General features: G+C 37.3%; 16 protein-coding genes, 1 long non-coding RNA gene and 2 pseudogenes across 24 annotated transcripts; 9 read left to right on the top strand and 10 right to left on the bottom strand.

The window, feature by feature from the left end:
* Nucleotides 1–4815: 4815 nt before the first annotated feature.
* On the bottom strand, nt 4816–6773 carry LOC26530179 (annotated as a pseudogene).
* On the top strand, nt 6428–9675 carry LOC6652985 (membrane-associated progesterone receptor component 1). Of its 2 annotated transcripts, none has more exons than XM_002075381.4 (4): nt 6428–6504; nt 7233–7667; nt 8035–8187; nt 8250–9675. In XM_002075381.4, the coding sequence occupies exons 2-4, from the start codon at nt 7241–7243 to the stop codon at nt 8564–8566; spliced, it is 897 nt and encodes a 298-aa protein (XP_002075417.2). In that variant the 5' UTR covers nt 6428–6504; nt 7233–7240; the 3' UTR covers nt 8567–9675. The 2 variants fall into 2 exon arrangements, with proteins under 2 accessions (XP_002075417.2, XP_046867626.1); XM_047011670.1 differs by lacking the exon at nt 6428–6504 and adding an exon at nt 6868–7000.
* A 379-nt stretch (nt 9676–10054) lies between these two features.
* LOC6653106 lies at nt 10055–13779 on the bottom strand. Of its 2 annotated transcripts, XM_002075380.3 has the most exons (8): nt 13704–13779; nt 12719–13642; nt 12414–12658; nt 12135–12358; nt 11355–12072; nt 11087–11280; nt 10564–11026; nt 10055–10505 (listed from the first exon to the last, which is right to left on the bottom strand). In XM_002075380.3, the coding sequence occupies exons 2-8, from the start codon at nt 13599–13601 to the stop codon at nt 10143–10145; spliced, it is 3090 nt and encodes a 1029-aa protein (XP_002075416.1). In that variant the 5' UTR covers nt 13602–13642; nt 13704–13779; the 3' UTR covers nt 10055–10142. The 2 variants fall into 2 exon arrangements, with proteins under 2 accessions (XP_002075416.1, XP_046867625.1); XM_047011669.1 differs by lacking the exon at nt 13704–13779 and having other exon boundaries at nt 12719–13692.
* A 3042-nt stretch (nt 13780–16821) lies between these two features.
* Nucleotides 16822–24068, top strand: LOC6653105 (nose resistant to fluoxetine protein 6). Its single transcript, XM_023181349.2, has 8 exons — nt 16822–17076; nt 20760–20941; nt 21968–22155; nt 22215–22375; nt 22446–22600; nt 22661–22993; nt 23049–23242; nt 23305–24068. Exons 1-8 carry the CDS (start codon nt 16953–16955, stop codon nt 23963–23965), a joined length of 1998 nt encoding a protein of 665 aa, XP_023037117.1. The 5' UTR covers nt 16822–16952; the 3' UTR covers nt 23966–24068.
* A 4016-nt stretch (nt 24069–28084) lies between these two features.
* On the top strand, nt 28085–29898 carry LOC6653104 (troponin C). The gene is made up of 4 exons (XM_002075378.4): nt 28085–28200; nt 28282–28456; nt 28868–29119; nt 29534–29898. The coding sequence occupies exons 1-4, from the start codon at nt 28189–28191 to the stop codon at nt 29560–29562; spliced, it is 468 nt and encodes a 155-aa protein (XP_002075414.1). The 5' UTR covers nt 28085–28188; the 3' UTR covers nt 29563–29898.
* A 269-nt stretch (nt 29899–30167) lies between these two features.
* On the bottom strand, nt 30168–37769 carry LOC6653103 (MICAL-like protein 1). The gene is made up of 9 exons (XM_002075377.4): nt 37658–37769; nt 36667–36821; nt 35966–36153; nt 34782–34882; nt 32687–34011; nt 31556–32623; nt 31280–31487; nt 30606–30764; nt 30168–30530 (listed from the first exon to the last, which is right to left on the bottom strand). Exons 2-9 carry the CDS (start codon nt 36816–36818, stop codon nt 30462–30464), a joined length of 3270 nt encoding a protein of 1089 aa, XP_002075413.2. The 5' UTR covers nt 36819–36821; nt 37658–37769; the 3' UTR covers nt 30168–30461.
* A 1354-nt stretch (nt 37770–39123) lies between these two features.
* LOC6653102 (mucin-19) lies at nt 39124–51976 on the top strand. 2 transcript variants are annotated; one of them, XM_023181408.2, is made up of 15 exons: nt 39124–39285; nt 39811–41897; nt 41967–43034; nt 43295–43468; nt 43549–43590; nt 43692–43718; nt 44600–45076; nt 45145–46907; nt 47133–47360; nt 47430–47947; nt 48020–48426; nt 48578–48670; nt 48775–49309; nt 49379–49484; nt 49544–51976. In XM_023181408.2, the coding sequence occupies exons 2-15, from the start codon at nt 40323–40325 to the stop codon at nt 50820–50822; spliced, it is 8292 nt and encodes a 2763-aa protein (XP_023037176.1). In that variant the 5' UTR covers nt 39124–39285; nt 39811–40322; the 3' UTR covers nt 50823–51976. The 2 variants fall into 2 exon arrangements, with proteins under 2 accessions (XP_023037176.1, XP_023037177.1); XM_023181409.2 differs by lacking the exon at nt 48578–48670.
* Nucleotides 51977–52584: 608 nt separating this feature from the next.
* On the bottom strand, nt 52585–56209 carry LOC6653101 (nucleic acid dioxygenase ALKBH1). 2 transcript variants are annotated; one of them, XM_002075375.4, is made up of 3 exons: nt 55960–56209; nt 53160–53695; nt 52585–52997 (listed from the first exon to the last, which is right to left on the bottom strand). In XM_002075375.4, the coding sequence occupies exons 1-3, from the start codon at nt 56071–56073 to the stop codon at nt 52676–52678; spliced, it is 972 nt and encodes a 323-aa protein (XP_002075411.1). In that variant the 5' UTR covers nt 56074–56209; the 3' UTR covers nt 52585–52675. The 2 variants fall into 2 exon arrangements, with proteins under 2 accessions (XP_002075411.1, XP_046867450.1); XM_047011494.1 differs by having other exon boundaries at nt 53160–53691; nt 55960–56002.
* A 144-nt stretch (nt 56210–56353) lies between these two features.
* LOC124460572 lies at nt 56354–58897 on the top strand. The gene is made up of 2 exons (XR_006954474.1): nt 56354–56478; nt 56574–58897. It is a non-coding gene; the product is annotated as an uncharacterized LOC124460572 (long non-coding RNA).
* Nucleotides 58898–60034: 1137 nt separating this feature from the next.
* On the top strand, nt 60035–60672 carry LOC111519652 (annotated as a pseudogene).
* Nucleotides 60673–68145: 7473 nt separating this feature from the next.
* Nucleotides 68146–69480, top strand: LOC6653100. The gene is made up of 3 exons (XM_002075374.4): nt 68146–68481; nt 68615–68946; nt 69016–69480. The coding sequence occupies exons 2-3, from the start codon at nt 68680–68682 to the stop codon at nt 69232–69234; spliced, it is 486 nt and encodes a 161-aa protein (XP_002075410.1). The 5' UTR covers nt 68146–68481; nt 68615–68679; the 3' UTR covers nt 69235–69480.
* A 1072-nt stretch (nt 69481–70552) lies between these two features.
* Nucleotides 70553–71840, bottom strand: LOC6652930 (glyceraldehyde-3-phosphate dehydrogenase 2). Its single transcript, XM_002075373.4, has 2 exons — nt 71774–71840; nt 70553–71699 (listed from the first exon to the last, which is right to left on the bottom strand). The coding sequence occupies exon 2, from the start codon at nt 71673–71675 to the stop codon at nt 70677–70679; it is 999 nt and encodes a 332-aa protein (XP_002075409.1). The 5' UTR covers nt 71676–71699; nt 71774–71840; the 3' UTR covers nt 70553–70676.
* A 2757-nt stretch (nt 71841–74597) lies between these two features.
* Nucleotides 74598–82980, bottom strand: LOC6652929 (leucine-rich repeat flightless-interacting protein 2). 3 transcript variants are annotated; one of them, XM_015176462.3, is made up of 7 exons: nt 82870–82980; nt 81783–82094; nt 78815–79102; nt 78344–78707; nt 78116–78274; nt 77870–78054; nt 74598–75999 (listed from the first exon to the last, which is right to left on the bottom strand). In XM_015176462.3, exons 2-7 carry the CDS (start codon nt 81867–81869, stop codon nt 75889–75891), a joined length of 1194 nt encoding a protein of 397 aa, XP_015031948.1. In that variant the 5' UTR covers nt 81870–82094; nt 82870–82980; the 3' UTR covers nt 74598–75888. The 3 variants fall into 3 exon arrangements, with proteins under 3 accessions (XP_015031948.1, XP_002075408.2, XP_023037097.1); XM_002075372.4 differs by lacking the exons at nt 81783–82094; nt 82870–82980 and adding an exon at nt 79244–79602; XM_023181329.2 differs by lacking the exons at nt 74598–75999; nt 81783–82094; nt 82870–82980 and adding exons at nt 77416–77726; nt 79244–79604.
* A 442-nt stretch (nt 82981–83422) lies between these two features.
* Nucleotides 83423–86210, top strand: LOC6652928 (probable arginine--tRNA ligase, cytoplasmic). Its single transcript, XM_002075371.4, has 5 exons — nt 83423–83520; nt 83575–83724; nt 84146–84489; nt 84560–84889; nt 84956–86210. Exons 1-5 carry the CDS (start codon nt 83476–83478, stop codon nt 86103–86105), a joined length of 2019 nt encoding a protein of 672 aa, XP_002075407.2. The 5' UTR covers nt 83423–83475; the 3' UTR covers nt 86106–86210.
* Nucleotides 86211–88117: 1907 nt separating this feature from the next.
* Nucleotides 88118–89863, bottom strand: LOC6652927 (odorant receptor 13a). Its single transcript, XM_002075370.2, has 6 exons — nt 89493–89863; nt 88883–89338; nt 88730–88829; nt 88552–88659; nt 88300–88488; nt 88118–88232 (listed from the first exon to the last, which is right to left on the bottom strand). Exons 1-6 carry the CDS (start codon nt 89861–89863, stop codon nt 88161–88163), a joined length of 1296 nt encoding a protein of 431 aa, XP_002075406.1. The 3' UTR covers nt 88118–88160.
* Nucleotides 89864–92221: 2358 nt separating this feature from the next.
* On the bottom strand, nt 92222–98348 carry LOC6652926 (uncharacterized protein DDB_G0271670). Its single transcript, XM_002075369.4, has 5 exons — nt 98228–98348; nt 95411–96251; nt 94041–94149; nt 93738–93902; nt 92222–92912 (listed from the first exon to the last, which is right to left on the bottom strand). Exons 2-5 carry the CDS (start codon nt 96092–96094, stop codon nt 92848–92850), a joined length of 1023 nt encoding a protein of 340 aa, XP_002075405.1. The 5' UTR covers nt 96095–96251; nt 98228–98348; the 3' UTR covers nt 92222–92847.
* A 637-nt stretch (nt 98349–98985) lies between these two features.
* LOC6652925 (G1/S-specific cyclin-D1) lies at nt 98986–103203 on the top strand. 2 transcript variants are annotated; one of them, XM_047011518.1, is made up of 6 exons: nt 98986–99135; nt 99770–100546; nt 101589–101819; nt 101986–102142; nt 102217–102362; nt 102421–103203. In XM_047011518.1, exons 2-6 carry the CDS (start codon nt 99833–99835, stop codon nt 102685–102687), a joined length of 1515 nt encoding a protein of 504 aa, XP_046867474.1. In that variant the 5' UTR covers nt 98986–99135; nt 99770–99832; the 3' UTR covers nt 102688–103203. The 2 variants fall into 2 exon arrangements, with proteins under 2 accessions (XP_046867474.1, XP_002075404.1); XM_002075368.4 differs by having other exon boundaries at nt 98986–99182.
* Nucleotides 103204–107423: 4220 nt separating this feature from the next.
* LOC6652924 (low-density lipoprotein receptor-related protein 4) lies at nt 107424–120369 on the bottom strand. The gene is made up of 13 exons (XM_002075367.4): nt 120143–120369; nt 114887–116337; nt 114697–114818; nt 114443–114634; nt 112915–114380; nt 112628–112843; nt 110118–111343; nt 109661–110052; nt 109469–109594; nt 109292–109409; nt 108735–109233; nt 108502–108659; nt 107424–108172 (listed from the first exon to the last, which is right to left on the bottom strand). The coding sequence occupies exons 1-13, from the start codon at nt 120192–120194 to the stop codon at nt 108047–108049; spliced, it is 6144 nt and encodes a 2047-aa protein (XP_002075403.2). The 5' UTR covers nt 120195–120369; the 3' UTR covers nt 107424–108046.
* A 5228-nt stretch (nt 120370–125597) lies between these two features.
* Nucleotides 125598–139237, bottom strand: LOC6652923 (gamma-aminobutyric acid receptor subunit beta-like). The gene is made up of 8 exons (XM_002075366.4): nt 139084–139237; nt 135625–135938; nt 129822–129993; nt 129578–129762; nt 129347–129504; nt 126313–126816; nt 126021–126242; nt 125598–125944 (listed from the first exon to the last, which is right to left on the bottom strand). The coding sequence occupies exons 2-8, from the start codon at nt 135699–135701 to the stop codon at nt 125769–125771; spliced, it is 1494 nt and encodes a 497-aa protein (XP_002075402.1). The 5' UTR covers nt 135702–135938; nt 139084–139237; the 3' UTR covers nt 125598–125768.
* Between the last annotated feature and the right edge of the window lie 600 nt (nt 139238–139837).

The following is a 139837-nucleotide window of genomic DNA, read 5'->3' as shown; positions in this document are numbered from 1 at the left end:
ATTGATAACAACAACAACAAAAACAATTAACAATAGCAACAGCCTCTAGCACTCACACCACTCACTATTTAAAAGCATTCGTTGCATTCAGATTCAGAGAGAAAACTAGAAAATAACGAAGATAAACGAAAAAACAACCATTGACTATATATATATATATATTATTATAATTGATTCATATTCAATCAGTTTTATTATGTTTTTTTTTTTTTTTTTCTTTTTTGGTGTAAGGACATTTGAGTTTGATGAGGTTTCTTTTGTGTAGTAGATGTGGGCCAATTTAAAACATGTTACTGTATTTCGTAAACTTTATTATTATGATTTTACTTTCGTTTTCTCTTTTTTATTTTTGCGTTCTTAGTTCTTCTATATATGAGATATGAAGTGGCTGGTCCAATAATTGGAGTTCCAAGCACAGAGATATGCATTTTGCTATACTTTATGAGAGAGTTATGTTTGTACTTTTGGATCTACGTATATATATATATAGATATATATATTAGTGCAATAATCTTATAGCCAATTTAAGGCAAGGAAATTATAAAACTGCTAAGATAAAGAGATGGACAGAAAACGAGGACGAGAAAGAAACAGAGTTGAAATGTGGTGAATTAAACTTGAATCAAAAAACAAAAAAAAAACTAAATAAATAAATAAAAATAAAAAAAGAATAAGAATAAAAATAAAAAAGAAAAGTAAGGAAAAATAAGTAAAATTTTCATTTTGATGCCATGCCCCCATTTACGCACACCCATACACACAAACACACACATACAAACGCACACACACCACTATTTGTATTACGGATCTATAGTAACTTTTTGAACAAAGAAAACAAAAACAAAAGAATAGGTTCCATTCATTTGTTCATTTCTTATTTTATTTCTTTTATCTATCTATTCATCGAATTCACCCATTATACTTGAGTTTAGACCGAGTACAGATCGAAGCGTTGAATAATTTGTATAACGATCGGAATCCTTAAATTAGAATGCAGCAGGAGCAGCAATACCATCGTCAAGCAAACAGAAATTGATTCCTATACGACTACAAAACACACACACACAAAAACAAAACACACAACAAATTAAAACTAAATCAATCGCATAAATGAATAAAACTAATAAGAAATAATAATACAAAGAAACAAGAAGAAAACGCAAGCACACACCATATGTATGATGTATTTAACAAAGTTCAAAGGCAATACAAGATCATGTTATATGTTATGATTGTCCCACCACCACCCCCCCCCGCCCAAGCCTCCCCCCAAAGAGAAAAACCGCAAAATCAAACCCAGCCCCCCATAAAAACAAAACCCGCCCCACCCTTCTCTTGGTTATAATTTTACATTAATATTATAGAATTATGTTTCATTTGTTGTAATACAATAAGACCCAACAGTCAATACAATATACACAGTGTATCAAACAAAAACAAAAGTATAAGAAAGAACAAAAATAATTCTCGTTTCGTAATTGTTTGTCTCGATTTAATAATTTGATTTGATTGATCGGATAATTGAATGATCACACGTTCCTCACAAATTGATGATGATGATTGGCTTTCATTCATTCATGTCTCCTATTCATTCGAGATACAAAATTGATTCTTGATGTTTGACTGATGTACGATCTTTGAATGAATGAACCATTTGCATTTGGTGCATCAGCCATTGGATTGATGATTAAACTCTCGAGAAGCAGCATCAACATTTCTGATTGCCGATTCATCAGTTGTGATTAATGGCGTTTGTTTATTTAATGATTCACAATTGCTGATTATTATTCAATCGATGTGATTGATAAGCGCAACGCAATCGGGACGCACATTCTTATAACAAAAACAAAACAAAATAATAAAATACAAAATAAAAAGGGAAAGAAACCAAAACTAATTTGTCAGAATAATGTTTTTAAGCCAGCACAAAGAAGCAACAAGTTAATAATATTCAATTTTATTACTAAATACTTGAACTTGTGTGTACCAAATAGCTAACGATGATGAAAAAAAAAAAACAAACAAAACAAAAAAATAATAAAACTAGTATACAATGCTTTTTGTTATTATTATTTAATTTATTTGATTGATGATTGATTGATTGATTTCTTTGAATTGTTTGGCCCGTTTCCGTTTGTCCAAATCCACATCCATCTTCCGCCTATAACTCGATAAAGCGCAGATTGCACAAAATAATACTAAATACATACTTACCATATATTATGTTTATATATATATGTATTTATACATACACCTATATATACATAGATATATATATATATATTTTTTTTTTTTTGAAAGGCATATAGTTTTTATTCACTGTGGAAATCGGTGAATGGATTCGGTTTGTCTGAATATTGTCTGCTCTTTTAAAGGTTATAGAGAGTTGTATAGAGAAGAAATGGATGTGTCCATAATAACTGATAATCGGAAATCATGAAATGTATAAGCAACCAGCAAGAACAAGAACAACAACAACAACAAACTTCGAAAGAAATATGTTAATATCAGAATCTTTTATGTATGTATGTTACTATGTAATTTAATTCTATATACATTCTATTATTATGTTGATATGTATATGCCGCAAATTCACACATACATGCACATATATAGTACTTTTAGTTTCAATTTTTTTGTGTAATATCTATACCCAGATTGAAAGAAATTAATAAAAAACAAAAACGTATCTTTGTAATTAGATCTTTACATACACCAGAGAAATGCACTATGTAATCCAATTAACAGGTGTTTAACAGACATCACACAGACACAGTCACAGCCACTACCACCAACACCAACACAGTAAAAATTGAAAGAAAAAGGAAACAAAAAAACAAATTGGTACCGAAATCAAATAATTAATCAACAAATACTGCAAGCACATACACACATACCTACAAACACCCTCCCACCCCCACCCACACACACACACACACACATACATACACAAGCACAGACACATAGAAACTCTGAAGGGTACATGATCATGTAAAAATAACATATGCAAACATATTCGGAAACTTAAAACAAAAAGAAAAAAATTAAATTTCACTGATAATTTAATATACATATATATAACTTGTGTCATAACCGTCAGCTCAGCGTTATACACAGAATATATAATAAAATAAATTGTGTTAAGTGAATGCCGTTCAGTTGAAATATTGTGTATGTATGCCCATATATATATATAAATATATATATACATATATATATATAGACATCGATATCGATATATATATATATATTATTCATATATGCATGATATATATGCTTCGAGGTTTGACTCATTAAATAAATCTTTTGGTTAAGTATAGTAGTGGCAATAACTGGTGCTAAACGGAAAACAGGACAGGATTCACGGTTAAAGAGTTTTGGATGATGTTCTGGCTGTTAGAGCTACATGCATACATATGTATATGCATTATATAGTCAGCCGATTTTAATGAAATTTTGTTTTAGCATCTCTATATTTATTAAACTTTAACAAGTATGCAAAAAAGCTAATTTCGCAGAAATATTAAATGTAAGTACATTCCACTAAAAAATCAAATAAAACCTGAGTGTCTGGGCTAACTTCAAAAGACGGAGCTCCGTCCTAATTTCATGGCTATAAAAACTCGACTCGTCGTGCTGATCAAGAATATATATATGATCGGAGATGCTTCCTTCTATGCATTGCACACTTCTGACCAAAATTAGTATACCCTTTTTGCAAGGATATGAAAATATTGATACTTTGTACGTGCATTCTACATTGTTGTACGGTGTTGGCCACATATTTATTTTCTTGTTGCCTCGGCTCCCAAGTAACTTTATGAACAATTTAGTTTATGAACCGCAAAATGTTGTCATCTCAGCTTTCAACGTATTTTCTACAAGTGCATTTGAAATAAAAATCCCAAAGTTTGCGCCTGGGTAAGTATTTAAGACTTTTTCTTAAAATCTTCAATGTTAAGTCTTTAAAAAAGTTGTAGATCTAGCAAAGCTAAGACAGATTTTAACGCCTAACAAAAACAGGTTCTTTACAGCAAAACTCTAATACTTGAAATTTTTTTAAATACTTATTCATTCATTTTGCTTACTTATTCATTAGTGCCCAAATAAACGTATGGACAGTCAGTTTAAAAAATTGATGCAATAAATTCAGCAAACCATTAACTAACTCTTCGCCTCAGTCTTATATATTTTACGCTTAAATTTAAACCAAAATGACAGTTGTTTTTAATAAATGTAATTCATACTAACAGTTCAAAATACGCGGCAAAAAACAAGAATCGGTCGTTATCGACAGTATCGGCGCAAAGTTATCGTAATCGACATTATCGGAGTACAGTTATAGTAATCGACATTATCGGAGCAAAACCTATCGGTTAATCGATATTATCGGAGCAAGCCTATCGGTTAATCGACATTATCGGAGCAAAACCTATCGGCTAGTCGACATTATCGGAGCAAGCCTATCGCAAACCTATCGTAATCGACATTTTCGGAGCAAAGGGGTGATGTGGATGTTTGTTGGGTTCTGTTGAATTTGTGTACTTTTCTTTTAATTTGATGATACATGTGAGGATTGTTTTTGTCAAATGAATGTCCGGTGTCTTTCTTCTGCAACCATGTCATATAAGGATATAGTAGGCATCACCGGAACTGAAGCCGGCTGAAACCCAGTTTTGTTTTACTTTTAATCTAAACAAAACTGCATTGAGCTTAAAGTTTGGATTTCTGCAATGAGGAAGCAGGGCTGGTGCTCCTACTGGCCAATGATGTCGTGATCAACTTGAATAAAGTATAAAATTAGATTTCCTTTTGTATCTTTACATATTTTATTATCATGATTTATGATTTTTGTTAGTAATTCCTTCTAGATATCTATTTATATTAAAAGCACTGTTTAACTTAAACTTTAAGTTGGCTTTTTATAAGAATTTAGCCAAAGGATAAATTAGCCATCAACTTTAGAAGTTTTAAGCTCATAGGAAATATAAGTTTCACGGTTAAGAAAACAAAATTAAACGAACGGAAAGAGACTTGAGATTATTGGTCCATAATCCCTTAGGCATTGCGCACTCCTTGTCGACCTTTTTGACAGTAATAAAATTATTCAACTGCTTCACACGCAATTTGGATCAAACCATAAAGTTGCCCATACCCAAAATGGTAGCGGCATGCAACGTAGTTGCCTCTGGATAAAGAACGGTGGCACATCCCAGGCCCGAGGGCAGATTCAAACTGGACCAAGCATCCGCTTGCATGTTGTCCGACTTGATGGGCGGGAAGTTTATAACCGGATAATTGGTGCTACCGGATACAACAGAACCCAAAGCATTCGAACGTCCCGCTACGGCCACAAATATGATGCTATTCATCACCGATTCGTATTCACGGACAATTCGTAACATCTCCTCGGCTCCTTTATGGGCAGAGCTACGTGTAAGAGACTTTACATTCAGTCCCAGGGAGCGGCAACTGGTGGCAATTTTCTCACTATGCGATGTGTCCAATGCACTACCTATCAGTATGACCACCAGATGTTCCTTTTTTGGGACAATATCAGCCAATTGTTAGGATACCCAAATGAAATTGTGCTTCACCGTATCCAGATCGCTGCTGGTCACAGAGGTAAAATTGCGATAGACCTGTTTCTCAACCATGAGACGTTTATCCTCAGATGGCCAGCATCGATGCCATATTCCACCTTCATGTTGATAAGACCACAGTTCTTGGGCTGTCAGGCACGTTCCAGGACCTCGAATTCCAGCAATGTGGCGCGACGCATAATACCCACTTCATCTTAACCTGATTAATTAGCAAAGGACATTTGAGGTGGGTTGTGCTTGAAAACTAGAAACAAAGTTTACTTACCAATTAGGAGGCCATTAAGCTCAAATTTGGCTGATATGATTTGCTCATCGCTTCATTGTGGATCATAAATGGCATCGTCCCTAAAGAAGGCAGTTGCTTGGCGGTTATTTGCTGTTCATAACGAGGCGATCGCTGTGGATGTGTGATAACCCTGACAGATGCCACTAATCTGTAGCCCTGCGGTACGTTGGCATTGCGCTAAAGGAATGAGCCAGTGGCCAAGCGACAGGTAACCCACTCCATGGGTATCATCTCACATTTGCGGACAATGAAAGATTTAACACCGCAATGCTTTACACACGCCGTCCTGATGACCGTCTCGTTGAGCTGGCCAAATACTTGGCCATTTGTGGTATTCGATATCTCTGCCTTGCCGGCCAGATCATAAGCCTTGACACCATCGCCGGCAGTGATGCGATCCTTGCCCAATGATAGACATAAACCAGGATGTTCGGTCAAATCGTAGACCTGCTAGGATTTTTGCCCTTATAGCCAACGACTGCAATTGAGTCTGAAACAACTGTCATCTCTAAAGAATGTTATCGCTATCGATTCAGAGCTGTTAACAACAAATCCTCTCCAGCATTAGACGGTCACCATAAAAATGTTTTGAATGGAGAAATAACGCCGCGAAAGGTATTTTATTGTAAACATAGTTGATTCATATGTTTATTAATATGTGTTTACATCATATATGTATATGATTTAATGTAAAAATATTCATACATTCAAGCAATATGTGTATATTGTGATTTGCAGTTTCTATGTGCTCATTGTAAGGACAAAAACAAATGATGACATTGCCCACAAATCTCCGATTGTTGCTCATATATATGTCATCATACGTACATCAATACATACATGCACCTGTGAATGTTTTTTTGCTTTTGTAGGTACCTACGCATAGGAGACGTACATAATTCAATTTGAAACATTCAGCTACACAAAGTGTGTACTAGTATCTGTGCGGCAAATGTCGTTTACAAGTCTGTGTCAAATAATTTTAGAACTAAATGTGAAAACAAAGTTCACAAGACAGCTCAAATTTGTGCGCAAAATTTATTATTGGAAAATTCCTAAACATTTGATTTCCTCAACGTTTTTGTGCATATTATTTTCATTATAAACAAAAGTGCGTATGTGTCGGTGTTTGAATCGCAATTTTTTTTTCTTCTTGTTTATTTGCCCATATTGTGTGTATGCATGTACATACAAATGGCATGTACATCGCGTATGTACATCTATTGCATGTGCATATGTACATGCATGCATACATACATATGTTGGTACAACGAAAACAACAAACAAGTGCAAAGTTCAAGCAAAGACCCTTTATTTTTCTCTCTTTTTGTGTTTTATTGCAGAACTTCAGATGGCAGAAGAAAATTTACTGCACAATATGGAAGTTGATGTTGGCTCCGGGCTCGAAGAACTAATAAAAGCGGCAGAAGAAGAGTCTCTTAAAATTTATCACAAAGAAAAGGCATCATACATCACTCCACCGGCCGCCGATACCACATTCATAACCGATATTCTTGGAGAAATCTTTTACAGCCCCTTCAATCTCCTCCTGCTAGCAATAATATGCTTTCTGGTCTACAAAATAGTAAGAGATCGTACCGAAGTGCCTACTGTAGGCTCGCAAAAGCCGATCGAGCCACACTTGCCTAAAATTAGGCGCGACTTTACTATACAGGAGCTGAGGCACTACGATGGCAATCAGCCAGATGGTCGTGTTCTATTGGCTGTCAATGGAAATGTATTCGATGTTAGCAAAGGAAGACGTTTTTATGGCCCAGGTAAGAAGAATCGTAACGACATTCCGCGAACACTGTTAGATATTCCACGAGAAACGAAGTTACTCTCTCACAAATACGTTCATTATTCTCTTGTTTTTTCTTCGTTCTCACTTTTTTATTGTTTTGAGCGGTTTTTGTGTTAAAAGTTTCTTTAAGGATATCATTAATTTGGTTTTAAATAATGCTTATGACGCTGCTAGAAGTTAAAATTAATATCTGAGACTTTTTTTTTGCAAGTAATAAATATATCATTAAATTTTCGTCAATCTTCCTGGACTTCATCAAGTGTTTGATTGACCAAACCCAACAATATTTGATTCTATTCAGAGAAGTACTCATTTTCGTTTCTGATCTTTTCAATTTGCAGGTGGGCCCTATGCCACATTCGCTGGACGAGATGCATCACGTAATCTGGCAACATTTAGTGTCCAAGCCAATGACAAGGATGACTATGATGACCTAAGCGATCTTAGTGCAGTAGAAATGGATTCAGTGCGGGAGTGGGAAATGCAATTTACAGGTATATAAATGTTAAAATCGAATGTAATAGATTTAAATATTTAATTTATGTATTTTACACAGAGAAATACGATTTGGTTGGCAAGCTGTTACGAAAGGGGGAACAGCCTACCAATTATGATGACGATGAAGAAGATGAGAACATTGGCAACAATGAGGAAATCTCCTGTTTAGCAAAAGAGCCGGAGGCCAATGCCAACATCCAGAGTGATGGCTTGCGCGAGCGTCAACCGAACACAACTGCAACGATGTCTGAATCAAATAATCTGCAAACAGAAAGGGATTTAGAAACTTCCAATGAAAACCTAGTAGCAGGCAGCCACATTTCCTTAAGCACAATGTCCAACAGCCACATTGCGCGCGACTCGACCGATTGTTAGTAGAATGTGCGATTCGGGAGCTTCTTCAACAAAGAACCAACAAGAAAGAAAACACATTGAGTTAATATCCCAGAGAGAAAGAAAACACAAGAATATAATTAAGCATTCAGCATTAACACAAACTCAAAAGGAACCGAAGCAAAAAGGGAACGAGCGTAAAAACACTAATGCAAACTAAAATTAATATGTGCTAAAAACAAAAACTAAAAATGAAGCAAATTACCATTGAACGCAGCCAAATTGGTGTAAATGTTGGATCATGAAATCATTAAAAAAATGAATTAAGTCGGCGAGACTTCGGTATACCATAACCAAGTGACAAAATTATGTTTAATTTCCAAGACCAAATATATGTATTGAATTCGTTTTACATGCCCCATAGCGATATGCTATCTCGCTCACTCTAGCGTCGCCACTAGCCTGCCACCTCCGCTTTTAATATACCGCCTAGTAAATCACGTTTATACGTATGTTTTGGATGACTCTAATTCGATTTGAACGAAATTTAGTAGGTTAGACGAAATTATACTAATTTGTGTGCTTAATTTGATTACGATAGTCAAAAAATTGCAAGGGCCAATAGGTTTTTTCTAAATTATGCAGGTGGAATTGGGCGTGGCAAAAATTTTAAACAATCAAAATTTGCGTGCATAATATAGTCTTTGAGAAAATCGGTTTTATCTAATAAACGGTGGTGGAAATGGGCGTGGCAAAAATTTAAAATAGACACGATCCCAGTACATACTATACGAGACTACATACCAAATTCGGTGGTTTTATAGTCTCCGAGATCTAGGTGTTCATACGGACGGACAGACAGACAAGGCTAGATCGACTCGATTGTTGATGTTGATCAAGAAAGTTTATTCTCTAGGTGGTCGGGAAAGCTTCATTTTGCCTGTTAGATACCTTTTGGCGACTTGAATATACCATTTCACCCTGTGGGCGCATGGTATACAAATTGCCCCCAGTTCACCATACTTTACAGCGTTATCCAATGGTACAGCTTCAGTTATCTCACCCATTCATTCACGTTGTGATTTTGTCTTATATATTGTTTTAGTACGTACACACTATATTCATTATGAATTAAAAAAAATTTAAACGTTTTTTCGTCATGTAAGCTTTTGATGGATTCTGAATTTCGGAAAGGAATAGAGGCGGTTGGGCCGGCCACAGTGTTTCTAAAACCTAAATATTTGTAGTAATGGTCTAGAATTTTTCGGTGGACATTACTTGTTTAAATAAATCACAATTCTTGTAATAAAAACAAATTGTAATTTATATAAAACACAAACGAAATGTTCTTTTGAATTTCAAATAAATTGATAGATGTGGGCTTAATTTCAAACATTCATTAAAATTTATTTTAAAATTTCCAATTAAACTTTTTATCTTTTGGGCCGAAACACAAAATTTTACCATTTCGAATTGAAAAACGATATAATACAAAAAATCATATTTAAAAAATGCACAAAACATGCCCAAACATATTTTTTGTTCTGTTTTTTTTTTTTGTTTTCAATTTAAACTAATGGTCCTTTGTCTAATGTAACATATTTATCATAAAATGTAGTTATTCCTCCTCCTCCTCCTCTTCTTCTTCTTCTTCGGTATCAGATGGCTCTGGAGACTCTGATGACAATTCTTTAGTAGTTTCTAAATTCTCTTTATGCTTTTTCGAATTCTCAGACACTTTTTCTTGTTCATCTCCATCGGAGGACCATGGATCAGTTAGATCAGCAGAATCGGATGAGATTTCCTTAGTATTCCCTGAACCATCTTTGTCATCTTTCTGACTTTTGTTGGCCTCACTGGCCGAGCGTTCCTTAAAGATTTTCTCAATGACCATACAGCGTATTTGTCGTGCGGGAATGTCAATGAGGAAGGCCACTGCAACAGCAGTCAAGACTATGGTGATCATTTCACCTATGTCCATCTGTAAAGATTGCATGAAATCAAATTAAACCAACCTACTACTAATACTGCACACTAACTAAATCTGTGATTTGAAACTTTTGTGGCTCCTTTGCCGAAGCTGTATTCCAAAGAACCACCAAATAGATGGCTAGTTGCAATGGAAAAGCTATACGCGATAGAAAGATGACTGCTTGAGCCACATACGGGTATCCCTGCGCCACAATTGGTCGCTGCTGGAACATGAAAATGCACCAGCAAATGGCCAAGCCCATAATTAGTGGACTCCAAGCCAGATAGGAGGCCGCATCATTGGTGTTGTAAACAAATTCACTTCGCATGCTCGCCAACGGCTCCCAGAAGCACCAAGTGATGGCCAGCAGGGTGATGCTCCAGCCAACGGTGCGAAAACGTTTAGCTATGTCCAGGACCCCGTTCTCACTGCGGTAGAGAAGACCACCGCCAATGCCCAGTAGGTAAGGAGTAGCCCGACTAATTGGCGATCCATAGATCATGTTGGCCGTACGATAAAATTTGCTGACACTACGAAATGTGTAAAGGAATTGTAGTTTATTGTTAGATAGACTAAGTGTATGGACGTACTGAATACCGTGGAATAGCGAGGGGGCCAGATGTTCCTGATTACTGCGCGAGAAGCGTGCTGCAATGGAGATGGCATTGATGGCTCCATATATGAAAAATCCAGCCTCGGAGTCAGTATGAAAGAGCCACACCATAAGCGGACCCAATAAGTATAGTTGCACATCCAATGAAAGGCTTACAGCCGGCGGAGAGCACTGGAATGGATGGATTTATTCCAACAACAAAAAAATTATCCAAACTAATGACACTGTGCATTTCGGAGCATTACCGACTCTTCAAAGCTGACCAAATTGTGAAGACTCAATGCCGGACGCCACATATTCTGTTCACAAAGTCGAGCATTTTCGCGTATCAATTGACCCCAAAGTGGACCAGCTCCCAGATTGGGCAGAATCCATGTTTGGAAGCCGAGTAGAGCGTATATGGTGAGTAGGTAGCGACTCGCCCTCAAGGCAACATTCTTAAGGAAGTGAATTTGTGAATTTCGCTCCATTTCAAGCGACAACTGATAGGCGATCAGAAAACCACTGATTACTAACAGGACATCGCTGTAAATCAGGGGCAAACGGAACAGAAGGCTCCAGTAATTGTCGACGGCTTGGACTAAGCTATCACGATTGATAATCGGCAAATGGCCAACCATGATAAACTTAAGGCTAACATATAACATGAAGATCACGCAGATTCGCAGCAGATGAAAGAATGGGAAGTCCTGTTCAGGACATTTCACCGCAATGAGCGACTGAAAAGTGCGTTTGGGAGAAAATTCAGTGAATACGCTCAACAGAAGGGTCGACAACTGACTGGTCTCTTCCGAAGATTCGGTAACTGGACTCGGTTTCTTCTCAACAGCATCATTTTCACCATCCGCTGGCTTCGATGGCCAAAGAGCATTGATGACTCTGCCACTCGTAGCCGTAAGCCAATCTCGTTTCTCCCAGAAGTAAGCAAATACGCAAGCTGAACCCAGCGTAACGAACGCCAATCTGAAGAAAACCAGACAAAAAACATCCTTGAACCCTTTATGGAGCGTCTCTTCTTCACTTACATGCTTAGGCCAAACATTCTATCTTTCCTCAAGAGCTTTATATAATTCACTTTACGCTTTAGGCTGCAGTTATCCTCCTCCACTCTGACATAGAACTTGATCCCCGTGTTGTTGTAAATCCTCAGGTTGTTTTCCATTATTTCCTGCACCACCTGCGAGGAGCAGGCATTGGGTATGCACACGCCCCAATTCGCCACGGTGTATCGTGGCACAAAGTGCTTTGGCTGATGATTGGATGGATATAAGTCTACACACGTACTCATTTGGATTTGTACTTACATTACTTATGTGGGAGTTCCAAAGACCAAAACCTTGTAGCATGTGCAATGGCGCCTTCAACTCGGATATTTTAGTCTTCATCTCAATCTGAGCCAAGCAATATTTTCCATGAATGCGCCTTGAGCTACCCGACGACGTCTTGGCCTTGGCCACTGCTGATGTTTGGGTGCATAAATCAAAGTCCCCAAACTGATTGATGTGTCCCCGGAGAAGGCCAGAACTGATTTTTCCTGTGGCATCGATCACTGTAAGCGAGTACCAAAAAATTAATCAGGTGTTATGTTCCTCTGACATGACGCACTTACTCTGTAGAGTCCAGATCTTATAGGCGCGCATTTGCTTATGAAATATCTGAAGATCTTGCTGACATGCGCCTGTGGTGCAAGTATTGGAGAAATTGGCTATAAACGAGGGCAGGGAATGCAAGATTTGATCGAAGTACTCATCGGGCAAGGGATTGGATGTCATTGGGCCTCCGCTATCATCATCCAATTTGGAGTGATGTGATCTCTTTTGATTCTGCTGTGATTCGCTTTCGCCATCATCAGACACTATCATGTTAAATGGCCAGCGATTAAGATAGGCGAGCCAGCCGGGTTCATCCACCACTGGCGGCTCCTCGTCTTTGGTTGGTCGACCATTTGAGATTTTCTCCCCAATCCATTGCAGCCAGGTGATAATATTATTCGTGGGTGTCTCTGGTTCTTCTTCGGGTTCACTGGCCGCAAACAAATCGAGAATATTACTCAGAATCGAAGATGAATCGTCATCATCGTCATGGGCAACCTCATCCGAGAGCTCATTGTCGGCTTCAGGTGATTGATATCTTTTATTGCGTGATTTCTCTTTGTCGTTCGATCTCGTATAATCGTTCTTCCCGACAGGGTTCTCGTTCGAGTCGTCATTATCATCGTCGTTCTCATCCTCCATGTAGTCGTCCACATAAATGCGTTCTATTTTACGAAACTTAAACTTCCGCTCGGACTCCGTGCGCCGCCCGCCGGTCTTTTTCCTGTCCTGCACAAAACTTGCAGCATTGTCCTCCACTTCGACACTGGCGTCATCGTCATCTGTGCCACTGGCTAGGGCAAATATGTTGCCCCTCGGTGTGTCCAATGCCAAAAAGAGGTGAAAGACGAGAAACACTGTCACCCAAAGGAATCGTTGAGTTCGGCCATAAACAATCATTATTAACTCTTGGCCCTTATCCTGAGTTTAAGCACACCCTCCTGTTGATTGGAATTAAAAAATAATCCCTCTCTCTTTCTCTCTCTCTCACTCTCTCTCTACCTCTCTCTCTTTCTCTATATATATATACTTTCCGATTTATTCTGGGGATAGAACCGCAACAAGTTTTAATGGTTCTTTTTACATTTATGCAAAGACTGAGCACAACTAATTTTATTTGCTTTGCGACAAAGAATGTTTTCCAAGATGCAAATATTATGCATATGCATGTTCGAGGGTTGTTCGAAATGTTTTGCTCAAGGTCTTTGGGGGCCATTTCTTTACTTATAATATGCAATTTTTACATTAGTATTCACCCGAATGAAACCTGTCCATTTTGGGTTCGTAATCAAATTCCTGAGTACAGTTTTTGACGTCACAAGAAAGTTACTTGAAATCTCAAACGTTCCAATGAACTATAGGTGGATTATCCAAAGTTTCCAAATGAATTAAGTCTTAAAAGAGGGTGAAAGAGAAAACTTACATCTCCTAAGAATAATTCCTTTGTTTTTTAGTTTCAAAGGATAAATCAGAGTTTCTTCACTCATTGAAGATTTTAAAGTGACAACATCCAATGGGATAAACAGTCCCTCGTTTAGGCGAAACCATCGATTCTGCTCTAGTGTGGGCACATACATTTCTCACCCCGGGTCTCCACGCTATTTATACATACATACATATGTATGTAAGTGTTTTTATCTATACATACATATGTAAGTTGTAACTGGGTACATCAGAGATACATAGTATTTTTATAAATCATACTACAGATACATTGCTCTTCGTCATAGATAAACTAATTTTTAAATATCTTTTCATTACGAAGCATGCAGCGTGGGTCTATCTCGAAGAGAACTTCAATAAATGAGAATTAAAGGGGAAACAGGTGGAAAATCTTAACCTCTGATTTCACAAATCGAAAAGTCATTCAGGAAAGAGAATGTAAGAGTTAATTGCCGACATAACTTTTCATTACCCATAATGATAACTTATCATTTATGTCAATTTTTACGACACTCTGCTGAGATCGTTTTCAATCCACAATAACATTTCATATACCGGAAGTTCTTCTCTGTTTCATTTTTGATCTTGTAATCCTCCGCTTTTTAGCGCCATCGATTACAAGGTTATGGTCAAATTCATGGACCTTTTCATCATTGGTTAGTATCTCTTGTACAAACATACATACTTTTCTATATATGAACATACAAGAATATGTGTATTTCTGGCAATTTTCACACTCCTATCTTAAATACTTTTTTAGAGACAAATGGAAACATTTTAGCTACTGACCGTTTCAAACCGGTTTTTTGGAACTGAGCTTCGCTTCTCATTAGCTTTTTTAGACTCGTACATGTACGAGGGTTAATTGAAAAGTTATAATATTATCCAATCGACAAGTATGTATGTATAATAATTTCATTAGATAGAATTCGCATGCCATCTCACTTACTCATTAGCATCCTTTATAGCATACTACATAAAATTTGGTCATTTGCGTTCCGATTTTGATGAAATATGAGACACCATTAGCTAGATGTAACATATGTATATTTTTGTACCAAATGAGATAACGACACGTTTGATATTATGCGAGATTTTAATACGTAGTCGTCTACATCGAGAGACGAACAGATCTTTATCACTGGAAAAGGATATAGTTTCTGAAGTTGGAAATGCTTTTCACATTTTTGCGACTTTATTATACACTTGTCCCTTGCATAATTCCAATAATACTCTTTTAGCACTTTCTCGGTATTACAATTTGTGAGTTTGCTACCATTTCTCTTTTAACACACATTTAAAACTCAATTAAACAGCATTGAATACTTATTCATGTATCGATTTTGGTTGAAGGAAGTTTTAAAATGGTTTCGGATTTCCTGAAATTGTTTATGTTTCCCATTCTATCTATGAATACACCTGGAAATTTTGAGAAAATCAAGTTTTTCGTTTTTGCATATTTGGAATGTATATTTTCACAAAATTTCAATCATCTGATAAATATGTCCGGAAATATAGCTGAATTTGTAGTTCTGAGTGTGTGTAAGGGATTGCTGAATCTTTAAACGCGTTTTACTCAAAACCATATTTTTAAAATCGAAAACTACTGAACCGATTTCTTGGATTTGTTGTTTAAATATTCTACAGTTTTATGTCTTAGGATATATTCTAACTTAAGGATATTCCTTAAGATTTCTGTTGATATTACGGCAAACCGAAACCTTATGTACACTTTAAGATAAATGACCCCCAATGATCGATATTCAGCAGTTCTCTGTTAAAAACTTTTAAAATATTACCCTTTTTTGAGCTATTAGGTATACATATATATTCTCTTTCAATTCAATCAAAACTTCATGATAGATTAATATCTGCTCATTTAGTTAATATTAAATGATTAGAAGATTAGACAAAGGATGAAGTGCAAGATTTCTTGGAAGTTCCATTCTCGTTTCTGAGGTGACATATTACTAGAACTTGCCGACACTAAAGGGATTAATTCAAAATCACAAAGAACCTATGTATAACAAACATCTTGAAATCGTCTGTTGAAACTCTTTAGCCTCTGTAAATGCGTATTTTATATGAAGCCATTGTCTCGCGGAACATAATCCCCTTATAGTCCTCCAAATGTTGGTACTCTTTCCACCAAGAACACCGTGGGGGACTAGAGTATCGAAAAGTGCCGGCAATGCTGATCACTTTTCAATGTGCCCTCGCACAAACTATGTAGTATAAACTATAACTACATATGCACTGTGCATTGCATTTAAAAACTGTAGATTTGTATCCGCGTTCGCACTCGGCTTTCAATATCCGTCGGGTTAACTCACGCGTATTACCTCGGTCTACAATAAGCAATAAGCAGAAAAGAAAAACTAGTTTAATTCCAATTTAATAAACATATATGGTCTTCGAGAATTAAGAATCTGTAGTCTTGAATTAAACATTTTCCAACTAGTTAGTTAGTCGCTTGTGCGCATTATAAATTTGAAATATTTATTGTGAAAATATGATAATTGATATGTAGTGGAAGCTGATTGATTTCTTGTTGATAATTATTTTTGTTTTTTTTATGTGAAACGTTTTCTAAAAATGTGCTATTATTATGTTAAACTATCAATTTTGTGTTGCGCATTGTTTGCAATTATGTGGGGAAACTTGTTTGCTTTGGCAACATCGAATGTTAATAGAACAAGTAAATTGTATGGAAATGTAACGGATTTCCCCCACAGACAGAATGTATCCAGTGAGTTGAATCCAAAAAACGTGGAGCAAGCTAACGCCCCAAAAATATTTGGAACCATAATGAGCAATTCGGAGTTTGATCATTATGCAAAAAGTTTATTAATTGTGACCGGTGAACGTTGTCGTCGTGACTTGAATACGACACTTTGGGGCATTAGGAATGGCCACGAATGGGCCACAGCAAGTGAGTGTGATAAAAAAAACAACCACCCCCCTCCCTTCTCCCCAATCACCCCTCCCTCATCGACCAACCGTATTGGGTGGGACATGAACATTTGAATTATGGGCATAGGTACATATCATATCATGCATACAAGTCTATATCATTCCAAATGTACAGGATATGTACATAATTAATTATCAGCTCGTTTGCTTGAGTGTGTGTGTGTGTGTGTGTGTGTGTGTGTGTGAATGTGTGCGATCTGAAAGTAAAAGTGCGTGAATTAGATGACATCACAGCAGATACAGATGACATATATGTATCTATATATGTACATACAGTGAGTGGGATGGAATTCCGCATAAGCTCGTTGTGACCTTGGATGACATTTTCTGGCCGGCCTTAAGGAACTTTCTTTCTCAGCACTTAGCAAGCGGTGGATGGAGAGCCGTGTAACTTTTAATTCATATTATTACTGGAAAATTAATTACTTTCTATGGAATTGGCTATAAAATTGCTCTCATTGTGTGTCATCCCATTCAATTTCATTAGGGGGAGTACTCTATAGAGAAATGTTGAGCATAGACAGACAGATTTGGGTACAATTCGAGTAGTCGACGTTAAATATAGTAAACGTTCGATTAATAAGTGATTTTTATTTTATAAACTACACGGATAGATCCGAGGCGTTTGCAATTAGAGCCATGTTCAATTTTAATCAAATAAAGTAGAAAGAGTCAAGAAGCCTAGTAATTCTGATACCCTTCAAATGATTGGACAAATCACTTAGCTAACAGTTTTCATCCAAAGTCGGTTGAGTGCTCAGCAGTAGTCAAACAGATACGACATAACGAATCATTCAAGTATATACTTTTAGTTTTTGAGACAAATGATTTTTCTATTTTAGCTCATTTTTATCTTTTGCTTATATACCATTGTATTTTATGTATTATATAACTGTGGTCAGAGGTCTGTAATACAGAAAAGGAGACGATTCCGAGTATATGTATATATGTATATATTCTTGAGCAGCATGAGAAGCCGATTTTTTTATACCCATGTCTGTTTGTGCGAATCAACTTAAAAGCCTCAATTGAAAAGCTAATGGGTAAAAAAGTGGTATTTAAGCATTTTATTGCCTAATTGAGATCAAGTTTGACCATTGGCCAGATCGAACCACTATATAGCTGCCATCGAGCGAAAACCATATTTACTTAGAAATATAGAAAAACATTATTACATAAATCTTGGTGGAAAATATTGCATTTCTTATGGCGAAACTTTGTTTAACAGTAACCATTATAAATACATAAATATATAGATTCAATGCTTAGTTTCTATCCAGTGGCGAATCTAGCTTATAATTTTGGTGGGGCACTTTGGAGGGAAAATCGTTTTTCGACAACGGAATTTGACAAGTTTCGTATGTAAAATATCGCACAAGCATTAAAATTATATCATTTTGCAGAAACTTTCGTAATCATATCTGCAATTCTGTTCCTCTCGAGTTCGAACACCGACGTAGGTTAAGCAAGCCTAGTGTTATTCACAAATATAAAAAAAAAAACAGTTTCTTCTTTGAAAATCCGCTCCTGTATAATTAAAATTTGAACAATAGAATTGGGCTTTAAAAAATCACAATCAAGTTTCACATTATGGCTTCATTCTTGGTTGATAGTATATGATTATTAGTCTTTATCCCGGTAGTAATTACACCCCTCAGTCTAATAAATCGTTTCATTTAGTAAAGGAAATGCATTTTACTAAAATCTATCATAAGATAGTAACGTATGTACGAGTGTGTTTTTTAATGATTGCCATTTAAACGCTGATTTAACACCAGTACTTGCTGGTTATAAACAAAAACATATTATTAACATATTGAACTGGGCGAGAACACCAACTGAGATCGAAGTATGTAACTGGTTCTATCATCTGTTTGATTTCACAATTGAACACTATAGAGGAAAAACTTCTACTTATATTATTAAGTTGTTCACTTAATCAATGCGATTTAATAACGCACAGTTTTTGAAATTTAGTTTGATGTCTTTAATTTCTTTGATAATTAAATACTTTTTTTTAGTCTTTTTATATAAAGGATTATTTCAAACAGTTTTTGGATTAGACATGAAAACAAACCATATGTATTTAAAGGAAACCCGGAAAACAAAAAACACCCTAACAATAACGAATATATCTTTTATCGATTCAGTATATTATTAAAAAATACGATAAAATAAAAAAAAAAATTGTTTTGCGGGTCTTTTTCTAGAATTTTTCTTTTTTCTGCCCCCAGAAATAGGGACAACATCTTTAAGTTGGTTTATTTTAATAAGGAAATTAAATTTAAATTAATTCAAATAGTATTTTGAATCACAATTCAATCATTTGTGTTTTTATAGAGTTCTAGGATATTTTACTGCAGGCATTTAGTTTATATCGATCGATCTGAATCGATTAAATCGAATCGAAAAAAACTGAGAGATTAGTTTGTATAGAAACAGATAGACGATCTGACCAGGCATTAACCAATTTCATGAATCAATTGGTGAATAATTAAGTAACAATTTTCAGCTAGTCAGTCAGTAATTCTAAGCAATGCGTCAGCTTAGTGCTTATGGCCAAAGATTTGTAAGACTTTAATAAAAACTATGATGATTTCTATATACTAGATAATGAATTTTGCATCTAGTTCCCTGCAAGGTTTGTTATAGCCAAGTTCGAGGTTTATTTGTGACATTTTGGGTAGTTAAAAGGAGATTTATGTTAATATTCTCACTTAATTTTTAGTTTGCAAACTGTTTACACTATTTTTATACCCTTGCAAAAAGGGTATATTAATTTTGGTCAGAAGTGTGCAACGCATAGAAGGAAGCATTTCCGACCATATAAAGTATATATATTCTTGATCAGCATGACGAGACGAGTTCATATAGCCATGTCCGTCCGTCCGTCCGTCCGTCCGTCCGTCCGTCCGTCTGTCCGTCTGTCCGTCCGTCTGGATCAACGCAAACTCCTCCTAGACCGTTGGAGCTACAGAACTGAAATTTTGCATGTAGGCTTGTATATACTGCAGGCGTTGTATATCTCAGATTCAGCCGGATCGGATCACTATATCATATAGCTCCCATACAAAATGCAAAGTCACGAACTGTGACTTTTCTTAATAGCTTCGTTATTTTCTGAGCTATTGTCATGAAATTTAGTATTAGTGAGTTAATTACACATATAAACGACTGTGCCAAATTTGATCAAGATCGGGTGTCTATATCATATAGCTCCCATAGGAACGATCTTTCGAAAACAGTGACTTTTGTCAATAACTTCGTCACTTTTGACGCGACTGCTTTCAAATTAAACATTTGTTAGTTTAATATATCTGTTAATGACTGTGCCAAATTTGATAAGGATCGGGTAACTATATCATATAGCTCCCATAGGAACAATCGGTGGAAAACAGTGACTTTGATCAATATCTTACTTTTTTCCTATGCTAAGATTGTTGGCCGTTCTTTCGCAAACATTAGCCTTTTTAGCTTAAACATTTTTCCACTTTGATGGCTATAGGTAAGGAAAGAGTTACCATTAAAGTTGCAAGGGTATACAAACATTGACGCGGTCGAAGTTAGCCCCGGCCCTCTGGTTAATTGTACAATTTTCCTATATTGCTATTTAAATGTTGTTTTGGTTGTTGTCATTTTCAGTTTACGATGCAAGTGTTAAGTCTGCAATTGGCCTACAAAGTGGAGTCGTACATCAATTTGGACATTACGACCAATGTCTCAATCGAGAGATATTTAACGATCAGCCAGTGCAGCCCCAATACTGTTTGCTCGAAGTACCCGTCAGTGGAATCGTCGTACAGACTAGCTCACGTAAAAAAGAGGTATGCAAGCAAAATTGTTTTTTTTTACATACATACATATATATGTAGTTACTTATTTGCACAATATACTTACTTATACGTGAATAATGTGTATGAGTAATTATCGCTACTGCTTGAAAAACTGATCTCTCGCAAACAAGTTTTGAAAAAACACCAGAATGAATAATGGAAAATGTTTTTGGGTCGTCTGCTACTGAGAATACCCTGTACCATAGGACACATCTCACTTTGGCGCTCCTAGCGACCAGACTTATGCGCATTGGGGAGTTCACTTTCAGTTAAAGCTTTACTGGCCTAAATAAGTTCGTTCCTGATCCTCTGTGATCTGAGTTCAGACTAGACCGATCAGTACCTTAATACGAGACCGATTGATTATAGTCTTCAAGATCTCGCATACTCTCTTGGCGAGTTTCGTAGGTCTTTATAGGGTATCGAAACTGGCAATACAGGAAGTGTATACCTAGGACAGCGTATTTGCTGAATCCGGCCCTGGGCATAGCTCGTTAGCTAACTATAGGGTAGTAAAGGGTTTCTTTCGCTGGTTCATCATACTCCAACATTTTGGAGTACATTTACGAGATGGCCAAGTACTAAAAAGTAGCAGACATGGCAAAGAACAAACACACAACTTGTTGAAATATCAAATGGCTGGGCTGTGTCTTGCAAGTACAAGCATATTGAGGTTAACAAATGGTCGGCAAACAAAAAGTGGCAGTCTCCGAAAATTGCAACTGACTGGGCCAACTTGCGGCCACATTGCATCAACTGCACACTTCATTGATCAAGCACTAACAGCGAGGGTAGATTGCAAAGTTTTTACTAAATCGAACTCAATCGATCAATCAATCCACTAGAATTAGCAGCTAGTCTCTCGATCGACTCAAAGGGTAAATTATTGCAATGGGCGCGCAGGTTTTAGGTTTTCCCCAGGAGGATAAATGAATGAACTTAAGGGAGGAGTGGCTAACTTAAATGCGAATCGATGTAGTTTTTCATAGACTTTTGACTTTTGCACTTGAATTTCAGGCTGCCTACTACACTGAAAATGTGACCTCCTATTGGGCTCTCTGTATGCCCATTAGCTGTTCGGCGGAGGATATAGCTAAATATGCGTCCATGTCACTACAACGAGATGTTGGGGACAAAACTCAACCGAAGTGTCAATCATTGGATACAGGGAGATTGAATTTAACCAAAGGCATGCTCATCTATGCGTAAGTATAAAAATAAACATACAAACTTTTGTGTTATCTCATTGGTTAGCCCATTTTAGTGGCATCATATGCTTCTTCATATTATTAGCCCTGATTAGCACTATCTGTCATATATGTCTGCTGATGAGAAATGACCAGGGAAAAACGGCCAAAGAACTGAACCAGGAGGCAAAGCAACAGGATTTGTTGACCATGATTGTGACTGGTTTCTCAATTATTGGTAAGTCATTCGCATTCATTCACACTCTCTATATCCATTTTTGTGAATCATCTCTCTGCTCTCTGATTAGAAAACAGTCGCAAATTGGTGCAAGTCACTGAAGATGAGATGGGTCTGAAGTGCATCAATGGCATCAAGGCCTTGGCCATGCTGCTCATTATCGCCGGCCATGCGGTATCCTTTATTCTGGGTGGACCGATGTACAATGTTAGCTTTATAAATGATGTAAGCATGATACATCCCACGAGAAAATTGATAATACTTCATTTATATTATTTGCTCTAGCAATTGCGGCTTCCTGTCTTTTCGTTCCTGACCAATTCTTTGCTCTTCGCCGATATGTTTTTGCTGTTAAGCGGCTTTTTGCTGTGTCGCATTTTACTATTTGAGTTGGAGCGTCGGGGCGGCAAAGTGAATCCTCTGATGCTCTATGTGGCTCGCTATATACGTCTCACTCCTGCCTATATTGCGATAATTGGATTCTATATGACATGGTTTCCCCATATAGGCAGTGGACCCATTTGGAATGAACGCATTGGTCTGGAGAAAGAACGTTGCCAAGATTCCTGGTGGCTTAATATACTCTACATAAATAATTATTTTGGCACCGATAAACTGGTAAGAGCACAATCATTCAGAGAATATCTATTAACTATGTGTATTTTAATTGCAGTGCATGTTCCAATCATGGTATCTATCGGTCGATTCTCAATTGTTCTTTGTGGCTCCTTTTGTCGTGTATGTCCTATATAAATGGAAACATTTGGGTTTGCGTCTACTCTGCTTTTTGGTGGTGCTAACTGCTGTGATACCATTTCTGTCCACCTATGTGGAACATCTCGATCCCACACTGATGATATATCCAAGGTAAGAGAGTTCACTTTTAGTGGTATATAAATTAGACTCAAAACTCTTTTCTATTCACACAGCGAACTATCCGATCTGGCAAGGAATTCATTCTACATAAATTCGTACATCAAAACACATATGCGAGCATCTGCCTATATAATCGGTTTACTGGCTGGATATTTGGTTCATGTCATACAGAAAAAGCACATCAGGCTCTCCCATCGATTGGTCCAGACCATTTGGCTATGTGCTGTATTCATCGGTACGGGCTCCATGTACAGTGTAACCCGATTTTATATAGCCCCATATACCAATTTCGAAAGTAGCCTCTACGCTGGCTTCCATAAGCTTGGGTGGAATTTGTCCGTGGGCTGGCTGGTCATAGCCATAACCACGGGCCATGCCAATTGGCTCCAAAAAACACTTAGCAGTCGCGTGTTTGCGCCCATAAGTCGTCTGACTTACTGTGCATATCTATCGAATGGAATTGTGGAACTATACCATTCGGCTAGCATTAGATATCCCACCTATATGGGATTTGTAAGTTTAACCAATATTGTATTTAGTCACTCCCTTAATACATTTCTGATTGCAATTGTGATAAGTTTACTGTTTGAATCTCCCATTCATGCATTGGAGCGTATATTGCGACGAAAGTTTGATAATAAAACTGTGCGGTGCAATCCAGGAGGAACGACCAAAACGACTAATGAAATGGAATCGGGAGAACAAAATCCATAGATATGTAACTAGAATAAAATAAGATTAATTAACAATATTTAAGGGGTATTTACATTTGTGCATATGTGTCAGAACTTAATCTTAAATATATTATTAAAATGAAGAAAGTAAGTCGTCTCCGTCCGACTTAGGTATACCATACACTAGTGATGCAAATATTTCAAATTTCTTAAGCAAATGCATTTTCACATGCTTTTGACAAGCGTATCTTAGTATCTCGCTCACCCAAGAATATGAGCACATTAGCGCCGCCATCAGCCAACGGCCAATTCCGGCCTTATGAAAAACATTTATATGCATAACTTTGCTATTTTTTGTCCGATTTGTTTTTTTGCTCGATATTAATATCAAATTTAAGTGTGCCAAATTTGATTGCACAAGGTAGAAACTTACGAGAGATAATCGAGTTTTTTCAAATTACGGGGGCGAAAAGAGGCGTGGCAAAATCTTTACACATACAAAATGTGTAAACCTAAACCTAGTTTTTTCTTGATTAACTTACGAAAGTAAATTGAATTTCCCGTCAAATGATACATGTTTTATAAAAATCCGACAAAAATTAGATCGATTTCATCGCCCATCATTTCAAAAAACCTTTTACCTTTTAATAATACGCAGGGAAAAGAAAGAGATGAAGGATGGTGGGAAATTTTGCTTACCAAGTTTGATGGAATTTAAAAATTATGTCATGACGTAACTCAGTTCAACAATAAATTTTCGTACTAAGAATGCAGATAACGAAATATTCTTATCACAAAACACGCCGAAATATATATTGCAATGAATATTTAAAAAAATAAATCATTGCTCTCAGAGACATTATCTCAAATTCAGTTGGTTGATTCGAATCATTTAACTGGTTGCAAAGGCCTTTTTTCGGGAATACATCAATTGGGATTTCCAGGATTGATCCGATTTTTGCTCTCTGCGAGGGAGATATAAAAGGTGGTGGGTGGATAGTTATTCATAAACGATTTGATGGCAGCGTAGACTTTAATAGAACTTGGACTGAGTATCGTAGTGGGTTTGGAAATAGGGAAGGAGAATTTTTTATTGGTCTTGAGAATTTGCATCGTATTACCACTTCCCAAACCTATGAACTTTATGTGCAATTGGTATATCACAATGAACGTTCCGAATTTGTTAGTTATGATAAGTTTAGAATTGGCAACGAAACTTCGAAATATAAGTTAGAGTCGTTGGAATGGTTGAAAGAAACAGCTAAGAATTTTATGGGCCACGATTTGTATCAAGAATTTTCAGTTTTGATCAAGATTATGATCAATGGGATGGTAATTGTGCTCAAATGATTGGAGCCTGGTGGCACCATGTTTATTGTAACCGGATTTAAGTAACCAATTTAATTATACAAGAATTACCAATTGTTAATCAAATATTTTGTTAATCTTAATTAGCAAACTCAACGCAAAATATTCCCTATTGGGAGAAGTCTATGATGGATCAAGTATGAGCTGGAACTATAATCGTCTCAAATCTGTCCAAATGCTTATCCGACCAAAATAAAGTTGGACTTCATCTCGAAATTAACGAAAAACATGTAAAACTATGCAATCAAAAAATAAAAATCTGACAAAAACTAGATCGATCGGGAAATTCAATTTACTTTCATAAGTTAATCAAGAAAAAAGTACTAAGGTTTAATTGTTATCGTAAAACGGCGTCAAACCAAAGGACCTCAGAATTACATAGAAAAACCCATAATTTCGATTGGCCCCAAAACAAATACTGGGGCTAAAATGAACATTTTTGGTATGCAGTTTATCTTAGATTACCTAGATCTACAACTTCTTCAAAAAATACACATGTCTAACTATAATATTAAAGATTTTGGAAAGACGGGGCTAAACTATTGACCAGAATTTGGGGGTCGCTTTTCGTTCAAACGCATTTAAAAAAAGGCGTCAAAAGCTGACATGACAATAATTACGGGTCATCATCTATATACAATAACCAACAAATAACTACAAATAATAAAAATTTCTTCATTAAATTTCTTAGGAGCCGATAAAATCAAATTCAAAGTTAAAAAAAAGGGGGCTAACCTGCTGACCACCACTGTATATCAAATTCCTTTGACATGCTTTCTTTTGCCTATAACATACGACTTGAATGTCCCATTTTACCCTCTGGGTAATTACAAAACAAATTTTCTCCCAAAAGTATGCTATAGGCTGGAATAATGTTTAATATTTGCAACATATTCATAACTTTTCGGATGCCTTGTAAATTAAAAATTGTTTTCAAGCAATGTTTGCTTCAATATTCGTGCACAGAGTAATCCATAACTTCTTCATACGTTTCGAAAAGCGAAATCCTGGAGTAATTATGCCCTGTAAGTTATACAAAATGCTATCGAAAAATGTATGTTACTTTTTAATTTTTCACAATTTGAAATATTCTGTTGGTGAACAATTGTTAGGTTCTGAATTGAGGTTCTGAAAGTTTATTTATATTAAAGAAGCTAAAGTCATTGACTGCTTAGCATACTTAAGGGGACAAATTTTCTCTACTTTACATACTAGATACGATTTCGTTTCGTTTCTGAACCGTTTTACAATTATAGCGTATACGCACCGTCTGACCAGCTAAACTAACAACTTTCTGATCCGATGATTGATGATGATGAAACTTGTAGATATCAGATATGTAAACATTCAAACGCACACAACAAACGTGAGGAACAGTACATAAATTTTTGTTTTCTCTTAAATAAAAGCATATACTGCATATACTAAAAGCTTAAACTGAAGTTGGTTTTATTACCTAGTAATAATACTTGTAATGTAAGTCCGCATTGCATGCACTTTTGATTTTACTTCAAAATGTTTTGTTCTTATCCGTGAAGTATGCAATGAATTTTGTTATACCCATTGACATGGGAAACACACGTTGCAATGTAGCAAAATGTAATTGCTCGATACGTTTGATCATGGCTAGAAATCAGGGAAACCAAAATATGCGATCACTTGAAAGCATCATACGTCGATCAATCGAGACTGAGATATATATACATATATGTATATATGGCTGTTCGAAGAGTATCAAAAATTGACACACATCTTACAAATAGTATGTTGCCAAAAATAGAATAGAAATTTTGTTTTGAACTTGATTTATTTCTCAACTGAAGGTCAATCAACTTAAAATAGATATAAATCTATATGTACATATATATCGAATAGTTGTTGTCCTGCATTATCCTTCACTTACACAAATTTCGAAGAAAATTACACAAACAAAAAGCTGTTCGCAATGAATATTTACATGTTCCATGGATAATATTTTTGGAAATGTTATAGCCAAATTGAAAGATTCATGTGTTTATATTTCTATAACCAACGGCATATGTGTGTACATATGTATATACATATATAGTATAGTGCATTAATCAAAAGCGGGTATAATGCTACAATATTTGGCTCTTTGTTGTTCGTTTCTCAATAATCCGAATGCTCTGACATTTATCTCGGAGCGTGCACTTGGCTATGGTTTTGTCTGTCGTATGGTTCAATGGGGATTTTCTCCAAATGTTGTTGTGCATCTGCTGGGTATATCTGCTGCATATATATGATACACAGACACACACATATGATAAACATATTTATACATACAAATATGTACATACATATGTATGTATATGGCAGATATATGTATACTTAGAATAAAAGAACGCAACGCATCGCATTATAGCTGACTAGCCCACATGTTTGTATGTAGTTACTAGCTCGATGCTCGATTTTACCTCATACTCCTCCTGGCACACCCGTTTCGCTTCGCTCGACTCCGATCGTGGTCTTTTGGAAAACCACTATACGGCTCACATTCAGACCGCCAGCGCCTAGTGTCTGGTGCCATTGCCCGCTGTCGTCGCTTTCGTTCTGTTCTGATCGCACATTTACAGTTTTTTCTAAAAAACAATAAAATTCAGGCATCAGAGTGGAAAACACACACACACACCTATACACACACAATTACCCATACATATGCATATGAATATTTCTCCGGAGGCAGTTCGTGTATCGTTCGTTGGATCAGGTTCGTGAGATAGCCTAATTTGAAATCATTTTTTTGCTATATTTTGGAAAACGCAGCATCGCAATATTGTAGTTAGCACGAGTATTCCACGGTGATCGGTTCGTGAGATTTCAAAATTTTTCTTGGCCAAATCAATCGCAAAGTAGAAGAAAAAAATCAGCAACAACATGAGCAGCATTGTAAGCAGCATCAAATTGATTCAACACTTTACAAAGGATATCAAAAAAATAATTTAAAAACAATTTTATATCAATAATCAGGATGAAGAACTGACACCTGAGCAAATCGCTGTGCTCCAGAAGGCATTCAACAGCTTTGATCACCAGAAAACTGGCAGCATCCCCACCGAGATGGTTGCTGATATCCTGCGCCTTATGGGTCAACCCTTCGATAAGAAAATCTTGGAGGAACTGATCGAGGAAGTTGACGAAGACAGTAAGCAAAGAATTTCAATACATTATCATTTCATTGGGCATTCATTCAGAAATTTCCATTACTTTTTATGGATGGGTTATTCTCACCAATCAAAATAGAAATAATTAGCTTAATTAATTAACCTAATGACTAAACGAAAAAGAAAAACTATATTTATATATTGATATAGCCAAGAAAAGTTTGATTCTTAGCTGTCACATCCTATTAATGGAAAAAACTAAAACTGTAAAGCCAAATTTTTTGTTAAATTCTTAAATTTATAGTAAATTGTTATGACGATCAGATTGACAAGCAATATCTAGTTTGATATTGAAAAGTTTTTAGTTTTGCCTTCAGTTTTCCATACAAAATTATTCGAAAATTTCAGTTTCAAGCTCATTTAATTAAACAAAACTAAAATTTCTTTTCCAGAGTCTGGTCGTTTGGAATTCGGTGAATTCGTTCAGCTAGCTGCCAAATTCATTGTTGAGGAAGATGCCGAGGCAATGCAAAAGGAATTGCGTGAGGCATTCCGTTTATATGATAAACAAGGCAACGGTTTCATTCCAACCACTTGCCTTAAGGAGATCCTTAAGGAATTGGATGATCAGTTGACCGAGCAAGAATTGGACATTATGATTGAGGAAATCGATAGTGATGGTTCCGGTACAGTTGATTTCGATGGTAAGTGCGTGGGCGGGAAATGGAAAATGGAAAAACTATGTCTATTCCAAATATTCTAGTGGCTTGCGCCGCCTTGCACATAGGCACAGAGGCACACCCACACCCACCCACACACACAAACCCCATCATTATAAATATTCCTCATGTTCTCTTGATCTTGAGTTCTCAATTATGACAACTTGATCGTCGCTTTTTTTTTGGAGCATATCGTTGGCTATTTTTAGGCGCGACATACAAATTCAATTTAATTTTTTTTGGATATTTTGTGTGTGTGTGTGTGTGTATGATGCGATTTTTTTTTGATTATTTGTTTTTATAGAATATTGAATATTTATTTATAAAAGCATATATAGCGGTTGCTGCTCATCGTTTGGCATCGTTTTAATGTCTTTCATTTCATTTCTCAATTTACAGAATTCATGGAAATGATGACTGGCGAGTAAATAAATTCTTTTCAGCCTGGAGGAAACCCAAAAAACAAACATACAAATAATAATAATAAATATATACACACATACATAGATATATACTCACACACACACACAAACACAGAGACACAAACACACATGCACACACACACACACCACACCTATACACTTGCACAGCTTTTGGGCGAACGTCTGTTTGTTTAGATCCCCACACACACAGTTTTTTTTTTGTCCCATATCTCTCTTGGGGCAAAGTAAACAAAACACTTCAAACCAAGTATAAATAGACTAATAGAAATATCATTTTTTTGTACTGATTTTTATAAAAACAAACAAAACAAAGAAAAAAACAAAAAATATATACTATGTATGCAAAAAAAACAAAATAAAATTCTTATTCACCTTTTAAATATTCTTAGAGTGGGCAGTTAGTTTTTGATCCTTCATTCAGAATATGTTCTGATAATGATGCCAAAAGGTTAAGATATCCTCTGCTCTACTGATCAGCATGGATTGCATTCTCCTAGATTAGAAAGATTATTCCAATCACTCATAATTAGGAAGTTCTCTCTCTCTCTCTCTCTATCTCTTTCTCTCTGAGTGAAAACTGCATATTAATGTATTGTATAAAAATAACTTTAATAATAATATGCAAAAAAATATATTGTATATATGTATATAAAAAAAAACCTAGACATGGAAAGTTACACTTGACACGAGCTTGAAATTTTGTTTTTTTCATTATTCATAATAATGTTGAATTGCAGTTAAAACAGGTTAGCAGACTTGTCCACACATCCTGGATGAATTAGCTACTTAGGAATGACAACGGATAAGAAATTATAGTATATTAAAAGATTACTGTATTGCCGGACATCATTTGGCCATGTGACATGTAGTTTTTGTATGCGACCTTAGAAAAACAGTTTGCGTTTTTTCTTCACCTTGTCCAGAGCTACTTTCACCTCTGACTCGTCAGCATCCTTTGGATTGAGAAGATAAAAGTTCGAAAAATTAACTCTAAATGTATTCATACACCTCAATTGTATGGTTCTTACTTTATCAAGATCATGATTTTTACTTTTGCTTAATTTTTTCACTTCCTTCAATTGTTTTTTCTCCTTTTTTGACAATTTGATGTTTGGAGTTTTGGATTTCTCGAGTATGGCGGAAGTTTCACGTTTGGCATTATATAGATGCAAGCGTTCCTTAATGCTCTGTAAAACGATAATACATAAACAAGTTAGTTTGTTCTTTTTCTGGCATAAATTCGTCTAATTTTGTAAGATATATAAAGCATTTAACTTAAAACCATGAAAGTTCATACATTGTATATTGGAGACATCGAATCGAAAGTGTTTGTGTATTATGAAATAATAAGCCTTGTGTCTGATATCAATAAAAAAAAAACCACAAAAACAAACAACCTAGAGTAATAACACAATTTCAAGTGAATTTCTACATACAATTATTTACAATTTGTATATACATATTTCGTAATTAAAGCAAAATTTGTAAAGAAAAAGTCTATAGATGTGTAAAAACGACAAATTTTATTTTGATTTGATTGCAAATCAAACTTATATACTTAAGTGCTACTTATTTCTTTTTTTCAAAATGTCAGACCTCAATCATTAAAATTGAATATTATGCGAAAAAAAGCACGCGAAGAATCTAGCCCAATGCACATAGTCTAGATTCTATACCAATCCAATTGAAATAAATAACTTACCAAATCTTCTTCGGCCTCTCGCAGACGATCCGTTTCTAGGCAATCAATGACCTCATTCCGCAGTTCGACAATTTCAACGAGACGGGCTATTAAAAGCTCCTCCCGCGCTTTATCCGAATCGGTTTTGTTTTGCTCTGGTTGCCCCATTAATACTCGTATTTCATACTCAATATCTGCTTGATCTTGCTCCAACCGATGTTGTCGACGGCTAAAAAGGATAAAAATGATTAAAATGGGGAAATAAATGTCACTTGGGTTTTACGAAATTCTACTTACAGATACATCAACTCTGCCTGTCGACGAAATAGTTCATTTTTCTCATTGACCAATTCAAATAATTGCAATATAAGGTCCTCCACTTCTTTAGAATTTTGAGCTTGTTCAACTGCAGACGATGCTGCGGAATTTTCTGCGTGCGATCCACTGGGTGTATCATTCGATTTAGCAGCCTCAATGGACGAAGATCCCTCACAACGGTCTCGTATCATCTTCTCCAAAATTACTCCTTGCTTCTCGAGGCCTTGCTGCTGGACTTCGATAATTTCTAGTTCATGTCGAATCTCTTGCAGCGGTAGCATCTGTGGAAGCTTACGCGGCGGTATCGGGACTCCAGGAGCTGGCCCCTTCCGACGTTTCCATTTGCCATGTATGGACTTGTCGTAGAAACCAGGCGACTCTGTCGCAGTGGCAAATTGTCCACCACCAATACTTAGAGGTGTCTTCACTACTTGAGTTTGACGAGTGCGATTTTGGGCTTCCTTATTGTCCTTGAGCTTTTCGAGTTGACGATTGTGGCTCAGTGGCTGGCTATCTCCGTGAGTGGGAGTCTCGATGGCTGGCGGCACTAAGATGCGACGATAAACCACATCCTCTTCGTTTTTCACATGCTGCTTCAGGTCGTCATCGCAGTTACTAAGGCTGCCAACATCATCGGCTAGAAGACTCTGGTCAAGGGGAATCATTCGCCGATGGGTATTTGGTAATGAATCACTCGTAGCCTCGGCCGCCTCAGATGTGTCCAATCGCGCTGGCTTAGGTGGAGCGGGCGCCTGACGTTTTTTGTTAGATAATTTTGGAGAATTCTGACGACTTTCGTTTGAGTTCATAATATCGCCACTGCCGGCGGCCTTGAGGGAGGGAAACAGCTCTTGAGATGCTTTCGGTGCAACAGGTGCGCGATGTGTCTTTCGAGAACGGACTGTTCCCTCGCTTGAAGATGGTAGTGAGGTACTTGAGCCGCGACCATCGGTGTTACGTTGTAGAGATTGGGTGCTTCCGCGGGTTCTATCAAATCGGTTACTTTGAACAGGCGTTGACTCCGGTGTGGAAGTCCGCGATTGAGATCTTAGTGAAAAGGAATAAAATATACATATACAAATGCAGTTTCGCGAGTTGTATTTTACTTACAAGCTCGTCCGTGGAGTTGGCAGCGGTATCTTTTTATTATGAGATGATGACAAACTAGAGGAACTTGAGTCCAGTTGCCTTTCACTTGGATCACCGTTGACAACGTTGCGTGAGATTTGAGGTGGAGGTGGCCGTGGCGGTGGTATCTTGGAGCTTGGTGTTTTCTTGTTATAGTCGGATCTTTGTTTTTCCAGTTCAACTTCGTCGTCAGAGCTATCAAACGGATTGAGGCTTTCATCTGTTTTAGCATTTGTTTCCGACTTGGGGACTGTCCTATCAGGGACAATCACCCTCTCGGCTTCTTCCTCGCCGCTGCTATCATCGCTGTCGAATGGATTCAAGCCCTCCGGATAGTGTTTTTCGTTTGTTGTGGATTCGGGGGGTACTACAATTTCCTCAGATTTTATCTGGGATTCTTCTAATTGCTCGTCATCATGATGCTTGGCATCTTCCTTTATTTGTTCTGTTTCAATTGGCTCTAATGCGACATCTATTCTTGGCTCTTCCGTATCTTTAACATCATCAGATGTTTCTTCTACATGGGGCGGCAGGGCAGCAGTTACACTGTCATCCGGATTTTCTATCGCCTCTGGGGTAGCTTCCGCCGTCTCCTCTGGCAACTCAGGAACAACAGGGTCACTGGGTAGTGAAGGAGCTTCTTCTTCATTGTGTAAACTCAGTTGGGCGGTTACTGTGAAACGTGGAGAAGGCGTCTCAATTGCTGGGGGCGTTGCCTCGGATCCATTTGGCTGGGCCACTGACTCACTATCCGTTTCCGTGACGGTTTGCTGCAAAAATGAGCTCAATGCCAAATTCTGCTTATAGACCATTCCAATTTTATTTTGTTCGCTGTTTGCCATTTTATCGTCTAGTCCGTTTATGTGCTCCCGTTTCTCCTCATCGCTCACACTGCTCTCAAGGACCTCCTGACCTTCGGTGCTAGCTGGTTTTGCGTTTATTTTCGATGGCAGAACTCGGTTTTGCTCAAAGAATGCCAAGCGTTCCGATATTGAATTATGGCTGGGTGTTAAATTATTATTACTAATGACTTTAATATCACCATCATCCCCACCACCAGCACCACCACCCCCACCAGGACCACCAGCAACGTCCGTATCCTCATCGGGACAGGTCTCGCAGCAGTATTCATTGTTCACTTCAGTTTCATAAAAACTGCCCGGCGTCAACTGCGAAGCGCACCGAGCACATTTTAAACAGGTTCGATGATAGACTTGTTTGCCAATTAGCATCCGTTCGGCCAAAAACACTGGCAATTGACACTTTTGGCAGGGATCTCGTCGTAGGATGCCCACAGTTGGTGTCATCTGCAAAACGAAACATTGCAATTAATTGAAATGAATTACGAGGCCATTAACAATACTTAACATTAAAGGGAATTTATGGAACAACTAAAAAATTGAATGTGTCTATAGTATATAGCATATATGTAGTTATTTAAAGTGCAGTTGAGAGGTCTCAAAATGTGCATAAAATTATCCATCTTATTCAAGGCATCTAAAAATGCAACAACAATCATTCCAACAGTATTTTAATGTAAACAAATTCTTTAGCAGGAGAAAGCCTTCTTTATACGTTATAATTGTTAAACTACTTATACCAAAGGACAAGGAACTCGACAGGATTACTTCAAGAAACGAAATAGACATAGCTTGGGAAAAGAAAGTCCGTTTAAACTTTAAAGGCCATTTCAATCATATATGCACCAAAATTATCATGTAGAATGCAACCTTAGCAATAGATTTCAAGCCAATCATAATTGTTTATGGGACTTTATACTTAAAATGATTCTCAGGTTATTTGTGTAAGTATTAATCTACATGAGTATTGGGTTGCTCATGACTTAGTGAACAAAAACGAGTGATAATGTTCTCATTTAATTGTTCTTTCTTGCCGATTTGTGCTTTTTTGTTCACCAATTAGAAATCATAAATTAATATCGATTGAATAATATGATCAGCAAAATAAGGAATGTTTACCCAATACTAATCTAGATATAATATCTATAATTGTAACTATAAAAATGAAACGAAGATATGTGAATCACAATTATGTCAATTAGTTTTGTAGTGCTTACCTTGGGCGATGACTCTTTACTTGTGGATAATTGTTCTTCGCTATTTTGTTCAGTGCTGCTGTAGCTGGATCTCTGTTTTGAAATACTTCTGGTTGCTGCATCTGCAATGTACATAAATTATTAGAATTAGTAACTCATCTTGCTCAAGCAAAAGTATACATATACATATACAATATACATTTTTTGATTATGAATAATGAAAAGCTATAAAATTGAAGTTAATGAACAAAAACATCAACAAAATTGATGCAAAACCCAATCTAGTAAAAGAAAAAACCCAAAGTTACAAATAAATACATCGACTAAACTATTTAGGTAAACGATTACAATCACATGCCCATCTAAAACGTTTGCCAGGATCAATTTGTCTGCTATTACTTCAAAACTATATAGACTTTGGCTTCCCAATTTCCCATTCATGATTATAGAATTTCAATTAGATTGGATGCAGCAGAAATAGCTTTCTATATCTGTATATATCTGAAAGAATATTATTGATTTGCCATGCTCTTTCTCTTAAACTAATCAGAATATACTTGAATATAAAATTAAGTTTCTTGTGTTGTCTACAAAGAAATAAACTTTTTATACAAACATAAGTACATACATATATATATATATATATATATATATATATAATATATATATAAATATATATATATAAAGGTTTCATGTAATATTATGAAAATAATACCAAATTAGTTTTGTTTGATAATTTCTACAAAATTAATGCTATCGAATTCAAAACATGCATAAGACGAGTATTTATAGTTCAGGCATCTATATATATATATATATATATATATATATATTTAGTCTCTTATCTAACATACCGTTAAGGCTTTCCTTTTTGCAAATAACTTTGAACTCGCTACAAAACGAAACAATGATTTAAATATACATATATGTAAACGCGTATTACATAATCTTCCGTATCCGCTTTGTAGAGCAAATAAAACTGTTAAAAAATTCAAATTTTCTTGCCATCAGACAGTTTGATTTAAGGGATGGAGGGGAATAAGTGTTACATTATTGATTTAATTTCCACCCTTTTTATTTTGACATGTTTTCAATCAAATTTGGCATCAATATGTTTATTATAAAATCTATCACTATCCCCCCCCCCACATACATATGATAAAATGATGTTATCAATATTGAGTAATAAACTATAATATACTTACTTTGTGACTGACCAAAAACCTTATAAAACTGTGACAAGTAAGTAAGTATTGATAACCTGTCAGGTACATCATATGCCGCCATATCGGCGGCATCAAGGAGTGCTGGAATACCCAAATACTTTTCGGCTGTCGAGAATGCTAAATCGTTGTTCTCGTAAATATCAGCTTTCTTTAAATCATCAAAGTTTCTGAAAATAGGAAACATATAAAACCATTAAGCAACGTTTGGACAACAAAAGACACGATCTAGAGCAGTGATTTTCCCAATGGGTCCAGGTCGATCCCCCGGGCGTCTATCAGACTCTCGCCGGGGGTTCACGTTCATGTGAGTCCACGAAAACTTTTGTGTTAGTTAAGAGTGACTCTTTCGAAATGGGACTTGATTAAACAGCTGTTTTTACAGCAACAGGGGCCGCCCAAAATAAATGCAAGATGTGTCATATCTTTGGAGAGGTCCATTAATTACGTGTGCTTCAAATTGGGGAATAATCGAAAAAAAAAATCTGAGCAAATCTCACCGTATGGAGTACAGCACAATTGAAAATTATGTAAAAAACGTGATTTGTTTTAAAAAGTTGGACAAATGTGAACCAAAAGGCCCACGAATGTGAATAAAAGTGGTCCTCGAGAAGAAAAATAGTTTGATCCAATAAAAGATAAAGTATGGGATGAAAATGTTGGGGGAGGGGGTGGATACTTACATAAGATCCGGACGAAAATGATGTATCATAGCACAAAATGCAAGCCCATCGCGCCATGATGTTGTCATGTTCTCGATTTTGACTCCATCGTAACCCTCTGTCATGCGCCGGCACCAGTGCTCCAACGCTTTAGTGCCTCGACGTTCGGCCATTTTCTGCAATTAAATAAATGAATTTAAAAAAAAGACACACATAACCATTGTAGGTTAAACTGCCCCCCTTAAAAAAAGAAAGGGAGTGAGTTCCAAGATGCAATATTATTAAATATTCAGTATAAAAATGTTTACTTTCAATTTTACTATGTATTAAGATTTTATTTTTCATTGTTATTACTCATAAGTCGAGAATCAATGTTAATAGTTTTAAAATATATAAGAAATTGCGGTCCCTGATAAGCAACGTGCTTTAAGAAAGTAACTCATTTTAAAATGTTAGCTAACAATAGAAAAGTTATTAACTTGGCCTAATAACTTTGCATATTTTTGGCCCAACAGCCGTCAAGATAAAATGAATTGATTATTTTAGAAGGCGGAGATTTCGCATTCTTGCCAAGAGACCGTAAGAGCCAAACTAAAGGATTTAGACAGGTTTATCGGGTTAACTATTTTTCTCTTATGCGTAAACCTCATTATATGCGATACGTGTTCATATGTATGTATGTCAACGAGTTCATCAAAAAGCCATTACCACTGGACGAGTCATTTATGACGTACAATACATACATATATATGGAGGCACAAAGATATGTATGTATGTATATAGGCACATATCTGTTAATTGTATTTATTAAGGAATAACCTGTGATTCATTCGTTAACACTTGAGTCTCTATTTTCATACAAACATATGTACTTGTTGATAGAAAATCTAAGAGATTCATGTATTTAACTACATATGTATGTATGTATATTTACGTACGTATGTATGTACATTTTTAATACAAATGCATCAATTCTATGTATGTATGTGTAGTTTACCACAATTTAACTTACATGTGTGTATAGCTATAGTGTACATATATAGTTAAATATTAAAAGGACTCCATACAATACGCTGCGAATACAAAATTTAGTAATACAAATCTATTTACAATGTAAACAAAACAATAACAACGTCACGAATAAACTAAGAGAAAACGATAACGATAACTGTATAACAAAAAAATACTAGCTCGAAATATATCGATTACTGTTATCAAATAAAATAGACCAGACTTGAATTGTAAAAAATAAACGTTAACAATTCTTGAAAGTATTTATAAATTTTAAATGAATGATTTTAAATACTGGGTTTTCCAAACCTGAAAAATCCAACAAAACAAAACATTAAAATATTTGTTTTCATTTTATCTATGACCTCCAATGCCGAACGAAATACAAAATATAAGGAATATAAATTGAAAAACATACATATATGGCAAGTTCCATATGCAGTTAATCTATGTATGTAGCTTTGAGAATATATATTAACAAAAGATGTCTCAATAAGAGTAACTAATGTAGTGTTTAAATATATGGTATTGTAAAGACAATAAGATATAAATTTATTTTTACATAAAGCGTTGTACTGTATTCTTTTCTCTTTTCTATTAAATTCAATACAAATTTACGCAATCGATGTCCTTAAAGTTTTTTGATTTGGTTTTCTTACAGGGATCTTATAAGGATTTGACTCCACAGGTAACAAGAATTGAAGGAAAATAAAAAGAATACTTAATACTGTCCATATCAAGGCAGGTACCGTTAATCGAATACTTTTATTTTACACATTCAGTAGATAAGTCCTCTTTCTATTCGATTTGTATTCTTACGTAAAAATATTTGTGTGAAAGGTCACATACACAGAAACGTAAAAATCGGCCATCGCTAACGCACTGTATGTTCGTTCTTTGTGGTTAAAAAACTTTACGGGGCACAAAAATTGTTTTTTTTATGCAAAACATTAAACATAATAAACATAATGACAACGTCATATCAATAAGATGGATTTTGATGTTCAATTTAAAGTATTTGTGCTAAGTGTGCCGTTAAATAAGTGAGATATCTTAAAGTATAATTGTATATGTTTCACACAAACAGACAAACTCAGTCTGGTCCGTGCTGTTAATTTACAGGCTGGAAAAAGAGTTAGCAGAACTTGCTTTTAACAGGCTGGAAAAATAGCTATGTGAACTGTTAACTAAAAAGCGATGCTCTGATCAAAAGAGAACAAATAATACTCTGTTTAAAAGAGGAAAATAATGCAATGTTCAGAGTAAAAAGGAAATAAGGCTCAATAAGCTTACAAAAAACAGCCAAAAACAAAAATAATTAAAAAACCGCCAAAAAGTGTCAAGAAAAGGCCGACAAAAAACCCGAGAATCAAAACTGTTACTGCGACTGCGACTGCGACGAACATCGTCAGCATAGAGAAAAATAAAAGAAAAAAATCGGCCGTACCTACACACACACGTATGTATGTATGAGAGTGTGTGCGCGCGTGTGTATGTGTGTGTGTGTGTACGTACGTACGTGCATAGAGAAGAGCATACCAAAGAAGAACAACGAATAAGTGCAAAATATTGAGAATGTATAAAATCAAACAAGAGAATTTTATTTAAAAGCAAATCGCAAAATGCAGTGTAATATAACTTTTGTGTTGTATTGTTTTTTTTTATTTGTATTTTTGTATTGGTTTTCCGTTTTATTCTTTTTCTTCTGTGTTTGTGTTTTGTTTAGTTCGTGTTGAATGCTAAAACAAATATATACATACATAAGTATGTGTGTACATACCCACGAACGTACATACATATGTATGTACTTAAAGAAAAGAGTGTAAAAAAGGGCTCAAACGTCAAACAGTTCAATTCATAATGAAAAATATATACATAAGTATATATGTGTATATATATATATGTGTGTGTGTGTGTGTGCCTGTCGAGTGAGCGTGTATGTGTGTATATACATACGTACATATGCATGTATATATACATAGGATATGTTTGTATTTATATACGTACATACATATGCGAAAGAAAATAATGGAAAATGAATATAACAAAAATATAATCGTAATTTATAAAATTTCTAACCGAATCTGAAATGCATAAATTCCAAAAAAGAAAATAATTAACAAATCGTATTTTTTTTACTAATTCTCTATGTAGTCAGAAGTAAATAAATGAATTCCGATTGATTGAAAAATTGAAACAAGAACGAATGAACGAACAACGTGCAAAAGCAAAAAATGTAAAAGCTGTGAAGTTTTTTGACTATCGCGGAGAAGAGAAGAAGAGAAGAGACCACAGACCAGAGCAGCAGAGAGCAGAGAGAGTAATCCACATCCACCAGCAACACCAGCAGCGGCAGCGGCAATAGAAACAGCAGCAGCAAAAACAACAACGGGAGCCCTGCATCGATTTTTGCACAAAAAAGGACGAGTGCGAGAAGGACTCGGACCACTTACCACCTGCAGGACGGGGGATAGCACGTGAGATAGCTACGGCTAGTTTGAATGGCTGCGTGCTTGGTGTAATCTTACACACAGAGGATCTGGAATCAGAAGGACCACATCCGCAGCAGTCGATGGGGAACGCATTGCACGGATCTCGTTAGTTTTTGTTCAGGTGGAAGCGGAGCATTGTTGAAACTGTTGTCACATTGTGCAATCCTATGCGTCATGGATATGGATACCGACCCCATCACCACCAGCACCAACACCGCCGCCGCAACCCCGAACAACAGCGCCAATGTATCGCCGGAAATGAAAACATCCGTAATAGGCGGCTCGGCTCAGGATCCTTCCCATCAACTCCAGGAGCCGGGTGGTCCAGCAGCTATTTCTGGCGGAGCTCTCATGGCGAGGGGCGGATTGCAGGATCAGAAACATGAGGCGACCACCTTTGGAACGGATACGGTTGTAGGTAGTGGAGGTGGAGGTGGAGGCGTAGGTGGTGGAGGGGTAACCGCAACCAATACATCTGCATCTCTAGCCATCAATTTGCCGCCACCTATGGCAACAGTTGCCGGCATAACGACACAAGCTGCGTGTCCTGGTACTGGTAGCCCGGATTCAGTTGATCCACAACTTGGATCCGGGGCATTGACCGCATCAACACCCCCTCCGCCGCCACCATTAATAGTTTCCATAGAAATGGGAACACCAACTGTAGAAGGAGGAGGTGGAGTGACTCCAAGTATTGGACCGGCGGTGGATCGGTGCGCGTCTGTATCAGTAACAGCTTCCTCCGCCGCCGCACCAACCTGCCCAGCATCGATGTCTGCAGCTGCTTCAGTGTCTCTGGGCCCCAGCGCTAGTGACTTTGACTCCGATACTGAGCTATCAATTGTTGCCGCCGCCGCAGCAGCAGCTGCTGCTGCCACATCTGGGATCGGGATGGATACCAGCATGTCATCGTCAGGAGCATCCTTGATGTCTGGATCACATGCAACCGTACATGGATCTATGACGGGAGCGGGAACGGCAGGGGGACTAGCAAATGTCGGCGTCACCACAAATGGCCATAACAATGGCATATCCAGTGCTCAATTAAGCCTAAACGCCAAGCAGCAGCGTCAACAAAAACGTCGACGTGAACGTGCCCAACGCTTGCAAGCGGAACGGGATAATCGATGCAACTCCTCCAGTAATCTAAATGCCACGTTCATTGCCGGTGGAGCAGGTGGCGCTACTGGTGGTGGTGGTGTGGCCATGAATTCGGCGGTCAGCATGGGAACAGGAGTAGTTGGGGGACAAAACAGTGTCATGGGAGCAACTGGAGGAGTTGGCGGCGGTGCAGCGCCATCTGTACTAATGGGCAGTGGACCAGTCGGTGGACCAGGAGGACCAGGGGCAGGTCCAGGCAACGGTATGTTATATCATCACATCAATAGCGCTGGCAGCATGGGCGAGGATAGCAACAACTCGAATGGCAACTTCACCAGCAGCAGCAATGGGAGCAATAACAATCTGCTGCCACCCACAGATAGCATTGCCTCATTGCTGTTGAATCCTCCACATTCCCCTGAATGCAACTCCGGTCTAATGGCCACGCCTAGCGACAGCGAGGGCGAGTCACTGGACGAGGATCTATTATCGACATCGTCGTCGTCAACACTGTTGCTTCCGCGTGACAAACCGCCGCCCCGTCCGCCACCTCCAGTACGGCGAAAATTGCCCCGTTCTCCCGTATTGGAAGAGGAGATAATCGACGGATTTGCCATATTGGAATTTAAAACCTATGAAGATCTTGAGGTAAGCATCAAACACAGACAGACAAACTCATTAATATTTTCATTTTCCATCCCTTCCCAACACAAACAGTTTGCCATTAAATTGGGCCAGAAGCGCAAGGAGAAGCGACTTTCAGCGCTCGAGGAGCTGACCTGCACCTATAGCATAGAGGAAATGAAAATGCCAAAGATCATTGATACAGGCCAACCGCATCCATTGCGCGGCTCTAATCTATCCGCTTTATCAGTGGTGGGCAATAATAATAATTTAAAGGAGCAACTACATCACCGTGCCGTTGGCGGACCCCTCGTTGTTGGTGGTGTTGGTGGAGGTGGTAATAACGGCGGCGGTATAGCAATTAGTGCCAATAGTAACAATAACAACAACAACACAAGCACATCAAACAACAATAGCGGTGGCGGGACGTCAGTTTACATGTTGCCATCGGCCGCCAGTACCACCGATACTCATGCAACAGAACCAGTGGCACATTGGCGGTCTCAATATCAACAGCAGCAGCAGGATCAGTTGATGAGCAGTAGCAATGCAAATCAAAATCAAATTAGTAATAGTTGTAATAGTCAACAGCAGCAGCAGCAGCAACAACATGTGATGAATATGAATCATGTGAACAAATCCAAGCATGCCGCGGATAAGACGGCGGTCACCAATGGCGGCGGACCAACAGCAGTTGGCCCCACTGCCAGTGGTGTTGGTGTCGGCGCCGCTGCACTCATGGAAATGGAGACCAATGGCAATGATGCGCATATGTTGGATATTAGTCGGCCAACGCTGGCCGTTGGCACCAGCAGCAGCAGCAACAGCACCAGTAGCAACAGTGGCGGCAATAACATCTCTGCCAGCAATGGCAACGGCAGTGGCAATGCCAATTCGAACGATGTGGCAAGCAGCAATCAGCACAATAATCCCACCAGTAATTGTAATGCTAATCAACCAAATACCGCGTCGGGTGACGTGAGCAGCAACAGCAGCACTGAATATAATATGACTGTCAAGGGCACTAAATCAAATGACTCCGCTGCCGCAACAACAACGGGATCCGGCATCGGCATCGGCATAGGAGCAACTTCAAAGAGCAATCATCTAGGAGCTGCACAACTCTCGTCATCATCATCACCATCGTCCCAAAGTTGCAAAGTAAGAAACATTTCAAATACTTCCCAATAAGTTCACACATCATCCCAATCACATATCCAGCTTCTAGTTTATAATCTTGTCCAGCGTCAGTTTGTGCTGTCGTTTTGGACAAGATAATAAGAGCTGCCTTTCCATCCATCTGCATAAACAAATTCAAGACTCCCAACACGATGTAAATTATGTGCCATTTTGTTCTTAAGATTGCCTCTTTGTTGATTATTATTAATTAATTTGTTTATTATAATTTATTAATATTACAGACAATTGTTATGGATACCAATGAAGGTGCTATAAGTAGCAATTCACCCGCCACTGCAATTGCAGCACATCCGACCCTGGGTATTCCAGACTTGCCTAATGGTTCAGCGCAGGTCGTTGGTGCCACCAATAATATGCTTAAGAATGATCATGATCATACGGAACGTTTTATTGAAGTGAGTATTAAAAGTGTTTTAATGTTAACAAATAAATTGTTATAACTTTTTCCTCATTCTTTCTCTCTCTCTATAAACAGGCTTCTAATCATTGCAACAGCAATGGCAAAGGAACTCATATCGTATGTATCAATCAACCAAATTATTATCACAATATTGTATCATTTATTTATATTAATTCTTCCCAATATTTGTTATTTCTTCTATTTTCCATTTTGTGCAGTGTGATAGTGGCAATGTGGAGAAAAAGGTGAGTCCATTTGTTTATTCTTAGGACTCCACTGTAGATTGATTTTTGTGTGTGACAGAGCTAACACGTTCTAGTTATAGTCAATTATTTTATTGAAATTAATTCATCGATTCTGTCGAGTAATCTTAATTTAAGGCAGGCAGCAAGCAAAAAACAAAAATGATGTAGTCGATCCATCATCAATTTTGGATATTTCAGTTATCATAACAATTTGTATTTGAGTATATCTCAAGCCACGTTTATCTAGATAAATTAACAGCTTCAAAAGAAATTAATTCTGTCAATTTTTTCTTAAATTTTCCAAGTAAAAACCTTCTACTTTTCGTCTACTTTGGGGTCTAGACAAAACTTTATCTTTCATCAATTAATATCGATTTTGATCATAATGCTATCCCTTTTTAATTGATGTTATCTCTATTAGACTCTATTCAGAATCGTTTTTGTCGGTTTTCCTTATACTTCTTATGTATTTAATTATTGTAATTCGAAATGAGCTAGTAGTAAATAAATGAATGACTCTCCCATGTTGGATAAAACTAGAATGAAAGAGGAGTTCTCAACAAGTGTGGGTAGCTTTTATTTAGAAAGAAAAAGAGAACGAAATATAAATATGGTAAAAGATATCTGTAATCATGACAAAGGAAAGTACAATAACAATAAATATATGCGTAGATATTGGAGTAACCGATAGACATAAATACTCACTAGATCAACAGTAATCGAAACTAGGAAGGAGGTAACTCGATGTGTATTTTGTGCATTAAGTTTCGACGAGACCGGAAATTGGAGTTGTCAAGCTTAGAGTAGAATTCAATATATGTAAATATACAAAGTCGACTTGGACTTACCGTATGTATGTTGTGTTTTTTCTTGATCTACAGAATTCCGAGACCTTGGTGGGAGCTATGGTTTTTCCATCAACTCAGTCGCATGTGCCGAATACCTCACCAAGTCAGCAGGGCCAGCAGCAGCAGCAGCAGACGACGACAACAACCACAACAAGTGCACGCAAATCGTCAGAGTTTCTTCATCTGCAGCCCATTGGCTTAACAGGAGTCGGGAATCATAGTAGTGGGAGTGATATAGCGTTATCTTCTTCATCAAACACTGCCTCTGATGTGGGATCATCCGCAGTTGAGTCGTCGTCAGCGTCGTCGCCTTTGATAGCAACAAACGAAAATGGCGAACAACAACAATCCACTGGAGGGACTGGAGGAGCCCCAGGGGCTACGCCAATTGTTGCCCCTGTTGATGGCAGCAATAGTCAAGGTGCCGTGGCCCAAAAATCTGCCACAGAGAAGACAATGCCACATCCGATGCTAGGAATAACAACGGCTCCGTCTCCCGGACATGTTGGGGTATGTCCAATTAGTGCTAAGTGCTTATGTATATACAATGTTAATATTCTGTATTCTCTCCTATGCAGCTTCCTGGCATCGTTCCTGTTAGTGTCGAAGCGAATGTAACAACAACGACACCAAGCACAGTCTCAACTTCGGCAATATCAACGTCATGCGGCGGACTTGGACTGCCATCAGCTGCTAACGATCAATCGATTATGTTTAGCAGTAAGATGACAACGCCACAGGGATTAGCAGCGGCGGTGCAACGCCCACCGAATCCATTGATGTTGGGAGCACAAATGGCACCCGTCACTGTGGCGGCGGCGGCATCGTTATTGGGAAATACATTTGGCACGCGCATTCCAGCACCCCCTGCAGGATTAGCCTGTCCGCCATCAACGGCTGGTGTATTGCTTGCAAATGCAAGCTTAAAACCCAATGAAATTGCAACAAGTCGGAATCCCGCCTCTACGGTAACGGGGGCACCGTCGTCGTCCTCGTCTTCATCAACGCCGCCAACACCATCTAACATGGATATGCTGAAAAACCCAAATGTCCTGTCGATGCCACCAAATACTCAAATTGTCAATGGCTTCCTGGGTGGTTTTCCACCTGTTAGTGGGACAACATCAACGTCAGGAGTTAACAGTGCGCTCTCCCGCATTTCGCCTCACACAACCAATAAAATGGTGCCTGTGCCTGTGCCCGTGCCTGTTCCGGTGCCTGTGTCAACGTCAATGTCGGCAATTACCACAATGCCTAATTCGGTGGTGCCTGTTAGCGCAGCTGGAGCTGCTGTTGCAGGCCTGGGTAAAGTGTCATTTGGCGGCAGTGCAAGTGGTGGTGCTGGTCCGCCATTGCTTTTTCCTGGTGGACCACCTCCTCCCATGTCTCATGTGGCTGCCAATCTGCCCATGCTCATTCAGGCAGCGCCCTACCGTGCACCGTATCCAAATTACTCGCTCTACACGCCGTATGGCAGCCTAACACATGGGCCGTACTTGCCTCCAGTGTTATCAGTTGCTTCGCCTACAACAGCCTCATCGCCGCACCGAAGCTCGGACATGGCACGTAGTAGCAGAGAGTCGCCAGCGTCGGCAGTGTCCATTAAGGCACCACCACCAAGCATTAGCAATAGTGTCCAACCAGGTGCAGGCCTGGCCTCCGTGCCGGCGGGAATGCGACCGATTACACCATTACCCGGCGGGGGATGTGTCATCAGTGCAAGCAGTGCTCCTCCAGTACAGAATGTCACTACCGTGGTGGCGGCCACTGCTGCAACGACAATGCTTCCCTTGAATTCGACTCATTCGTTAAACCACCCGCACTCTCAATCTCATTCGCATCACATGCCCGTCTATGCAGCGGGTCCCTTTGGTGTTGGGACTTCGGTGCCGTCTTCGGTGACGGGGGCTTCGGGACCAACACCTCATGCCATAACCTCGATGGCAGCAATAACATCTCAATCGCTTCAACCTCCGCCACCAAACAGTGTCCAGCTGCCGTTGCAATCGGCGCCTGGGCACTTATCACACGGGCCGGCGCATTTGTTGACCACACATCCGCAGTTCGCGACGCCAATACCATCACAGCATCAGCCCCATTTGCGGGGCATCAATACATCTGCTGCCGCTTCAGTTGCAGGAAGCAACTTTAGTTCCTCCACGTCATCCGCCTCCTCGGTTCTCACCGTTCAAAGTCTAACGACAGCAGTGACAGCCTCTCCCTCATCGATGTCAGCATTGACATCATCATCATCAACATCTTCCACATCTGTGATCCAAAAAGTCATTTCCCCGAAAAGCGAAAGTAACACCAACATTAAGGATCGGGATAACAGTTACAGGTGAATATACAATCGTTCTCTTTTCGCGAGCTATAAAGAGAATGTCAAATATTTTTAACAGGGGAAGATAGTAAGTCAGTTTAGTTACTGTCCACAATTGTCATCATAAAAATGATATATAGTTCAAGGTTGCATACTGCAAATAAGAGATATAAGATCTAAACAGGTTTTGCACTCACTTTGCTAATTTGTAAAATATGTTTTTGTTTTTCTTTTATTTTCCAGCATTACAACTGTGCGTTCAAACATGGGGGCGTCTTCGTCATCTTCCATTTCTGGTGTGCAGCCGGCCATTAATTTGGGTCCTCCATTCTGCGGCCTGGTTCCGGGTCCTTATGGTGGCGGTGTTTCATCAGCCTCAACTTTACCATCGACATCGCAGCACACGGTGTTGGCAACGGCAGCAGGATCGGGACTCACACCATATCCACCAAAGACGGGCCTCTGGCTTAAGTATGATCGCAATGATGAGTAATGTTCTGAAAATAACAATACTAATAACACAATGTACTTCACTTGTAGCTCTCCCGCGACGAGTTTGCCAGGGCCGGTGACGACTTCAACGCCATCCATGGTTGTAGTGTCCAGTGGCAATGCACGCCCAACTCCCCCGCCGCCAATAAATGTCGTTGGGACAGTAGGAGGAGGCTCTGGTGCTGGTCCCAGAACAGTTGGAAACGCCATTTCGCCGCATATGAATGTACATATGCCTGGTGCTCCTCCTAGCAATAATCAAATGCCTGTGTCCACCTATCAGCCATCGTATTTCACTGCGCCCCTGCCCCCGCCATCGTTGTCGCCAGCCGCCAACAATAACCAAACGGCAGCTACGCCTAATAGCGTCATGGTATCACAACAGATGACCATGGTGTCACATGCTCCTCCCAGTATAGCGACGACAACGGCAGCCACTACGACTACGCCCTCGTCGTCGTCGAGCACAGTGGGAACGATGCCGTCGACGGTCACAACAGTTTCAAATGCCATGACACCCACCCCACATCCGTTTTCTGCAGAATCTCTCTTTCAGCCAAGCAAAAGTACGATACAACACCCCGCTTATTGTGAACCTTCATTACCTCGAGCTAATGTCTATGTGCATCTTCTTTCAGATGATCAAGCTGATTTGCTGCGGCGCGAATTGGACAGCCGGTTCTTGGATCGCTCTGGTTTGGCTGTGCCACCAACTCCTCCGTCTTCCACATATATGCGACAGGAGTTGCACCAACATCAGCATACGCATCTACATCAACATCAGCAATTGATGCCAGGCGCCTCGATGGCTCCTGCTCCAACGCCAGCTATGCCAAGTGCACCGCCAACCCCAACGCAAATCTTTCCGCCACCATTATTTAAGGATATTTCGAAAATCTCCGCCGTCGATCCACAGTTCTATCGCACTGGCATTGGATTACCTCCTGGTTACACTGGCTACAGTTCAGCAGGACTGCTTCATGCCGGCCTCGGTGGACCAACTCCCTTTATGCCTCCCAATCATTTAACCTCATTCGCTCCCAAGGTAAGTATCAAGTCAAATGGAAGTTATTTGCATGACTTAAGGACTACTTAACCCTGCTATACTTTCTCATTGTATCATCAATCTTTCAACAAAGAAACCAACTAAATTAATCACCACATCATACAAATCTCATATTTATGTATATACGCAGAACACTCAGTCGATTATATCAACGCCCCATTCCAATAATATTCCCACAACATCAACCATTGACCCATCCAAATCCTCACAGTCCAGCTTAATGGTATGTTTATATCGCTTTCATAACCAATGCATCCTTCATTTTGGGAGATACTAAACAAAACGCGTTCCTTCCACTCTCTCTCTCTCTCTCTTTCTCCACAACAGAAATCTGGCCGATGGAATGCTATGCATGTTCGCATTGCGTGGGAAATTTATTACCATCAGAATAAGCAAAACTCGGACAAAGCAGCGGGATGCCCAATGCCGGGAAGCTCCAGTTTTGGCAACAGTAGTGTGAGCGGCGGTAATCCTATTACACCCAATGTGCCCATAAATCCAGGCAATATTGGCAGCGGCGCCAGTGCAGCAAGTGGAAGTGGCAGCGGCGCCAATACGCCTGTGGGTAACGTTGGGACGCCATCTGTGCCTGGTGGAGCTGGAGTCGGTGTAGGAGGAGCAGGAGGAGGACCAGTACAAGGAGCTGGTGCTCCTGGTGTTGCCGTGCCAAGCGGTCCAACACCGCCAATTGGCATTAAGGCGTCTCCAACGTTGGCTCTCAGTACTACTTCCCCGCACCTTATGCATCGTCCTGGTGAAATGCCTCCGGCGGCAGTGTTTGCCAACGCTTTACCAGGACGTTCTCCATTTGAAGCTTCTCCATTGGCTGCTAGCTTTATTGGAGCACCACCTAGTCATATTGGTCAGTTCTCCCTAACGCATTCCCCCATGTTTCGTGATATAAATGACAACTCTATTTTCCTATTAACAGGTACGTCTGTAGCGCCATACGGACGTTATGTGACACCATTCGGTTTCACTGGGCTAACACATTTTGGGCGTGAAATATCATTAGCCGGACCTCTGGATGCGTGGAGGTATGCAAAAGGGATAATGCTTCCAACAAGTGTAACAATAACGATCTACCTCATTCTAGAACCAGCGCTATGCAACGCACTGTGGCTTACCATCCAGCATCTGCTTCTGCTTCTAATAGTTGGCCTATTAAAACCGATCCGGCACTGGACAATGCGCGCCGTGAAGCAGAGGAACGGGAACGAGAACGGGAACTGCGTGAGCGTGAGCAACGGGAACGCGACCGGCAAAGGCGTGAGCGGGAGGAGCGCGAACGGAAGGAGAAAGAAGAGAAACTGAAAAGAGAGCAACAGGAACGCGAGCGAGAACGGGAACGTGAACGAGATCGCAAGGAGCGAGAACGCCGAGAACTGGAGCGCCGGGAACTGGAGCGTGAGCGAATGCTGCAGCAGCAACGCATTAACGAGAGTAATAAACAGGCCGCAGCCCAGGCAGCCGCAGTGGCTGCTGCTTCAGCGCCTGTACGGGATCGATCTCCACATCGCAGTGTCGTTGAGATGAATGCCGAAATACGGATCAAGGAGGAACATCCACGCACAAAGGAAGAACAGGATGTTATGATGATGCGAGCATCGGCGGCGGCAGCAGCTGTCGGAGATCCTCGATATCATCCATCCTCGTTGGCGGCTGCACAGGCCAGTGCAGCAGCTGCAGCGGCCCATCATCATCATGCTAACTTTATGGCGGCCGGACGGCAGTGTCTTCCACCGCCTCCCACTCATCTCTCCCGCACAATGATGGCTCCTACACTGAGTGTTGGTGGTCCCCTCACTCATTATCCTCCACCTGGTCCGCCGGGTTGGGGCATGGATCATCGCGATTATTATGCTCCCCTCCTGCGTTTCAATCCCATCATGGAAGCCGCTTTTCGACACGAACATGAGGAGCGACAAAAGGCGATGAGCATTTATGCAGCGCAGTCCGCCGCGCATCTTCGGGGCAAAGAGCCAAGCCCCATTCCGCCACCTTCAGTGGGCACGTTAGGGCCACCGCCTCCGCATCACCGAATGCAACCCACACCGGGCGTTGGTGTTGTCACGTCGGGAGTCCAGACACCCCAGCAGCAGCAGCAACAGCAGCAGCAACAACAACAGCAGCAAATGTCCACTGGCATAATTGTTGGTAAAGTTCCGGGACCGCCGCAACCAACAACTGGCATGCCTGTCCAACACATGATAGCTGTCGATCCCTTGAATCATTCATCAATAACCACCAAAAAAGAGCAAGACCATGCCATGGGCATGGTGGTGAGCGGCCCAGGTCCCGGTGTTGGTCTTAACACTGGACCGGGCGGCGTTATGGGAATCTCACCAGCATCATCTGTGGCACCAAGTCGATGATAGGCCAATCTATACAGCAATACTATAAATAGGAAATAAGACAAAGAAATTTCTAAAATTTCGAGCACGTCCATCCCCCTATCCCCCCTTACCATTTTCCCCTTTCCAGCAACCCAACTGCGTTTTTATGCATGTCATTAAAATTATACACAAACACTCAAACCCACACACACACCCCCCTATCCTTTGTCCTACCTCTCCATAGCACATCCCAAGCCTGAGAGAACACCAAGGAAGTAAGCGTAACGCTTTTGTAAACTAAAAACTTATACATAAATGAAATAATTAATAATTTATTTGTAATGTAACAAGGATAAAGTATCTTATGTATTTAAAAAAACAAAACAAAACAAACAAAAACAAGAAACAAAAAACGACAAGTATGGTTAAAGGAAAACGAAACACGTAACATGACGAATGTATACAGTTATAGTTACAACGTTATAGTGAGTCAGTTAGTTGTCCCCGATATGGAGAAACAACTTCCAACAAAACGCTTCGCCATTTTGGAGACTTTCTAAGCGATCGACCATATGCACTGAGCCGCACATTTTGGCGATTTGGCTGCTTCCCTCTTACGTCTGGCCGCTGGGGCAAAACACAACACAGCACATACATATGTACGAACTTTACTTATTTATAATAAATAATACTTATTAGTATTAACTAGGCCTTTAGGTTCCAATATATAATTTTAGTGCATTTGTATTATTTGTATAATGTGAAAAACAAAAATTGAGAATGAAGAAGACATGTCTATGAAATAACTATAATTAGATTGTACATACATACATAATATACATATAGATATATATATATATGTATATATATATATATATATATATATACATATATGCATATGCATACGCAAAAACAAAAAACTCATATACTATGTGTATGCCATCAACATACAGCTGGTGGAAACCAATCCGCAGTGCACGACGCAGCAATATACAGAGCATACAGAGATACATATATACATAGATGTATGTACATATATACGTATACAACTTCATTCCAATCGTGCATTGTGTGTTTTGATTAAGACCTATTTTCATGTATGCCGTTGATGTAAAAAACAAAAACAAAACACAAAAAAAAGTGGGAAAACGATAATAGAATCATTGCTAATAACTAAAAAAAAAATACATATATAAACCGTTGTTTTAATTACTCAACTCAACAAACTTTAGCATGACATTATTAACCATCTTGCACTCTCGTACAAGGACAACATCACTCCACTGGCCAAAAGCTAACTTCTTCCTTGGTGGGCCATAACCTAGAGAAAAAACTTCCATATGCATAACTTAAACAATAACTATCAAATTTTTTACGTTGCTGAATATTATAGACAGATTTTAGTGTGTCAAATTTAATTGCAGTAGTTAAAAAATTGCTGGAGATTTTCGGGTTTATTCAAATTACGTGGGCGGAAAGGGTTGTGGCAAAATCTATACGCTTTCTAAATGACTATTCATACCTAATTTAACGTCTGTATATGTTATGGTCTTTGAGAAAGTCAGATTTGTTTTAATTGCCCGCAAAATAAACTCCACCTACATACCGAATTTGTTAACTCTAGCTCTTATAATCTCCCAAAATCTAGTTGCTCATACATACGGACGGGCGGTCATAGCTGCACCGACTCGGTTGTTGATGCTTTTACCCTATGATACGTATATGTATATCAATTCCCGCAACTGGATCTCTAACACAAGTGATAACAGGGCATTCCAATATTATGGATCGCATTTAGTAATTTTAATTTACAATGAAAGTATTTATTAACAGCAAATATGTACATAAATAGATCTCAATGATAATGATAATTGGTAGTGCTTTTGGCTTTATCATAACACCTGACGTACATTCATATTGATGCGTGAATCTTTTACATAGTTGGCAAATGGTAACCAGAAATCTTTATCGTTAACTCGTCTATACAATTCCATGTTTAGCGCCAAGTTATCTAAATGATTAGCAAGCTCGTCGGTGTTGTCGTCAATGGAACTCCAAGGCTCTTCTGGCGCATTCATAACTCGTGGTACGGCGTGATAGCATAGTCGGGATTCATTTGACATGATAAGTACATCTCCGCTCCTCAGATACAATGCAGTTGGCCTTTCATCCAGAGTCTTTCCACCAATAAGAAAAATACAGGACTGTCCGAAACTGAAATCAAGAGATACATAAATATAATTTTAGTATTTTACTTTTGAATACTTAAAAGTTAATCAATATAAAAATGTATTCATATGTGGGGCAATGTGATTCTTTACAGTCAAGGTGGACATTTTGTGGAGCTGTTTCTTTTTGAGACATATGTAGACATACCTAAAGGAGAACAATGGAGCCGTTTGATTGGGCTCGGAATGATCTGTGTGGCCAGAGAGGGTGCTGCCAATTGGATAATAGTTAACGATGGCTGCTTGTGACGCATAGTTGGAGTGACCCAAGACGGTGGCAAAGAATTCACACATTTTGCTCAGGTCTTGGGGAAAGGGCGAATGCGTTTCCTCGTCGTAAACTTTGGTATTCCAATTGTGATGATAGCCCAATGTTGTCCACCGCATTGCAACCTTCAGTCGGTGAGCTTTTTGGATATCGGCGCACGATTGCAACTCACTCCACCAGTTTGCTCTAGCTGCTGGCGGAAACAGATCTTCATTCAGGTTTACAATATTCGGCGCACACGGATAGTCACGCAGGCAGCGGGCAATCCAATATCGCTGGCCAAGATTTGTGAACGGATTGCGTATAACCATTAGGCCAGAGTGTTTGGCAAGAGTATAACATCGCCACTTGGACAAAGGTTGCAGGAAAGGAGGCGGCGAAATCGAACTCTCGCCAATGGTTACAGGCATCGCTAACTTGCAATCACAGAGAAAATCAGTTAGCTTCAATTAGCCAAGCATAAGTGGACAAGTTTTAACTTGCTTTGCATTTTGTCCATAGTAAAAAGCTTTATTAAACTGTTATTGTGAAAACTCTCCTAACGAGCACTTGTCCTTCACCTTCCCTCCTTTCTTCTAATATGTTTGTTAACAAAATAAGTTGGGGTTCTCCTCGTTATCATATGTCAATATGAGAAGCCGAGTCGATATACCCGTCCGTCCACAATCTGAAAGCTATTCGGATGATCCTTGATTTTTTATATATTAATTTCCGATAACCAGAAGTGGCTTAGGTTAAGCTGGGCATCGCCAAGACAAGGATCCCATACAGACCTGGTGAGGTCTTTAGTGATGCCCGATGTGTATGGCCTACCTACATAAATGATTACCAGAGGTAGCTTATGTTCGAAAATTGGACGGATCGGACCACTGTAATATAGAACTGTCATAAAAACAAGAACGCTTATTAAATAAAAAATATCAAAGAAGCTAACATCGGCTATGCCGAAGTTTATATACCCTTGCAGTCCTTGGTAATAATAATTTTACATGTTCAAAATTTGGTTTCTGCAACTCAATTCATCAATATACAAACAAAACAATTTTACTCTCTATTTTACAATTTGTTCTTCTTCCCTTATTCCCAAAGCAAAGCAACGCACGCATACACATACAGTTCATGTAGCGTTGCGTCTGTGTGTGTTATATTTATCCGATCACATTCATATTTTGGGACCAATTTGACCAATTTTATAATACCCTCTGGGTATAAAAAGTATTTGAGGCCCAGAACTTATTGAAGGAATTACAGGACTGAAAATTATCCTTTTTTATATTAAAGATATTGCACCCCTGATTCTAGAGACTTTAACAAACAGTAAATACTCCCATAACCGAACACTCTTAAGAGCGGAGAAAGATGTTCGCTTTGTAAAATTTAAAATTTTTTCATTGGAAAATGAACTTTGTAATTTGTTTATTCATTTAACGAAATGTTGTCATATTTGGTAAATCGAATCTATAACTTATCTAGAATAAATAATTAAAAGGATTTGCGATAATTTTGTTATGGCGATGGTATTAAAACTATCAAGCGCGTTTTTCTTGAAACCAATTTTCATTTTCAAATGGTCGACATGACTTATCAGATCCTTTTGAAATTTTCAGGATATATGTCGAACTATGATACATATTTCAGAAACAAGGCGTGGTTTTTTTTTGTCCTAAAACAGCACAAAAAAGTGTTCTATCAATTTCATTACAAACTTCTCCAAAAACCTAAAAGGTGTAAATGTTTTTAAGGCTTGACCAACGATTTTTTACAATTTCTGCTTCAATCTCAACTTCTGTTTCAGTTTGTGTAGTAAAACATCTTCCAGGTCTTGAGGACTTTTGGAATCAGTATTTATGTAGTTTGTTTCTGTCTCAACCATTTCGTCAATATTATAAAAACAATTTACTGTGTTTTCAGTAAAAATTGTTTACTTAACTTTACTGACAAAGTGTTTTTTCTTTATTGAAAAACTTTTCCGTATCGGGGGTTAACGAAACTCGAACTGAAATAACTTATAAATTAATGTTTAATTTTATTTTCTAATCAGATTTGAATTTAAAAAACTAAGAGGTAATATAATATAATAATAAGCTTTTTAAAATAGGAGGCAAAATTATCGATTCCGTGTACTACGACTGGTTCTATAGGCAAAAAAAAAAGTTTGAAAAAAACTCCTATGTATGTATATCTGGACGAATTATACAAATCAGGCAAAAGAAGATGCATTCAAGATGCGAAACAATTATTTTACTGATTTCAATGGCTAAAAGATGGCGCAATTGACACAGTTTAACTCTTCGATGTGTGTTCAGAGAATCTATTAATCAATTAGAATTTCTAGAAACCGAAAACTATATAGAGACTAAAGATTCCGAGCATGAAATTGCCGTGAAGTGTTTTAATAACCCCCAGGGTTGGGATCCTAACAGCTTAATGAGGGCTCGTGTGTGTGGTAGTCAAAAAGTATATTGCAATATAGAAACAATATAATAAATATAACAATTTAGAAAATCGTGTTTAATACATATTTTTTGAAGAAATTTTAATTTCAAATGAAACTAATTCTACAAAGTATATGCAAGTATTTATAGCATATTTACGAATTTCCCCAAGTAGTTCAACAAGGACAAAAATTGGAAGTCTGTATGTTGGGTCTTTGAAACATTGTTTTGTTTATTATACTCACACGAGACTGGAGTACATCGCCAAAATCGTTATCACAGTTGTCAAAGTCGACGACTTCACTTAGATCTGGTTCTACAGACCGCATTTTATAATGCTTAAAGGAAGATTTAAACATTTCCAGCAAGTTATTACTATTATTTTATTTTTATTAAGTTACTTCCCAGCTCTTGCTGAATGGAAGATTTATTTGGCCTCCCCGATCTTAAGGGTTAACGCCAAAGCCAATGCAGTAATTGAGAGTTACAAAATTGAAAGAATAGAAAAAAACTTTACAATCATATGTTTTGTCGATTTGTTATTGATTGCAATTATCGATTTTTTCTTCGTTATCGATGCTCTCATCACTAATGATAAAAACATATGATTGTTAGTTTTGATGATATATTATTGTTTTGGTTAGTATGTTTTTAGTTCATAAATCAATGTTAGCTAATCTTGCGAATGATGTTAATAATTTATAGTTGTTAATTGGCTCCTCAGCGAGGAACTGATAAATGTCAATGCCTACCTATGTACTACGGTAGGTTTGGAAATTTGTTTCTTATGAGCGCAAATTTGGTGCAGTTTAATAATAATTGGGATCTATGTATGGATGTATCTCCTTTTACATTGCAGGTGTCTCATAAATCACTGTTGTTTATATTCATTTTATAAAGTGTATGTTTGTCGAATGCATGTCCGCTTAGGATTCTGTTGAATTGTTTTATTTCCAAGGAATGGAAGGATTCTTTTTTATGGAACCATGGGGCCGACGAAACAAAAGGAAATAACAAACAATAACTTCTGTTTCTTTCAAAGCAAAAGGCATTATACTCATATTCCCAGTCAGATTTAATTTTGTTATATAAATTATTAATCGCGTCATTTATAGGCCATCTTGCTGAGATAAGTACTCCATTCGTTCTAGCGTTCTTTGCTGCAGCGTCCACTTGGTCGTTTTCTTGTATGTCGACGTGGCTTGGTATGTGGTGGATTTCAATACTGGTTATAAATATTTCATTTTCTACTTTTTTCAAAATGTCTAAAGCTAAGCAGTTGTCGCTGTGTTTTTTGTTTAAGGACTGAATGGACCCCAAGCTGTCTGTTAGAATAGCAATTTTTTGAAAATAATTTTCAATTGCAAAGTTTATTGCTTTTCCTATAGCAATAAGTTCTGCGGTCAACGATTTCAATGATCTCTTGGACCCTGTATAAAAACTTTTAGTGGTGTTTGAATTTTTGTGTGTAAAGGCACTCCCCATAAAGTCCTCTGACACTGAGCCATCTGTAAAAAAAATTTCGTATCCTCCCTCACGAAGTGTGTTAAGTTTATCTTCGAGTAGAGCACAAATAGTTTCTTTATTGGCAGTGGTTCCCTTGAAGAAGTTAGGGTCAAATGTAAATTTATGTGATGAAGGTCTGTTAATGTTAATATTTGCTATAGTGTCGAATATCTCTTTATACTCAATATATACTTTTCCATAGCTAGTGTTTTTAGCCATGAAATTGTTAGATACTAAATTGGCTGCTGGAAGCCTAAAAGCAAAAATTTTGGCAATTTCCTTTGCTGTAGCAAGTTTCATTCTGTATTCAGGTGGCAATTCCGCAGCTAGATGATATAAAATGTTTATAGGTGTAGATCTAATAAGGCCCAAACATTTCCTCAAGTGGACATTAGCATGGGTTTTTATGCTATTAATTGCTGCTTTGGACAAAGATGTACTTAGGTCTGACAAAAGCTTTGAAGAAATTAAGGGCCTTGGAAGGATGAACTCCGAACCTACAACCGCTCAACATCTGTAGAAAAATATTAGACTTATTAGAGTTGGATAATCGTAATTTGACATCGTGACAGGGGAATTGTTTGTACTAATTATTCTACCTACATAGATAGTTAACTTGATCAACATCTCTGATTGAGGTATTTCCTAATATTATATTGAGATTTTTACGTCTTCGGTTAAAGTGTAAAACTGAAGATTTCCTGGCGTCAAATGTTAGGTTTATTGAATTGCATAGCTCCATAAAATCTTTAATTTTTTGTTCAAGTGTGTTTCTAGCCGTTAGGAAGTCTCTATGAAAGGTTATTAGAAAGAAATCATCAGAGTATTGAAATAAAATACTATTATTGTCATTGATTGTGTGTAAGGACTAAGGCAGCTGCCTTGGCTAACACCTTTTTTCACTTTGACTGAAGTGTTTCCCATTTGAAGTCTTCTATTTAAAAGAAAATTAGTAATAAAGTTAATATATAAATGATTAAAACCGCAGTCTATCAGTACTTTACCTAAAATTGGAACGTTTACAGAGTCAAATGCCTTACTAATATCTAATACAGCTGCTTTAACTTGAAATACTTGGGCCTTCAAGTTAGATATGTTATTGATAACGTCATTGATACAGTTTGCTGTAATTACGCCTAAATGCGTACGATCTCTTTGGTAATAAATTGAAATTATTTATATGTGCTTCCATTTTACCTTTAATAAGACCTTCTAGACATTTAAACACTACACTTAACAAGCATATTGGTCTATTATTTGTGATTAAGGAAGAGTCTAATTTTTTTTTTGGTACTGGGAAGACTTTTATATTTCTCCAGGCATCCGGAATGAGTCCATTGTTCAAAATCTCATTTAACAAAGCTACTAATTTTTCAAGTTCCCCTGGTGGAAGGGTGAGCAAAATACTAATTTGTGGTGTTATTGACATGAGTTATTCATTTTAGATCGTGAAATATTTATCAATTTGTAGAATTAGATTTGTAAGTTTAATTTCTATTAGATTATCTTGTTTTTTTTTTAGATTAAATATTTTATTAAATAATTTAGTTTATTTTATTGAATGACAAGTAGTTTCATTAAATTCTATAAGAATTGTAATGACTTTATTATTTGATTGAATAAGCTTATTATTTATATCATTTGTTTTAATAATTGCTTCTTTAGTAATTTTTTATAGAAAGGAATATATAAGAAGAGATGAAAATATTAATCGTTTTATTATATTAGTTTTATTGTTTGTTTTATCAATAATATTATTAATTATTAGTCCTAATTTAATTAGAATTTTATTAGCATGAGATGGTCTTGGATTAGTTTCTTATTGTTTAGTAATTTATTTTCAAAATGTAAAATCTTATAATGCTGGGATATTAACTGCTCGATCTAATCGAGTTGGAGATGTAGCATTTTTATTAGCTATTGCTTGAATATTAAATTATGGTAGATGAAATTATGTATTTTATTTAGAAGCTATACAAAATGAATTTGAAATAATAGTAATTGGTAGTTTGGTAATATTGGCTGCTATAACAATGAAGTAAGTAAGTCGTCTCGCCGACTTAGGTATACCATACACCAGTAAAGCAAATATTTCAACTTTATTAAACAAATGCATTTTCACATGCTTTTTACAAGCATATCTTAGTATCTCGCTCACTCAATCATACGAGCACCCTAGCGCCCCCACCAGCCAACGGCCAACTCCGGCCTTATGGAAAAACGTTTATATGCATAACTCGACTGTTTTTTGTCCGATTTTGATCAAATTTGGTATTTTGGTAGATATTAGTATAATATTTAAGTGTGCCAAATTTGATTGCATAAGGTAAAAAAAAAACCGGAGATAATCAAGATTTTCAAATTACGTGGGCGGAAAAGGGCGGAAAAATTTTTATACATACAAAATGTGTGCATTTACTAAGCGAATATACATACCAAATATGGTGTCTCTAGCTGGAATAGTTTTTGAGATAAACGATTTTTTTAAATTGCGGGGACGGAAAGTGGCGTGGCAAAAATTTGAAATAAACTTGATCACTTTACATATTACACGAGTCTACATACCAAATTTGGTGGCTCTAGCTCTTACAGTCTCCGAGATCTAGTCTGTCGGGTTATGCATATAAACGTTTTTCCATAAGGCCGGAGTTGGCCGTTGGCTGGTGGGGGCGCTAGGGTGCTCGTATGATTGAGTGAGCGAGATACTAAGATATGCTTGTAAGAAGCATGTGAAAATGCATTTGTTTAATAAAGTTGAAATATTTGCTTTACTGGTGTATGGTATACCTAAGTCGGCGAGACGACTTACTTACTTCATTTTTTTTAATATTTTTTTCTACTGGATTAACTGTAAGTTACTTTTTTCTATTAGTTTATTATTCTACATATAACAGGAGATTTAAATTGTGGAAGATTAAATATATTAAATGATGAGGGTTGAATTATATTACGAGGTATAATAGGATTGTTAATTATAAGAATTGTAGGGGGTAAAATATTAAATTGATTAATTTTTCGTTACCTTTATACAATTTGTTTGCCAATTTTAATAAAATTATTAACATTGTTTGTTTGTATTTTTGGAGGTTTATTTGGTTATTTAATTTATGTAAGAAAGTTATATAGATTAAACAAATCTTTTTTATATTATAAAATTTCAAGCTTTTTAGGTTCAATATGATTTATACCTTATATTGGAACTTATGGAATAATTTTTTATCCTTGAAATTATGGTCAAATTGTAGTTAAAAGTTTTGATCAGGGTTGATCAGAATATTTTGGAAATCAACATTTGTATCAAAAATTAGTTAATTACTCTCCAATTTTATTTGTTATACATAATAATAGTTTAAAAATTTATTTATTATTATTTTTATTTTGAGTTTTAATTTTGTTTAATTTTTTATTATTTTTATATTCAAATAGCTTATATATTAGAGTATTACATTGAAGATGTTATGTAGAGTACATAATCTTTGAATATAGTGAATTATATTTAGTAATTATATAAAAATATAGTATTTTATTTCTACAATGAAAATGTAGGGTTTTATTTAAACTATATAAACAGTCCTATACATTCTAGGTACACTAACAGACCACACACACACGCGTATGATCTAAGTGCATCGCGATCTACATCATTTGCCACTTTTAGTCAACTAAGAAACCCACATCTTTCATTTCCTGTAAACACTTAACACACTTAGCCAAGTAAGCAACTTACATATATTCCTAGTATTTATGCGACCCAAACAGATATGTGACCCAAGACGACCCATGTTGGGTCACACTAGACACTTCACTTGCCTTTTCTAGCATAAGCACTTTTGTATTATTAGCCAAGCCATTCTTTGAATATTGCCGATACGCAGAATTCGCCGGAAGAGGCGACCCACTTTGGACACGATCCCAACGCCGCTGCCGACGGCATGACGGGGTATATTTAAAGGACCACGCTCCACAGAGCGGGCAGTCTTAGTTTAGACATAGAACTTGGTACATCAAATACGACTAAATAAAACAATCTTATAACGTTCTAATCAAGTGTTGTGTTGTGTGTCACTATAAAAACCCAGAGTTCCCAAGTCCAATCCTTATTCCCAAGGAAGGATATGGTAAGAATCTACCAACGAAGCACATGAGAACTCCTAACTTATATATATTAATTTGATCAATTTAATATTCCTTGATTTCATTCATGGTATATTCCAATTAATAAAATTAAAATAAAGAAATAAAATAGAAAATTTTAAAAAAATAATTATAGGTAAAATTAAGGTAATTTCCACGTCAAAAATTAAAAAAATAATTGTAATTCAAAGAAATCGTAAAGAAAAAGGTGCGCGAGATGAGGACTTAGGATGAATAATTGTGCGATTGCGCGCACTTCGCTTGCCACAAAACGGGTTATCAATACATTCCACCAAAATGGTGGTACTCACAAGACACCTTTGAAAAGTTCATTTTGACAGACATAATTTTTAATATTTTCGGTGACATTTTAATTATTGTCAATGCGTGACATTCGTTTGGTATATGAATAAGGAATATACAGATATATATATACAAATATACAAATATATATATGGATAAATCGTTATACGTGCTTAATTTGTGGGCAGTTTAAAGCAGCTCGAATGCGTGTCAGGAATTTTCAATTTCAATAATTCGTATTGCTTTTTATTAAAAATAAGAAAAATCGGCAACCGATTCGCTTGCCAAAAACAACAACTAATACTATTCCTGCCACATCACCATCTGCTGGTGTGTCAAAAAACTAGCTTCGTCCCTTCACCTGGGTTACCAGAACGTTAGAGGACTGAAATCTAAACTTCCTAATCTCTATGTAGATAGTCTTTCTTTTGAGCATAACATTCTAGCTTTTACAGAGACGTGGCTAAAACCTGATATTGCTGATGCATCGGTTTTTTCCACAAACTTTTCTATATTCAGACGTGACCGGATTTCTCGCATAGGTGGTGGCGTTCTGATAGCTGTTAATGCTGCTTTATCATCTGAAATGATTCAATTTTCTAGTACCCAGGAGATTGAGTTTGTCGGTGTTAAAGTAAATTTTAAATCTTTTAATGCTTTCATTACTTGTTCCTATATTCCACCATTGTCAGACATAGTGGTATATTTAAATCATTTAGAGGCAATTTAGTTTGTCTCCTCTTTAGTTTCCAGTCAAGACATGCTCATAGTTGTAGGTGATTTTAATTTACCCGCTTTAGCATGGTCACCAACAGATGAATGTACCATGTTGCTGCCCTCTTTGTCACATGACTTTATTGATGGCCTTCTAGGCTTATCTTTATCCCAAGACAATCCTGTCTTAAATTCTAATGGAAAATCGTTAGATCTTATTTTTGTATTGGATTCTTCTTATTGTGAGGTTTCTAGGATCGAACCATTTGTTCTTCCAGAAGACAAATTTCATCCTACATTAAATTTAAAAATTGATTTGCCCTTGCTTTCACCATTACTTGGTTCAAATGAGTTACCACTAACTAGGTGCTTTCGTAAGACTGACTTTGTCAGCCTTAATGAAAACATTACTACTACCGATTGGTCTTATCTGTACAATTGTAGAGATATGAACTCAGCTGTTCGTTTTTTCTATGATACTCTGAATTCACTCTTTGATATTTGTGTGCCTCTTGGTAGGCTGGAGCGGCTTAAGGGGTTACGCCACCCCTGAGGTTCAAAAAATAGGTGAAAAAATGAATTATTGCTGTGCGGCAGTATACAATTTAGGAAAAAACTTTTATTATACACAGATTGAGGACACTTTAAAGAATATTTATTGAAAAAAAAAATTTTTTTTAAAACAAAATGGCGGAGATATGGGCCGGCAAGTGCCACCATCATTTGTAAATCGTTGCAGGTGGGGTGTCAAATTTCTCGGCTAAACATCACCCGAAAAATCAAAAAAAAAAAAATCTTGTTATTCAGGAAGGCTTTGGCTATCCGCCCACGTAGGATTTTTTTTTTTAAATTTTTTTTGGCAAAATGGCAGCTGTTTGAACAAAAAACGCTCTTTTTTCGGAGAACATTTTTGGCTAAAAAAATTCATAACTTCCAAACAGGACCTTAAATCAAAAAAATTCTACGCTGATACCCAACACTGTAAAGAATATGTGGTAAAAATTTAAGCCAAATCGGTCCAGTAGATTCGGAGATATTTGACACCCCGGTTCAAAAAAAGTAGTTTTGAGAAAAACGCAAAAGAAAAAATGAAGTAAGTAAGTCGTCTCGCCGACTTTGGTATACCATACACCAGTAAAGCAAATATTTCAACTTTATTAAATTAATGCATTTTCACATGCATTTTCATATGCATTTTACAAGCATATCTTAGTATCTCGCTCACTCAATCATACGAGCACCCTAGCGCCCCCACCAGCCAACGGCCAACTCCGGCCTTATGGAAAAACGTTTATATGCATAACTCGACTGTTTTTGTCCGATTTTGATCAAATTTGGTATTTTGCTAGATATTAGTATCAAATTTAGGTGTGCCAAATTTGATTGCATAAGGTAAAAAAATACGGGAGATAATCAAGTTTTTCAAATTACGTGGGCGGAAAAGGGCGTGGCAAAATTTTTACACATACAAAATGTGCGTGTTTACTAAACAAATATACATACAAAATATGGTGTCTCTAGCTGGAATAGTTTTTGAGATAAACGCTTTTTTTAAATTGCGGGGGCGGAAAGGGGCGTGGCAAAAATTTGAAATAAACTTGATCACTCTACATACTACACGAGTCTACATACCAAGTTTGGTGGCTCTAGCTCTTACAGTCTCCGAGATCTAGGTGTTCATACGGACAGACGGACGGACAGGCGGACGGACAGACGGACAAGGCTTGATCGATTCGGCTGTTGATCCTGATCAAGAATATATATACTTTATGGGGTCGGAGAAACTTCCTTCTGCCTGTTACATACATTTTGGCGACTTTAATATACCATTTCACCCTATAGGTGTATGGTATAAAAAATGTACCGCGTCGAGGCCGACTCGGCCGCGCTCACTTCTAAACGCTGTAACTTCGGAACTAATTCGAATACCGATATGATGTAAAGTGTAAAAGATTCTTAAAACTATAGAGGATTTTTAGAGCCAAAAAAAAATAAATGTTTTTATTTTTTTCAGGGGTGGCGTAACCCCTTAACAAACCTCCCTGGTTCTCTCGTGAGCTATCCAATTTGAAAAATGTGAAGACACGATATTTTAAGAAGTTTCAAAAAACACGTCGTTCATCAGATTATGCTCTGTATACAGTCGCTCGTTCAAAATTCATGATGCTTAATACACAATGCTATAAGAATTATCTTCAGCGGTGTAAGCTTCCTTCAGTTTCCTTCTGACCCTAAACAATTTTATAATTTTGCTAATTCTAAACGTAAGACCTCTGTGCACCCATCTTTTTTGTCTTTTCAAAATAAACCAAAGGGCCGGGGCTAACTTCGACCGCGTCAAAGTTTTGTATACCCTTGCAACTTTTTTGGTAACTCTTTCCTTACCTATAGCCATCAAAGTGGAAAAACGTTTTATCTAAAAAAGCTGTTTCCGAAAGAACGGCCTAAAATCTTAGTATTAGAAATAACGAAGATATTGATCAAAGTCACTGTTTTCCACCGATCGTTTCTATGGGAGCTATATGATATAGTTACCCGATCTTTATCAAATTCGGCATAGTCGTTTATATGTATAATAAACTCACCAATATTAAATTTCACGACAATAGCTCAGAAAATAACGAAGTTATTGAGAAAAATCACAGTTCGTGACTTTGCCATTTGTATGGGAGCTATATGATATAGTGGTCCGATCGGGCTGAATCCGAGATATACAACCCCTGCAGTATATAATAATAAGTCTACATGGAAAATTTCAACTCTGTAGCTCTAACGGTCTAGGAGTTTGCGTTGATCCAGACGGACGGACATGGCTATATGAACTCGTCTCGTCATGCTGATCAAGAATATATATACTTTATATGGTCGGAGATGCTTCCTTCTATGCGTTGCACACTTCTGACCAAAATTAATATACCCTTATTGCAAGGGTATAAAAAGCGAGCACTGATCAGGCAATTGCCGATATGTTTGCGAGTTTTTTCAAAACAACTTATTCCTCAACGGAATATCGAGCAAGTCCGTATCCTTATCATTTAAAAAAGGCTAATTGCATTTTCAATCCAGTGATTGATGAAAGTTCTATTCTTAGCGACATTAAATTAGTTACACCTGTTTATTCTCCGCGGCCAGATGGTCTTCCTGGATGTGTACTCAGGTTGTGTGCAGGTTGTTGTTCTATTGTCTGTCGAATCTTCCTCTTTTCCATCTATTTGGAAGGAGTCGTATATCATTCCTCTGCATAAAAATGGCAAAAAGTCCGAAACCTCTAACTATAGGGATATCTCAAATTTGTCCGCTATTCCGAAAGCTTTTGAGAAAATTATAACTTCTTAATTGCAACATTTTTGCAGCTCTATTATTTCGCCATCCCAACATGGGTTTGTGAAACGTAGATCTACAAACCACTAACCTTTTAGAATTTACATCAATAATTATCAAGGGGTTCAAAAATGGTAAACAAACTGATGTCATATACACTGACTTCAGCAAAGCCTTTGATTCCGTTAATCATACCCTATTACGTTCTAAGCTGAGCGACATTGGGTTTCCACCCCTTTTCCTATCTTGGGTTAGAGAATATTTAACAAATAGAAAACAGAAGGTACTTTTTAAGTCTTCGTTCTCCGTTTCCATTCCTGTGACTTCTGGTGTACCTCAATTTTCTTTATTTTCTAAACAATAGTCCTTTAGAAGGTCTAAATAATATGACTGATTTGGGCGTACTCATGGACCATAAGTTAAATTTTAACACCCATATTTCCACCACGGTCGCAAAGGCCATGAGTGTCCTGGGTTTCATTAAAAAATGGTCAAAAGAATTTGATGACCCCTATACAACTAAAGTTCTTTTTACTTCGCTTGTCCGTCCTATTTTAGAGTATGGATCTTGCATTTGGTCACCTCAATATGAGTCGCACCAGATTAGACTTGAATCCGTTCAAAAGCAGTTCTTGCTATTTGCTCTTCGTGGCTTAAGCTGGGATCGCAATGTCAATTTGCCTTCGTATTCTAGTAGACTTCTCTTGATTAACCTTCCTTTTCTAACTAACCGTAGAATTATGCTTGGTGTTATTTTTATGCACAAGCTCCTAATTGGTGATATCGACTTGCCTGAATTATTAGCTCAGGTAAATCTGTCGGTACCATGTAGACGGAGTAGACATCCTTTGATACCTTTAACAAAGGCTTGCGCGTAACAGGCTTTGTCCTGGTGTCGTAGGGGCCACTTGAACGTACTGCGCATAGTATCGTCAACGTCCGCTATAATTACCCTTTAAGTGTTAGTTCAATGAACTGAAGGCCTGAATTTTTATTGATCCATTAAAGATTATTGAATTATCATTATTTCATTTGTTTCTCACCTTATATCATGCACAAGCGTTGTTTATAATTTTGAGGTGAGAATATGAGATATCACACTACCTTAGCTTTTTTACTTAGTCAAATTAAATTTGTATAAAAAGTTACCTAAGTAAAAAAATCTCCTACCTATTCTCAGTTAACCTTAGAATTGCCTAAAGTAAACTAATGATTCAAAAACGGTAAAAAAAAAAAAATAAAAAATCGTCTTTAAGAATATATTAAAAAAATATATATAAAGTTACCTCGGAAACAACTCTCTACCCAGTTAAACTCGTAAACCGTAAAATCGTCTAAGGTAAAATTGGTAAAAATATAATTTGGAAAACAGTAAAAGGATAAAAAAAAGTGCTCTAACAAAATTAATATATTACCAATCCTTTGAATACAGATACGAAGAATTTGAGCTACTTGTAGAAAAACTGAGATGAACTCAAGGAGGCTATTCAAGCCGCTGGACAGGAAATAGCATCTGGAAAAAAGAACAAGAAAAAGATGCGTCAAGCTGAAGATGAAGCAATGGCAATGGCAATGCCCTCGGCTTCGGCTTCAGCCTCGAGGCTGAATGAAGTCAGCCTCGAGGCTGAAGCCGAGGGCATTACCATTACCATTGCTTGTGCCATTCGTTTCGGTTTCATCATCAGCTTGACGTTTCTTTTTCTTGTTCTTCTTTTCATCAGATTGTGGTGTGGCATCTGATGGTCCAGATGCTATTTCCTGTCCGGCGGCTTCAATAGCCTCCTTGAGTTCATCTCAGTTTTTCTACAAGTAGCTCAAATTCTTCGTATCTGTATTCAAAGGATTGGTAATATATTAATTTTGTTAGAGCACTTTTTTTTATCCTTTTACTGTTTTCCAAATTATATTTTTACCAATTTTACCTTAGACGATTTTACGGTTTACGAGTTTAACTGGGTAGAGAGTTGTTTCCGAGGTAACTTTATATATATTTTTTTAATATATTCTTAAAGACGATTTTTTATTTTTTTTTTTTTACCGTTTTTGAATCATTAGTTTACTTTAGGCAATTCTAAGGTTAACTGAGAATAGGTAGGAGATTTTTTTACTTAGGTAACTTTTTATACATTTTAATTTGACTAAGTAAAAAAGCTAAGGTAGTGTGATATCTCATATTCTTACCTCAAAATTATAAACAACTCTTGTTCATGATATAAGGTGAGAAACAAATGAAATAATGATAATTCAATAATCTTTAATGGATCAATAAAAATTCAGGCCTTCAGTTCATTGAACTAACACTTAAAGGGTAATTATAGCGGACGTTGACGATACTATGCGCAGTACGTTCAAGTGGCCCCTACGACACCAGGACAAAGCCTGTTACGCGCGAGCCCAAGCAGATAACTGCCCACCTCCCACCCGACCGACGCTTCTTTTTCTCAGATTGTGGTGTGGCATCTGATGGTCCAGATGCTATTTCCTGTCCGGCGGCTTCAATAGCCTCCTTCATTTCCCAGTGGCGCTGCTCATCGAATTTACTGTGATGTTATCGTTCTCGACGTTATCGGAGCAAACTTATCGTAATCTACATTATCGAAGCAAAACCTATCGTAATCGACATTATCGGAGCGAAGTTATCAACGGTATCGAGACAAAGTTATCGGTTATAATCTGAAATAGTAAATATTGAATTTGTAAATAAAAACTTGGCCTAATCCAAAGGCCCGGCGTGGTAAAGCATTCAAATAACATATTAGATCTTTTTGGTATACCCACCATTTAAGCCGGTAATTTTCCAACCATTAGTTTTGCTTTGATTTAGTTGTTTTTAAATCTTGCGGCTATTGGTATATGAACACATGTGTTGATATCTATAACGACGAAAGTGTTTTAATATTTTATTTTTTACTGCAATTTCAGATAGAAGGAACTCGAATTTATTTATTCTGTTAAGTGAGAACCAGCACCCACACTGAAGATTCAAGATGAAAGACAAAAACCAAAAGAAATCCCATAGTACTAGCTTTGATCTTGACGAGAAACTCAAAGATGACACCAAGATTCGAGGTGTGGTCGACAATTTTGCGGCAAGTCTCGATACCTTGGAGATTGATATAAAACGTGCCCTTTCTGCAAGAAGTTCTCCTACATTAAGCCTGGATGATCAAATTAAATTGGACACCTTTTTGACATACGCAAACAGTACTTTATACTGGATGCACCTCAAACTTCAGGGTACAGATGTATCCAAGGTACGTGCCGCAACAAACATTTGCATTTATATACATGAGTTGATTGCTTTTTTATATTAATACTTGCAGCATCCTATAATACACGATCTAAATCGAGCAAAGGAAATGTTGGCGCGCGACAAGGAAATAAATGCATCTCTGGCAGCCCCGCGACTAGATATGCCGGCTACGAAACGTTTCATTGCCGCCGGAATGCACACGCGTTTCGTTGATATGGACGGTGTTATGGTCACAGAAGAACAATACAAACGCAGCCTAAAAGACACTACTGCAGCTGCCGGCAAATAACAATCATCCAGAAACTCTTTTCTGTTAATAATCAATAGATTTGCCTATCTGCCTGTACATATAAACAACAAAATCGTGACACACAAATGTAAAACTAAACATGTTGGCCCATTTTGTATAATAAGTTTACATATTACGCAATGTATGTACCATTTGATTTATATATGTAGGTTTTAATACCAGACGTAGAATTACATTGATAATGTCGATCGAAAAACAACTTCTATAAAAACAAGTCTACTTAAATGTGTATAAATTATTGTCGTTGGTTAATGATAAGCGTTTGTATATATACACACATACATAAATAACTACATTCATGTGTGTCTACATCGATGACGTCGAATATTGAGTACTGCGCACTGAATCAGCTGGTCGTTCTCTCAGGTGACATCCTCCTGTAGTAAGGAGAGAGGAAGTGCAAAACAAGGGTGTGGCAAGCCGGACTTGGGCCGGGTATATAGAAAACAACCCGGCAATTAAATGTATGTATATGTATGTACATATGTAAGTATGTATGCCTACGTAAGCATGTAAACACATACAAATAATGTTAAGTAATCTGTTGGATTTCATCTGATGTCTAACAAATTGCATATGAACGCATATGTAAATGTTGAATCAGCGCAAGTTGGTTTTATTTCATGATTTCAGTACTAATTTCACATTTTTTGAAGTTTGCACAGCTTCCAAATTATTTATGTTGTTGTATAACTTATTTATATGGACTTTAACCATTTCATATAAAAATAAACATCTAGTATTCAATTAAATCAATTTGAAATAATTTAATTTTAAATGAAAACAAGATTCTTATCAAATTGTGTGTACCGGCTAAAGTTTTGTAGATAAGGAATGCCGAAATAAAACAAAAAAAAATTTTTTTACTGTTTAAGTGGCCTGGAAATTTTTTTTCTTTCTTGAATTTATTCTTTGTTCTTTGTTATATGTATGTACATATTACTGCTTGATGGAAAATATTGACGAATTTGTTCAATTATATAATTAATTGTGCTTCATTTTATTTGAGTGAAATGCCTTGCCTTTTCTCTATATTATGTACATGCATATATACAACATATACATATATACATATATGGATATACATGTGTGTGTGTGTGTATCTATCACGCATCTGTAAAAATTGCCGGCTCCCGTAACCTTCAAATTGAAAGAAAGGTCACAACTGGAAAAGTCAGTAGAGTGTATTATGGTGGGGGTGTTTCATTGTATATAGTATGTGTGTGTGTGTGTGTGTTTGTATATGTATATCCGAGAAATCTGTCTAGACAAATTTGTTGAAAGAAAGACAAGTTAGTAATTTGACAACTACACACAAAGCGAAACTTTATTTAATAACAATAAACATATGTGTATGCATGGATTTCTATATGTATGTATTTCAAATTTATTTGTAGAATAAATATCAGATTAAATTCCGCTTAATCCTTGCTCTGCATGTACTTGATCAAATCGATGACACGGTTGGAGTAACCGAACTCGTTGTCATACCAGGAAATGAGTTTGACGAACTTGTCGTTGAGAGAGATGCCAGCCTTGGCGTCAAAGACCGACGAGTGAGTGTCGCTAAGGAAATCGGTGGAGACGACTTCCTCATCGGTGTAGCCGAGAATGCCCTTCAGTGGACCATTGGCAGCCTCCTGAACCTTGGCCTTAATCTCATCGTAGGAAGCGCCCTTACCCAAGCGGACAGTCAAGTCAACAACAGACACATTGGGTGTGGGGACACGGAAAGCCATGCCGGTCAATTTGCCGTTCAAAGCCGGAATGACTTTGCCAACAGCCTTGGCAGCGCCAGTGGAGGCTGGGATGATGTTCTGGGCAGCACCACGACCATCACGCCACAATTTGCCAGATGGACCATCGACGGTCTTTTGGGTGGCAGTGGTGGCATGCACAGTGGTCATCAGACCCTCAACAATCTCGAAGTTGTCGTTGATAACCTTAGCCAATGGAGCCAAGCAGTTTGTGGTGCAAGAGGCGTTGGAGACGACCTTCATGTCGGGGCTGTAGGCATCCAAGTTGACGCCGCAGACGAACATGGGAGCATCAGCAGAGGGAGCCGAGATGACAACCTTCTTGGCACCACCCTTCAAGTGAGTGGAGGCCTTCTCGGTGGTGGTGAACACACCAGTCGATTCCACAACGTATTCAGCGCCAGCACTGGCCCAGTTGATGTTAGCGGGGTCGCGCTCGCTGAAAACGGTGATCTTCTGGCCGTTGACAACCAGGAAACCGCCCTCAGCGGCAACGGTACCCTTGAAACGTCCATGGGTAGAGTCGAACTTGAACAGGTAGACCATGTAGCTAACATCGATGAAGGGATCGTTGACGGCAACGACTTGGGCTCCCTTGTCGATGGCAGCACGCAGTACCAGGCGACCGATGCGGCCAAATCCGTTAATACCGATTTTCGACATGATTACTTTTTACACTTTTACTTTCTGGAGAAAAAAAAATAGGTTAGTTATCTTGGAGAAAATTGCAATGAGAATTTGCTAATTTGGAAAGTCACTACCGTTCAGTTCGCTCGCAAGGAATCGACTGCCTTTAGTAAGCGAAATTCAGCTCTTTCGTTCTGGTATAATATGGCGAGAAATTTTTCAAAGTCAGATGAAGGACGTTCATGTCAAGCGGGCCGACCAAACTCTTCGTAAGAGAGGGAAAGCTTTTGCTCTCAGTGCTCTCACAACCCAACGAACATTGCCGATGAGTTCTTTTATTAAAGCTTTGTTGAACGAGTAATCCATATTAGGCTGGACAATATGAACACGAAGTTTTCTTAAGATGTTCAAATAAAGTTTTATATTAAAGTATAAAAAAATATATCAATTTGTGGGAACAGTCATTGCAGAGTTTGGAAAATGTTTATTGTCTTCCACATAATCACGTCTTATTGAGTTTTCGATGATGGAACAAAAAAAACCAATTTAACTTTAGATTTAAATTTATTTCAAAACCATACCTCTAATCTGTGACAATTCACTGAAAATTCTAAGAAGATCCACTCTAAAAAAGCTTTTTCAAAAAGTTTTTCTAAGGCCTATCATTCAAATCGGTCCACGTGAATTTCGGATTCAGCCCTATTTCAATTCCAGTCTAATATATATATATATATGTATGTATGTACTGTGTATGTACATCCACCCACTCAAAGTACCCACTAGAATTAAAACACACTGCGTAACCACTTACTATCACATTATTTTGTCACCTCGCAAGTTATCCGAGGAATTTTTTGTTGGTTATATTATTTAACATTACTTCTAAATTTATTATGGGATGCATATAGAAAGTAAAGACATTTTGAATATTGAAGGCCAGGAGCGGATGCAGCAGACCTTCAAAATGTTCTTACTTTTTCTGCAAACCTATTCTGAGGAACTCTCCTTCAGTTCTTTCCCATTGAATCGGCTATTGTTTGCGGCTATTCTAATATGATATGTACATATACATATATATATGTATGTATGTATTTTTAAAATTAGTTGGGTCCAACTGGGTCGGAACTCGATAAATTTGCTATCTCAGCAACAAAAGAGAGTGTAAGCTCTACACACACAAACAAAAAGACACGTACACACACACACAGTCGCGAATTGAAGTGAAAGTGAAATGAATTTGGGAGTAAGGAAAAGGTTGAATAAAGGTCATTCTTGAATATTAGGGCAAATTCAAAAGGGCACATTAGGAATCAATTTATAAAGATAAATATGTATGCACATACAATGTACGTATGTATTGATTGTCAATATTTGTAATTTTTATTTTTAAATCATTTAGTAATTATATGAACATAAGCCGCTGCACTTAAAACAGATTTAAATTTGTTTACAATAAAGCAGAATCTTTTATGTACCTACATATAAATCATCTAGTGGACTTAAAGACCTGAAAAGTCCACCCCTTTTGTTTCCATGTATGCATGTAATCCATGTTTTTCTTAGTATTTCTGGTTTTGGGTAACAACTGTTCAGAATTTTCAAAAAATCCTACTCCTCGGCTCTCTGCCTCTCCCTTTTTCTAGAATTTCACCCATCCGGGCTCTTTATCAATTGTGCGACATCATCTAATGGATTGAAAGCTCTTTTGAAATTTTGTTCTGTATTCAAACAAGTCAAAATGTATTATTTCCACAATCTTCAATTCCTTATCCTTTCTTCTCCGGAGCATATTTATTGCACTCTCTTCAATTGTTTACACTTTAAAATCATTAAAAGATGGAATCTTTGGTCCTTAGGTAGGTTCTTCTAAGGAGGCAGACTTACACTTCCAGACTTAGTCCACACCAATTGGCTTGTCCCAATTAAAAGTATAACTTTGAGATAAAGCATACATACATATAAAACTAACTTGCGGCATATACAAGATATCGCATTACCATATAGGATTCTCAGTTTTAACATCTCATTCTTGGACGGCAGGGTTAACTTTACGGGCCTGAGACCACTCCAGGACAGATGTCTAGTCCATTTCGTTTGACCTCTGATTTTCCCAAAAAATTTTTTTTTGTGAAAATGCCGCGTTAAGTTGAGAAAACGGGACATTCCCTTAAAAGCCCGGAATTTTGAAACGGTAACTTTTAGGTACATAAATTTTCCCCAAAATAAATGTACACAAATAAAAGTAGAATAAGTTTGCTAATTGATTTCTAGTTTCCATTTTTTTATTTTTATATTTATTAGTAGGTTTCCAACATTTTTCATTTTTGAAATGTAATTAAATTGTTCGTATTCCATGGTTAAACGGAAAGATTTTGTTATTCGACAGCATTGTTTTAAATTGTGTGTGTACGTGTGTGTTTGTATATGTATTGTATATTAAAACAATAGTCAAAAAATAAATAAATAAGAAATTAAACAAATCAGAAGAAGTAAAATTGCAACAAGCGATCAAATGCATTTTCTTTTTTTTTTTGCAGGAACAGAAACAACTTAATAATCCAGAAATGCAAAGAAATTAGTTCGTAAATATGTTTAAGAGTTGCTGCCAAGTGGTAAACTTCTATATAGAATAGCACCCGGAATTACATTATTATTCATAGCACTCCTTTTCAACATACTTTTTCAGAATCGATCGGGTTCAGTCTGAACGAATTATGCTAAGAATGCTTCATCAAACTTATGGCCATTAAATATTTTAAATGCCGCTTCAGTCATCCATTTAGAAAAATTTGTTAGAATACCTACAATAACTGAATAGTACCTGGAATCAGAGTACTCTTTGTCCCATCGATAGCGTGATTAGTTTGCAAGCAAACTCAATAAATAGATACCTAGTTGATGGATGCCCATTTGGATTATGGCCGAATAGCTGGTAGATGCAAACGCTTGAACGAGACGTCTTGGTTAATAGTTTACTTTTATTTCTTCTTTTGTGTCCATTGAAACCAATTATTGTGGTTTCAGATTACTCTAATTTCTCTCTAATGGTTTGACAATGCCAAAATGACTTTTCTTTAGGGCATTTAAACTATGCAGAAGGTCGTAGAGGAGGACAATCAATTAAGACTTGGATGCGTCCCAATTTTAATTCATGTCTACTCTGTGAGATTAGCGTAGGACTCATTTAATGGTGATGTTCCGTAAATTGGGATTCATTTGGTTAGACTTGGCTAAAGGCGTGATTTAAAATAGGTTATCTAACTAAAACGAACCAACTTTATGGTTAATTGGTCATACATACATACATACACATACATTTATGTATATATACATATGTTATTAAATTGTCTAGGCAATTGTCAAGTAATCTCAATCGACCAACATACAATACACATTCATATGTATTTAGGGCCGGTGCCAACTTCGGTTGCACCGAAGATCCTATACACTTCACAATATTTCTCCGATAATGCTAGTTTTGTTTGTCATCTGTCAAACAGTCTACCAGTCTTATATATAGAGAACTAATTATACATTCATACATAAACACATATTCCATCCCTTTCATGATTAGCCGCCAAGGTATATATATATATAAGTAATTCCGTCAGTCCAAATTGCGAATGGAAAATAAAGGATATGCTGATGCTTTCGATTTACAATGTGCCTTATAATCATCATCTTTTTTGATCATATTATGAAGTGCATACATATAGCTATGTATATACTATTTCCTATCGCTTAAGATTCATTTTATAATACGCTGTTACCAATTCAAAGACACAAAAACTAATATTTTAGTTGTCGCTAACGTTATAAATTGGTAATTCATTATTATAAAACTAATTATAAGCGATCAGAAATTAGACTAAAACATAAAAGTTGGAAAATAAGCAGAGGCTTTCTATACACATATATGTACTCATATATATATAAATATATATATGCATATATGCGTGAGCTAATGTATGTAGCTGAATTATTTTCATGTTTCACGTTTTTTGTTTCTGTTTTTCTTTTGTTGTTTTTTTTTTGTTTCTCTTTTCTTTTGTTGTTTTTGTTTGTTTAAATAGTATAACATTCGGGGATTATATTTTTGTTGGGCTTAGGCTAAGTCATCGTTTGCGCCATTTACATTTGCACCGCCATTGATGGGCTTCCTCCCGGTGTGTGCGATCTGTTGCTGCTGCTGCTGCTGATGATGAATCGTTTTAGATGTTTTGGGTTGTGTCGTTGATGATACCGTAGGTCATAAGTCCTTCAGGATTGCACTCTTTGCGTTTTTTAATTTATCAAGCCGTTTTAGTAAATGATTATTTGCTGTTTCCGCTTCTTCCAATCGCTCTAAATTTTCACGGTTCTAAACAAGCAAACAAAGAAAAATGTATCAAATGATATTTAGAGTTCATTTAAATTATAACAAGTTAGAATGAGTTTTTGTACATGTTAGAAATAAAATAAAAAATATAAACAAGAAAAGTAGAGAATTGTCAACTGAACACACTGACAAACAATAGAAAAACATTCCACATGAAACATTCCTACCGAATCGAATATAAAAACCTAAAACGATATCGGATATGGGCAATAATAATGAACCAATTTTCGTTGACAAGGCCAAAAGCTGATTCAGTTTAAGTTTAACTAACCACACCTACTATTACTGCGATTCCATACAAAGTTATTAATAAGAAACCTATTTTGAAGCAAATAACACACAAGTATCTGGTCCTCTAATTGTTTTCTAGTTGGTTCTCTACTCTTGTTTTAAGTAGGTTTTAGATTTTGAATTATCGCATATTTCTATCTGGTTAATTTGCTTCCAAAAACGCCTGCCATGCTTTATTAAAAGAACATAGAGATTGAGTTGTAAAATGAATTAAGAGAAAAAGTATTTTTGGCGTTTCAAATCAACAGTTTTAGTTTGTTTTTGAACAAGATAGAGGAATGTCGTCTTTAGCGACATCTCAATTTATACCAATATATCAATCTGTGTGCACTTCCTTCCTATGACCACAAACAAGTCATTTCACACAACTTTAAGAGCACCATATTTCAAAGTTCTTTCAAGGCAAAGCAGTGAAATAGGTAAAAGGTTTTAATGAATAATAATTCGATTCCAAAAATAAGCATTAGATAAGCAGAAGACCAATGTGGTTGTGACATTGTGCGATAGCATTAGGCGAAATGCAGTCAGGGTCGGACTCTTTTTGTTTTTGGGGTTGGACAACCAAAGCCTTTGTCTTTTATTGGAATGTTTGGTGTTTTCTTTTTAAATTCACGCTATAAAAGATCGATAGAAAGATAGCCGACCCCAGAAATACTGTTCTAACCGATTGTATTATCTCTATACAGTCTCGGAATATATATAAGGTAGTTTTAATATAGTACATAAACTGTTTTGTGAAATTTACTTAGCCAAAGATATCACCAATCACTCTATACTATATGTATATATGGCATACACATTCCATACTCAATTGACAGCACAATCCTGACACCTTCAAAAAATATTGACACATTACGTTAAAAACTACAAAAGCAAAAGGCTTTCTTAGGAGCTGTATCACCCTATTATTATATCAAAATATATATTTTCTTTCAGAATACAAAGTCCAACCCAAGTGCCGTACTACTTTCTTTTGGTTTTAATTTATTAATCTCATATTATTCGTAAAATGATTCGTTATTCTTGAACTTCTAGCTTTTTACCAGATAATAAGCTAAAATCCTTTTAAACTGGAAAGAGCCCAATGTGTATCCAACCCTGACGACATTCCCTTTAGAATTCATATATTTATGTACAACTTAAAAGCGTCTTCAATTGATATTTGTATGTAAATGTATCGAGAAATTGTTGAGTGTGACATATATGAAAATTATCAATTTTGTTGCACAGTATAAAAGACATGTAAGAACATTAAGGAATGCAAAATTAGGTTTAACAACAATTTAATGCCTCTTGCCTCTTTTCACACATATGTAGGTGTGATTGTTTAAACAATTCGCAATTACTGGAACGTCGGATTGGTTTACCCTCAACTATTGACAATGACACTCATCCCAAAAATGTGCCACTAACAAACTCTAAATACAAAAGAAAAATTAATAAAAAATAAAAAGAATCGAAAAAAAAAAAAAACAAAATTCGAAAAGTTCTTTTTGAATACAACCCGGGTTAGCAGCTAAAGATAAGCTGCTTAATCCAAGTAAGGTTTATCCAAACCCACCTCTCGTTGGAGCTTACGCCTCTCCACTTTCAATTCGGCCTCCGCTTTTTCAGCTGCTTCCGCCGTGCTCTTGTATCGTATAACCTGAGTTTCTGAACGTGCTAAGCTCGCCTGCAGACTTGCAATTTCTTGTTCAGCCTTTTGCAGTTTATACTTATAATCCGAAATTATTTTATTTGCTTCTCCTGCAATGAATGTGGATGGTTAGTACACGAACGAATGACGATCGTCTTACGTGGGTCTTACTCTGAGCCTCATAATCATCGTCATAGCCGAATGTTCCGTACGATGAACTGCCGTGGCCTATTTTGCCGTCACTTTTATACTCTTCCAGTTGTTCATTGAGCTTCTGTACCTCCGCAAGAAGCAGCTGTTTATCTTCGCTAAATTTTTTAAGTCTTACATCTGAAAAAAGAAAAAAAAAATGGAAATAAATTTCATGTAAAGTCCCAGTGGATCTCAATGGTCTCTCACCTAACGAACCCTGCACGGAGGCTAAGACATTGGCGTTATCAACACTGACTAGAGCCCGCTTGGCATCACTGCCATCGGAGTTCTCAATAGCTACAATCACAAGACCCTGTTCCGCTATCAAAGAATCGCGCTCATTCAACTGGCCCTGTACCAGTTGTAGCTCCAAAGTGGTGCGGTCCAAGTTACGTTTCAATGCATTGTATTCACGCATTTTCTCCTTATACTCGCGCTGCAATTGAGCCAATGACTCTTGCATGGTTTCGCTTCTGTCCTTGAGTAGCTTGACTTCGTATGTTTGTGAGGCACGATCATTGTCTAGCTGAGCATTCGTTATCATTGCTTTTCGGAAGCGCTCTTCAACGTCCTGCAAAAAATTAAAAAGAGAAAAAACATGCGGTTTTAATCATCATCATCATCATCGTTATCATGCAAAAGAGATGTTTTCGGGTCGGGTTGGTGGTAGGTACCTACTTTGAGCTCATGTTTCATGTCACGTAAACTTCGGCTTTCATCTTCCAATGAATCCTCGCTACTGCGACGCGATGCTGTGGCACGGGTTACATTCAAGAGGCCACCGCCATACACAAGACGTGCAGGATGGGTGGAAATTGTGTCTCCACCGACACCGCTGGTGTTTTGCATGTCAAAGACACGATCGGCATTTTGTTCTTGCTCCTTCTGCTGACGCTCAAGCTCTCGCATACGTATTTCCCGTGCCTCTGCACGAGCTTGACGCCGCGCCGCTAAACGAGCTTCGGCCTAAATGAACGAAAGCGAAACAACATATGAAAATTGTGTAATCTAATGAAATGCATCGTGGGGTATAATAGGTGGACTGTGCACTATATAGAGGTATATAACGTATATATAGGCAAATTGCGGTTCTAATGACTAGCTTACAATGCGATTTGCCTCGCCCAAGAATTGCACTAACACTTCCTCTTCGGACTCACTCTCGTCGTCGCCGCCAGACAGTTTCTCATCAGCATCATCATCGTCGCCGTCGTCAATTAGACAAGGTTCTGTGGTGGTTGGTGTAGGTGGCATGATCGTCGTATGATCTTCTTTATTATTCATTATTTGATCGCCCAATTCGATCGCTTCCATTGTTGCCTTTGATGTTTCAAATTACATGAGTTATACACATATATACATAGGTTTCTAGAATTCCCCTTTTGGATTTTACGTCGTATTATTATCGGCCTGCTCTTTTAACTAACATTGTGACTGTGCGGCAACGTTCACGAAAGCGCCAACGCAACCGGCGACGCCGAAAGCTTTTGAGTGAGTAGCTCTAGCTATCGCCAAAACTCAACTCTCCGATGACTTCATCGTGATGCCCCCCGCTTCTGTGTTTGGGTTTCTTCAACAAGATATGGTCGAGACTCGACACTCTCGCTCGTTGTTTATACGCACTGCACACTGACTGATACATACATATATAACTCATCATCCACCTAACCCTAACCCAGTTAAGAATCACTGCATTTCTGTGTGCCCATGATGGCATGACTAGATCCTCAAAATGTCAAATGGAATTCGCCCTCCCCCCATTGGAGAACGTCTTTCTTCTCCTCCTACATATGGGAATGTGTTTGGTGTGGTTGGCTTTGTTTTGTTTCTTTCTTTTCGTAATTGCTTACTCATAAACTGTCATCTGGCTTTAGCTTTTATAAGAAAAAGCTTCTTTTTGGCCCATAATGGGGCGTACAATGGGAGCAAACTGACATTTATGGCTCAAAACTCATATCAAATTGTAAATATTGAAGTAATTTTAATAAAGATTGTAGGAAAAATGTATATACATGATTTTGAATTAAATTATCAGGGTCGGCATATTCAGAGCTAAAACCGAGTTGGATTATAATGACGCCAGGTTTATAGATCAATATCACAGATATACAAACGTATACGCGTAAATTTATCCAAATCAAGTTTTTAGATCAAGACCAAACCCTTGAATATATTATCTCTATTGCAACGATACTCAAGGAACTGACAATTTTGCCCCGTTATAGCCGATTTTCATTCTTTCGTTGTAAGCGCCATTATAGTTGGCTAGTAGTATATTCACTTTATCAGCAATTTGCTTTAAAATGTTTATTTGTGTATATTTTTATTTGCGAAACAAAAAGTTAAATTAAAAGTTCTGGTATTATAAGGAAAATTCCGACCTCAAACTAGAGAAAAACCAAATTGAAGAACACAAAGGTTGCTAAAACATAAATACATATACATACATATTACGGGTACGCAATTTCTTAAATCTCTTTTTGGTTGAGAATTAGTTATTGCTTATTTTGCCCTAGAACATAATTGTGGTTCACAAGCAGAAGTACAAAAGTTGCTCAAAATAATTATTATTGTTTTCAAGTTAGTCCTTGGGCTAGGCTAACTTTGATTAACCTCTTAAAAATCTAGTCAAAAACAATTTGTTTTTATTAACTCACTTTTTTTTATTATATTTTAAAATCTTATGTCAAAATTACTCCCCAAAAAATGTAAGCTTTCCCATTTTAATTTCTACATTAAGGGTCTTACTCTTTTTTCTCTGTTGTATGTAGTACCTATACAAGAGTATATTAAGTAGTATATTAAGAGAATTAAAACAACTATATCATGAAATAATTCACGATTCGCCGATTGTAAACTCAAAATGTGAATGAAAATTTTAATCTAAAAGTCGTAAAACCTACAGACATATACATATGTACGTAAGTATGTATGTTTGCAAAGCAAAGCTAACTGAGAGTTTTTTAATGTGTCAGAGAGATACATAAGTAGTGAGAGAAACAAATAATACAAAAATAAGAGAAACAATAACATTTTGTCAAGTTACTGGCGACAGAAGAGCGTCACAAAAAAGTGTATTATCGATGTTCGATCGTCATCAGTGATTTACCTGTGCGAGGGAGATCGCAGTAACAAAAAACCATTTGTAGTATTCCAAACTAAACAAGTCAATAGGGAAATAATCCCCCTTCTAGCCATTATTTGATACAGAAAATAAAAACAAACTAGTTTTTAATCAATTCACCAAATAAGGTGATAATAATGTTGCACCATGTAGAATTCATGTTTAATGCAACGAAATACTATAAGCTCATAGTTGACCCTTTTTTGTTAGCCGCATTCAATATGTTTAAGCCATTGTCCCCATTCGGGGGCATCTTATTGCTATATATGAACATAATGTGCTCTTAGTCAAATCTTTTAATCATTCCTCTTCCAAAGTCAAACAGGTGGTTACTAGAATCGGATATACATATGTATAGCTACATATATATGTATGTATATAAATATTATGTTTATTGGTTCTTCCCAGTTACATTCGAGATTTGTTAGAGGACATTAAGTTATTAAGCCATTTAAATATCCCGTAAAGAAATTATACAGAAATTTTGTAAACCTTTTCTATGATAGTTGAGAGACAACATACCTCCTTTGTGATTTGATCTAGAGCATTATCCTCGGCATTGACTCGCGTATTGTTTCGCCGTCGACCGGTGGCGCTTGTACTATCCATGGCATTCAAATACAACTTGTAATATTTGCGATCTTGAACGCAGGAGCCAGGTCCGGGGCCGTGGCCGGTGTCGGTGCCGGAACAGGAGCAGGTGGAGGAGGAGTGGCAGGAGAAGGCAAGGCCACCAAACTGTTTGAATTGGCCCCTTACACCTGAAATTCGTGATGCTAATCTCTCTCACTCTCGCGCGCTCTCTCTCTCGCTCTCTCTGTCTTTCTGTTGTTGCTGTTGTGAATGATAAAAGCAGAACGGTGCGAGGGGACGTTACACTTGTGATCCATTTATTTATGTTTATCTATGTATGTATGTATGCCAATATTTTTTGCAGGGACGAATGTTTGGGGCGGGGGTTTGGGGGGACAATGCTAGAGACCGGCTAGCTAAAGGAAAGGAATGTACACACAACGCGATGACAAAAATAATACGCAAACAACATCCAAATATGTATATTCATGTACATATGCATATATGCATGCATGTGTATGCGTGCACATTTAGATGTATTGGTGGTTCGGCCGTACCAAAGTACATATGTCTGTATGTACATACGTTATATACATAAAATGTAACGACGCGTGTATGCGTGGTGTGTGTGTGTGTGTGTGTGCGTGTGGGCTTATTAATGAAACCCTAGAACTCCTTTTAAGGTTCGAGTTTTTTTTTTCAAGGTATGTACATACAAACACACAAACATATGAATCTATTTTGTTGTCAAACTTTTTGTTAGAGTTCGATTTAAAGTTCTTTTCCTTTTTTGTCGATTCGTTTTTTCTTTTCAACTTGATTGGTTACAATTGATGTCTCCGGGCTAGCTCTGGCTATGTGTTTAAATACAAAGCGGCTGAGCAACGAAACACTTCAAACAAAAAAAAAAAACGATACATACATACATACATACATGTATGTTTTGTATGCACATTTATATATACTTGTGTGTATGCATTTAACACATTTGGCATATTTATAGCTGGGATATGTATTTAAACAATTGATTTGTTACCGATTTTAGATGCTGGCCTACATCAATTCGTTTAACTATTACATTCACAATTTTCGAACACTTTTTCTTTTAGTTTCCCCTGCTCACTGCATCTCCATCACTTTGCCAGGGATGCTAACTTACATTTTCCAGTGGCGCTACTTAGTAAGTTAACAGTGGGTCACCAAATTTAAAAAAGTAGAAAAAATACCAGAAGTGGAAAAATACCAGTTGGGGACAATTTTGCATGAACTGCGCTCTTTTGTTGCATGTTGGATGCTATCATCGAGCAACCACTGATGTCATTTCAGCTTTTTTCTAGCCAGATCTGGCTGTTTTGGAAATGAGATTGCGGAAAAAATTTGAAAACTGCGGGCGGCGGGAATTCTAGGTTTTTTAGCAAATTTAAATATCTATTTTTTTAATTTTACTTTTTTCTCAATTTGGTGATTTGTTTCTATCGCACTTGACGATGATTTTGAGAAAGAAATCAAAGCATTGAGCATAAAAGCCTTAGAAGAAAAAAATACCAGAAGTAGAAAAATACCAGAAATAAAATAATTTCCCTGAAAAGACACAAACTTCCATGTGGCAGTGGCAACAGCACAAAAGAACCAAGTTTCAAAAATGTCGGAGCAACTAAGTGTGGAGCTAAATAAGCTTGCTGAATTGGTATGTCGGCAATAAGTTATATGAATTCAAATAAGTAAAACAATAACATTCCAGGAACGTGTGACGGTAGAACTGGCAGCCCAAGTGCAGGCGGCTAATCCCCATCGCAATGCGGCCGATGTTCAGGTCTTACAAGATGACGAACTAATTAAGCTACAAACGGAAAATACCAAACTTAAGCACCGGTTAGCTATACTCAATCAGGTGGGACTTTTTATCAATTAGAATATTTTATTTCGATTACGGTGAACTTAAGCAACCATATACATATATATGAAACTTGCAGTATAAGACCCAGTACAATGTTTGCAACAATGGTTTGAAACATATTTATATAATGTAAACAAAAGTCGGCGTTATAAACAAATGCTGTGTCAATCTATCTCTCTGATTTCATCAGACCAAGATCAAATTTGACACTGACTGCTTTAATTTGAATATTTACTTTTAAATAACAACGTTCGCAACAATTATGCATCCATTTTGTGCAACTTTTGGAAAAAGCCAAATTGTTTTTCTAGAAAAGGAGGAATAATTGAAAATATGACTCATACGACAGGTTGTAAATGATGCAAGTTTTTTGTGAATTTTATCATAAATCCCCTAAATCTGCTCCTTCTTACAGGCCATATCTGATGAATCCGGAAAGGGTGGATCGACGGCTAGGAGTTTTTCTCTAAATGATGATAGCTTATCGATTATTGAGCACTTGAGAAGCGTTTTAGCTATAGCAATAACGACGGCATTTCCACAATTGTCCCATACACCAGTTTTACTCACACCATCGATCAAGTTTGGTGATTACCAGTGCAATAATGCCATGGCATTGGCCAAGAAACTGAAAGATATTGGCATTGGTAAAAGCCCGCGAGATGTTGCCACCGAATTGATCAACAGTTGTCCAGTATCACCACGTATCGGTAAATTGGAAGTGGCAGGACCCGGATTCATTAATATATTCCTTAACAAGTGAGACAATCCGGTCTATACCTAATAGAAATTCTTACCCATGAGTCTTATTTGCAATATTCCACTACAGAGATTATGGTGTTCGTGCTATAACCGATCTTTTGCGTAATGGCGTAAAACCACCTAAAGTGCCCAAGAAACGTGTCTTAGTTGACTTCTCCTCGCCGAATATTGCCAAGCAGATGCATGTTGGCCATTTGCGTTCCACGATTATTGGTGAGTCGATTTGCCGTTTACTGGAATTCCTGCAACACGATGTCATCCGTATTAATCATTTGGGTGACTGGGGTACCCAGTTTGGTATGCTAATTGCCCATTTGGAGGATCGTTTTCCCAACTTCCTCAACGAGAGTCCACCGATTGGCGATCTCCAAGCATTTTACAAGGAATCAAAGAAGCGGTACGTCTTCATCAACGATTTCCAAGTCAACTGTTAATATTCCATGCGTCCCATCTTTTGTTATAGCTTTGACGAAGATGAAGTCTTCAAGAAACGGGCCTATAACGCTGTAGTTGCCTTACAAGGTGGCGATCCAAACTCGATTAAAGCATGGCAGCTCATCTGTGATGTGTCCCGAAAGGAATTCAAGACGATTTATGACCGCTTAGAGATTAATGTTAAGGAGCGTGGCGAATCGTTCTATCAATCTCGCATGCTGACTGTGGTTGATTTCCTACGTAAGCAGAATATGCTGGAAGTGGACGATGGTCGTGAGATCATGTGGCCAGATGAGAGTAAAACTGGCATTCCGTTGACAATTGTTAAATCGGATGGAGGTTTTACCTATGACACCTCCGATATGGCAGCCATACGACATCGCATTGAAGAGGAGCTTTGCGATTGGTTGGTCTATGTAGTAGATTCTGGACAAAGTACACATTTTGCCACAATTTTTAAGGCTGCCAAACGTTGTGGTATTTTCCAACCAAAAGTGCATCGGGCCGACCATGTACAATTTGGCGTTGTTCTTGGCGAGGATGGTAAAAAATTCAAAACTCGTTCGGGCGATACTGTTAAATTGGCCGATCTTCTTGATGAGGGAATGAAGCGCTCCTTGGAGCAGCTACGTAGTCGGGGTCGAGATCAAGTACTAACACCGCAGGAGCTGCTCGATGCCCAGGAGGCAGTGGCTTACGGTTGTATCAAATACACCGATCTATGCCATAATCGGATCAGTGACTATGTGTTCTCTTTTGACAAAATGCTCGACGATCGTGGCAACACTGCCGTTTATTTATTATACACTTACACACGCATTTGCTCGATTGCCCGTAACTCTGGCGAAGACTTCAGCAATCTGTCAAAAATATTGGAAACAATCGACATCACGTTGACTCACGATAAGGAGTGGAAATTGGTCTCCACTCTGCTTAAATTGCACGATGTATTAGTGAAATGCTCTAGAGATCTTTTCCTTCATTTCCTCTGCGAGTTCTGCTATGAAGTCTGCACTGCGTTTGCGGAATTCTACGACAGTTGCTATTGCATCGAGAAGAACAAGGCCGGCCAAATTGTCAAAGTGAATCACAGTCGAATTTTGTTGTGCGAAGCCACAGCCATTGTATTGCGCCAATGCTTTTATATATTGGGCTTAAAGCCCATTACTAAAATTTAATTTAACAAATAAATGGCCAAGGACGGAAGACGATGGTGTAAAAATTGATTTTTAATAACTGGATTGAATAAAGCCACTGCAATTTGCACATTTTCAATTGATTAATCGGAATCATCTCATTTTAAAAACAAAATTCATCAACTTTATTGAACACTACTCGAAGGTCCAATATGTTATTCTAAAACAAATTTATTCGTATACAAACAGCAAGGTGTAGTGATATTTCTATCTCGCTCGGATTCGCATTTTTGAAGATGGCAATAGACTTGGCCATCAGACAAGTCTAAGGATTCTACAAGTTCAATGTAATTTTGTCAGCAAATACCTTGAATACGTCGTTACAGAAAAGAGCATTGCTTTTCCGATGAACCTTCAGGCCTGATCCTGACTGGTAGGGCTAGTATTCTCGGTCTCGGCAGATGAAGATTAAAGAGCCACCCGATGAAACCTTCTGTGGCTTTGCTTTTTGAGTGTACTTTTGCTAATGCCATGTTTATTTTATGTTTTTCATCGAATTTAATCATCGTCCAAGTCTGGATAGATTTTAAATATACTTAACAAAAAAAAAAAGGGTTAAAGAATGCAAAAGCCAAATCCATTTGAAAATTTAAATCCATTTACATTTACAGTTACAGGCAGTGTTTAAATTGCTGTAGTCGAATTAGCAAAAGTCATAAATTTTGTGCTATTCACTGCTGTGACTGTTTAGCAAATATGAAAACAAATACTTTGTGTTGCTTTTACTTCCGAAAAAAACCGAAATTTTCTGAATACGGATTTTTGCTGTTGCTTTTGCTTCGACTTTTCATAGTTTCCGAAGCAGAAGCAACAGCACACAGCAAAACTGTTGACAGTTTTCGCAGTTTTCAAACCCTGGTTACAGGTGTTTATTGTATTAGTATGTACATATATTCCAATGTAAACTCAAACTCACTCGTTGCCTCAAATAGCAGACACTCTTTCGGATAGAAACTATCGCATTTTCTTAGTATATTTTGAAGATTCTTTCAGAAGTTTTTCATTATAGTCAAGCCTTGCAGCACAAAAAAAGTCATAAAGTTCTATCATAAGACACACCATGTCTTTAACACTAAAACTAGTTGGGAATTGCAACTAAATGAAGTGATAAAATATTGGCTTTTCATTAACGACATTGACAAAATCAGTAAAATAAAATAATAGTTTACATACAAAAAATAAATTAATCAGAGATGTTAGGTAAATTGATTTGACTAAATCTCAAACTGTATCTCTAATCAACTCTCGTTAATTGAAAACTGCGGTTTTTTGAACCTCTTAATAATTCAAACTTATCAAAAGTATGAAGTGTGTTAGACCTTTTGGATTTGGGAATCCCCTGAAAATGTCTTTATTGTGTGGTTGCATGTTACGCATAAAACTTGGGCTCATTTTGTCGCACGTTTCCGCACGAATCGCTTAGTTGGTATATAGCTTAAAGATTTGTATTATATGTATATGGATCATGAAGAACCATCAACGGTATCAGCAGTTGACATCAGAAGAGTTTGTTTATAAGACGATTTTTCCTCTCTCATGATCACTAACCAATGGCGCATTTTAATGTTTAACACATACGAATCAAAAACTCTACGATGAAGGAGGGTGAAGAATTATTTCAAAATGCTTCAAAGTAAAATCATATAAATGAGTAGTTTTAAAAAATTAATTAATTTTCATTATGAAAATTTAAAACATTAGCAGTTCATTAAAAACACTTGATAAATCGTAGTAATATTTATTTTCTCTCAAAACTTTCGAACCATTTAATATATCAAACACTCAATACTTCGCAATATTTTAAGAGTCCCTCAAATTTCGAATTAACGTATATATAAAAATAGTTTTATAGGAAAAAAAATAGCTCCTACAAGGAGTGCTGGCAATAATAGTCATTTCATATTATGGCTAAAGGATCTAAAAAGCTAATGTTATATTCAAACTTAAATAACAGAATTGAATTCTTCCAAAATGATGAAAATATGTGTCTCAGATGGCATCATAAACGTTCCTCTAACAATGTTTCCCTTTTAATCTTTAGTTATTTGGACTATTATCATAGTAGAGTGATCGTAATAATGTGAAATAGCTCATTGATGTGCTCAGTATCTAGGGGATTAAGGATATAGGTTAGTAGCGTACAAAAAGTATAAAACAATCTGTAGATCAAACGAACCGCCGTGAAACTCTGAAGTGATAATGTTGAAAATTTAAAAGCTGTTATTCGTACAGGACGTTGGCTGCACAATATCATAAATTGCAAATTCGTGCGAAACTCCTTGTTGGTTGGTGAGCACAAGGAGGATTGCGTTTTGCTTGTACTTTCCCAATGACAAGCATAAAGATGCCATGCCGTGATAGTAGACTAAAATGGATGGATCCAAAGAGACGGATTAGAGCATACAACTCGATTGGACTTGAAACTTACGTGTTGAATCAACGTGTCGCCATTGCCACAAAGTATATAAAGCTGAGATAGACACGACGATATATAGACAATGAACTTTACATAGTCGCCAATGAACATGTTTTTACCCTAACGTACAAATAGGCAAACTAAGTATAGAAACGGATCTTCATTTTGACTCCGGATCAAGACTACTTACAGTAATTATTTGAAAGCCCACCATGCATATTAAAAGGGATGAGATTAATAGATTTACCAGTAATATGGGATTAAAAAAGTCCTCCAAACGTTTGGCAAAACTAGGGATAAAAGTTCTTTAATCTAGTCGATCAATCCCACTAACTATTCTTACCAAATAAGTCTATTATGCTGTTTGGCAATTTGCTGCAACTCTTGTATTTGCCAACGGTGATGATGATCCTTGACATATTCTTGCTGGAATTTTAAATCACTTGTGACCATCAACTGATCGATACGCTCATGGAGCAAACGAAATTGTCCACATGTATAGGTGATGAAGAAACCAAAAATTGAGTCCTCGGCAAACAATGTGGTGACCACACAAATGCCAGCGTATGAGGTGAACAGATAGGTAAGGATATACTTGATCCAATTTGAGTATGGATTAAATGGGAATTGCATTTTATAGGGGAACGGTTTCACCTCTGCATCCAGACCCACAATAAGGAATAGTTCCACCAATGGCAGGACACAGTACATAAGTATCAGGCAAGATAGAAGACCCGTCATAATACTAAATGTAGTCATACGTTTACGGCAATCTCGTGAGATATTGAAGTGAGCGTTGCTATCCAAATGAAGAAAAAGAATAAATAATAACGAATAAAGGAGAGAAAATGTTAAGTATACACAGGATAATAAACTTGTCTATCGATTTTAAGGTCGAAAAGATCAAAGTCCCCATGGAAACCATGAGGATATTATTTTTGCCTGCCACTTACTCTGGTATCCAAATATCATGGGCAAATTGTTTTATAATCTTTCGAAATTTGTCCTGATTTAGACGCAAATGCAACAATCTCACAAAATTCAAGGCTCCCATAAATGTTGTGCAGCAATTCTCCGTTGTCATTATGATATCACCGAAATGATTGATCAAAAATCCAGTCTGAAAGCAAATCGTTATGCACACGGATATAATCACATACCACGCCCACATTGAATAAGCCATGGCAAAAATGGACCGTTGAAATGAAAACCGATTTTGATTATGCCCAGGAACTGCCAATGGCCAGGACCCGTTCATCTTTAGCCAGATACATTGGACGGGAATTCGAAATCTAACATCCCGATATGGCTGTGGATCGAACATTATTGCGTCTATTCAAGTATGCGGAATCGCAACCAGGACTTTTATAGCTGCTCAGCTTAGTCATGATGTTCAGAAATTAAGCATCAAACATTTTAAAAGAGAATTTTATATGAGTTGAAAATTGGCCCTTTTCGATGTGACGGCATTTCATGCGGTGGGACTATTTTGATTATGGTGCACATGTCCGGCCGGTGTCTCGACTAATTTATGTTTGTTTTCCACTCGATTTACCCCTGTTTATTCTGTGGTATGTGTTATTATTATTGTTGTTGGTATTGGTTGTCGTTTCCAGAAACCTGTGCAAGTAAGTCAACGCCCACCCAAGTGGGGGAACTTTCCTGAACCAAGCTGGGATAGTCTTAAATTCTGTGAATTGAAAGCAAAGATTTGAATTATTCCCGAGTTACTTAGAGACAGGAGGAATGGAAAGAAACTTGAGTCTACACCTTAAGTTAGGGTAAACATAAGGTATTGACTTTCCTCAACTCGTCACTTATTTCTCTAGAAATAATTTCTCTCAATTTCCACCAAAAGAAATTGATTATCCATACTTGTGTATAAGTTATTTTTGCTTATCTTGTCCGTCCTACCTTGGAGTATACATAAATTTTGTCACCTTGGCCTAGGCATGAGAGCAGTTTTTGCTATCTGTTCTTCGCAATTATAGTAATTCCTATTCTAGAAGTCTTCTTTTTGTTAACCGTAGAATTAAGCTTGATGTTAATTTAAGACTCGCCTATTGATCCAGGTTAATTGATCAGTATGATGTAGTCATCCTTTTATCCCTTTTACTCCAAGTTGTTGTTCTCCTAACGATGCCTTGCATAAATCTTTTAGGGTCCTCTGCTATGATTATAATCGCCAATATCCTTTCGTCCTTCTGTCTTCTGTTCGTTTACTTTGAACAGCTATCCTATCCAATTCAGTTAATATGATAATATAATGATCTGTTTGTCTGGTTCTTTTTCATGCGATATACGGCTACACCCCTCGGTCGGTCGGAGGGGGGATGGCCAGGTATCTGCCTGTGATCGCGAGTAAGACGCTCTGTCCTGGTGTTCGCAAAAGGTGCAAGTGAGTTCTCCAGAACTACCTATATTTTATAAACAATATATATAGGTCTATGTCATCATTTGCCGATGTTGCCCATCAACAATAACATTTTTGTCCACCTTTTTTCTTACCTTTTTGTGAATGAGACCAAAACAAACAATTAAACCAAAACGACTCGTTAATGTGTTTACGATTTTCACTATTTTTCCACAATTTTTATTTGAAAGCAATTTAATGTAATCGTAAGTGGCTCACTTTACGAGCAAGCCCTTAGAATGAAATTTATTTTTATTATCTGATATAATACATTTTTTTAATTAGCTAAACTTGTGTATTTTTTGTTTGTTTCTTTTTGTTTTGATCGAAAGAGTACACGCACTCGAAAATTTCCTACAGAAATGTGCCTAAATGGTTTGCTTGTTTCCTTCGATATTGAAATTTGAAATCAAAATGGAAAAGGATACAGCGGACCAAATTTATTTTCGATTTCCTAGAAGAAGAACAACAATTTTGTTACAGTTTTGATTCAGTCTCAAATGGCATTGCACAATAATAACGAATCACACATTGGTCTGAATTAAACTATTGCAAAAGATGGTAAGTAAAGCTTGTTACTTTGAACGTCTTAGCTAATGTAACTTTCGAGCGCGTATACCCTCTCCCTTTTCAATAGTTACAGCTTAAATAACGCGCACACACAAACCATAGAACAGAAGGGAAAACAAAATAAACGTTTGTGTCTATATTCATTTGCCTTTTTAGTTGAGGAGTATTTCTATGCAAGGACAAGGAGAACGTGAACAAAATGTTTCATATTGTTCATAAGGAAGGTTAAATATGATTATTTATTTTGTATCGGCTTTAAGTTAGACCACTTCACAGATATTATTTTAAAACTTAACAAAAAAACACTTAAATTCTAATTAATTATATAAGTATTTACAGAAAAAATCTTCTTGGCTATTGATGAAATATATATGTAAATGGCTTTCTCTGGACTCAATATGTATTTTGACAATTTCAATTATTTGTTCACATAACTAAATTGCGCACAACCACGCACACTACACACCACATTACATCATCAGAGATGCGTGTGTGTACGTGTTTGTGTGTGAATTGTACATTTTGTTGGAATCCAGCACAAACAGAAATGAGTTATCTATATTTCGTAGGCATGTGTACTTTTCGCTTTCCTAATTTTTACAATTTGATTATTAATTGAATAAATATTTCATTTTTTCTAAATAAGTTTACATTTTTGTTTTCTTTTTGTTTTTTGTTTTGTGGGGATTGCTAAAAATATGTTTTTGTATATTACATGTTGTATATTTGCAGTCTAGCAACATTAATACAGCATAGGTTTTTGTTTTTTGTTGTTGTTTTTCTTTTTTCTCTTTGCATTTTGCGCTTGCTTACAAATTCTCTTGTGTGTATATATAAAATATATTTTTGTATAATGTATTTACATGCATATCAACGAATAGGCTAGTTTTGTATTTGTTTACTTTTACTTTTGTGTTAAATTGTAAAAGACCTGCATGAATAATTAGTTGAATTTTATATTGTGCATCGGTATCCTTCTCCAATCTCTTAAATGAATCGTCCTTTCCTCCTCCTCCATTGAGTCAACCAAACCGAAGAGGAATAAAGTTTTTGGCCAAGAAATAATCTCATCTTAATTGCTGTTCGCGATCATAGATCCCATATCTAGATGATATCGGTACATTCATTCGGCATTACAACAAAAAATCAATTAACTGCACTGCCTACAGTTGTAGCTTCATCTAATCACTTCATGCAGGACTTCAGTTTGTTTTGTTTTATAGTATTCAAATTCTGTTGACTGCACACAAAGTTTTATAATGTGTAGAACTTCATTCAGTATTATTATTATTTAAGTTAATGTATATATGTAACTACATGCCTAGTTACAGAATGCAGCAAGTTGTTGAACAGCAACGCCCAGAACCTCCTTTGCTCTTTTGTCTTTGATCTGAACTCGATAAAGAGGATCGAGAAAAGGATGAAATAAAAATATAAACATTAATAAAAAGATTTTATTGAAAATCTTAAATTATATCATTTAATATCTTCCTGTCGTAATTTCAGAGAAATCAGTCTGAGGATGACGAAATCTATGCCTTTCTTGCCCAATCGTAATGTAAATAGGTACATACATATATACAACAGGATCTCGATTTGGAGCACTTCGATTTGTGTTTAACATATTTTTTTGTTTTTAGTTGTCAAATAATTTAAACCGTTTGTCTGTCCGATTTGTCTCGCTTTAAATTCTTAAAGTACATATTTAAATTTTTATAATCCTTTAAAAAATAGAATTTTTCTCAAGTCAAAAACGAATTAGATATGTATACAGTGGACACTCGGTTAACGAACGCCTTAGATGACGAACATTTCGGATAGCTAGCACATTTTGTTACAAAGTTTCGGATAACGATCAACAAAAATGGTGAAAACCATATTTGCATGTACAATTTCTGTCTGTGTCAGGCAATGAAAACCTATTAAAAAATTCATTATCCTTTTCCAAACTTTCGTCTAAAAGACATTTAGTTTCTTGAACAATATATTATACGTTTCATTTTAGTTTTAATAAAAGCTGAATTTCAAATATGTATCTTGGTGAATATTTCAGTTCTTGGAAAGTCTTGAGTTAACTTAAGCTTAACGAACAAAATGCTGGATCAAATTGTGTTTATTAACCGAGGGTCCACTGTATATTGCATCTTGCGTCACTTTAAGCAAAACTCTGGTGTTCCCTAGATATCTGTGCATGGGTTCAGACATAATAACTCACCTTGTGAATTCGGTTCTGGCAAATTATCACGCGGCACTAAATGCATAACAGTCGTTTTGCCCAACGGAAGTCCCAGTGCGCCTAAAGTTACATTACAATGAAGGAAACGCCCCTGATAGATTAAACGTAGAATTTCGGCTTTAGAGACAGCTTCACGTGCCCAATCTGTGCGTGAGAAAAATGGGTTTAGTATAGAACTCTAATAACATGGATAGAAAACAAAGTCTGCTAGTCTGGTAGCCTGCTTGTTTGTTGTATAGGCCCATGATACTGTCATAAGTATAAGTTTATATTATTTCTTACCTTCTGGCCAATTATCAAATACTGTTTGCGCAATGTCACCAGCTGAATCTGATGGATTGAATAGGAATTCCTTTGTTTTACCAGTAACGAGTATTAATCGTAGGTTGATCTGCAATCAAACATTGAAAAATTAATTAAATATAAAGGAGATTTTAACTGTGCTACATATATGTGTCTAGCAAACAGTATATTTTGGTCCGAACTGTGCAACGCATGAAAGGAATAATCTCCGACAATATAAAGTATATATATATATATTCTTGTTCATCATGTCTGTTCGTCCGTCTAGATCAACTCAAAATACCCAGAAATTATCCATGTGGGCTTCTCGTCTAAGTCACTAATAGTGACTTTTATAAATAACTTTGTTACATTTTACGCGATTCTTATTAAAATTAATATGTATTAGTCAAATACACTTATTAATGATTGTGCCAAATTTCTTCAAAATCGGGTTACTATAACATATAGCTCTCATAGAAACGAAAAACAGAGCCTAAGTTAGGCTAAGTGTAGCCAGTTTTTTAGGGAAATTTGAGTTATCAGACAAAATGTTTTTTTTCGGTTAGAGTAACAGAAAGACTTGCAAGGGCATAAACTGTGCCGCAGTGTTTTTGTTATAAATTAATTTGACGAATCAACGTCAAAGTGTGATGTCCAAAATGTACATATATAAGTATGTACATATATAGTGCACAGTGAACTTGACATTTTTGCAGAGATTGCGACCTTGTCGGTTATGCTTATAGTCGAAAGCTTTAATTCAAGGTTTCTGAGCACGGAAGGACACATTGTGTGTCAATTATCGCCCTTCAGACTACTCTACTTGGCTTAAAGGGGTAGAGTCACTACTCTAGGGAAGGAGCCGGTGGGGCCTATTGAGTAATAAACATCAGAATGCATCTATGTATGTACTTTTAATAGGGTCGGCCACCACTCTTGTATGCCTGACTCTCATTCCATTATCCTAATTATCTGTCATGTTTTTGGAATTACTGAGTAAATGGTGCATTGAATATTTAAAATGCAGCCGACCCGTTTAAAGGGCCATGGCGTCACATGTATGTACACATTTGCGAGGGTTGCGCAATGAGCACATACATATATGGAATAGAATTGCTTAAAGTTCAAGGAACCAAAGCGCAGCAATATCAACAACATTTTCGAAATAATTATTATTATTTATTTTTCCCATTCAGAGAATAAATGCACCCGATAAGAACTTGAGTTTCTGTTTAAAGTAGGAAGTCGTCACAAGATATGGAATGGTCTTATCTTTTGTAACTTTGATACATTTGGTGGGGAGGGGGGATTACCAAGAAAAGGAAATTAAGTTTATATGCTAATGGTAATTATCTCTCTATACTTACTTTATCAGACGGTATGGGTCGATGCGTCTTTTGCGTAGTTAGTGTTACATTAGTTTTAATATCAGTGCAACATGATGATGATGACGACGACGATGATGATGACGATGATGATGTGGTAGCGGCTGCTGCTGACTCGGAAAGAGAACTTCCTCCTCCTCCTCCTCCTACCACCGTATTCCCTGTGGTCGAGGTCGCAGTAGAGCCCGATAAATTTCCCAATTGCGAAATTGGCTGGGCTTGCAATTGCTGACCTTGCTGCTGCTGCTGCTGATGTCGATTGGAAAACGGCTGCTTCTGTAGCAGTGCGGAATAAGATTGGCGCTGCTGTTGCTGATGATGCACTGCTGCTATTGTGGCAGAGGCATTTGCAGAAACTGACTGTGGCATGGGCGGCGTTTGAACTTTTTTGCCGCCTCCTCGGTCGTTAGCTGATAGTGAGGTTCCGATTCCGATTCCGCTTCCCGATCCGGCGGCTGCCGCCCCATATGATACTGAGGAGGCGCTCGATGCGCTCGATGACACGGAGTGCGAGCGTTTGGCAATTAACGGCTGCTGCTTCTGTTGACTGGCCACAATGGCCGTGGTAGTATGTTGATGATGATGGTGGTGATGATGATGATGTTGTTGCTGTTGCAATTCAGCCGTTGGTGTTGTTGGCGTTTCAATGGACGACGTGGATGACATGATACCAGCCAGTTTTTTGTTTTTACAGGTTCTTTTTTTTCCTCTCTTTTGTAATTCAATTCGATTTTCTTCTTCTTGAAAACTAGCTCGTTCTCACACGCTGCACGGCACGCACACAAGGAGAGCTCCTTTTTAAAAGCGCTTACTCAACATTGTTCTTGGGGTTAAACAAAAAGAAAAGAAAAGAGTAAATCAAACTTCAAGTTAAATCATTTTTAGAAGGCTTTGCCTATATACATATAGTGAGTCAGTCTTTTCCAATTTGAACTTAAATCTGATTGTTAAGCAGAAATCTTTAAGCACATTATCCTATCACACATTTTTGAATTATGAATTTTCCATTTCCTGAAATTGTATAGTTCTCCTTTTGGATCATAAACTTTTCTTATTGGCACTGGACTAATGAAAAGTTTTCTTTTAAACCAATTCAACAACCTTGTTGTAACATTGCTAAGAGGGATAGCTTTAGCAACAATTAAAGACCAAACTTCCAAATTGGTTAAATTGTTTGAATTCTTCAGTTTTGTAGATACTTTTGTAGCTAATTGGAATTCTCCTTTTAACTTCTCAAAGTGTGTACAAAGGAAAAATAATGAAACAGAAAATATAATGCACATTGCATTTCTTTGAATTCATTATGTGTGTGTGTGTGTGTGTGTGTGTGTGTGTGTGTGTGTGTGTGTGTGTGTGTGTGTGTGTGTGTGTGTGTGTGTGTGTGTGAATGACGAAATTCCACAATTAAAAACCCATGGGGGGCTATTGGCGAAGGTCACTAGGCAAGTGTGCCTTGTGCCTTGTTTAGGCCGCTTATACAAGACATTTTTTTTTTTTTGTAGGCAAATTTTACCATGAAGCTGACGTTCTTACTGCGTGTTTTGGATTGGTTGATTACCTCCCCTCGCTAACGCTCGATGCACCAACAAATGTTAGCCAAGACTCTTTCTGTACATTTTATTACCTAATTTTGTTTTTCTGTTTTGTTTTTTTGTTTTATTAATGCCCAAGTTTCACATTTTGTCATTGAGCTATTAAAATAGTGGACTTTTAACTCTTCTCAATATGTTCATACATATGTAATATGTAATGAAAATTTGTTGCATCGTAACAATTGCTCTTTATTTTCGTCGAGACATTAAAATAATAATTGTTTTTTGTGTTCTTGTTGTTTTTTTTTTGTGTTTATGGGAAATTTTGTTTAATTTAATTTTTTTCACTGACTGACACTCACTGGGCGATACGCAGCTACAGCTGTTTTTTTTTTTTTGTTTTGTTGCTCTTTGTTTTTTTTTTGGGGGTTTTTTTGTTGGCACAGTTAGTAATGGATGTTTATGGTTGTTACAATTGTTAATGCGTGTGCATATCTACATATGTATATATTTATAACGTATACATATGTTTAGCAACATAAATATTGTTACAATTTATCCACTGGCTGGCTGTTTGCCTATTTTTTTTGTTGAGTCGCGTAACAGCAGCACCAGCAAAATCCATGACTAGTTATTGTCCTCTCTCTTTCACTCTCTCGTTCTCTCGCTCTCTCTTTTTCACACACACGCACATATGTATGTATATATATATATATACAAATCGAAATCTTTCTCGCTGTCTATCTCTATCTCACGTTTTTTTTATTCTCCACATTGCTAGGCAACAATGACAACACCGTTAGTTTCGATTTAGAAATAATTCCAATATGAATGCAACACAACATGTATTTTTGATTAATTACGAGTATTGTATTGCATCCTGTACGAATAGTTACAGAAGATGAATTTTGAATTTAGATTAGCCCACATATATGCACATGTATACATAAACATATATACGTAGTACATATATTTACAACATGTACTATGTACTTGTAGTAATTGTTTGTACTTTAGAATAATGTACACACAGTGCTTTTACATTTTTATATACATCAACACATATGTAAATATGTATGTGAACGTATACATATATACGAATGTGCCAGGGATCGCGCATGCACATAAACAGCTTGCTATGAATTTCTCAGGTTTTTTTCTCTTTGCCTATACATATGTATTTGGATGCAACAAAAACAGAAAAAAAACTACAGAACTAGAGTGCTTCAACAATGGATTTACTCTGTATTGCAGATTTTTTATTTACTTCACATTCGACACACGTCTGTATTATTTGCAGAACTTTTATTTTTTACACACAACAAAGATTTATAGCAATTTCTCCCACTGCATCGAGCAAACATGACAAGTGTACACACATAAAAAAAGTTAATATGTATACATATGTGTACACATTAGGGTTACATGTGTCGATATGTTATCGGCTATCGGGACAAATTGTCGGGTTGTTATCGTTATTGACGCTATCGAACAAAGTTATCGACGTTGTCGGAGCCAATGTCAATTTATTATCGGAGTAAATGCTAGTTCGATAACTTTCAAAGAGTACGATCCTAAGACCAGATTCCCACTCGGTCTGGGATTAACGGTGGATATGAAATAGTGATCCATCCACCATATCTTGACAGCTGATTTTACAGTTGCCATAGGCAGACTTGTTGCAAAGTGTAGCGAGAAAAATAAATATTTATAATTTCTGCAAATGTTGTAACATTAAAAAGAACAATATTTATTTATTATATAAGTTTGATTTTATATTAAATTGTTTAGTCATGTATAAGGTTGTGTCCAAACTGGGACATGCAGCTGCTTTTGTATTTTTAGTTAGTAACTAAAATTGTTTATTATTCTTGCGCTACTCCTTTTCTTACCAGCACAATTTTATGAATAATTTTTGTGTAAAAAAAATTGTATGAAACAATTGGAATGAAACAAATAGCAGTATATGGAACTTATGCCACTGTCAACACGTTGTTGAACTAGTTGTTAGGGTCCAGAATCAATAAATTTCCAGTGTGCACGCCGGTAAAATAACAGACGCGTATGTTGCTAAGTCAAAAATAATTAAAATAGAAAGAAGCGAATATAATAGATTCATTTGTATATAGATTTATATCGCAATTTGTGTCCGTGAAATTTGAATCATGAAATAAGGTTAAATTCGTAATGTTTAAGAGCTTTTTTGTAGATTGTGACTTCGGGTACGTATGTATAGACATTTGTACAAATATACGTACATTCATACATACATACATACATACGTACATACGTATGTACATACAGGTCTTGCAAATTGATAATAACGGATAAAAGGCACATTTTGTGCATATGTATGTACATATGTATGTACATATATACATATATATATATACATACTTGCACATAATATATCCAACGTATGTATGTACATACATATGTGCAGTACATAAACATGCATAAATAATATTAGTAACCTTTAGTGTATGTATGTATGTATACATATATGGTATTTAATTCAGTTGTGTCGTTCTTTCTCTCGGGGAACGAATTCAATCCAGACAAACGATTCAAAAACGAAAAAAATCAACAGTGTCTGTGGCTGTGTGTGAGTGTTTGTTGTTTGTGTGTGTCCGCTCGATCTGTGATCGTGTGAGTAAGTTACATTTTAAAAGAAAGAACCAGATACAGAGACAGGGACGCACATATATTTGTACATATGTATGTACAATACGTACATACATATGTATATACACACACACATACGTGTATGTACAATACCTGCATACTTATGAAACAATACATATTGTAGGAAGAGCAAACAGGAAGACTCGTTGAATATCCAACAACAATAAGTAGCTGCCGTGTGGGCAATATGGATCTGCTGTGTTCGGAGAGCCTTGTTAATGATTCCGAACCGTTATACCACTTCAAAACCTATCCACATCATCATCAACATCAGCAGCAGCAGCAGCAACAACAAAAAACAAAACACAAGCACCACAGCAATAGTTGCTCCTCCTCGTATTCGTCTTGTTCATCGGCATCTTCGTCGTCCTTCTCAACGGTCACTGGTGCTTGTGAAAACTGTGATGCCGATGCCGATGTCGATGCCGATGCAGCGGCTAGCATAACAAACTCCTCCAACTCATCCTCAAATCGAATGAGCGAACGTGACCGTGCCCTAGTTTTACTGTATACCGGAACGGATGCAATCGACACAACAGGAGGGACATCAGATGTCTTACTCCATCACCAGCAACATCAAACGCAACAGCAGCACCATCAACCACCTCATGGCAACTCTCAATCACAGGAGCAACAGCAACAACTTGCTGCAACCACAACGAGCGTCATTAGAGAGTTAACCACATCGGCACAGGCACCCTTTATTAGTTTGCAGTATATCAACAAGTTAGACAATGTCAATACTGCCATCATGGATCCCACCTTCAACTCGGATAGATGTTTGGAGATTGCTTTGAAGGCCGAGGAGAAATACCAGCACATATCTGCGGCATATTTCGTCACCGTGCAGAGGGATATTACGCCGGCTATGCGTAAAATTGTTGCCGAATGGATGATGGAAGTGAGTATTAACAACAACATTGCCAACCATAACATAGTGTAACAAAGGATCATAAAAGCCTAGCGAAAGAGAGAGACAGACAAGAAAGGCAGTTACTCCTCCTCCATCAAGATATTAAAATGATAGCTTAGAGTTTCAAATTAATCTGCTTTCATAGAATTATGGTTTAAAACTTTTATTTTTATATAACGTGCACTTGGATAAACAATTTTCCCCCAAACACTCAATTTTTTGATAATTGATTCTCAAACTCTGGCATATGTACACATACTTAATATAATAGTTGATGATGATTCAGCGTCATGCTGAAATATGTTTGTACCACCATAATAGAATTTATTTCCCATGGGGTATCAATCAATTAGTTTCATATAATTTTATTTTTTGTGTTTTTTTTCTTTCGTTTTGTGACCAAGAGATGGTAGAGGGCTGCTTTTTGTAACTATTCCTCTAGGTAGATTTTAGATTCAATATTCTTAATAGAAACAATTTGATATATTTCAAACACATTTTATTTTGAAGTGAATGATTCCCTTCGTGCACATGAATAATTCAATTAGATACAGATAGACCGTATTGACATGGAGATTCACACAGTATTAACAATATATTCACACCCATACATCGATAGAATGGGGAAGATGCATTCACATGTGACTTCAACTATATTTAGAAATATTGCATTGCCTTTTACGTTTACTGACATATAGTTGAATTTAGGGATTTAATGAATTCCGTTTTCAGATTTAACATTTTAATAGTATTATGTTAATTCTAGGTCATAGAAATGTGTCATTTACAATAGAATAGTTCTTTAGAAAAGACCCCTGGTTACATAGATGGTGTTTTATAGAAGGATTTGTTTAGGACTTTGTGTTTGAGATTTTACAATGGGCTTTAATAGAATTGTTTGGGTAACAAACGAACCTTCTATCGACTAAAGGATTTCAAGGTTACTCTAGAAATGTAACTTTAATTTAGTGATGGTGATGATTTTGTAATATATTAACTAACTTGTGCTTTTCCTATGCTTTCCACACAGGTATGCGCCGAAGAAAAGTGCCAAGAAGAGGTTGTGCTATTGGCCCTGAACTACATGGATCGATTTCTATCGAATCCAAATGCCAAATCAATTCGCAAAACCCAATTGCAAATCCTAGCTGCCGCATGTCTGTTGCTTGCTTCAAAGCTGCGTGAGCCCAGTTGTCGTGCACTCTCCGTTGATTTGTTGGTTGTGTATTCGGATAATAGCATTAATAAGAAAGATTTGATTGTGAGTACATAGAATGTGAATGTTAAATGTTCTCATCACTATTCAAAGTAAAGATGAAGTAAGGATAAGCTCTTGCTTGAATTCTTCTGTTTAGGCCAACTAATTATTGCATTTGATGTATTCAATTTATACAATAACTATATGTCCTTGTTTCTTTTCTTTTTAGAAATGGGAACTGTATGTACTCAGCCGTTTGGGTTGGGACCTTTCATCGGTTACCCCTCTGGATTTTCTAGAACTTTTAATCATACGTCTGCCATTGAGAAATAATACATCAAAGGTCAGGCAACATGCTCAGGCTTTCATTTCGCTGGCAGCCAAAGGTTGGTTTTGTTTTATCGTTGTTAAGAGGAATGCATTGCCAATTTGCTCACTTACTCACTGTTTGTTTCCACAGAGCATCAATTCACAAAATATCCAGCTAGCACTATAGCCGCATCGAGCATTGCTGCTTCAATGAGCGGTTTGAAATTACACTTGCGCTCTGGTTGTAGTTTAAATTATTTTTTAGGCGTTTTAACGGACTTAACCAGTGTTGAGCAGGTATGTGTGCATCGAAGTGGTCACTATGATGGGGAGCTAATCGCATTCTTCTCTTTAGGATCAGCTGCAAGAGTGTATGCTTCAAATGGAAGCAATTTTTCAAGAACATAGTCGCAAACTGGAACCTTATCTCGTGGGGATTGAGCAGCAACAGCAGCGAACGCAAAATGCTTATTACTATTCTCAGCCACATCAATGTCAACAGATGACGCACTCAGTGGCATCTGCAGCATCCGCCGCTGGGCTAGATCTAACACAGACATGCAAGATGCAAGCGCAGACACAGACTCAAGGTGAGATGCGCGCCGACGCAGACTCAAGGTGAGCTGCTGCACAGGATATAAAGGCATATAAAGCAGTTCAGTTACGATCTTTCTCCCCCACTCCTCCTCCTCCTCCTACTACCCAACCACCCCACCCGCGCCGCCGCATTAAAAGGCCCCATACCTAAAACACACGTACATACCTCAGATGCCTCGCTTATGAGCCAATGTACTGCTAGGCTTGTTTATGGACTGCGCCCGCAGGCAGCAGACAAGCTCGTTTATCACAATATATAACTATTAAGTTGGTATGTAAAACTACATACATATATACATATGTCTGTTCTTTGAAGGCCGCCCACCACTAACCACTTCCCACCCGCCACGACAAATATCAAAATTTACATGTACACATATTGGTGTATATCTATCTATCGAGTGGTGGGGTGGGGTGGGGAGGACGGTGTGTGTGTGAAAGGACAGATCGCCAAATACTACTAAATCAGTTAGTAACACATCAAATCAATTAATTGAAATCCCTGTTTTTTATAATAGTTATACATATACACATAGCTATATATATATATATATATTTACATATATATACACATATACATATACATACATATATATACGTATATATAAACAAAGCGTAACATTTACAATATATATATATACATATATATAAATACGTTTTTTTTTTATTATTATTTTTTAAATACTTTATTATTATTTTCCATCAATTTATTATTGGCCGTCGCATATGTAACATATCTTTATAAAAGTAAACCTATTCTTATACATTATTTTCTCATTGTCAAATGTATTTACATATATGTAAGTACATACTATACATATTAACACGTGCATTTACATATATATATATATATATATATTTGTGATAAGTGTGTGTATAAGTAACAATTTTGGTAGCAGTGCAAAATTTTTAAAAAATAACAGAAAAAGCTCATTGAGAAGGAGTAGCGAATGATCAAGCGATTTTCGAAACAGACTTTACTTTAGAATGAATATTGTATTTCCACTAATTTCTTTTATTTTGGTCTATGTAATTTACTCAATCCAAAAATTTCTAACTCTTATGATAGAAGCTATATGTTCCAAGTTGTTTAAATACGCACATCTCGCATCTATAATGAATTATATATGTACATATAGTGGTGGTCAATGTTCTGGCATATTTTCTGTTTTTGCACTTTCATTTTATCGATTCCTAAAAACCATTTTGTCACAAATACTTTTTTGTGTTTGGTTGGCCATTGTATTTAAAATATATGTCGTAAATTTTACCATCTCATTGAAAGGAGGGTAAAAACACAACGCAAAAAGATTGTTTTCAAAATGTTTTCTCTTGATTCTCTTTCTCTTTTGGGAATCGAGCAAATGCGCATTAAATTGCAAAAACACAAAATGTGTCATAACATTGACCACAACTGTATATGGAATTATGAAATATATATATGTATGCATTGAATATTGACTAATGAACGGATGATTATATGTGAATGAAGTATATTGTAGTATAAATAACATTAGTTGTTAAGTGAATATATAGCTTGAAACAAGGAAGTGGATAAAATATAAAACGAGACTGATTGTAGAAAAGCAAAGCAAACGGAATCATTTATGTGTGAATGTATAACGTGTATGTTTGCCTGTATGGATGAATACCTCCTCCACTTGATGAAATGTTTAAATCAACGACATAGAATTAATGAAAAACAATAAATGGAAGCTGTGATTCAATCAAAAAATTGCAGTGGAAACAAATCAACATTCGTTTTCATTCGCATTCACCTTTATTTTAAAATTGAGTTTTAAGAAAAATAAGAAAATAAACGACAAAGTCAAATAATGGCTAACCTTTGTGTGACATCCATGTACATACTTTGAGAGAAAGACAAAACAAAAATCCGAAAACAAAAGAGAGTGAGAGAGAAAGAGACCTTCATACACATGAAATAGAACGGATCGGAAACAACTCTAAACAGCATCTCAATAATTTATTGCCTCGAACTTATATTTGGATCCGTATCTTAATTTTGTTAAGATATAGATTTGAAATAAACTTTCAGCTAAGTTAAAAGGGGAAAATTGAATAACTGAAGAAAGAATGACTCGAGAAATAGTTGGAAAATTCCAAACTCATCAAGAAAATGTAATTTTATAAGCCATACTTAAGAGCTTTGGGACGAATTGAAAATTCTGTGATGTCCTTCTCTTTAAAAAGACTTGGCAATTATACCTACATACATATGTGTGTCTCTATATGTATGAAAGGAATAATATTACTCTATCCCAAAACAAATAGTTTTATTTCGGCATTTAACAAATTTAGGTCTGAAAAATGAAATGAAACAAAACGTATCACATAAAAATAAATGAAACTTGTGTGATTCTATTGAATGTGCGATACAATTGAAAAGTAAATCGAGACATTACCCAGTTGTAATTCATATAGGGATAAAGAATATTGTCTATATATATTCGTTCAAAAATCTGATAAAAATCAGCGAATGAAGTAAAAGTAAATGTAAAATACGGGCATTTTGAAGAAAAATCGTTCTTCGATACTTTTGGGGAAGGAAATATTAACTCAATGCCGCCACTCAAAAAGCTAAACAAAAGTGTTTGTCTTTTGTAGACTATAAGTTATTCAAGTCTACAAGAGTTTCGAAGAGTTTCGCCGCAAGTAATGAATGTTGAACTAAAGTTGAATCGGTGTATGATAACATTAAGTTAAGACAGAAAGTAAATGGTTCAACGCAACTCTATTATTACGTATACGCAATGTGTTCTCATTTTGACCAAAATAGTCGAATTTATATATATGCACAAAGTTTTAACCCTATAAAATACAAATAAGACTTGATTGAAAGTACATTTGGCCATGTCAAAAATATTCAAATTTAGGTCAAAGGAATACAATTAACTTCAAAACGAATCCACTAAATTGAATAATGGAACTTATTTTGATCTTGAATTGTTTGTTGGAGTTACTGGAAGATTAAGGGTGCGATTCGAACAGATTCAGACACTGTCGATGGCTTTGCCATCAGTTTGCAGTTGACATGTACATTCGTTTAAACCAACGACAGCTTCGATTCAAGGAATACATTAATCTCCATGGTATAAATGCTGATGGGAACTACAATTCACTGTTTACTGCTTGAACGAATACTCATGTTTCCTAATACCAGTTAGAGTTCAATTTCCCTCTTTATTCTTTATTTAAGATATGTCCAGGGGACAATTATTGAGTTTGATTATACATGTGATAATGCAATTAACAATTAATAAATTTGATCAGACATTAACATTTGGAAGACAATTAGTACGGATTAATTGAGACAATGAGAGTGTTGGGGGCTTGAGGGCTTGGGGGCTGCTCAGTTCAGCCGAAAAGGTAGGCCGAGTGGGTGGTGTGGCTTAAGCCTTCCGGTATGTAAGCTCTAATCCAACAGGTTAATCGCAATGTTGTTCTCGTGGTTGCTTAGTCGCTCAATATGACTTTTCGCTCTGTCTCCACCTCACGATGTAGAATTTTAATTGTCATGTAGAACGGTGCACCGGTTATCACGCGCAGCAGCTTGGATTGGAAGCTTTGGATTTTGTGCATGTTGGAGGCAAACAGAACTTCGATGAGTTGAAGGCGTGACAGAGTCTTTTTCTAGCTTTATATATATGTATATATATATACGTATACACATATTTAAAACAACCTTAATGTATGACAATTAAATTTTTGAGTTAGGTATTTTCTTTTGTTCCACCAATACATTTTGTAACTATTCATCCAATTATTTTTTTGTGCATCTAAGGCTCATTTAACATGGATTATCAGGAAATCAGGGCTTGAATTCGCATCCGTTTTTATTAAAAACGTTTTTATCATTCCGCTTTTATCAAATCATTATCGAATTAAAGTAAGTTTTAAGCCTGCCGACTTAAACGAGTCATCCTGAATGAATGTAGTTTACCCACTCTGCGTATACGTTATTTTTGAAATCTACTTTTGATTACTTACGGTAAGTATACTTACATGATAAATTCAGTTTGCTTACGAAGGCAAGGTAAAAAAGAAAGACATACGATTTTGTTATAACAAACCAATTCAAATCTGTATTTACACATAAATATTCATATAATAGAGAACATCATTTTTGACCGATTGGAACATTGGTTGTTAGTGTGGTCTGACAAATACATATTATATTCATTAGATGCAATTTGTGTAATAAATACATATGTATGTTATTTAATTTTGCAAAGATATACATATCTAAAAACAAAAAAAATGTTTATTCTTATAACTTATGTACAAATATAGTTTTTGACGGATCTGTGTTCCAGCCCGATGTTGTTTTTACACCTGAGAATTTAGTTTTGTTTTCTTTTCATTTGTTTACTGACTCAACGCATACGACCATGGATGGGAAAGGACTGCGCTCGTTCGACTCATTCGGATCAGGACACATGGAAATGCATACCCAGCTTCAATGTATGTACATCGATGTATGCATGTGTCCTGCATATTGACGTCTTCCTTCACCTTTGACTTGCAAAAATTCATAACTAATTTTCTCAATTTTTCACAGTATTCAAATTAAGTTTGCAATTCAAATTTTTGTAATTTGAAATGCATTTAACAGCTTAAATATCAAATTCTCTGTTTATCATTTTTTGTTTGTTTTTTTCATTAGCATTAATCTTTTCTTTTAGTGTTAAAAATAACAAAAACAGAAAAATAAATAATTAAATAAACTCAAAGTGTATTCATCACTGAAGATATATGTATGTATGTATGTATGTATGTATGCTTGTGTATGTATGTATGTTTAAATGTTTTTTTGTTTGTTAATTTTTAATTTTTACTTTTTTGTCGTTTTTGTTTTTGTTTTTAAGTTTGTATGTATGTACATGCATTTGTAGCCATTTGCCATCTCTGAACAGTAAGCGCAAGACTGACAAAATGCCTAATTTCAATAAGTGCATAGAGGTATTTAAAGTCTCTCTCGTTGACATAACAGCTTTCAAATCAAAACTAAAAAATATGTCCATGGGGAAACGAGTCCATGGCGTCTCCCTATAAACAGTTTAAGATTCATATGTATACATATATATATATATATATATATATATACACATATATAATTTTTTTTTTTTTATCGTCTATCGTTACAGAATAGTATTTTCATTAGTTAAGGGATTTGTTGGTATAGGGTGATGGGGAGAGGGAGGGGAACGCATATTTTGCTAAAAGTTTCTTCTTTTTTTTGTATTTTTTTTTGTTTGTTTTTGTATTCTGGTAATATTTTTTTTGGTTTTTTTCTTTTTTTTCTTTTTTTTTTGTTTGTTTGTTGTCTTTTTGTTAGTTGTTGTGTTTACACGGCATACAGGAATTTATGTGATAGTCGACAGCGTTGTCAATTGCATTGTCTTCGTTGATGGCGACGGAGTCGGCACGAATAAGCTGGAAGATGCTGTCTCCGTCGTCAGGCTCCGCTCCTCATAGACTCCCGGGCGTTCCTATATACATAGATGACATATAAATCAAATCATTTAAAATATACAAACAAATGTGTATATCCGATTAAATCTATGGGGAAAATAAGTTCGACTATACATAAATCAATATGCTTAACAATGCGCAGGTCCATTTTTTTTGTTTTTGCTTTTCATGGGATGCCAAAATGATGCCCAACATCAAGGTGAACACATTCGACTGGCGGGTCAAGTTGTAATATTGGCAATAGAATGCAAGGGAAAAGACGTAAGACAGACTTGAAATTTTTACCAAAGCCTTCTTAATACCTAATGTTTAAGTTGGAAATGAGATGAATTTGACTTTTGCTTACATGATTTTTATCGTATTTAAAACGTTTCCATATATTTGTCTTTGGTTCCATGGGTGTGCCATCGACATTGTAATTCGGATTGGAGAAGGTCAACACAGATCGGCTGGAACCGCGTGAGTTACGTTTCGACTTTTTGCGATTTGTGTTGAATGCAAGCACTGGAAATATAACACAATATATCAAAATGACACTAAACCTTAGAAAGAAAGTGATGAACTAGAAGCGAATCTTACTGAAGATAACCAGCACAATGATGACAACCATGACTATGACGACACCGAGGGCAACGAGGACAAAGAATTCACGTTCATTGTCCACTGGGCTATCTTCTTCGTCACCCACGTCATTAATGCCATCATCTGGATCGGGCGGCGTCGAATCGTCGGTAAACTCATCCGAATATTCCGGTTGCTGATCACTCTCCAAACGTGTTTGTACCAATTCCTTTGGCTTGGTGGAGCATGGACGTTTGTTGTTGAAGTCCGGCCTATCCGGGCAGGCGCACACATAGTCGGTTGCCCGATAGAAGCATAGATGTGAACAGCCACCATTGTCCTGGGCGCATTGGTTCCAGCTCTTGGCCTGACGGTGTATCGATACGGCACGTATGTCCAGGGCACCACTCAACGCATCTCGGACCTCGAATGGATTGCTATAGCCAATGCGAGGGGCACGTTGTGAGCGATAAACCGATTTGTTGTACCAATCAGTCCAATAGATGTTGTTTTCCAACTGTAGATGAAATGAAGTGGTTAAGAAGAGTGTGGAATAGCGATTCGGGGTCATTTACCATGGTCAAACCGAATGGATGCGGTGCATAGGGAACGATTGTCTGACGGCGTTTTCCGTTAAAGTCAACCTGTCCAATATTGTCATCGAGTGCATCGGCCCAAAGTAATCGACGATTGCTGTGGGTAGTCAAAAATATGTCAAATTGGCTACCAAACTGGGGTGGGGGTTAGCTTACGTAAAGTCAATGGTTAGACCAGTAGGGAAACCCACTCCAGAGGTCACAATTGCTGTGCGATTGGAACCATCCAAGTAGCTGCGTTCAATTTTCGAAGGTGAATCCCAATCGGACCAAAACAGGTAACTATGCGGGGAGAGAGAGGGAATAAAGTTAGGACATTTGACTCTTTGGGTTTCTATCAATACGTACGCCTTCTTTGGATGCACTATGAGTGAACGAGGATCCCCTAAACCATCTTCGATGAGTTTCTTGCGGCAACTACCATCGAGTCGTGAGACTTCAATCACTTTGCGATCGGTGTCGGACCAGTAGAGATTCTCGGCGATCCAGTCGACAGCAATGCCATTCGGCGTTAACAAATCGGTACTCACAATCACCTTGTTGTCAGTGAAGTTGAGCAAATTGACTCGACGGATAACGTCCAGATTGACATCGGCGAAGAATAGCCAGTTATTCCGATAGTGATAATCGAGCACGACGGCTCCATGGACTCCGCTAATGGGCAACACCACGTCCATGTAGTCCCCACTATTTAACGAGATCATACCAATGCCGGAACGCAAAGCAATCAGCAGATAGTCCTACAAAAAGACAAACAAAATTGGCATAAAAATTCCACGTCAGGATGTTAAGTCGCAACGCTTACGTCTGGAAGATTTTGACACTCTGTGGTGCTATTCTCGCGCAATCGCAGGCCAATGGGACACTGGCAAGTGAAGCCGGAGGGATTCCGTAGGCAAAGGTGAGAGCAGCCACCATTATTACGGCCGCAAACATTGTCGGCCAGTGGTTGATGTTTGGTTATCACTTTGATATCCATTAGACCATCAATGTTGGTCATGACGTCTCGCTTGGCGCTAATGTTACGTCGGTCAGCCATGTGCAAAGCCTTCGACTTCCAGTCTGTCCAATAGATATAGTCCTCCGTGAGTGACAGGGCATATGGATGGTGTAGCGATGACATAATCAACTTTCTTTGGTTGCCCGTGTAGTCGCACGAATCGATGGTCTTGAGTCGCGCATCCACCCAGTAGATGCGTTTGCTTTTCAGATCTAGTGACAGACCGTTCGGCCAGCCGAGATTTGCAGTCACAATGCGTGAGCGATCGTTGCCATCTAGATGAGATCGTTCTATTTTCCGATAATGCCCCCAGTCAGTCCAAAAGAGAAGACCAGCTTCATAGTCCAGAGCCAGACCGCGTGGCGATTCGAGATCCTTGTAGGCAATCACATGCCTATTACTGCCATCAAGATTGGCCACTTCGATGGTATGACGACCAGCATCCGCCCAATAAATCGTACGACCAATTGAGTCGACAACCAAGCCATCCGGATTCTCTAGGCTCTCCCCAATGACTTTGTGCACGTGCAGACCATCGGGGCTGGAGCTCATGATGACATTTTCAATCGTATCCGACCAATAGATGTAACCAGTTGCCCTATCGACATCCAATGCCACCGCATTCGAAATGGGCGGCAAGGGTAGGACTACATCAATCAGATGATCAAAGTCCAACGAGATCTGTCTTATATCGATCCGATGGGCGAAGAGTATATACTTTGTGGGTCCCTCCGAGCAGGTGCGCTTATCCTCACGCAGTTGTACGCCGACTGCACAGGCGCAAGTGTAGCTGGTCGGATTCAGGAGACAGAGATGGGAACAGCCGCCGTTCTGTTTGTCACAGGCGTTGAAGACACGCCTTCTGGTTCGATGGAAGACTCGAATGTCCATGAGATCGCTGCTATTGGCAATAACTGTGCTAATTCCCTTTCCAGTTAACTTATCGGCGCTCATAGCTGACTTTGTGTCCCAATCGGTCCAGTAAACACGTCCGTCGCTAACATCCAACCCGAAGGGATGCCCAAGATTATCTATCGAAATAAAGTTTCAAATTGGTTGTTTTTAATTTAAAATCATATTGAGGACCTATTTATGCATCTCATGAAAGTATAACTACTTCCCTATCGAAAAAAATATGTAAGTTAATTTGGTTAAAACAAAAGACAACTCTCCACTTTGTTGAATAAATATAAAATTTAGGCAATTACTCTTATGTAGATACCCTAATGGTGCTCTGAGAAGCATTTCCAAAGATGTAAAATGTAAAAAATGCACCCCCTAAAGTAGGCAACAGGTATGTCCTGTCATTGTACTATAGGAAAAAAAAAACTAGATTTCCTGGATATTATTTTTTTATCTTTCTGTGCACCAATCTTTATAAACTTAACATTTTTTTTAAACATTAGTGATTGACAGATTGTCAAACTCGGAAGACTTAAAGTTGCTTCGTCACCAAGATATTAGCGAGGCTTTATCTTCTGAAGTTATACAATACGATACAAAGTGTTGCTTGTTGCCTTTGTTTGAAATAAAGTTCAAAATGAACTTGTGCTATATCTTTGCTCTTTTATCTTTTAAGTCCCGACGATTATGTGCAAAGTAAAAGTAAAAAGTTGTGGAGGAATTAATTTTGTTTCACATTTTTCCTTGGTTTTCACCCATTTGAAACAGCTGAAGTTGTTATTTTGGGAGCATTACTCAAAAAGATGTAAAATTTAACAAACAAGGAAAGAAATTCGCACAACTTTGCAGGCGAAATTATAGATTTTTATACTATACTAGAAGTTTTCTGATTCTTTTTTTGTATTATTAAACCAACGCAGCTTAAGAGAGGTCTTTAAAGATTTTGCCGGATAAATATGCATCTATTGAATTCGGATTGGTACACAAAAATAAAAGACTATTAAATTGAAATAGATGAAAACTATTAACTACTTTTTTACCGTTTACAGTCAATTAGTTGGACCAAATTACATGAAGTTGATAATTAAATGTTTAAAACAGTTTCATAACAATTCGCAGCCTAAAAGTATGAAAAAGAAACAAAACCAACTTTTAATTTTTGTATCCAGACTATAGGTAATGCCCTGGCATTATCCTGATATCGACTTGTTTTTTCCTATATAAGCTATATATTTTTTTGCAACAATCAACACTTTTGCAGTCTATTGTATCCTTGAGGGGGCAAATAGCCCACATTATATTCCTTGTTGGTAAAAATTTCCAACTTGCAATCAATGCAAAAAAGAAGCATTTTTAGAGGCTTTCTTATTCTTAAGAGATGAGGTAAAAGAAATGCAGAGATTGTTACTTACTTATGATAATTTTACGGCCAGTGCCATCAAAATTCATATTCTCCAATGTCTTGGTGCCGCCATCTACAAAATAAAGTTTACTCTTGTCATAGTCGATGGCTAGTCCATTTGGCCATATGAGTTTCTTTGACGAGATTATAACACGATTATGTCCATCCATATTGGCCCGCTCAATCATTGCCTCCTCGCCCCAATCTGACCAGAACATAAGTCCATCTGCAGCAGGAAAAAAGATAAGGTTATATTGAATGTTTTTTTTTTTTTTAGAGATAAAGGGCATAGCTTACCGATGGGATTCACAACAATATCTCGGGGCTTGTCCAGTTTTTCCCACACAAGCAGAGTTCGCATCTTTCCATTGGTGGTCGCCACCTCAATGCGATTGGTGGACGGGTCGGTCCAGTACAATTTGTCTGTGATCCAGTCCAGTGCCAATCCCACAGGCGATACCAAATTCGAGTGGACAACACGCTGCTGATAGCTGCCATTCAAATGGGCCTTGTTTATGGAGCTACGCTCCACATCAGTCCAATAGATGAAGTCTGTGTCGCTGCACCAGTCTAGGGCCACAGCATGCTTCAGATTGTCGAGTGGCACAATCATATCGATTTCGTTGGGCTCAGCTGGCTTGTTGTTCAGTTGTCGCAGTCGAATGTCCTTGCGTCGAGCCACAAGGACGAGCTTGTCAGCGGCACTCTTGCAGGTCTTGCCGTCATCCTTAAGGGAGAGTCCGATGGGGCAGCCGCAACGACGAGACGTTTTGTTTGGCAGGCATAAATGGGAGCAGCCTCCACGTAGGCCCCGCCGATCCTTCTGACAGCGATCCGGATAGTCAGGTTGCCGGGCCGGATGATAGGCGTGTATGTCCATCGGGAAATGGAAATTCTCGTGAACTGATCGAAAACCTTTGCCATTTATCTTATTTGCCGCCGATACGGTTTTTGTATTCCAGTCAGTCCAATACATGGTGTCCTCGAATATGGTTAACGCAAACGGGTGTGGCAAGTGGGTGCTGAGAATTTTGATGCGATCGCTACCATCCAAATTGGAGCATTCGATGGCATGTTGCTTGGCATCCGCCCAGTAGATTTTGTGATTCGGATAATCGATAGCCAGACCATTGGGCCAAGTGACACCCTTCGATATAATAACCTGCCGCTGCGATCCATCCATATGGGCTCGTTCGATTTTCGGATTCGGTCCCCAGTCGCTCCAGAATGCCAATGCCTCGCCCGGATGAATCACAATGGCACGCGGCTTGTCCAAATCATTCGATGCGATCACGGTGCGGAGATTCCCTTGAAAATTGGACACCTCGACCCGACGTGTTCCCGAATCGGTCCAAAAGAGTAGATCATGTATCCAATCAACAGCAATGCCACCAGGCGACTCCAAGCCCCACTTGATAACATCCCGTACACGGGTCCCGTTCATGTATACCATCTTGATGACATCGGTGGAGACATCTGACCAAAAGAGTAAACCTTTCCGCTGATGAAAGTCCAAGGCTATGGCATTGTGCAGACCCTTAACAATGGCCGTGTATCGGTTGTTGCTTAAAGTCACACGTCTTATGTCCCATCGATTGGCCACCAGCAGGGTCATGGCACCACCCAGAGCCTTGCAAGTCCGCAGATCGGGTCGGAGTATGTATCCCGATTCGCAGGAGCATACAAACGAGCCTTGGGTGTTGTGGCATTTCTGGGAGCACACCGGGCTGGTCAGGTACTGGCACTCATCAATGTCCGTGCAGCTGTAGGATTGGAAATCTCTTGAAGGCCGAAAAGCATTTACGTTCAATGTGACTTAACTTACTTGACTTTGTTCTCGTTCATGAGATAACCAAGTCGACAGGCACACTCGTCACGTCCTCGAGCTGTTTTTATGCAAAGTTGTTCGCACTGTTTGTGGTCGGGACAGATTTGCTCTTCGGGACAGTTGACTTCATCCTCTCCGAGTGGGCAATCATTTTGACCATCGCATACATGCTTCTGATGGACACAGATTCTGAGAAAAACAAACAAAGACGATAAAGAGACATCTGAACCTTTTGAGCGATGGTTACTTACTTCAAGTTGGTTATGTTTTTCTTTGCCGGACAGAGGAATTGCCCAGCATCACACTGGAGATGGCAATCCACTTCGTCTTCAGCTGAGGAGCAATCTGGGTAACCATCACATAGCCATGTGCGCTAAAAGGACGAATGAAACGAGTGAAAATAGATTCTCTCTTTCTTTCTCTCTCTGTGTTTGGGCTTACCAAAATGCAACGTCCGTTGTGACATGTGAATTCATCGGGACCACAGGTCAAGGAATGTTCCGAGCTCATATTGCCACAATCATTCTCGTCTTCGCCACCATCACAATCCTGCTCCTTGTCGCATTTCCAGCGTTTGGGAATACATGTGCCATCGGTGCATTTGTACTCATTCGATGTGCATTGGGATGGCTTTTGTGGGCAGTTCTCCTCATCACTCCAGTCGCCGCAATCGTTATCTCCATCGCATCGAAAGCGATTCAGAATGCATTGTCCGCTGGGCCCTCCGGCTCCACCCAAACCGCCGCGGCACTTAAATTCACCTTCCGGACAGCTATTGATCACTGCGGCGCACTTGTACTCATCCGAATTGTCATCGCAATCTCGCTCTCCATCGCAGCGGAAGGCCAACGAGATGCAATATCCATCATTGCATGCGAAGTGCTCCTCTGTGCAGCTAGTTCGGTTGCAATGCGCCTCGTCCGAGAAGTCCTTGCAATCATTTTCACCATCACAAAGCCATGGCCTGGGAATGCAGAATCCATTTTGGCATTCAAATTGATCCTCCGTACAATTCGTGCGAGCCCCACAGTGTGTCTCATCGGAGTAGTCACCGCAATCGTCGTCGCCATCGCAAAGCCATTCCTTATTGATGCACCGGAATGTCTTGGGGCACATCACATGTAGCCCGCTCTGTTCGCATTCCTTCTGCAGCTTGGACATCATATCTCCGTTGTTGTCGCAATCGTACTCGTCGGACCCATCAGTGCACTGCACTTCCCGGTTACACCGCGCATGCAGGTCGATGCACTGACAATTGCTGCACTGCCACTGTAGCTCATCGCAGGGATTTTGACAATCCGAGGGCGGCGCACTATACCCCTCACCAGGCTGGCCCAATTGGCTGGGATCATCGTGAACGACACCCCGATGGGCGAAGGGCCGAAAGCTCTTTTGCTTGTTGCTCGCCGCACCAATGAAGCCATCGCGTCCTCTTGTGTTCGACTGCCGATCGGATTCTCGCACCCCATAGAGATCACTACGCCCGCCTTGAGCACCCACATTTCGGAATTTGGGCGTGTCACCTGTACTAGTTGCTCCGGCATTTCCACCTGACTTAATTGGTACAGTCGGCTCCAAGGTAAACACTTGACCATAAAGCTTATCTTCGCCGTCTTCTTGACTTTCGGCATCGTCGTCGTCATCGTGCTTGTGTTGGGGCGATGTATCGGAAATTGAATCGGAATCGTGATCCTCTCCACTGGGGGGCAACACCTCTACATCATGGCTGGCCCGATGATTCGTTGGCTTGTTTGCCGAACGCAATTGGCCTTGCTGATGTTGCCAGTTCTGATGTTCCTGGGTGCTCTTCGTTAGCCATCTTATATCATCTCCTCCATTATCTGCACCGATTTGCTCAGCAAATACGCGAGTTGAATCGCCACATCCTAGACCTATTTAAACCAAAAAAAGAAGAAGCATAGAAGAGGTTACTGAAGTATTATGGAAAGTCCTAATGTGTTTAGGTGAGTGATAGGAGGACCTATAAACTTAGCATACTTATTCGGGCACTCGTTGTTAATCGAGTTGTAAATTATGTAGAAAGACATTAGATGTGGTTAAATATGGTTGTTGTAATTATATATAGTTAAAGTTTTTCTAAGAAGAAACTCTTTAAAATATGTAATATCTTACATACAGAGATCCTGAAGAATGTTGTTACCCCTTTTTAAAATTAGTTATTAAGTTGCAAATCGAAGATAGAATGGGGAAAATTAAAGTATGTCATGGGAAGTCAAAGAATTACCTTTTGGGATCAATATGAAGATAAAAATATTCGAAGATAAAAATATTGTTATTAGACATTCGCAAAGCTCTTTTGTTTAGTGTTCATTGCATACTTTAGGGGGCATATGTTATTTGCCTATTCCCGATTCTTAGCCATTGACTGATTTGTGTTCGATTTAGCTCGAAATGTTATTACGGAATAGAGGAACAGGTTGATTTTCCAATTTCGAGAAAATACCTTAACGAAATCAGGAAAACATGTATGGGTGGGATGAACGTATGTATGTATGCAATCATGAGCTTGTATGTATGCACGTTTGCGTGTATATGTGTATGTGTGTGTGTGTCGAAAAAGCTTCCAGGACACACAGCATCATTTTAATGAATGAAATGCTTCGAAGTCTGCTTGGCGCTGTTGACCGTGACAATGTTGTTGTTGTTGTTGTTGTCGTGCTCGTGGCTTTATTTCGTGCCCCTCCCATTAGGTTGCCAGCATCGCGATGTGGCATGCTACATTGATGACAATTTGCCGAACACCGCTGTTGGCATCATCGGCTGTTTGTGCTTATCATTTATTGGTTACTCCCAGGTCCAACCTCAATGGCAAAACTGACGCATGCGCCGGACTCCCATATGACTTGGACTTTCACTTTTATTTCATTTTTTCCCCAGCAGCATCAACGGCAACGAGAGTGTCTGTGACTTCAACTTAGTGTGTGTGTGTGTGGGTTCTTGTTTTTTTTTTTTGCTAAAAGTAAACTTTGCATCAACACATATACACATGCAAGTATCTATGTGAAAGCCTATTCATTCCTTCCTCTCTTCCGCCCCTTCGCATGTTCGCCATTTTATGTGGTAGCAACCTGGTTGCTATTTTAGTTTACTACCTCATTGGTAATTGGAATAGTGCTCTAAATCAGTGCAAAGAGTTTCTGCTCGTCTCGTCTGATGGAAATTGGCAACAAACAAACCGACAAATTAGTCACTCCTTTGCAAATTGGTTTTCCCGCATTCATGTTGATTTATTCAATCGAATACTTTACTATTCTTTGGTTATGAATCCTATTCAGTTATGAAATTAATTGATTTCCAAGAGGCTTTATCTGAATGCACTTAAAAATTAGTATTTTAATTATGTGGAGCATGAGACCTGAAGATTGCAAGATTGCTTTTTAATTTACTCTCAATATGTATTTTGTCAATTATGTTTATTTTGAGTGGACTGAAAGTTTATTGGATTGTCGTGGGTCTTTGCATTGCTTTATTTTTCAATGTGTATATAATGCGTTTCTTTGCCCGTTTTGCCTTGTTATTTTCACTCTGTTTAGACAAGTTCGAGTTCGGCTAAAATCTTTTGAATTTATGTCATAGAATGATTTCTTAATCATAGTCTGGAAATACTGCCAGTTTAATATCCAATAATCCAATTCCATTTCAAATCATATATAGTAAACTTTATGCAGGAATATATAATGAGATTTTTTTATAACTTTAAAAATTAAACAGGCCGACATTTTTGAGGTCAGCAGTTAAGAACACCTCTCAAGTTAACGTCACCAAAAATCATGTCGGTCTGTGTTATTTAACTTTATTGGGTCACATTTGGTTAGTTTTACGATTTAAAAATTGCATCTTAGTCCTCATAATATGCCTACCAAATTCCAATCGTCTAGTTATGCCAAAAAGAACGATGTCTAAAGGTTTTCAACAAAATTTTAAAATGTTTATATTGTTTGTCATATTTTCGATGGGTTCGAGGACAATATATCATGAGTCATATCATTAGGCCATAAATATGGAAAACTATTTGCTCGGATTGGAATATTCTTCAATAGAGTTAATATTACTCTCTACTCTATGAAAAATTTATAAAAATGATATAAACAATAATCTCTCTGAATATAGTTGCTTTCCCCCCTCAACATAAGATCATATAAAATTACAAATGTCATAATTAAGAAGAAGATTAAGATAATGTTTGCAATAATTGCAAGACAATTTTATAGACATAGTTTTGTGCTAATTTTATTAAGTCCGACCCCATCTTAAAAACATCAAGTTTTAGATGCACGATTGTGACTTTACTGCTTTGCAAGATAATTCACAATCTTAAAAATTTGAATGTTGACATTCAAAACTATTAGGTATTCGACCGAAAGTGCTATTAAAATGATTAATGCCACTTAAGGTATTTTTTTCAGTAATGAATCTGCAAATCTGGCCCAATAACCTAATTTTACCTAATTTTAATCGAATTATGTATATATGGCATTATGTCCTTAATAAAATTATTTCAATCACAGCTTAGATGATCCAATTCGATGAATTAAAAGAAAAGTCAAAAGGCGGCTTAAACTAAAAATGCAATAAAATACAATACGAATCAGATTTACTGCAACGTTTTTTAAAATTAATTTCTCGTCAAGGATATTGTTAAATTTGGCGTTGGCTTCGAAAAGACTCTTTAAAAAAGATAAAGAAATATGTTTATTATAATTAACTTTTTATATAAAATTTGCTTTATTGATGTAGATTGTTTTAAATCATCATTCATGATAGCAAGCATAAAATGGGTATAGGGGTAAATATATGTATTCTCTCCCCAAAAAAACTAATTCTTTGAAAATGTTTAACAAATATTTGATTCCTGCTAAGTATTTGAAACTTTAAAATCTACAGTGATATAAGTATTTATTTATTTTTGGTTCATTTCATTAGACACATGAAATACATTATACGCATTTGATCCAAAATCATTTATACAACAAAATGGAAATTGACTTTAGCCGTTTTTGGTTTGAGTAGGTTGAAAATTGCCTGCATACTTTTGGGCTTTTATGTGTTTGGAAAATGTTTTAAACACATTTCCATATAAGAACAAGAGCATGCAAATTGTCAAATGTTTAAATTTATGATTTAATCGATTTGCAAGATGTTTTTCCCTAAGTAATAATCTTCCTAATCAGAATTTCAAATTCTGTTTGTTGTTGATGGCTTTAGAATAGATTTGGAATTTGTGTTTTAAATTTTGAAGTGTTCTTGAATTAAGTTTAGATTTCTAAAAAGAAACAGTGAAACAAGAATAAAAACAAAGTGGGAAAAAGAAATTGCCTACAGAATTAAACAATTTGCAAATTGTACGCCCTATGGTATTTTTTCCCTCATACATGTGTACATACTGTACATACATACATACATGATATGGATACATAGAAAAGCTGTCTTGTTAAACTAACAGGTGGTGTTTGTGTGTGAAAATCCAGCCAACTCGCCCAAACATTTTCCAACAGATCTTTGGGTTTCAAACTTTCTAAATGTGAACTAACTCCCTGTGCAACATAGATGATGTATGTATGTATGTATGAGTCATGTAGGGTTTATTTTTGAATGCATTGAATGGGTATGAATGTGCATTGAATGTGTGTGATAATTGGGGGAAGATTTTTGGCTTGTTTTTTTTTGAATACTTACACAACCAAACGACGCACACCAAAGAACAAAACGAAAGGGATGTCCAATACATTGCTATACACACACGTACACGTACACGGACACGGACACAGACACACACACAGACACACGCACAACACACGTACACCGACTGGCACGTAGAAGTTGTGCTGGTGTGCGAGCTTCTGGCGATGCTGTTTCTTGTTGTTGTTGTTGTTGTTGCTCCTTCTTCTGCTGCTGTTGTTGTTGTTGTGCTTAGCGGCTGCTGTTGCTGACTAGATTTTATTCAATTTGAGCGCGTGCGTGTGACGTTGCTGTGTTGCTTTCGTTGTGTGTGTGTGTGTATTGTTGTTGTTGCTGCTGCTGTTGGTGTTGGCCACACTCCAGAGAGTGGGTGCGTGTGTATGTTTTCCAATGCGTAGGTGTTACAGTCACAAGATACACACACAATTGCATTCGAATTGCAATACCAAATGTTATTTAATTGCTTTTTTCCCCCTCCTTTTTTAGTTCGTGGGTTTTTTTGGTTTGTTTGTTTCTTTTTTATTTGCCAATTTTAATGACAATTATCTATGCTGCATGGGATGCATACACACACCCACACACCACACACACCCACCCACACATTTGGATGTACATCCTCCTACACGAGTCCTTTATTGCTTGCACACACGCACACACACTCACACTCAGACAGTAGCTGAGTAGTTGTTCGTTTTATAATCAATTGCACAGAATTTGATTCTCACTTTTTAACTATAATTATCATTTTGCACTTATTTAATTAGTTTATTAGTTGTTGGGTTTATCTTAGTATCGAGCCTTTCACATTTAAGAATATCTTGCGCTGTTGTTGTTGTTGTTGATTGTTGGCTGTGTGTGTGTGCGTGAGTGTGTGTGTGTGCGTGTATGTGTGTATGTGGTTTTTGTTGTTGCTTTTTTTCTGTGGAAGCGAGGGCGAGGCAAGCCAACGCCAACGTCATCACTTTTATGCTCTTCGTTGTTATTGACGAGTTTTTGTTTTCTTGATTCCATGGACGGCTACAAATTGCTTAGTATATAAACATGTCTATATACATACATACATAGGTATATACGAATTTTGTTGGGTTTTATTCACTGTAGCTTTACCCTTTCGTATGATAATTCTGATGACGAGGATGATGATGATAATGTTGCATAGATATACATAAATTTATACACTGATGTATGTACTACATATGTATATGTATGCGTGTACATTATTTGGGCGGCAAGAGAAATGTTTGAGTTTTGTGTTAAACTTTAGTTTGATTCAGAGTTAATTTTAGTTTTTATTTATCGTTGCACTTTAGTTGTTGACAAATTGTATCTTCTTTGTATTGTTGGCTAAAATTAACTGTTAACTGTCTGGCTACTTGACCTGCCGCACATATGTACATACATACATCATCATGGGATGTACACACACACATTCGAAAAAGATACACCCACTGCCAACGTCTACAGATTCGTTGGCATTCGCAAGGCCGGAACCAGATTCATTCTATTTTTTTCAATTGGCATTTGTTTCGTTAGTAATAGAACTTTTATATACACACACACGCACAATTATACATTTTTATGGGCTCTACATTATTGTATTGTATGTGATTTGATTTCATTTTCCTTTTTTTTTTTTGGTTGGTTTTTGTTTTTTTTTGTTTTATTAATTTTAACACTTGTGTTAAAATGTTAAGATGCCACGAAATGAAATTTACTTATTGCCACTGTGAGATCTAAAAGCACAAGAAAAAATAATGAACATGCGCATATGCACATACAGACTTATATGTAATCGAGGATATATATATATATACCTATATATAGGTATATTAATTTTAGCCAAGCGTAGGTTTTACGCGACGCCTTTGGATGATTCAAGGTAACTTTTTTTCGCTCCTTTTTGATGGGAACTTTTGGAATTTGTATGTCGACTAGGAGTAGATTGCATAGATTGCTAATTCTAAATGTCACTTCACTTCACTTTTTTTTTTGTCAAAATTCGTTGAGAGTACACTTCGATGGCGATTTGGTTTTACTGTGTGGTTATAGGTACTTAATGTACATATATGTGGGTATATATGTACATTATTATTTTCGGCGTTCTGCGCGAGCTATATGACGTAAAGAGTGTCTGCTGCCGTGCACAGTACAACGATGAATGTAAGTAAGTAGGAATTACAGCATCGCCCAGCCAAAGCGCACTCCTTCGTGGGTGAGTGTGTGTGTGTGAGTGAGTGAGTTGGCGAGTTCCCGAGTTGGTGAGTTGGTTCGTAAAACGCAGACTCCGCAGGTCGTCATCTGAAAGCTCGGTATATACTTAAATGCCTTTTGGGAGCTTTAGTCAATTCCACATCTCTCACTCTTATTTTCTTTCTCTCAGCTTGGATGGGATGGACCATGAGCTTTTCTCATTGAGATGAATGGGCATAGCACGGGATGGAACTATTCGACAACTGGACCGATTGCCAGATGGCAGATTTAGTGTGTTTCATTTTATTTTTCTCTTTTTTCCAAATACACTGTACAATCATTCTTGGGTTCTGATGAAAAAAAAAACTTGACTAATAGAAATCAAACGATTCTTGGGCATAGGAAGGATTATAATAATTATAAAAATCATCTTAGGACGGCATATAAATCTTAAGTTTTAATAAATTTTTATTTTTATCTGAACTTTGTTTCATTATTTTACTTTAAATATAAGAATCATACGAAAATATTGTGAATGTTGTATAGTCTACCTGTCACACAGTGCGTATGCGTTATTGTTGACTAGATGATGGCCCACCACTTGTAGGTCTAAATCCGCCACTGATGATCACTCTCTCTTTTGGCATTAAGTTCTTCTAAATTCCTATGAGCTTTCCTGATATTGTTTTTCTACTTTCACTTATAACAAAACAGGCAAAACAACCGAAACAACCGAAATTTATGTTGAGCGTCGAATTGAAAAATTTGTTCAGTTTGCAAAGTGAGAAAAAATATGCAAATACAATATATTACGTAGCAGATTGTACTTTTAAAAAAAAATGTTAAAAATTTATAATTATCCACAATGAAGATGAAGTAAATGATTTATATGTCTGTATATAGCCATTTCCACAATCTGCGTTATGGAACATTGAAAAACCAGAGGGCTGGTAACCCGGTACCCTTGCAAGTTTTTCTGTCACTCTTCCCTCAACTACTGGGATCAAAGTGGCAACTCTTATATTCGCGAAAGAACCGCCTTTATTCTTAGGCTGGAGCAGTGCGGCGGATGTGGCACGCTATTTTATCGTGTATATGACAACTAAGTAATATAGTCATCCGATTTTTATGAAATTTGGCAAAGTTATTAATAGGAAATAAGGAAGTTATCGAGTTAAGTCACTGCTCGTGACTTTGCCGATTCTATATGATATAGTGGTCCGATCCGGTCCGGTGAATCCGATGCAGTATATAGAAGTGTAAATAAATGAAGTAAGTAAGTCGTCTCGCCGACTTAGGTATACCATACACCAGTAAAGCAAACATTTCGACTTTATTAAACAAATGCATTTTCACATGCTTCTTACAAGCATATCTTAGTATCTCGCTCACTCAATCATACGAGCACCCTAGCGCCCCCACCAGCCAACGGCCAACTCCGGCCTTATGGAAAAACGTTTATATGCATAACTCGACTGTTTTTTTTTTTTTTATGGTATATTAAAGTCGCCAAAATGTATGTAACAGGCAGAAGGAAGCTTCTCCGACCCCAGAAAGTATATATATTCTTGATCAGGATCAACAGCCGAGTCGATCTAGCCTTGTCCGTCCGTCCGTTTGTCTGTCCGTATGAACACCTTAATCTCGGAGACTATAAGACCTAGAGCCACCAAATTTGGTATGTAGACTCGTGTAATATGTAAAGTGATCAAGTTTATTTCAAATTTTTGCCACGCCACTTTCCGTCCCCGCAATTTAAAAAAATCGTTTATCTCAAAAACTATAATAGCTAGAGACACAATATTTGGTATGTATATTTGCTTAGTATATGCGCACATTACGTATGAGATTTTGCCACGCCCCTTTTCGCCCCCGTAATTTGAAAAAACTCGATTGTCTCCCTTAATTTTTTGCTTTGAGCAATCAAATTTGGCACACTTAAATTTGATACTAATATCCAATCAAAATCGAACAAAAGACAGTCGAGTTATGCATATAAACGTTTTTTCCATAAGGCCGGAGTTGGCCGCTGGCTGGTGGGGGCGCTAGAGTGCTCGTATGCTTGAGTGAGCGAGATACTAAGATATGCATGTGTAAACACATTTGTTTAATAAATTTGAAATATTTGCTTTACTGGTGTATGGTATACCTAAGTCGGCGAGACGACTTACTTACTTCAGACAACGCCACGGTTGTCTGTCCGTCCGTATGAGCACATAGATCCCGGGCCATAGACTCGTCTTTTCCTCTACTTTTTTCTCTCATTTCCACATGTGGCGAATTTTACTACAATCCGAAAATAACCAAGTTATCCATTTAAACGTTTTCCATTAGGTGGGCAGAGTTTGCCGTTGGCTCATGTGCTTGTAAAAGAAAGCGGGATAGCAAATGTTGGCTGTGCACTTGTCGTTTTATTTGGTGAAGTCGGCGACACGACTTACTCTATTTGAAATTGATGTTGAAAGAATAGAATTCTGCAAATTGTGTTGGAAAAATGAAAAACAAAGCCTAATACTATGCAAACGGGAATACTTTGGAATGCAAAAAAGATCTCCAATGAAAGTTTGTATGAATAATGAAAACTTGTAAGGATAAAACGAACAAGCAATTTGCTATGATTTTCAGGGATTTTCTTGTATTTCCTTCCTTTCTCTCCTTGCTTTATTAATATTAAGCTGTAAGGAGTTCGTAGATTTTGGTCAGAATACTTCTTATGGTTTTTGCAGTTCCCCAGATTAATGGAGAGACAAATTTTGGAAAACATTTAGATTAGATTTCGGTAACTTGAAAACTTGTAAAAGTAATGTACTTAATAATGATGAAGATGATATATTTTAGTTGGAGTTAAATACCTTTTGAAATTAAGTACCTTTTGACATACCTTCTTAAGTGGCTTTAGAGAGTTTTTAGTTTTACTTGATTTGACAAAAGTCTCTGGGGAGAAGCAAAGAGAAATAAGTAACTGCTTTGGTTTTTGTTGTTTTTGTTTGTTTTTAATGGAAATAAATAAAACTTAAAGTATTGTGTTTTTTTTTATTAAAACGTTCTTATATCTTATTTAAAAATGTTTAATTCAAAAATAAAAATTACAATTTGATTGAACAAACTGATAATCTTAATGGTCCCTAGATAAAAAATAATATAGGTATCATTTTATATATTAAGATGTTTGATTAAAGGATCATGTGGGTTCTCGGGGTTACATGATGTGTTTTTCTTTATAGTTTTCTGGTTAAAGGAGTAGGAAGGGGGAGGTGAGGGGTCTTTTTAAATTCATACATATATTATTCTTGGTTCTAAGTATAAATGCTTGTACAGAAAGCATCCGAATACAGTTTGCTCTTAATGGGCTAAGACTAAGATGGTAACAGGACTGCGAAAATGGAACAGTTGGTATTTGTTTTTCTTTCTGTTGGCTTCCCAGGCAAAGATTTTACTCCAGAATATAAAAAAGCCAGTAGCCAAGATTGAATGCAAAGAAACTAATCGGGAATATCATACGCGAGTACTTGTCAATGATATTGACGTCTTTGATCTTTGGTATAGTGGCTTTCAGAGCAGATGCACTCTTCTTCAATGCATTCAACATGCGTGGCCTTGCTGAAATGCCTGCAACATGGAGCGGTAAAGAGGATTACAAATTATTTGAAATCAAAATCGATGGCATTTCATTCATGGTACTTACCTCGCTGGCCACGGTGTCGCAGTTGGCTGCGTCCTGTGCCATAGTTGCGTGTGATGCGAAAACTTGGGGGAAATTTTGCCAAGTCCATGGTCTCGGTACCAATGGAGCCGAGGGTAGCATTGTAGTTACCTTTTCGTAACGAAGGTATAGGGCTCATGCGTACATCCTGCAGCTCAATTATGTCCTCAGTCGTTGAACACGTTTCGGATTTTTCATTTTTACCTAGTCGGCAGCGAAATTGATATGCTTAGTTTTATATGTGTACATATGTATCTTGGTATGTATGTATTACCTAGTTTTCCTCGATCACAGTCCTTAAGCTTTTTGATTTTCTTTTTGGCCCGTTTGCCCCAGTATGTGTAATTGACAGCCGCGTATTCAAGTAGGGCGGCAAATACGAAAACGAAACACATGACTAGGTAAATATCGATGGCCTTCACGTAGGAGATGCGTGGCAGAGAGCTCCGGACACCAGTGCTAATTGTGGTCATTGTTAGCACCGTTGTAATGCCGAGAGCAACACGGGCACTAGTCGCCTCGTGATTTATCCAGAATGAGACCCACGACAGCATGACAATAAGTATACTGGGCAGGTACGTCTGGAACACAAAGTAACCAATATTTCGCTGCAGTTTAAAGGACAACGATAGTCGCTGGTATACTCCAGTAGCCAGTCGCTCTTTTCGATCGTTTGTCTCATAGCCAATAATAGTGAATTGAGGCAGTTCGGCGTCCTCCACGCCGCGTACTGGTGTTGGCTTCCAATACATGACCACATCACTGACAGTATAGCCATCTAAGGAAGATACACACATACAGATAAAGATTTAAGCATATTCTTAACCTTCGGGGGAGAATCAGTCACTTGTATTGCTGATTATAAAGGGAAATCCTTTCAATAGGTTAAACAAACAGGGAGAAGAATAAACTGGGCAGATACGTCTGGAACTTAGTACTTAAATTTGGCTTAATCTGTATGACTAAACGACTTTGGCGACTTACGCATCCTGTCTATTAATTATTCAGTTGTTTTACTTGAAAATGTTACACTAATAACAACAAATTATCCGCTCTACAGATTATGGACGTCAATAAAATTAATCGATAAACAAGTGATTCAAAAAAGAATTCAGTAAGTGACCGGGTCGAAAAAGAAACTAGTTAAGTGAATATGTTCACTCACTTAGTAAAAGGGAATTTTATGACTCAATCATGATCAACTCTCTTTCAGTTTAAAGGAAACTTGGATTAAATACCCCTTAATGTCGTTCTTGAAGCACCGAACAACTATTCTACGGTCACTCTATATTAATGATCTAGACAAACAGTCATGAGGGGCTAACTTCAGTCTCGCCGAAGGCTTTAAAAGTAATGTAAGTAAAAGCTATGCTGTTTTCGATGGATCGTTCGTATAAAGTCGCCAGATCTTGTCAAATTTCAACTCTGTAGAGCTTACGATCTATGAGGATTTTGCGCTGATACTGACGGACGAACATGGCTAAATGAGCTCATCCTTTCGTGCTGATCAGGTATTCAGTGGCGGCCACGAATTTAAGACGTTTATTTTTTTGACTTTAGTTCTGATTTTCTCGGCTACTAAATATCTTAATGGAATAATTTTTTGGTTATTTGTATATTTTGTTGGTTATTGTATTCAGATGATGAACCTCATAGAGCAATCGATTTTTTCACAGGTGCATTTGAACAAAGAAAAGTCCGTTTTTTTATGAACCGTAAATGTTGTAATCTCAGCTTTCGCCGTTTTTTGTTCAGGTGTATTTGAACAACAAGTTTATTTTTTCGAAAATCTTTAACATTACAGATAGAAGTTTGAACTTTTTGAAAAAGATGTAGATCTAGCAAATCTATGACAAACTGCATTCCACAAATTTTCAATCAGCCTCACCCAAAGGACCAAAAAGTTCTATAGAAAATTCAGAATTTCAATTGGCCCAAATCAACTGTTTGGGGTCTATTGAAAATTTGTGGTGAACCAAAGAAAATTGAGACCTTTTCAAATAAATGGCAAAAACATACACCAAAACTGTTGTATGAAATCATCGAGCTAACTTGAAAATGATCGATTTATAAGATCTGACATACGGTAAAAAATTTTACAGGAGATAAGATGGAGTCCTCAATTGTGCTGATTTCACTCGACTGCTGCTGCGTTGCCAATCTGCATAAGGGAGTTGCCACCACGCTGCAACTACCTTATCCCATCTCACATACATACATACATGTACATGTATATGTATATAGATTTGTGTATCCTACAAGAAAGCATAGTCATTCAGAAAGATACACTTTCTTGCCGCGCTCTTCTAATATTCCGCAATCTTTAAAGTTCTTAACTTAAATCGTTTCCTTGGACTCCTCCCTGCCCGGACTGGCCCACCGGGCAAGCGGGCAATTGCGCGGTCGGCCCTTAACGTAGAAGGGCCCTTTTTTGGAAGATACGTCTGAAGTTGCTTATATAAGTCTTTCTTATTTTATAGATTATCACATACACCAGTCCGGGGCTGCTTCAATCTAAGTTTTATTGTTTGTTAAATTGTAAGGCAGCTTTATTTAATGAACAATTTAACTGCGAGCCTGAACGAATTCATTCGTTTTAAAGTAAGACATGCTGCTTTTGTTTGCACCACCTTATCAACATAAGTCCGTCCATCCGTCCGCCTGTCCCTATGAACACCTAGATATCTGAGACTATAAGAGCTAGAGTATCAAATTTGGTCGTTAGAGTGATTCTGTGCTTTTAAGAGTGAGCGAGATATCTCACTATTGTTGTTAAGCAGCATGTAAACAGAATTTTCAATAAACACATAAATACATTAAAAATATATAGTATTTGTTTTACTTTTATTGTCTGTCGCATTAAAAGTGATCGAGTTAACATATATTTTATTAAGGAGTCGCTATCGACTCATCGATCTATCACCGATCGATCTATTTATTTTTTAAGCAGTCCTATCGACACTAATTCATAGATCACTGTCACCGATTAAATTTCCGATGCACTGACAACGCCCGGCCCGCGGCTAAGGGTGAGGGGCCCATAGTCAACGATCGGGCCCAAGGGGGACAACTGTGCCAGAACATACACCAGCTAAAATCAATACAAGATTTCCATGTAAAAACGTGCATGACGATTTTAAGCACACTAACGAATCCCGCAAAACCACTTTGGTATGGAAAAACCTCTCCAAAACTGTGCCAGAACATACATACATACACATATAAACTACCCTTAATCCCTTTTCCTGTCTTTGGTTATATTAGCTTAAGTGAAAGCTAGTGATTTTTAATTAGGTTGCCCTACTTACAGCTTTCAATTTCCACGGTGCAGTTCTGTGAGTCCAGTGGGTAGTAATGCAAATCCATCATGCAGGCGAGTGTCGTGGTGAACCGCATGCCATATGTAACGGCGCCGTCTCCTCCAAGCCGCACCAGCTTGTTGCGCTCGGTCACATCGTGTAGGAAACTACATTTATACATGTATATGTATGTATGTAGTGAAAGGAAATTCGTTGTGTATGTGTGTGTGTGAAACTAACCTGTTCTTATCATTGGCAAAAAATGTGTCAGGCACCCAGATCTTTTCTGCAAAGTCACCCGATAGGGTCAGGACATCGTTAACGCCATCGTCAGCGGCATCATTATCATAATACGGACCATAGATGTTAAACGCTAAACGTTCATCCCGCCAGTATTGGTTCAAGTACATTGTAATTGTGTAATCCTGTATTGTAGGCATATATTGAAAGATAACATCCATAGAGATCCCAGTCGGCCACTCACCATGTTAACTTCTGATATTGCATCGAAGCTGGCTATGGTCAAATCCATACCTACGTGCAATGGTTCACCTCCGAAATTAGGTCTGAGGCGTATATCATAGCCCTGTAGTATTTTTGAGATCGTCTGTGTTACATTTTCCAGGCGACCGGCGAGCATCTCTTTTCTTTTGCATCTGCAGAAAAAACGAATCAAAAAAAAGGTTTAATTTATAATTAATAAAAACTTTTCAAAAGTTTGAAGAGAGTAATAATGTTCATCTTCAAAAAGTTTGTCTGATAATAAGCAATTGGTTTATATTGAATATAAAGAAAGCAAATTGAATTTAAAGAAAGTATAGCATACTATTTGGGGCAGGTTAATTTTTGAATTTAATGGCCTGCAAAATTTGCGCTGCACAAAAAATCAAATACCAGGCGAACGCAAACAAATAGTAGGCGGTTGGTTCTTAAACACAAACTCTTTTTATCGCATCAGTTAACTAAAAAGATTTTATTAATAAATTTCAGCGCTTTAATCACATTTTCATGGGAGAAACATAGCCAAGTAAGAAAAAGAACTTTCACTCGTTGCAGAGGACGGACGTGTTTTTTTTGCGCTTATCAACTTTTATTTTTTCTCGCGAATTAATACTTTTATATAACTCTTAAATTATCGGTTTAATTAATAACAATTACAACATCCGAATTTTATTTTCATTTCGCGAATTCTTGCTGTCGTTTTTGTTTAAATTTAAATAAAATCAAAACTTACAACAATACTTGCATTAGCGGTGTTGTTGTTTTGTTTATCTCTTTTGCTTTTGTGTCTTTACCGTTTTAACTAACTCTCGCGCTCTTGCGTACAAATTGTTGTTGCATGTGTTCAATTTGACGCGCTCTCCCGCTCTTTCCTATTCTTGATTGATTTGCGCTCTCGTCTTTTGCCTACCCGCGACTCTGTGATACGTGTTTTTGTTTTTGTGTTTTTCATTTCTTTTTATTCTTTAGTTGTGAAGGCTTACTCTGCACATTAACCCTTGTGTCAGAACTGGTCAGTATATTCTTATACACAGATTTTTAACCTTTAGAATTTTTTTTTTTTTTGTATTTCCTTTTTCAATTAAATTAAACTTTTTGATAAAATGGTTGTCTGCTCAAAAAATAATTGCATAGTTGCCACTAATGCGGTTGACTCCCATGATTATATTCTTTGTTGGTTGTGTGACAATGCTGTTCACGTCAAGTGTGCAGGTTACACAGGCAGAATCAAGGAGTCTATTGCTAAAGGTGGTGGCTTAAAATATGGATGTGATGCTTGCCGGGAGGTCGAGAATGAGATGCGCTCTTTCATGAGGCGGACTAGAGATAGTTTTGACACTTTAAGGGCAGGTTTTAATAAACTCCAAGCGGAGTTTACTGCGGTGGAGACTCAGTTCAGAAGTTTATCGCTTATGAATGAGTCTCCGAAACGTAAAAGGACCAGTCCTTGGGGTGTTTCTGTATCTGTAGATCCGCCAGCGTCTCTTATCGTCCCCGACCGGTCTCATGCACCGTCCACTCCTAATGTACAGCAATTGATATCGTTTAAGAGCCCGGTTGTGAATGCTATTAGTAATGAATTACCGGTATCACCTGGGAATGATCTCTTAAAAACGATGCCTATTGTAGTGTCCGATGTGTCTGGGCAATTACCCATTCCAATGGAAATTGCCGATAGTTCTAAAAGTATCGAGGGCCCCGTGAACAAGTTGACTGCTGCAGTGGGTGACTTGTCCAACGTTACTGCTGCGGCTGACGCTTCGGGACCGCGGCCTCTCGTTGGCATACCACCAAAGAAACATATATTTGTTTCTAGGCTAGACCCTGTTGTCACATCTGATGATGTAATAGCCTATATTCGGAAGAAAGTTAACGTCTCGAATATTGCGGTGGAAAAGTTTAAATTTTCTTATTCTCGGGACATTTCGTCCTTTAAAATTAGTGTTTCTGCCAATATCTTCGACACTATATGTCGAGAAGATTTTTGGCCTAAACATATAATAGTTAAGGAATATACTGTAAAAAAGAAAAATCGGCAACCGATTCGCTTGCCTACAACAACAACTAATACTATTCCTGCCACATCAGCATCTGCTGGTGTGTCAAAAAACTAGCTTCGTCCCTTAACCTGGGTTACCAGAACGTTAGAGGACTGAAATCTAAACTTCCTAATCTCTATGTAGATAGTCTTTCTTTTGAGCATAACATTCTAGCTTTCACAGAGACGTGGCTAAAACCTGATATTGCTGATGCATCGGTTTTTTCCACAAATTTTTCTATTTTCAGACGTGACCGGATTTCTCGCATAGGTGGTGGCGTTCTGATAGCTGTGGATGCTGCTTTATCATCTGAAATGATTCAATTTTCTAGTACCCAGGAGATTGAGTTTGTCGGTGTTAAAGTAAATTTTAAATCTTTCAATGCTTTCATTACTTGTTCCTATATTCCACCATTGTCAGACATGGTGGTATATTTAAATCATGTAGAGGCAATTCAGTTTGTCTCCTCTTTAGTTTCGAGCCAAGACATGCTCATAGTTGTAGGTGATTTTAATTTACCCGCTTTAGCATGGTCACTAACAGATGAATCTACCACGTTGCTGCCCTCTTTGTCACATGACTTTATTGATGGCCTTCTAGGCTTATCTTTATCCCAAGTCAATCCTGTCTTAAATTCTAATGGAAAATCGTTAGATCTTATTTTTGTATTGGATTCTTCTTATTGTGAGGTTTCTAGGATCGAACCATTTGTTCTTCCAGAAGACAAATTTCATCCTACATTAAATTTAAAAATTGATTTGCCCTTGCTTTCACCATTACTTGGTTCAAATGAGTTACCACTAACTAGGTGCTTTCGTAAGACTGACTTTGCCAGCCTTAATGAAAACATTGCTACTACCGATTGGTCTTATCTGTACAATTGTAGTGATATGAACTCGGCTGTTCGTTTTTTCTATGATACTCTGAATTCACTCTTTGATATTTGTGTGCCTCTTGGTAGGCTGGAGCGGCTTAACAAACCTCCCTGGTTCTCTCGCGAGCTATCCAATTTGAAAAATGTGAAGACACGATATTATAAGAAATTCCAAAAAACACGTCGTTCATCAGATTATGCTCTGTATACAGTCGCTCGTTCAAAATTCATGATGCTTAATACACAATGCTATAAGAATTATCTTCAGCGGTGTAAGCTTCAGTTTTCTTCTGACCCTAAACAATTTTATAATTTTGTTAATTCTAAACGTAAGACCTCTGTGCACCCATCTTTTTTGTCTTTTCAAAATAAAAAAGCGAGCACTGATCAGGCAATTGCCGATATGTTTGCGAGTTTTTTCAAAACAACTTATTCCTCAACGGAATATCGAGCAAGTCCGTATCCTTATCATTTAAAAAAGGCTAATTGCATTTTCAATCCAGTGATTGATGAAAGTTCTATTCTTACCGAACTTAAATTAGTTAAACCTGTTTATTCTCCGGGTCCAGACGGTATTCCTGGATGTATACTCAGGTTCTGTGCAAACGCATTATGTAAACCCATTTTAAAATTGTTTCTATTGTCTGTAGAATCTTCCTCTTTTCCATCTATTTGGAAGGAGTCATATATTATTCCTCTGCATAAAAATGGCAAAAAGTCCGAAGCCTCTAACTATAGGGGTATCTCAAAATTGTCCGCTATTCCGAAAGCTTTTGAGAAAATTATAACTTCTCAATTGCAACATTTTTGCAGCTCTATTATTTCGCCATCCCAACATGGGTTTGTGAAACGTAGATCTACAACCACTAACCTTTTAGAATTTACATCAATAATTATCAAGGGGTTCAAAAATGGTAAACAAACTGATGTCATATACACTGACTTCAGCAAAGCCTTTGATTCCGTTAATCATACCCTATTGCTTTCTAAGCTGAGCGACATTGGGTTTCCACCCCTTTTCCTTTCTTGGGTTCGAGAATATTTAACAAATAGAAAACAGAAGGTACTTTTTAAGTCTTCTTTTTCCGTTTCCATTTCTGTGACTTCTGGTGTACCTCAAGGTAGTCATCTTGGCCCTCTGCTCTTCACACTATTTATTAACGATCTTCCATCAGTCATTGTTCATTCGCGTGTGCTTATGTATGCTGACGATGTCAAGCTTTGTCTTACTTATAAAGATACCGATTCATTTAGTCGGCTACAAGCTGATCTTAAAAACTTTCAATCCTGGTGCCAGTTTAATCTACTAAATCTTAACACTACCAAATGTAAGGTAATGACTTTTTTTCGTAACTCTCCTCAACTGGTCACTTATATTCTAAACAACAGCCATTTAGAACGTCTAAATAATATGAATGATTTGGGCGTACTTATGGACCATAAGTTAAATTTTAACACCCATATTTCCACCACGGTCGCAAAGGCCATGAGTGTCCTGGGTTTCATTAAAAGATGGTCAAAAGAATTTGATGACCCCTATACAACTAAAGTTCTTTTTACTTCGCTTGTCCGTCCTATTTTAGAGTATGGATCTTGCATTTGGTCACCTCAATACGAGTCGCACCAGATTAGACTAGAATCCGTTCAAAAGCAGTTCTTGCTATTTGCTCTTCGTGGCTTAAGCTGGGATCGCAATGTCAATTTGCCTTCGTATTCTAGTAGACTTCTCTTGATTAACCTTCCGTCCCTAACTAACCGTAGAATTATGCTTGGTGTCATTTTTATGCACAAGCTCCTAATTGGTGATATCGACTCGCCTGAGTTATTAGCTCAGGTGAATCTGTCGGTACCATGTAGACGGAGTAGACATCCTTTAATACCTTTATCCCTTAGTCGTTGTTCTTCTAACTATGCTATGCATGAACCTTTTAGGGTCCTCTGCTCTGATTACAATCTTCTATCCCCTGTAATCGGCTCAGAGTTTTCTATTAATATGCTTAAAACATCTATCCTATCCCATTTAGTTAATAGATAGCTATAGTATTATGTGTTTGTCTGTCTTTTCTATTGTGTATTTTGTCCACGCGATTCGTGCCGTGCGTTATACGGCTGCACCCCTCGGTCGGTCGGGTGGGAGGTGGGCAGTTATCTGCTTGGGCTCGCGCGTAACAGGCTTTGTCCTGGTGTCGTAGGGGCCACTTGAACGTACTGCGCATAGTATCGTCAACGTCCGCTAAAAAAAAAAGTAATTGTAAACTTTGCCCTTAAAAATAACTAAATTTACTATACTATAATTTAGGCCTAGATCCACCACTGCATAAACAAAGAAAGTTATTTAATTTGTTTTAATTAAAAGTCCATCATTCGAGGCATTTTGCCAATCTAAGCAACTCAATAAGGTAAAAATCATAGATATATCATAATATTGAGAGAATACAAAGAAAAAGTAAAGAATTGATTTGAAATAAACTTAAAGGATTACACTTGGCAATGCTAAAAAAGCAATTTTATGAACATTTGAGTGAAATATGTTCCCAAAAGTATGCAATAAGCGGTCCAAATGCAGAAGTTTTGGAATATTTGGTGGGTAAAAAAATCATTAAAGCAAAGATTCATTGTAGACAATATACATAAAAGTTACATACGAAAAGTTTGCAATTTTGTTGTAAATCATAAATACTTTTCCAACTTATTGCATACTTTAAGGGGCAAAAGTTCTCTAATTTCATAGTCCTAGATCAAAAAACAAAGTACTCATAAATTTCAACATTCTATAGCCAATAGATTCGGAGCTCATATACTTAGGTTTGATAATAAAACAAGAATTGAAATGTCATACAAAATTATTTAGTTTCAGTTGGGTGATAACTTACCGAACCAATTGCAACTGGGCTGCTAGTAGAAAGAGCAGCAGACTACAGCAGATACTCAGGCTGGTTAAACTAGTCATATTGGCAGTTGTTGGTACTTAGTCGCTCTCAGGGCTCAACTTCTTGGCATTGGCTGTCGATGCTCTCGCTTTTCTAGTTCGCTCTCTGCTGCTCTCATAGCGGATGCGGATGCAGATGCATCGCCAGTTGTTTTCGTCCTTTTTGTGTGTGAGTGTTGTTGTTGTTATTTTGTTTTTAATGCATTTTTCTTGCAGCTCAGCTCGTGGTGATTGCAATGAACATGTTCACATATGTAGCTGCAATTATAAACGAAACAAACTGCTAAACACGTGACAAGTGATGTGAAAAAATGGAACGCTTAATAACACAGACACACACACTCTCACACAATGAGTTAGGGAGGTACGTACCCACATACATACATACATATAGGTGCAAAAAAAGAACAAATTATTCACTTGCAATTGAATGAGCTTGGGTTTTTGCGGCTGATTATTGAATCAAGTGTTTAATTGCAGTGAAAATGCAAAAAATACAAGTAAATGCATCTTTCTCCCCTTGCCACATGAGTTGCTTTTAGTTAAGTGCATATGTGTGTGTGTGTGTGTGTGTGTATATGTAAGCATTTGGCATATAAAGGACACTTGGGCGCTTATTTGGATAATATGGCACTAGAATTTGTATATGGTTTTTGGGCTCCTAACACGTTAGCACCCTGAGAAATAGTCAAAAACATTCACGAATTCTAATTAGCCAAGAAATGAAACTACAAAAACTATTAGGGAAGAAAAACACATCAGAATAAGTATTCATATTTATAACACATTTCCAAAAAAGTAGCTTAAATGCTCAGAGATTCATATAATTCTTAGATATGACTTGTAAGTCGTTACTCTTAATAAGTAATGCTAGTTCTTAAATATTTGTTTGAAATACTTATTCGTATTTTGTACATTTTTGTAATGCTTGTAAATTTTACAATGTAACCAGAGGGCCGGGGCTAACTTCGACCGCGTCAAAGTTTGTATACCCTTGCAACTTTTATGGTAACTCTTTCCTTACCTATAGCCATCAAAGTGGAAAAATGTTTAAGCTAAAAAGGCTAATGTTTGCGAAAGAACGGCCAACAATCTTAGTATAGGAAAAAAGTAAGATATTGATCAAAGTCACTGTTTTCCACCGATCGTTCCTATGGGAGCTATATGATATAGTAACCCGATCTTTATCAAATTCGGCACAGTCATTAACAGATATATTAAACTAACAAATGTTTAATTTGAAAGCAATTGCGTCAAAAGTGACGAAGTTATTGACAAAAGTCACTGTTTTCGAAAGATCGTTCCTATGGGAGCTATATGATATAGACACCCGATCTTGATCAAATTTGGCACAGTCGTTTATATGTGTAATTAACTCACTAATATTAAATTTCATGACAATAGCTCAGAAAATAACGAAGTTATTAAGAAAAGTCACAGTTCGTGACTTTGCCTTTTGTATGGGAGCTATATGATATAGTGATCCGATCCGGCTGAATCCGAGATATACAACGCCTGCAGTATATACAAGCTTACATGCAAAATTTCAGCTCTGTAGCTCTTACGGTCTAGGAGGAGTTTGCGTTGATCCAGACGGACGGACGGACGGACGGACGGACGGACGGACGGACGGACGGACGGACGGACGGACGGACATGGCTATTTGAACTCGTCTCGTCATGCTGATCAAGAATATATATACTTTATATGGTCGGAAATGCTTCCTTCTATGCGTTGCACACTTCTGACCAAAATTAATATACCCTTTTTGCAAGGGTATAAAAAGATATACGAACTAAAATGCCAAACGGTTAAAGAAGCGAATTTACGATGCTAAAAATACTTTAGATTAAAAAAAAGATGATAAGGAACTTGGATTTTAAAAGAATCTATCTTTATTTAAGAGTAAGAGTTCAATTTTATTCATTCGAAATATCAAGTGAGATATATTCACACTCTCACAATTTCGAGTGTCAGAGCCTAATTATCTAAAGAAGTAATTTGTCCTTATAATTACATGTTGATAAAACGAAGTACAAGTATACATTTGCAATAAAACGATTAAATACTTACTAAGCACTTTTCGAAAACGTATTTACGTATTAAAATGCTCATTCCGTTTGTGTTTTTGGATACATTGAATAGACACGGCATATTCTCATCTTACATTAATTGCTATTTATATTCGTTTGGGTTATAAAAATTCTCAATATTCAATTGGAATTTTGAAGAATAATTTGAATGCAGGTACTTCCTAGCGAATGTAAAGAGTCCTTGAGAGGATGGCTATGGATGACTTGTGTCAACTGATGCTGGATGGCGGGAATAGCGAGAGGGGGGAGGAGGGAGGGGGGCGAGAGCCTTTAATTGGCGCTTCTCGTGCCTGCTCCTTTTGCATCAGCTAGCTAACAGTTTTGAGCAACGCTTTTCGTTGCTGTCGTCATTGTCATTGTTGTGTGTTTGTTATCTGTGCCTTGGGCTTTTTGTTTTTGACCCATTTTGCGTTTGTCTTTTTTCTCGTTTTTTTCTTTTTTTTTTTCTTGTTTTTGTGTGTCTTAATGCCACTGTATGTGGTAGTGAGTTACCCCAGTTTGTGTTCTGTGTGATTGTAACTATCCATTTTGTGTGACCTAGCGTTCCATTGATTTTATGCAACGTTGATTTTATGCTAAATGCGCCCCACTTTGTTTACGCTGCGTTTTGAGTAGTATATGAAGGAATGTACACACACACACACACACACACACACACACACACACACACACACAAAGTGCACAATAGAGTGTGAACGTGAAGGAAATTTTGAATTCAACTATGGGTCATGACCTCGCTTAGCACGGATATATGAATATTAAACAGTATTACATACTTGTCATTCAAATGAGCATCTTATATATATATGTATGTATGTATGTATATTGGGAGTAATGGGTAATGGATGGCTAGTCAATGTGATGAAAAGTTCCACTGAATTGACTGGAACAACAATGAACATTAATTACATAAGGTAAGACTTGCGTGTTTGCCAAAAAGGTGCAGCAAGCGCACTCAAATAGATTTCTATATACATATACATAAATGAATAAACGAGTGCAAGGGCATTCAATTAGGCAGCAAGCGAACGTACATCATCATTCCCATCATCATCATCATCACCATTATAATGTCATTTGTGAGTTTGCCAATTGAGTTATGGGACAGGAAATAACACATTTGCACTCACTCACATAGAAACGGAAAAGACTTTCAAAGTCTGGTAGTAACAAGAATGTTTGTCAAAAAAATGGTTGTCTTTGGAAAAACACTTGTTTAAACATATATATGTATGTACGACACATAAAACGTGCAACGAAACAAAAAAACAACATAAAAAAAAAACAGAAAGTGAAAAAGGCAAACTGACAGAATCTTGGTCAGGTCAGGCCAACACACGAATACTTGTAATCACATTCACTTTTTTTTTGCTTTTCGTTTTCCCCGTTCGTGTCTGAAATTTCCCGTTTGTGTATTTTGTTTTTTGTTGTTGCCGTTTAAGTGCGCTGCTGCATGTGGAGCATCCACGGTGTCTATCTAACGAATGATTACTGTTCGTGCAAGGATGCTGCCTGTGACAATCGCTCGGCTGGGTCTCGCGTCCAACCTGCGCACAACGGACCTTCATTCAAAACAATCAGGTTTGGCGGCATCTGTCATGGGGTTGTCGTTGACTCTCTTAACGCCATCTGGTGTTCGATTTCAATGGCAATCAAAGTGGGAGAGCATAAGTGAAAGTTTAGCTCGAATCCATTCAAATGATGTGTGCCTTATGGGCCATCCTAACATTTACATATTTCATGGGCAAGAACCAACCAAAAACTCATACAGAGTTGCTCCTGTCATTTGGGTTCCTGCCATTGTTATACATTTGTAGGTAAATATTTATCTGTATCTGTATTTGAAAATTTTCGATTATTATGACTCCAACAAATATTGGAAACCAATCAGTGACAGCATTGGCAAAAGCAAATATAAAACTTTTTTTTTTTTGATCTGCCACCACCAATTTGTTGGCAGGTATTTACCTGTACCATCTGAGAGCAACAATAAATTGCACCATGTCGGCACTTAAGACAAACGAAGGGTGATAAGAAGCATTCAATGTTTCTTAAAACAAACAG

The sequence above is a fragment of the Drosophila willistoni genome, assembly GCF_018902025.1.
Source record: "Drosophila willistoni isolate 14030-0811.24 chromosome XL unlocalized genomic scaffold, UCI_dwil_1.1 Seg142, whole genome shotgun sequence".
NCBI lineage: Eukaryota > Metazoa > Arthropoda > Insecta > Diptera > Drosophilidae > Drosophila > Drosophila willistoni.
The sequence above is the reverse complement of the archived record's forward strand: the minus strand, read 5'-3'. Positions and strand labels throughout refer to the sequence as shown.

What these genes read in the sequence shown, in the direction of transcription:
- LOC6652985 (XM_002075381.4), top strand. Translation starts at nt 7,241, where the DNA reads ATGGCAGAAGAAAATTTACTGCACAATATGGAAGTTGATGTTGGCTCC. An exon ending in AAGACGTTTTTATGGCCCAG is followed by an intron (nt 7,668 to 8,034) that starts GTAAGAAGAATC and finishes TTCAATTTGCAG; the next exon opens with GTGGGCCCTATGCCACATTC. An exon ending in GTGGGAAATGCAATTTACAG is followed by an intron (nt 8,188 to 8,249) that starts GTATATAAATGT and finishes TATTTTACACAG; the next exon opens with AGAAATACGATTTGGTTGGC.
- LOC6653106 (XM_002075380.3), bottom strand. Translation starts at nt 13,601, where the DNA reads ATGATTGTTTATGGCCGAACTCAACGATTCCTTTGGGTGACAGTGTTT. An exon ending in TCGCTATTCCACGGTATTCA is followed by an intron (nt 11,027 to 11,086) that starts GTACGTCCATAC and finishes CACATTTCGTAG; the next exon opens with TGTCAGCAAATTTTATCGTA. An exon ending in AGTTTCAAATCACAGATTTA is followed by an intron (nt 10,506 to 10,563) that starts GTTAGTGTGCAG and finishes CAATCTTTACAG; the next exon opens with ATGGACATAGGTGAAATGAT.
- LOC6653105 (XM_023181349.2), top strand. Translation starts at nt 16,953, where the DNA reads ATGAGCAATTCGGAGTTTGATCATTATGCAAAAAGTTTATTAATTGTG. An exon ending in CTAGCTCACGTAAAAAAGAG is followed by an intron (nt 20,942 to 21,967) that starts GTATGCAAGCAA and finishes CTTGAATTTCAG; the next exon opens with GCTGCCTACTACACTGAAAA. An exon ending in ATGTTAGCTTTATAAATGAT is followed by an intron (nt 22,601 to 22,660) that starts GTAAGCATGATA and finishes TATTTGCTCTAG; the next exon opens with CAATTGCGGCTTCCTGTCTT.
- LOC6653104 (XM_002075378.4), top strand. An exon ending in CGAGGAAGTTGACGAAGACA is followed by an intron (nt 28,457 to 28,867) that starts GTAAGCAAAGAA and finishes TTTCTTTTCCAG; the next exon opens with AGTCTGGTCGTTTGGAATTC. An exon ending in CGGTACAGTTGATTTCGATG is followed by an intron (nt 29,120 to 29,533) that starts GTAAGTGCGTGG and finishes CTCAATTTACAG; the next exon opens with AATTCATGGAAATGATGACT.
- LOC6653103 (XM_002075377.4), bottom strand. Translation starts at nt 36,818, where the DNA reads ATGGCCGAACGTCGAGGCACTAAAGCGTTGGAGCACTGGTGCCGGCGC. An exon ending in GTAAAGAGTCATCGCCCAAG is followed by an intron (nt 34,012 to 34,781) that starts GTAAGCACTACA and finishes TTCGTTTTGCAG; the next exon opens with ATGACACCAACTGTGGGCAT. An exon ending in CAGGCAGAGTTGATGTATCT is followed by an intron (nt 31,488 to 31,555) that starts GTAAGTAGAATT and finishes TATCCTTTTTAG; the next exon opens with CCGTCGACAACATCGGTTGG.
- LOC6653102 (XM_023181408.2), top strand. Translation starts at nt 40,323, where the DNA reads ATGGATATGGATACCGACCCCATCACCACCAGCACCAACACCGCCGCC. An exon ending in ATACGGAACGTTTTATTGAA is followed by an intron (nt 43,469 to 43,548) that starts GTGAGTATTAAA and finishes CTCTATAAACAG; the next exon opens with GCTTCTAATCATTGCAACAG. An exon ending in GATCGGGATAACAGTTACAG is followed by an intron (nt 46,908 to 47,132) that starts GTGAATATACAA and finishes TTTATTTTCCAG; the next exon opens with CATTACAACTGTGCGTTCAA.
- LOC6653101 (XM_002075375.4), bottom strand. Translation starts at nt 56,073, where the DNA reads ATGTTTAAATCTTCCTTTAAGCATTATAAAATGCGGTCTGTAGAACCA. An exon ending in GCGATGTACTCCAGTCTCGT is followed by an intron (nt 53,696 to 55,959) that starts GTGAGTATAATA and finishes TGTGATTGCAAG; the next exon opens with TTAGCGATGCCTGTAACCAT. An exon ending in GCTCCATTGTTCTCCTTTAG is followed by an intron (nt 52,998 to 53,159) that starts GTATGTCTACAT and finishes TCTTGATTTCAG; the next exon opens with TTTCGGACAGTCCTGTATTT.
- LOC6653100 (XM_002075374.4), top strand. Translation starts at nt 68,680, where the DNA reads ATGAAAGACAAAAACCAAAAGAAATCCCATAGTACTAGCTTTGATCTT. An exon ending in AGGGTACAGATGTATCCAAG is followed by an intron (nt 68,947 to 69,015) that starts GTACGTGCCGCA and finishes TAATACTTGCAG; the next exon opens with CATCCTATAATACACGATCT.
- LOC6652930 (XM_002075373.4), bottom strand. Translation starts at nt 71,675, where the DNA reads ATGTCGAAAATCGGTATTAACGGATTTGGCCGCATCGGTCGCCTGGTA.
- LOC6652929 (XM_002075372.4), bottom strand. Translation starts at nt 79,450, where the DNA reads ATGGAAGCGATCGAATTGGGCGATCAAATAATGAATAATAAAGAAGAT. An exon ending in ACATGAAACATGAGCTCAAA is followed by an intron (nt 78,708 to 78,814) that starts GTAGGTACCTAC and finishes AATTTTTTGCAG; the next exon opens with GACGTTGAAGAGCGCTTCCG. An exon ending in GGCGTAAGCTCCAACGAGAG is followed by an intron (nt 76,000 to 77,869) that starts GTGGGTTTGGAT and finishes TTGCTTGTTTAG; the next exon opens with AACCGTGAAAATTTAGAGCG.
- LOC6652928 (XM_002075371.4), top strand. Translation starts at nt 83,476, where the DNA reads ATGTCGGAGCAACTAAGTGTGGAGCTAAATAAGCTTGCTGAATTG. An exon ending in TAAATAAGCTTGCTGAATTG is followed by an intron (nt 83,521 to 83,574) that starts GTATGTCGGCAA and finishes ATAACATTCCAG; the next exon opens with GAACGTGTGACGGTAGAACT. An exon ending in TACAAGGAATCAAAGAAGCG is followed by an intron (nt 84,890 to 84,955) that starts GTACGTCTTCAT and finishes CTTTTGTTATAG; the next exon opens with CTTTGACGAAGATGAAGTCT.
- LOC6652927 (XM_002075370.2), bottom strand. Translation starts at nt 89,863, where the DNA reads ATGTTCGATCCACAGCCATATCGGGATGTTAGATTTCGAATTCCCGTC. An exon ending in CATGATATTTGGATACCAGA is followed by an intron (nt 89,339 to 89,492) that starts GTAAGTGGCAGG and finishes TCATTTGGATAG; the next exon opens with CAACGCTCACTTCAATATCT. An exon ending in GCGACACGTTGATTCAACAC is followed by an intron (nt 88,489 to 88,551) that starts GTAAGTTTCAAG and finishes CATCCATTTTAG; the next exon opens with TCTACTATCACGGCATGGCA.
- LOC6652926 (XM_002075369.4), bottom strand. Translation starts at nt 96,094, where the DNA reads ATGTCATCCACGTCGTCCATTGAAACGCCAACAACACCAACGGCTGAA. An exon ending in ATTTGATAATTGGCCAGAAG is followed by an intron (nt 93,903 to 94,040) that starts GTAAGAAATAAT and finishes TCTCACGCACAG; the next exon opens with ATTGGGCACGTGAAGCTGTC. An exon ending in GCCAGAACCGAATTCACAAG is followed by an intron (nt 92,913 to 93,737) that starts GTGAGTTATTAT and finishes TATCGAGTTCAG; the next exon opens with ATCAAAGACAAAAGAGCAAA.
- LOC6652925 (XM_047011518.1), top strand. Translation starts at nt 99,833, where the DNA reads ATGGATCTGCTGTGTTCGGAGAGCCTTGTTAATGATTCCGAACCGTTA. An exon ending in CATTTCGCTGGCAGCCAAAG is followed by an intron (nt 102,143 to 102,216) that starts GTTGGTTTTGTT and finishes TTGTTTCCACAG; the next exon opens with AGCATCAATTCACAAAATAT. An exon ending in ACTTAACCAGTGTTGAGCAG is followed by an intron (nt 102,363 to 102,420) that starts GTATGTGTGCAT and finishes TCTTCTCTTTAG; the next exon opens with GATCAGCTGCAAGAGTGTAT.
- LOC6652924 (XM_002075367.4), bottom strand. Translation starts at nt 120,194, where the DNA reads ATGTATTGGACATCCCTTTCGTTTTGTTCTTTGGTGTGCGTCGTTTGG. An exon ending in ATAGTGCATCCAAAGAAGGC is followed by an intron (nt 109,595 to 109,660) that starts GTACGTATTGAT and finishes CTCCCCGCATAG; the next exon opens with TTACCTGTTTTGGTCCGATT. An exon ending in TTAAATACGATAAAAATCAT is followed by an intron (nt 108,173 to 108,501) that starts GTAAGCAAAAGT and finishes CTATGTATATAG; the next exon opens with GAACGCCCGGGAGTCTATGA.
- LOC6652923 (XM_002075366.4), bottom strand. Translation starts at nt 135,701, where the DNA reads ATGACTAGTTTAACCAGCCTGAGTATCTGCTGTAGTCTGCTGCTCTTT. An exon ending in CTGTGATCGAGGAAAACTAG is followed by an intron (nt 126,243 to 126,312) that starts GTAATACATACA and finishes GCTGCCGACTAG; the next exon opens with GTAAAAATGAAAAATCCGAA. An exon ending in GCGACACCGTGGCCAGCGAG is followed by an intron (nt 125,945 to 126,020) that starts GTAAGTACCATG and finishes TCCATGTTGCAG; the next exon opens with GCATTTCAGCAAGGCCACGC.